General features: G+C 43.9%; 1 protein-coding gene across 1 annotated transcript; it reads left to right on the forward strand.

Annotated features, from left to right (window-relative positions):
• The first annotated feature begins 1,023 nt into the window (after positions 1-1,023).
• On the forward strand, positions 1,024-111,917 carry FDX1 (ferredoxin 1). The gene is made up of 4 exons (XM_078657061.1): positions 1,024-1,202; positions 28,929-29,053; positions 93,893-94,022; positions 111,152-111,917. The coding sequence occupies exons 1-4, from the start codon at positions 1,066-1,068 to the stop codon at positions 111,264-111,266; spliced, it is 507 nt and encodes a 168-aa protein (XP_078513187.1). The 5' UTR covers positions 1,024-1,065; the 3' UTR covers positions 111,267-111,917.
• The last annotated feature ends 32,262 nt before the right edge of the window (positions 111,918-144,179 follow it).

Raw genomic sequence — 144,179 nt, forward strand, 5'->3', positions numbered from 1 at the left:
TTCTTCAGTGTGTCGTTCCTCGTCGCCAATATTGTTAAGTAAGGATCAAACCATTAGCTTTAAAGCGTAACTTTATTACTGGTAATTAACGACACACCGGTGAGAGAGACAGCGCTCCGGTCACCAGCTCACAATAACAGACAGCTGCAACTGTCATCAATAACTCTCAACTCAACTGTCAGCTGGCATAGGACAATGCCATCTGACGTAATGCATGCAAATGTGGGGAGTCGCGCAGCAGGGACGGGGGCAAGCAGGGGAAAAACGTAAAGGGAAAGATAACCAACGTAACATGTACCTTCCCCACTTACCTGTCTTGCTGCTCAGCCTGTGTGGATGAATGGTGGAGTGTGTGATGTAATGATAGAATGTGGTGTATGCCTGGTGGATGATGACAGTTGGGAGATTGGGCTGGGCTGAGCAGCAAGAGAGCTGCTCCTGGTGGGGCTTTAATGATCCTATGATTCACGCTTATAATTCATCAATAAACCTTCTTAAATCATCACATTTCGGCTACAGCCTATCTTATTACAGCTTCTGGCTACACAGACATGTCTTAACCTGCTCCTTTGTCACACTTTCTCTGCCTGCCATAGGCTTTATCCGTTCTACTGCCAGCCAAAGGAAAAATATATATATTTACATTTCTAAACTCTGATCCTGCAGCAGCACAGTTGCAAGTCCCATACATGACAATACACCCGATTCCGGCCGCAAACCGAAATCGATCAGAAAAAAATCAGTCTCCTGATTATTTTTGGTAAATTTCCCACTTTCCTCTTCTAAAATGTTGGCATGTATGCCAACGCTAAAACTTGACCTTCTTTCGAGTTAAGGCTGGAGAAAAGCACTACTGAGGATTAAAACCGCATCAAACCATGTATCTCTTGCTGTGGCGCCGTTTCCAGCGGCACAGCCACCAACAGCGGACAAACCGCACAGTTCACCTGACGAATACACATTCCGTTCGTCACCCCCGTGTTACGTAAAAACCGAAAGGCTGCCCCGTGCGCATGAATGTGCGGATACGTCCCCGCCCACACTTGAGCCCGCCCCCGGTCAGACATGGCGGCGCCGGTCACCAGTAGGTTACTGTGCGCTTCCCTGCGCCTTCTGCCCAAAGCCGGGCCTGCTCTTCGGCTGGGGTTGAGGCTAGGAGCCTGCGGAGCCCGTGATTTTAGCGTGTCCCCTTGCAAGCGCAGGTAAGTGCCGATTAAAGCAGGAAGCAGCTTTTTCGCGCAGGCGCAGTGAAAGCCGGTAAACATGTCTGTCAGTGACCGCCGACTGGCCGGTGAGTCTGTCTTAAGGAAAAATGACACAACCAGTCTATGCCATCAGAACGCCCCGATGGTCCTGTATCTCTCAACCCTACCGCTCCCGGCAAATCCTCGTGCTTCAGATCGGCCCGTATTCTCTCGACTCTAAAAAATAAGTGTTACTCCATAGAAAGTGCAAAGTTCGCGACCTTCATCAGTAAAGCTGATCTTTGTGTAGTAGACCTGCCATGGAGTAAACAGCAGAAAGCGGAGCACAGGTGTGCAGTAAAGGCGAGCAGGTGGAAGCAGAACGGGAGTGGGTTTGTTTAGCATTCTCAGTTCTTATAGGACTAAGAATGAAACTGGAACATGCGGGGTTGATAAACGAAAGGAGGCGAAATATTGGAGTAAAATAAGGATACTGTGAAAATAATGGGACAATAGGAGCGCAGTTTATGAATTGCCTATATCACATTTGATAGTTCAGATAGCAGAAATTCCCCATTTTTGTGATACTTTATTGAAATTGCTTTTGGTTGGGTGAAACCCGAGCACCTCTGAGCAGTGGCCTTTGAGATTGCTTTCAATGCTGTAATTGATTAAACCAGGGTCATTTCAGATGAAGGTGACACAGATTAAGTGATAGTGCTGGATCTCTGCTTCCTTTTATATGGTAGACCTTCGAGTTCTCCTGACTAGAAATAATTGAAAGTCGTCTCTCGAAGAAGGTAAGATTATTCACACAAGGAAAGAGACCCCCACACCGATGTACCTGCCGGGCACAGCTCCAACTGACTGCCCACATATAATTCCTATGTTCCAAAGGTGACCTCATGGAATGTTAGATGTCATAGAAGGGTGTGCAGCCTCATCGTGGCCAATGCTGCCTAAGCATACCACAACACATCTCCCTATCTTGGGAAACAAAGAAACCCCAACCAACAATGGACAAAACAAAACAGGAGAAAAGCGCACATAAAGATACAGTGGAGAGGTTGGGCTACATGACACAAACCTCCCACAAAATTACATAAAGGAAAAAGAAACCATTCAATCGCAAGCATAATGACAGCTGCAATCTTATCCTGTTCAGGAAGAAAATGAGAACAGCCCAATAAAGTCCGAACATACTTTCTTCCATACTTCATTAGATTTAGACACGTGCTGTTCCTCATTCAATTTCCACACACCCACTCTCAAACGTTTTTCAGAAAACTTGCAAACACTGCACCTCACAATCCATGACTTAATTTCACCATCCATGAGCGGCTACCAAAATCTTTCTCTGACCCTCTTGGTCGATAGCGTCTGGCCCAAGTGACCCTCATGACCCATGTTGATCAAGCGTGAAAGTGAAGTTGGTGGCACAAACTTTTCATTCCTCAAATAAATGCTGGTCACAGAGCACAGACAACCCATCAACCACCTTAAAAATGGTTTAACCACATGGGGAAGAGCACTTTCTCTTCTGACCGTCCCCTTCATTAACTTAAACATACACTGAAATTCCAAGGCTCTCATCCATTCATCTTTAGAAATGGAAGTTTCCAAACCTACAGTGACATCTTCCACACTTGCTACAACCTCTTCAGTAACCATCTGTCATTTCAGCATTTCCATCAGGGTACCTTGACAGGCAATCATTTACTCTATTCTTCCATCCCAGAACATACTTAACTCTGCAATCATAATCCTGCAACCTAACAGCTAATCTTGCCAACCGTCAAGAACAGTTCCTAGAACCACAAAGCCCTAACACTTCCAGTAGGGGCTCATGATCTGTCCTAAGGATGAACACACCTCCCCACAAGAACATCCTAAAGTAAGCAGTAGCCCAAGCGTCAGCCAATGCCTCATTCTCGATGACTGAGTAGTTGCGTTTCGTGTCAGTCAACGAATGAGAGGCCAACACTACAGTTTTCTCACCACTGCCATGCACCTGAGACAACACTGCACCATCCCTCCTCACTGGCATCAACAGTGACAATGGTCTTTAACGTACTTTAAAATGGTGCAAGAACACCACCATGAGCAATATCATTTTTGACAGCCGAAAATGCTCTTCGTTTTGGTTGCCCCCCAAACAAACTTCCTTCCCTTCCTCAGCAACTCTCTAAGGGGTTCAATTTTTGAGGGCAACATCTTTCACAAACTTGGAGTAATACTCCGCTAATCCCATGAAAGATGCATCTCTGTCATGTAGAATCTCAGCATTTACAATTGCACTTGCCAATTTCGCTTTGGGCTTCCCTCCACTCCTAGTAATCATGTAACCCAAATACTCAACTTCCTGCACCAGAAATACACACTTCTCTCTATGTAAGGTTAAGCCTACTTACCTAATGCGAGTTAATACTTCATTCAACACCTCATCCTTTCCAAATATCAGGATGCTATCCTGAAGAACAACAACCTTTCTTATGCCAGATAAAATGCTCGTCATCTACCACTGGAACACACTCGCTACTAAACATAGACCAAAAGGAAGTCTACGGAACTGGAAGGTAACCTCTGATGTGAAGAATGATGTAAGGTGTTTTGAGTGTGTATGAAGTTTGACCTGATGATAGGCACTCGGGTCTATTTTTGAAAAATAACCCCCCCCCTTCCTGACAACATTAAAATGAGTTAATTAATGTTAGGCACAGAAAAATTATCCATGACTACATTTTGGTTCAGGCAGTAATAACCACTTGAGACAACCATTCGGTTGCCTCTACAGTCTCAGTATCTTACACCATCCTCCAATAACTGCTGTATAATCTTTCTTGTGTCTGCAGAGCTGGATATTTGACAGGAACAGCATTTTCCTTCAGTTTGTTTCATGCACATAGTTCTTGAACTCCTCCAACCTGTCCTCAAAAACTTCTCCATGATTAGACAACATGTCAACCAAGTCATACGCATCCACCGCCATGACTTGATTATTGGTCCTCGGGTTGACTGTGATGCCAAGGTGGTACTGGTGTGCCCAACTTAAAATGGAGGTGCCCACACCATTTTTTCCCCTCGGGTCTGCCGATCTGCCCCACCCACCCTGCGCGACCCCCGCGAGTCATGCCAACAGCAACTGCTCACAATATTTAAGGGTAAATGTCATGAGGGGAAAAAAGTTTCTATTTTTCTAGCAGTTGTAAACTTAGTTGAAATAACTGTCTGCCCTTGTTCCACTGGTACTCCACCAATTGAAATAACTGTCTGCCCTTGTTCCACTGGTACTCCACCAATTGACAGAGGGTATGTCTCTGGAGGTGACAGTTGATGGAAAACATTGCCTTTGGTCACTGTATAGCTTCTGTTATTAATGCCCATTTTTGGCTGCTGGAGGTGCTGAGAATTTTTTTTTACAGTTTCTCCATAGAGATGTTCAGCAGCCCGCCGTATCTGCTGGCGTCATGACCAGACTGGGCTACTGTATTGCTGTCTGTGTGGGCCTGCCAGTTGCTCAAATTACCAGGCTGAAGTGTATTCAGAATTTTGCAGTGAGACTAATTTGTAATGTAAGGAAACATGGCCATGTCTCAGTCACAAAGAGGCATCTGCATTGGTCAGGTTTAAGATCCTTTGTTTACTACACAAAGACTATTTTAATAAATACTCTTTGGGTGCCATTCTCCACCTGAAGTGCTATCATCCTCCAAGGCCCCTGAGATTCTCAGTTCACTTGTTGCCTATTCCCAGAACAAAGAAACTCCACACGGGGGTCGTACTTTTTTGTTAACAAGCCTCCCAAGCTTTGAAAGATTCAACTCTTTTTCTCAGGGAAAATCCTCAGTTATATACACTTTAGGTGACCAATGAAAATGCTTTAGCACCTTTGAGTAATGTGTTTGCTATATAAAAACACATTAATAAAATAATTTCGCTTGTTAAGAAAATGATGCCCCCTAACATGCACCAATTATATTTTTGATGTATGTGAAGTTTATTTAAAACTCTTGGAAAGCAAAATGTGCTTCTTGTATAGTATGCTGTCTTTGAAACAAAGCTCTTAATTACAAACTGTGCTTTAACTATGTTGGGAAGAATAAATATCTGATAATTTGTTTACCGGCTATTTTTAGGTTTTACCTGCAAGCAGATTCTAGCTCTCTGTTTGGGAAAGACCGCTTGTAGACCAAACCAGAACCTTACTCTAGGTTTAGAGCCCACCCATTTTTCATTGCTTGTCTTTACTGCCTCTGTCATTTTTGTTTGTGACTTGTTCAATGATTTGCCTTCATTTTGTTGTCTCTGCCCTGAAGCATAACCTCTGTACCATCCTTTTGACTGACTGACTTGTATCCTCCCACTACTCGCATTTAGGGGACTATTTTCTTCTTTTTCATTAAGCACTTTGAAAGAATGCATGCATTTTCTTGCTCTCATCTGTGCTGCTTCTACCCACTCAAATATCACCCCCGCCCCCAAAACCCGCTCTGGTGCGTTCCCTTCACCTGCTCCCAACAAGCTTTTACATTGCTCGACAAGCCTTTTCAATAAAATATTTTAATTAGTCATTTTTGACTGCCCAGCTGCCAGCCTGCTCCCCATTCCAAAAAGTGCTATTGCTCCCTTGCCCCTGCTCACTTCTTGTTGCTTTCCCCACACTTGCTCCTTCTGCAGAAATGGAATGGCTGCCAGCAGCAGCTGTCATGGTGCTTTTTTTCCCCTCTTTTTTTCTTTACTTTATGGTCAATGTTACATAGCATCTGTAAAAATGAATGAGTTAATGATTTGTAAAGTGCAAACTCATGCCAGAGGGCGTCTTGGCGCTATAGAGGGCGGGTATAGATGTAGAGCTGTTAGAACAAGATTTCTTGCAGATGGATGTGTGCCTGTTAGTCCTGTGAAAAGAGGAAGGTCTTCAAGGCCTTCCTGAAGATGAGCAAGGAGGGAGCAGCTTTTAGTGTCAGTGGTGCTTTATTCTAGAGCACAGCGATGGTCCTTAAAAAGCTCTTCCCACCCCAGGTGGTCCTCTTAAATGGGGGGACAGTCTGGTTCATGGCAGAACCTGAGCGAAGAGTCCTCCCTCGGACATACCATTTGAGTTTCTCCTTGAAATGGACTGGCCCACAGACCGTGCAGCGATTTATAGGCCAGACAAAGGTCCTTGAACCTGTAGCGTTGTGTGACTGGTAGCCAGTGGAGGTTCCTGATAGCTGCTCTAGCAGAATCATATTTTGGAATTTTGAAGAGAAAGCATGCAGCTGCATTATACAGAGTCCCAAGCCTCTTCAGAGAGCCTGATGTGAGGTTTAGCTAGAGGCTGTTGCAGTAGTCGATCCTTGAAAGTATCAGTGTAATGATCACATTTTTCAAATGCTCAGGAGGTAGGAATTTTGAATGTTTTTTTACAAGCCTGAGAGAGCAATATGAGACGGATGTAATTTATTTCACTTGGTCTTTGAGCTTCAGCTTGTTATCTAACAGAAAGCCAAGATTCTTTGCTTTGTTTGTAGATTCAGAAAGTACGCCCAGCTCAGGCGGTCACCATGCCGGCATCCAAAATGCGGGGATATTGCCAAAATGATGATCTCAGTCTTTGCGGCATTCAGTTTAAGACAATTGTTATCCATCCACTTGCTCACATTGCTCATGCAGGTCCTAAAGGCAGAGCCAGAATTGATTTTGGATTTTGGTAGAGACCTCACAATTTGGGTATCGTCGGCATTTGATGCCAAGGAGAGACCAGACGTTTTGATAAGTCGCCAGTGGCCTGACATAAAGATTGAACGTGTTGGGCTCAATGCCGAGCCCTGGGGGACTCCACAGGCCAAGGAGAAAGGCCTAGATGTAAAGTTACCAAACGCTGCATTTTGTTGTCTATTGGCCAGGAAGGATTGAAGGAGATCTAGTGCTGTGTCCTCAATCACCTGACTCCGCATGCGGTCAACCAGAATCTTATGGTTGAACGTATCAAGTGCTGCGGAGAGATCCAGCAAAATCAGAGACCCCACCCCGTGCCCCTCTTATCCAGCCTTTCTCTGATCTCTTCAGTGGCTACCACCAAGGTAGATTCTGTGCTCCGGTTTTTCCTGAACCCATGCTGCGTGTCGTCCAGGAGAGTTTTTCTCTATGTACTCTGAGAGTTGTTCGTTCATGACTTTCCTCGCCAGCTTGGTGGCGAAGTAGAGTCTTGATATGGGGCAATAGTTATTTAGATCCAGAGCGTTCAGATTGTCCTTTTTTTATGGGTTAAATCTTTTATTGAGTTTTAGATTGTCCTTTTTTTTAGCAGGGGCAGAACAGAGGCAAGTTTCCAGTGTGTAGGGAAGATTCCCTCAGTGAACATATTGTTAAAGATTTACCCCAAGTTTGGTTCCACTTGTGCTGTTATCAAGTGCATTATTTTTGGAGGACAGGGGTCTTGCAGGGCGCCAGATTTAATTGATGGAATTAACTTTGTAAGTTGTTCTACTGAAGGGGCCTTACAAGTGGAAAATCTGGCTTGACCTAATGTGGAAATTGGAGATTGCCCATCTGGTTGAATGGCTGTCCTGCCTGCAGTAAATTTGTTGAAGATGTTGGCAACCTTTTCTTGAAAGAAGTTGGCCAGAGCTTCACAAAAATGTTGATTACTGCAGTGTCGGGGCTGGCTGGTAGCACCAGTTGTTCTGTAACTAGAAAAAGAGTTTGGTTGGCATTACAAGCTTATTTTATCTGCTCAGAGTAATACGAAGTTTCTGCAGCTAGGATAATATTTTTGTGGTCTGCTAATTTGTTTTTGTAGATAATTTTCTCCTCAACCTCATATTTGTTTCTCCATTTCTGTTCTTGCATTCAGCAGTCCTGCCTTGATATCCTAAGGTTTACGTTGTACCATGGCCGGGAGACTTTCTTACCTATGGTGTTTTTTTTAACCATTGCTACAATGTCTAGATCAGAGTTTAGCCAGAGTGAAAAGTTTAGGATGCTCTGTTCCAGGTTATCAGCTGTTAGCCAAGGTACGGAGGTAAGGACGTCTCTCAGTTCAGCCGGCTTTATCTTGTGCCAGGCTCCACTAGGGGTTTGTTGAATTGTCTCTGTGCCTGGTGGTTCTTTCAGTCTTTATCTGCCAGTTGGCCCAGTGGTCGGACCAGGTGAGAGGAAGGGAGGGTAGTAAATTGATATCTGGGGGGTTGGAGAAGATCGCATCTAGTATGTGTCTAGCCTTGTGTGTCGGACTTCTGGAGATTAAAGATAGTCCAAGTGCATTCATTGCATCAATCCGCTTTAAGGATGCTGGGTAATTTTCATTTTCTAGGTGGAAGTTAAAATCACCTAACACCAAGAAATTAGCATTAAGAATAGATGATTCAAGAATCATGCTAAGCTCATCAGCAAAACCACATCTGGGTCCTGGTGGGCGGTAGATTAGCATTCCCCTAAAAGGTTGCGAGTCCGGCAGCTGCACAGAGAAAGCTAGGGCCCCAAAACCAGGGGTGGTTAATGGCTCAAAAGTAATTTTGAAATAGTTACGAAAAAAAACCCAGCGCGCCCGCCTTTTTTTAGTTGCCTGTCTAGCCCATAGATGGCATATTTGGGGGGGGGGGGGGGGTTGCCACAATCTGCCCACTTTTCAGTTACAAAAGCCACATCCACGTGCTGCGCTTGGATAAGAATTGTTAATGCCAATTGACCATCAAGTGGCGACCTATTGGCTTTGCCAATGCTTGTTTACACTTATTATAGTTAAAGGCATGTTCAGTAATCATTAGGGGTGCAGTAGTAATACTAGGAAATGATGACCTGGTTATACAGCAGTTCTCTTGGTAATCATTGAAGGTTTTTCTAGCAGAGTTTTGGTACTTGCAAAAGTGTGCCCACACACTGGCATAAGATGATGTTTCCCCAAGTTATTTCCTGGCTTTTTTACACCCAGGTCTGCGTATTTATGAAAGCGCTGCCAGGGATGTTATTATCTTTGCCTGCTTTTTTTGCCATAAGGCTCGGCTAGGACATTTGAGTAAAATTATTTGCCATTAACTTTTTTTGTATGTGATATCATCCTTTCATGTACTCTTGCTATCATCTAATCATTTGTGTCGAATAGCCAATAGAAAGCAACTGTTAAAGTCAGTCTATAAACGGAGTAGGAGCCTTGCAAACATTTGTGTGTGTACTCACTCGCTCCTAGAGGAAGTAGATCTACATGCACATAACGAGCTCGAGCCTCAAATAACCTTGCATGCAGTGGGGGTTAACTGAACGGCTTTCATCAGAGAACAATATTTTCTCCATTAATGTTCAAAGAGCGATGCTACTTGTTTGCATTAACATTGAACTTGATTACCTCTCAGCAGAACACAGTCCTCTTAGAGTACGGGGAAGGGCCATAGTCAGGGGCACGTCTTAGGCATACCAGTTAGGAGCTCATGAGTCTGAGGTTTCTCACCAAGAAACCCGATGTTCCAAGCTGGAAGACCCAAGGCAGCCTGTGGCACACGATGAAGGGGTAACATATGGGTTTAGGCATATTAATTATGAGTTTCAGTAATTCAAAACCATACTACAAAAAAACTCTAAACACCTATATGCTTCAGAGTTCTCCACACTCCTGGAAAATAAACTTTGTCCCACTGTGGTATCTCAACAAAGACTCGGCAAGAAAACCCACTTGTAAGAAAGTCAAATAATAATTGGGCTGGATGGAAGTCCAGCACAAGAAATACAGTGACTAACCTGTTACATCCAGCAGCCGCAGTCCTTGCGGTTAACAGCGGTGGGAAGGGGATTTCAAGGGACGATGCCAAGGGAAAATAAATAATTATTTTTCCCTCTGCATCGTTTGTCGGAATCCCCCCCCCACCCAACCCCACTACTGTTACCTGCATGGACCGCGGCTGATATCCTGCCGAGGTTTCAGTAATTTAAAGCTGGCACAGAGCAGACGGGCTAAACTTTGAGAAAATGTACAAAACATTTACAAGTACCAAAACAGTTAAAAGTAAAAAACGTAATCAATAAAAATCCCACACCAGTTTTTATACAAATAGAGTAAAATGTAACACACAAAATCACACTAAAACCCCAAAAGTCCTACTGCAGACAATCTCAACGTGCACTTTACTCCTAAAATCCGAGATGGGGCAACCATTTCACCTCTGTGCATAGCCTGTAGGACACACAGCCAGGCAATTGTCCCTGCTCTAAGAGCAGTTATCACACCTCACTAAGGCCACGTATTGGCTGAGCAGTTTCTGAAGTACGAATGCATATTTCCTTCAGGAACTTCAGGCAGTGAAAAGCTAACTTTCTAAAAGTTACTTTTCCTAAATATTTATTACAAATGTGACTTTACCATTAGTTTGGATTTTTAAAAAAATATATAAAATTGTGGCTAAATAATTTTTATAAATGGTCGCAAACTTGATTTACAACTAATATTTTAAGCTGTACTTTGTTTTTCAAAGGGCAGTCAGAGCCTTCCACAGTAAAATTAGCTTTTGGGGACTTGTCATTGAAGGGACATGGCAACATTTAATTGCCACGTGTCCCACTTTTAAATACAACCGTGTGGGCTGTAGGGCGTACATATGGGTGACATTATTATTTAAAAGGTGAGGGGTTTACCTATCAAAAAGAGTAATTTTGACAGATTGTACTGCATGTTTAAGCTGCAGAAATCCATATACACTGCTAGGTCTGAAGCCATGTCATACTAGTGGATGGCACAATAAGTGCTGCAGTCTGTAGCAGCCATTTAACTGTCCATGCCATCGGTTTAGTTTCCACAGCATATACAATGGCATGTAGGAGAGTAAAATATGTCTATCAGAAATTAGCCAATTTCTCCAGGTTTTAGAAGTCAAAGGTCATACATTGAGCCTGAACAGCAGTGCCTCACTGTGCAGAGTCTAAAAACCAGCAATACAATTCAGCAAAAAATTGGGGAGACCACACAAAAAAGAGCATTTTCTCACACCACCTTTAAGAAGCTGCCATATCCTCCCGTTTCATATGAGGTAATGACCTCCACCTCCAAACCTGTAAGGAAAATCCCAACTTTTCTTCTTCAGAGGCATTTTAAGACCTGGGCAATGTCGCACATTTTTCAGGGTTCTCACCATCCAATGGACCCACCTGTTTGAGGTTTAAGAAGAAAAAGAGTCTTCCGATTGTCCTGATCACTTAGTCACTCTCTGCCGACCTCTACCTCTGTCTGTCTCTTTCTCCCTATCCTACTTCACCACTCTCTCCCTTTCTTCATGCTTTTCTTTTTCTATGTTATTCCTGCCCTATCCTCTTGCACTCTCTATCCCTCCCTTTTTCAACTCCTTTTGCCTCTCTATACTTCTCTACCTCCCTCTAAATTATTCTTACCTCCCTTTGTCTTGTCTCTCATTCTCCCGCTCCCTTCACTTTCGGCAGTACTTGGCTCTTCTTCATCTCTCTAACTCTCTATTTTATATCTTAATTCTCTACCTCCCCAGTCATTAAATCTCCATCTCCTCTCTAACTTTTCTATTTACCTCCCTCTGGCTGTGTCTATCTCACACTGACAAAGGAGGGAGAGGTTCACGGGGCAGTCTCCAGAGTCCCAATCAAATGATCATTGAGCCATTAAGAGCCCCTGAAGTTGAATATACGTTTGTAGACAGTTATGCCAACTCAGACCTGTACACACATCTGCAGCCACTGAGTAAATAATCTTCTCTGGTCTGAGGTCAGTGTTGCACCTTTACTTTGGTAGAAGTTTTTCCTCACGTCTGAAAAGTGAAAGCATGTTCAGTAAAATCATGGGTGTGGAATATCTATGGTCCAACACCATAGACTTTTGGAGTCAAGAGCAGCATGATTTCATGCTTCATTTGTCCAAAGGACAATGGTCCCAACCTCCTGACAATCTGTGTCTACAAGTTTACAGTACCAATCTGTGAAAGAGGGTTGTCTGCTACTAATGCACAATTTATATTGGTATGTTTGGATTGTTCAAAGCTGCCTATATGATTAACTAATGTAAAGAATTTACTATTAGGGCTAAGGCTGTAAAGAAAAGTAGTGAGCTGTGAGCTCCACTTGCATTACCGACAGTGGTTGCAGTACAAAAACACGTGCACATGTGCAAATATTGTGAATTTTATGTTACTTATTATGCTGCCTTATTATTCGCTGTAGCTTGAATGCAAAATGAGTGTTTGCTTTAAAAAAGAACATAAAAAATTGCAACTTGAAAAAATGTTTTGCTAAACTAATGTGCAATTTTAGATAACATTTCTCAGTCATTTAGTGAATTGTGTTGATGCATGGTGATATTTAAAGAAACACGCATTGACAAAGCCAATAGGTCTGGATTCGGCCCCATTCTTTTGTAAATTCTTGTTTTGTCATGGTTTTTGCCAAACTTTATTGTTCGGAAAGCGTCCAGGTCCTCCTCAATCTAAACAAAAGCATTGGCTAAAGGCAAACATTTTGTTTTGGTCTTTAAAAAAGTACATATTGCCATAGTACTCCATGGCACTGAAGGGAACTTCTTTGTGTGTTGCTGTGCTCTTTGTAAAAGTGCAGCAGCCCATAACTCCTAATGAAGTCCACCAATGGCTGAATTCATAGTGCAGTCCACCAATGACTGGTGGGCTGACACATTGCCCCGTGATGCATGCTGGAGTGGGTGGAAGAAAACAGTAAATGACAGAACCATAGACTAATGGATGAAGTCTGGCTGGAAACCCCAGTAGGTAAAATCAAAAGGTCTTGGCTAACACAGACTTAAAGAAGTCAATTGGTGTGGCATTAGCTGCCAAGAAAGCAGGAAGAAAAGAAGGGTAAAGAGAGAAGAAAGAAAGAAGGACAAAAAGAAAGAATGGAAGAAACAAAGGAAGGAGGAAAGGAAGGGAAGATGGAAGTGAGGCAAGGAAGGAAAGGAGTGCAAGAAGAAAAATGAATTTAAAGAAAAAAGGAATAAAAAAGGATGGAAAGCGAAGAATGAAAGGAACACCGGAAAGAAGGAAAGAGTTCAGGAAGGAAGGAAAAAATAGAAGGCAAGGAAAGTGGGAAGAAAGAAGGAGGTGAAGAAAGAAAGGATATAAAAAAGGAATGAAGGGGGATGGAAGCTCTCAGCTTCACCTCCCAGCACAGTTCACCCTGCTGGGAGGTGAAGCAGTGTGCACTCATCCCCCTTCGTTTTGAAAAGGCTCCCTTAAGTCATTGAGCTGACAACCTTTTGGAAATGCAGCTGTGCATCAGAGAGAGGTACTGAGACCTGACCGAATTGTGACAGCTTACTCGATGAAAGTCATTTTTATCTCTACTGATGACGGATAATATCCAGAAACACATGTCTAGCGATTCACAGCACTAACATGCACCAACGTTTGTGAAACACTTCAGCAAAAATTCAAGTAAGCATTTAAAGTGAACTGCGTTCACCATAATTCTAAGGTGTGGACTGTACTGGGTGTACTGGGAGGTGAAGCAGTGTGCTCCCACCCCTTCCCTCCCTTAAGTCATTGAGCTGACAAGCTTTTGGAGGTACAGCTTTGCGCCAGAGAGAGGTACTGAGACCTGAGAGGGCTGTGGCATCTTTCTCTGCAACCCCTGATTAAATTAGTTTTTATCTCTACTGATGACTGATAATATCCAGAAACACGTGTCTAGAGATTCACAGCACTAACCTGCACCAACTTGCAAGTATGCATTTAAAGTGAACTGCATTTACCATAATGTTAAGGGGTGAACTGTGCTGGGCTTTGAAGCAGTGTTCTCCCATCCCCCTTCATTTAGAAAAAACGGAATCACAGCAGGATTGCAAAGTTGAGCCCGCTCATATGCCTATATTCAGACTGAATGTGAGTTGCTAGTATGGTGTGAAAAAGCAGTCGTCAGATAAACCAAGGAATTTACATCATCCTCAACAAACAAAGGGAACACTAATAAAGTATAAACAAAAAAATGCTGGCACTGAAGGAAACTACCTTGTATGCTGATGTGCTCCTTGTGAAAGGGCTAAATGCAGTTATTCAAAGTCAATTTAGTCAGTGGCTGAAGTAGGCTGATCCAAACAGCCCTCTTGCTGTTTGCAGTAGTAGCAAAATGTGAATGACAGAAGAACAGACCAATGGATTAACATGTGGCTTAAAGCCCCTTTTAGAAAGTATATTCTACATACATTTTTGGTACAATCAAAAGGTCTTGACTAACGCCAGACCTATAAAAATGAGGGAGATTTAGGGTGCAACCGTTATGTGCAACAATAAAATAAGTTAGGGGCCCAATTTTTAAAGAAATACATAAAAGTAAACCCAGGATGACCAGTGGCAATTAGTAGATGGATGCTTGGAAGTGAGAGAGAGTTGATTGATGGGTGGATGATGGGGCGTCGCAGAATGAATGCATTGGAGTAAGTGCAAGGGGGATATTTCAGTGCATGAAATTGGGTGGGACAGAGTGCGGGTGGGAGTACGGCTCTAGATGGCTTGGAGTTGGGGCATGGCTAACTTGGAGAGGGAAGATGGTAGACAGTCAGTGGCTAGCTTAGTTCGAAAATGGCTAGCATGCAGGGTACGGATAGCTGGCAGTCAGTGGCACAATGAATTAATGGCTGGCTGGCATTTGCAGGATGGCTGCCAACAGTGGAAGGTTGGATGGATGGATGGATGAATGCTGGCTGGCATATGTATGTACGTATGTTTTGGCATTTCTGAAGCATGAACTTATCTGGCTTGCAATAAAATGATGTACAGGAGGCAAGCCCCAGTGTGGATACATAGAAGAGAGAACAGAGGGAGGAGGCAGAGCAAGTGTGAGGTTGAGGTTAGCCTATCTCACGAAGTGTTTCTTTAAGCAATGAGTTTTCAGTTTCTTCCTGAATTGTAGTAGGAATTATGTTGTTAAGGTGTCAGAGGCCATCAAGAGGATGGGGGCTTTGGGTGATAAGGCTTGTTTTTAAAAAAAATAATTTTTATTTCTCCTTCCTGCAGTGTGTATTGTGTAATCTGGTTATTTTCGAGCTCCTCGTGTGATGTTGGCAACCAGACTTGTTAATATCTTAGCTAGGTAAACAAGAGTATTGGTGTAGAAGATATTGTAAGTTATGAAGCTGATCTTCAAGATCCGGGTTTGCAAGGGAAGCTAGTGTAGATCATTTAGAGCAAAGGTGATGTGGTCAGATTTTTTAAGCACCTTGATGATTCATGCTACTGCGTGAAATATGTCTTTTTCGGATAAGCCAGAGTGGATTCTGTTGAGCAGGGCTTTGCTTCCATCTCGGTGGGACAGGACGAGGACTTGAACTTTGAAGTCTTCTCCTGGAAAATAAAGTTTCACTTTTTTCAGAATGGAGGGTTGCAACCGGACTATTTTGGTCTTGTTAGTAATGTGTTTTTAGAGTGGGAGCTTTGAGTGGTAAAATTGGTGGTAGTCAGCGAGACGATAGCTGGCTGTGGGAGGATTGGTGGATGGCTGGTAGGCAGTGGCAGGATGAGTAAATGGCAAGTGGTGGAAGGATTAATAGATGGCAGACAATTATGGATGGATGGTTTTCTGGCAATCTGTGGATGAATAGGTGATTGACAGAACTCCAGGCTTGGAAACGGGGAAGAAAGAAGTGTATGTGTGGGGTATGCAATGGAAGTTGAATGCAGTGCATTGTGTAATTATATAACTCAAAAGAGGTGGCTTTAAACAGCTGGGTGAGTTCCTGACTAATCCGATCAATACAATCATGAAACCATCTGCCGGAATGAAAGATGAAGTTCACAAATGTGAAACAAAGTCTACTGACCAAACTCATCCAGATTTGTATGTTGATTAATTAGTCAAGAAGTTCTTCCAAAATTTTCAACTTGTCATTAGGCAACTTTGACCTTCAACCGGACTAGGTAGCCGCTGCAACTCAACTTCCCATCATGACCGAAGAATGAACACTGCCCCTGTGGCCTGTCGTCTCTACTGTCAAAATCACTGCTACCATGAAATCTTCCACTCAGGGGTGAGCTCCATCTGACCCTTGACCTCGCTAAAGGACTCCAACCAACCAGCAAAGCGCAAACACCTATCCTCAACGTCTCCATCGATTCCGCCACCTTCCCAGACACCTGAAGAATGCCACAGTCTTGCCTCTGTTTAGGAAACCATCTGCTAACCCGGCCACGCTGTACAACTACAGACCCATCTCCTCCTACCATACCCAGCAAAGGTCTTAGAGAGACTAAATAACCAACCCCTCACCCACCTCCAGGTTCATCGCTCAGCCCCACCCTCTTCAATGCATACATGATCCCTCTGGCAAAATCCATCTGTGCACACAACATCAATATCCTTTCATACACCAACAACACGCAACTCCTACTGCCTCTCGAACAAGATCCCCAACACAAGAAACAAGTTCACAGCATTTATGACCAAAGTCGTTAACAGGATGAAAGTCAGCCGTCTCAAGCTCCACACCGACAAGACAAAAGTAGTGATCTTCAGCACAAACACCTCACTTTGATACTCTAAGTGCTGGCCGACCAGACTTGGAACCGCACCCAGCACCCATGCCGGGAACCTCAGAATAATCATCAAATTGAACATGACTACATATGTCAACGCTATCATTGCATGCTGCTTCCACACCCTGAAGATGTTGAGGAGATCTTCAAATGGCTCCCAAGTAACACTAGAAAAAATCATTCATGCTCTAGTCACCAGCAAGTCCCCGGGATCATTAATCAACTCACTAGAAGACTAAAAGCCACCTGGAACTTGGCAGCCTGAATCCTCCTCAACCTCCCGCACACAACTTGTATCACACCACAACTCCAGGAGCTCCGCTGACTCCTGATACACAAACACGCTCATTTCATACTCTTCTTTCGCACATTCAAGGCACTACATAACTTGGGCCCCACCTCCCTGAATAGTCACATCTCCTTACACCAACAACACAGACACGTCCCCTCCGCCACACTCCTACTCGTACACATCCCATGCATATTCAGAACCAGATCAGAAGGATGGGCGTTCTCTTACATCATTACTAACGGGTGGAATGGCCTCCAACTCCACATTAGAGCCTCTTCCTCTCTTTTTGAATTCTGCAAAAAGCAGAAGACCTGGCTTTTCATTTATAGGCAGGGACAGACACACACATCTGCTCAGCGCCAGGATAATCTGTCGGGTGATAGTTAACTTTACAAATATACATAATATAATTTGTAGATCAGTATCTTACTACTGAAGTAATTTAATGATTTATGCAAAAATACTTGAGTGCTTAGCTGCAAAAATGTAAAGCACAACACGGAGGGCTGAGAACTTTCGAAGCAAAGTGATTATTAAGTTATGCTTATGACCTTTGTTGCTCTGTGACTGCTGCATGGGGATTATGACTGCATCTATAAGTAGCAATCTGACTTGTCAGGTAGTGGAGATGGGGCCAAGCACTTAATAGCACAACTTGTTGCTCTGTAGCGTGGGAATCTTTGGCTGCTGCATGGGGCTTAGGACTGCCTCTACTGGCAGCACTCTGGCCTGTCAGGTGGTGGAGGATGGGCCAATTGTTTCATAGTATGACTTGTTGCTCCACAGTGTAGGACGTGGTCAGAAGAGGCTGGGCTGGACCATCCCCTTAAATTTGCCTGACAAGTATGGGCAAATGGAAAGCCACATCTAATGTCAAAGTTACTGCTACCCTAGAGTGGGTCTCTATCAAATGTTTTTAAAGCGTGCTGAGGGTGTACTGACTAAAGAAATTTGGATTTGCCGACAGACGTTTATAGATGTAACTGTCCCTACAAGCAGCTCCACTATACCATCTCTAAAAGCTTCCTGTGGCAGTCATTGTGAACCCAAGGCGGGTTTACTGCAGGATATCGCTGCTAACGATAATAGCCCCACAATACAAAATAAGCTTGCGGCTTAGAAACCTGATCCTCCTAGATCTTTGGACAAATGTGTGAGCACGTCCTAGGAAATGTCTGTTGTTTTCCCGCTGGAGTTGGCCTTACCTAGTGTTCATGCTTCAAACTTGGCACTATTTTAAAAGAAATTCTTCCGCCTCTTTTTGAACAGTAGAGCTTATAGAGCAGCACTTGGATAGAGCACTAAATTATATTCCTAATCAGTCCGCCCTTTTTATCCAGACACCTCCTCATACACCTGTGTCTCGTGAAGCTCTGCCTCAACCTCTTGCTCAATTTAGAATTGTGACAGACAAGTCTGCATCAGAAATGAATTGTGCCAGTTTGGAAGTTGCTCACTTGTCTTATTCTTTTTGCAGGGAAAATAGCCTAATTCTTATTTTGACACCCTCGAAAGGTCTACAGGTTTCATTTTGCAGACATAAAAAAAGTTATTACTTATTTTGAGACTTATGCATGCCTTTCCTTGATTCTTGCTATGTTCTAAAGCTATGCTCTGATAGTAGCCAAGATGTCTTTCAGCTTAAAAACAGTGATCTGCTTTTTTTCCCAAAACATTTGGATTTTAACACTTTTAACTTTGATCAGATTTTGACTGGAAGAGGTGCTTGGATTGGCCCCAGTCCAAAAATATTTATGGCAGATTACATAGTTGTTGACTTTTAGAGCACTTTACATTAGTAACTTGTCCCACTACAAAAATTGCGCTCCTAAATGTAGTCCTGTTGAGGTTTTTATAAGTGGGATTTATTTATCGACCATCACCCTTGCTTAGCCATACAGTATGTCAAACTTCTGGTGCCATCGCCTCTGCGCTTCCCAATAATGCTCTACCCTTGTACAACTGATTCCAGCCTTTAAAGGAACTTGAGCAGATAGACTGACACCTTCGTATTTCAGTTTCTATCTTTGAAGTGAGTAACTCTGTTCTTAACAGAACTGATAATTCTCCTAAGCGCCTTCCAACGTGTGTATTGAGTACACTATGTGTGGCTAGTTGGAACATAGCATTAATAATAGCTTTAGTCTTAGGAATGTATGTCTTTTAATAATTACTGAGATATAGTTTTGTTTCAGAAGGCTTGGGCCACTTCAAGTCTGGTAATGTATGGCTATGCCTGTTGCTCTAAACCTACAGTCACCGCTGTTTCTGAGAGAGCTAAAGGGGTGGGCTCTTGACATGGTTTAAGTTGTCACTGTATAGACACACCACTTTAATCAATATAAACCATAGGGGTATACAAGTGTTTTTTTGTAAACAAGTAAAGCATTCTGCCATTTAATTTAATCTTAGTTGGTGAATTTTAATGCTAAACTATCAACTAATACCTTATGCTTTGCTTGCCACAAGTCTCAGATGAGCGGAGATACTGTATCTAACCATTGTGTGTTGCCCGGGGGTCCTTTCTCTGATTATGTGACAGAATGGGACATAATCATCACCCTTGAATCCCATGCAAGCGATTTTAATTCCATCCCAATATTTTCTGGGCGGGCTCCTTTTCTTCTATTGGCTGTGTATTTGTGTCCTAAAGCCTAATTTAATATCTCTTTGTAGGGGAGGTAATAGACAAAGATTATGATGGCCTGAATCCACTAGCTGTTACATTAGAGTTCCTGGTCTCTAGATCACATTATCATATGATGGATAATGTATTCCTAGCGGTTAAAGATAAAAGTTTTACGCTACTTTAGAAACTCCCAATATCCCTGTGTACGTCTGTGTAACCGGCAAAAGCATCATACTGTAAATGTCATAAAATTCATTCTACTGAGGTCCGATATGAAGAAATTGTTAAGTGCTTCGTCAACATGAAGTGTTTGATCAAGAGGTCGCACGAGAAGTCTGCAGATTATTCATTTGTTTACTCTTGATATCTTGTATAACTTTAGCCTACCGGCTAGAAGTGTTGAGCACTCTGTGTCCAGGTAGCTACGGCTTCCTGGTTCATTCACACATGGATGTGTGCCATGTCTACGCTTCACTTTTCTCTGCACCAAAACACACTGCCTGCAGTAGCAGTGTGTGTGTTTGTGTTAAGGTGCATGGCCTCTAATGGTGGCACAATGGGTGCTGCAGCCCATAGAGGCCTTCCCTGGTGGTGGGTACCTTTCACAAGGGGCTTGCCTGTGGCCGAGAATGTGCCAATTGTGGATACAAAGGTACAGCTTTGGGAAAGAACACAGGCCCTGGGAACCTGGTTGGCATGGACCCAGGGCACATCAAGTCAGGTTGCATCAGATGTCAGGCAAAAAGTGGGGGGTGACTATGCAAAATGAGGCATTTTCCTACAGTATTCCTTTGTAGTGCTCACTATAAAGCTACTTTAAAGAGTAAGAAAGCTGAAATCAAAAGAAACACCTGGAAATCCGTTATGGCTTCATGTAAACATAAAGATCCAAACTTGGTTTGGCCAACAGTAAATACAAATTCGACTCTGTCCCTAGCTTAGGGGCACATATCATTGCTCGTCAATGGATATCTCATTTTCAAAGTATTTACTCTATTAATCTTAGGGATAGTACTGTTTCTGATCCATGTTATAGTCACAAATTTGGAGGGAACAAGTGTAATATTTGAGCGTCATGAGGTTGCCCTTACACTTTTGGAAAGACCTGGTAAAGCTCCTTGGCCAGATGGTTTACTCCTGGACCTTTTATAAGTCCGATATCTATCTTTCAGAGCTTCTGCTTAAATAGTGCTATAAAGTTCTTACCTTGTTCTTGGGCCACTTCCACCATGTTTTCCCTTTTTAAGAAAACCAATCTACTGGGTCCCCAATGTTGTAGACCTAAATCTTTGATTGACCCAATCATGAAAGTAGTGGGTAGAATTCTGCATAATAGAATTTTGGACTGGATCAAAGAACACAACATTTTGAGTGAAACCCAGTATATGTTTAGGGAAGGCTTGAATGCAATGGAGCAATGCCTGAATCTACATCTTATTTGTGGCAAATACACAATCGTCAAAGGCTGCCCCTTGTGTTTGCCTTCATGGAATTTGCCCTCGTATTTGACTGGGTTTACAGGTCTAAGCTTTGGCAGCGTTAAATTCAAATTGGTCTTGATTCAGCAGTAATTTTCGAAAATAAATATCTGTGTTCCACTCTAACCTATCTGCTAAGGGTAAGGTACTAAAGCATGGAAACAATGGTGAGTGCACATAACCTTTTAAAATATACCAGGGTCTGCGTCAAAACTGTGTCCTTGCCCTTATTTAGTTTATTTTATATGTTAAAAATCTTAATACATTTTTGATTAACTGTGGACAGGATGTGCCCTTATTAGAATCTAAGCCAATGTGGCACTTTTATAGTCAGATAGTACCAGTCCATTGACTTGTACGACTATTGGCCTTTAAACTTTGCTTGCCACATTTGTCTCTTTTATGGAGGATTTTAACCTTTGGGCTAATCTCACAAAAATGTATGTCTTGTGGACCTAACAGCTCTAGAACGCATACCATCTATGTCAAAAACAAAATCTCCGAGAAAGACCAACAATTTTCTTATCTGGGAGTAGTTTTTGACTCTGAAAGTTCATGGCTACCTTGTCTTGCTCCTAAAATGTTGTTAGTCGGCTGACACAGTGTTTAATCTTTCTTCTAAGGTAGGTTGCCAACCAATAGCCTCACTACTTGGAATGTATAAAACACAATCTGCACTGATTGCATTGTATGGAGCTCTGATTTGGGACTACACTTAAGTCAGGAGTTTGCAGTTAAAGGAGGACTGTTTTTTGTCTCTGACTTCTTTCTTTTTCAATTAGCAGTCCACATTACTTTTGCCATGAGAAGCTGGGTGTAGGTTATATTAAAGATGTTAAGGAATACCCTCAAAACAAAATATCTCTGCCTGTGTACATCATCTAAAGTGCTAATCGTAACTAATAATAATAAAACATGAAACGCTGGCCTTCAAATTGTAATCCACAGAAACACAAATACCAAATGATATCAAGTTTGTTCAATAAATATAATATTGCATTTATATGATGACATACTATACCCTAAATAACTCAAGCGCATCCTACACCACACACACACAATCGTTCATACAAAACCTTACCCATACATACTCAAATGTCCTGAAAAATAAGGGTTCACAATTTTCCAATTAACAATATACATAAATGGAAACACAGTCCCCCTCTCCACATGTGCCAATTAATAGCTCTGTCAAGTCAATTAGAGTGGAGCACGTGAGTCGATTTTCAAAATTAATCAACAAGTGAGCAAACATTTGATAGTACAATTCATTTTTGGAATTCAATTTTAACTACATAGAGGGTGAACAGCAAGTTGACAGGGAAACTCCGGCCCCAAAGCGCGTTTAAGTGGGTTCACCTTCTTCTTGGCGCAACGATCAAAAACAAGCAATAGAGGACGCGCCTGGGGAGACAAAAATTAAAACACACTATGTAGTACAATACAGTTCTGTGTGCCATAATTATGCACAACCAATATCCAGCACAGCTTAGAAAAAGAAGGCACAGGATCATGCCAGCTGAGTATTAACCAGGATAGGTAAAAGAGACCGTGCACACATGGAGAAGCAAGAGTTGCAGGAACTGGTATACCCAATATATAGTTAAGATAGCAAAAAACACCACTGTGACAAACCCCGTGTGAGAGGAAAAGACAAGTGAAAGAGGTACCCATGCTCCACACATTCATAAGGACGGTATTTAGAGTGAGCCCAAAAACAAAGAACAGCTAGTAACAAGATACCTGTCCTATAAAATAAAACAATCTACCTGGTAGGAACCAGAACATTGACAAAGAAACGTCCCTGATTGGTGGACAATAAAGGGACTCGTGGCCAGAGCCTAAAAAGACCAGATGACAAACATAAGCAAGCTACGGAAAAAAACATATGTGTAATAATAAAAAATACATTAGAGGTAAGACAGGAGCTTCCCACCGAGATCAATGGACAGTCCCCGAGTCAGGAAGGAGTAATATCAACGTTATCAAAAGCGGGACCACAACTGGAACACCCGAGAGTCCGGGGATAATGAGATCCCTCGCAGAGGCCGCTGATGCTCTCCTATGAAAGACGAGTCATATAATAGGGCTGATAGTCCACAATATCTGATGCGCCTGAAATAAAAAATGGTAAAGCGTGAGCCCTGGCTAAGGGTATTGGAGCTGACCATGTGCTGCACGCCCTGAGCTGTATGCAGGATGGAAGAGCGGCAGCCGGGATGTTTGAACAAACATGACCTGCAAAGTCTGCTGGTTCCCTAGAGCACGAAAAATGCCTGCTGTGATCGAAGTTCAGTAAGAGAAACTGAATCACTGCACTAGTAAGGTCTACTGGGTACCATATCTGTGGGAAAGCCAGAAAACGCCAGAGGAGTGCGCTTAGCCGCAACACAACCTAGGACATAGTTGCGATACCAGGGGTCACAATCCTGCTGGTTAGAATACTATACATGAGTATTTTAAGTAATGTTGGGCGCAGGATGGAAAAAATGGAAAGACACCGGCCCTTCTGGCTACTACACATGCAAAGTAGCGGTCGCCGGTTCTACCCCCGGGAGCAAGTGGGACAGACCAATGGGTCAGCCGGGGCAACAAAGGCTGGAGACCAGAGGAACAACTTACCCTAGGTACGAAAGGAGAGGTCCTGAACCCGACCAGCGCCTTCGGCTGGTACAGGAGTAGAAGGTCCTGGCAGGATTCCGGAGTCATGGCAACGAAGTCTTGCAAGGCGGAATATTTAAATAAAAGCTTGCAATGGATCCGCAACGTACGTACGTTCGGCGAGCAGGATCGCTCCTCCCCCGGATCCAGGGTGCAGAAGAGAAATGGAAACAGGACCATAAGGGTAGCGCCATATTAAAATGAGCAATGCCATACTAAAATAGGCACAGATGAAATACATCACAATAATAAGGCTAAATGGCCATAGAATGGGAAGAGGATGTAGGCTTACGACTAGAGCGGTCGCCCTCGAAGCTGGGGAACCAGGTTTGAGTCTCAGCAACGACGCTCAATATCCTGTGTTTCTGGGCAAATCACTTAATCTCCCCGTGCCTAACAAAAAAAATGAATGTGTCCTTCTGTAACGAAACTTGTGCTATGTAAAGCGCTCTGATACCCGATGTCTTGGGTCTTGCTCACGCTATATAAAAATCTTACAGAAATAAATTAAAAAAAGATGGTCCTCTAGAGAGAAGGGACTTGGTATTGGGGTCAATGTTGTCCTATCATAAATTGAAGACTGGGATAGAGTTAAGGTTCTCCAGTATTGTTGGTTGCAAGTTTCGATATATTTTTGAGGTTGCTCCTGTTCTTGATAATAACCTTAATGTTGCTGGTTCCGGAATCTGGGGTGAAAGGTGCTCCTTCTGTTCCCTAAAAAAACGATTGCTTACAAGGGGCCTGTCAAATTGTTCTTGTCGTGGTTGGTAATTAGGATTGTGGTATGATGGGCCCTCACTGTCTGAGTCAGTAGTATCAGAGAAAGTCGTAACACGTCTGTTTTGTACGAACCATTGTGTGTGTGTGTGGTGTAGGATGCGCTTGGGTTATTTATGGTATAGTATCTACTATGTCTTCATATAATTGCAATATTATATTTATTGAATAAACATGATATTTTTTGGGATTTGTGTTTCCGTGGATTACATTTTGGAAGGCCAGTGTTTCATGTTTAATTATTATCAGATTATTAGCACTCTAGATGATGTAAACAGGTAGAGATATTTTGTTTTGATGGTATTCCTTAGATTCCCCTGTTTTTAGGTCTCGTATGGCGAAAGCAGCGCATGCGTTGCTCTCACCATGGAGAGGACCTTTTGCAATCAATTCTCCTGTAGGCTTACATGCACGCGTCTGCATGGACAAAGATGGCTGCTCTCGCCATCTGTCCAAAGCAGACAGCATGCGTGTCTCCGTAGGGACTGTGGACAGTCCCACGCCATTTTGTTGCCATAGCAACAAAAATGCCGCTTTGCGCGTTTGCTTTTAATTAGCGTGGCCTTTGCGCGATCGCTTTCTCGATCGCTTTCACTTTCACGGCCGCTTGTTTACATTTGCAAAATCTTCAGAAAAGACCAACTTGTCAATAAAGCATTCTGTGCGGAGAGTGCTGGAGTCAGATTCCATATGCTGTGGCATGGCCCCCCACAGCTCCGCATCTCCAGGCGTCAGAGGAGGAGCTGCCGGACAGGCTCTGCCTCCCCCTGCCTGGGCTTGCGCTTCACAGCCCAGGAGATGCTGGGAAGAAGAAGCATTTGCAATGCAATAGGTCTCGCAGTTGTGAGTTTGAGCTAATGGCATTGTAAATGACAATGCCTTTTATTACGTGTTGGTTTTTAAAACATAAATGAAAGGCATTGTCATTTACAATGCCAATAGCTTAAACTCCCGCAAATGCGAGACCTATTGCATTGCAAATGCTTGTTAGATAGTAGGTGCCTCCCTACAGAGTCAACAGAACTAGAAGGCAATATGCCATTTTGCAAACCACAATTGGAAAAGAGCCTTTTTTGTTGATTATCACCTGTAGTTGGTAAAGAGCCTTACAGTCCAGATATAAAATTGGCTCTATACGCCAACCAGGAGTGTGGAATTCCTATAGCCTAATGCCCAGGACATATTGTTTGGGATCAAGGACAACAACTTTTCAGGTTTATTTTGTCCTTGGGACAAGTAGGCCCAACCTCCTGCAGCACAAACCTTTTGACTGCCAATTTACAGTACCACATTATGGAGCAAGGAAGGGAAGTGTCTGCAGTTGAGGTAATATTTGTGTCCATATGTTAACACTGTTCGAACTTGTATTTATGGTTCATTAATGCAAAGTCTTTATTATTAGGGTGGGTGCTGTAAAAAAATGTTGTAACCTCGGACTGCACTACTGTCAGTGGTTCCAGTAAAAAAAAAGATGTACAAACGTGTGCAAAGTTCAAGAATACGAGGCTACGTATAATGCTCTGAGTGCTCTCTGATTTGATGCAAATATTTGCAGAAGCTTGAAAGCAAGATGGATGATTCTTTGCTTTCAAAATAAAATGTTCACCAAAAAATTAAATGAGAAAAAAATTCTCTGCTAACCTACTGTGAAATTTAAGGTACATTTCTTTGAAACATCCTCTAGTAAAATGCGTTGAGGTATGCTAGTGATCCAAAAATTATTTATAATAGAAAGTCTGTGTAACCAGTTTCAACAAGATTATGCGAAACATGAAAATAAACGAGCATTGGCATAGGTAAGAAATTTGTGTCAATCTTTTGGTTTTGTCAATGCGTGCCTTGTTCTGACATGGCTTTTGAGAAACGTTATTGTTGTGGGAGATGCCGGGCCCTTAATATTGTAACAAACATTAGCAAAAAGCCAAAATATAATTTCTTCTCCAAAGTACATATTGTCATAGTAGTTCCTGGCACTGAACAAAAATACTTTGTGTGCTGATATGCTCCTTGTGAAAGGGCATATTGCGATAATTCTCAGTGACATCAGCCGATAGATGGATAGAGACAAAGATAAAAAATGTATAAAAACAAAAGGTCTTGGTTAACACCAGACCTAATTAGGGGCCTAATTCTTAAGGAAACTCACAAAAGTGCACCCATGTGATGTGTCTTTGCATTGGTACACCATGAATTCACAGACATTTACAAAAGTAGACCAAGAAATCGTACTCCTAGAAAATATTTGTGAACTGTATTTTAGCACGAGCAAATATGCATGTGTAGATTTGCTCTTGCGAAAATCTGTTGATCGTTTACTAGTTCACTTTCCCTCCAACCACTTTTTCCCCAATCCTGGAAGAAGTTTTACTTATGACCCTTGTCAAGAGTACATTTCGAACTTTTCTCAGCATGGGAAATGATTAGAGAAGAGCTGGTTAAAACCCTTAAAACATGCAAGTAGTAGGTTTGTATAGACTCAAATGGTATTCCAACCTTGGAAATCTTGCTTATTGCAGAAAGATGGCAAAATAAGAAAACTGCTAGTATTCATGCCCTACAATAGTACTATACCTGCCATAATCAGAGATACTGTAATCACTGCTCTTATATAATGAGACGGCTGCCATAATTTGTCGCCGCACTACATGGCATGAAAGGCACAAGTAGATTTTTTACAGGACAGGTAGATTTATGAAGCAACCTGTCCCATCGACAACTAGATATTTGATTAAATCCACACTTTTGGCCTCCTTCTGTTCTTTCATTTGATATTGATTGTTCCTGCCTATGTGACGAGGTATCCGATCAGACACTACTGTGCTTTACATTTTACAAAGAAAATGTTATTGTATATGAAAAGATTTTTAGTTCGGTTACCAGACGGCATAATTGTAAGAGATGTAGGCCAGCATTATGTTTTTTACAGATATTAACGGGGCCAGACGTATATTTTACTTTTGGGTCCTTTATCAAAATCAGCAGTGCATAATTGTAATTCTGTGCTTCTTTAAATGATGTTTACTTATCTTTTTAGAAAATCTATTTTATGTATATATAATGTAATAATTAAATATCTTTTAATTGATTGATTGCAGTTACCTTTAGAAGCACAAACACATTATGCAATTGGTGCCTCTTGCGAAAACTATACTCCGTTACAATTGCAAAAACAGTGGTCAAGCAGCTACCTTCTGAATATGTACTTCTAAATCCTCTTTTTTTCTCAATGTACGTTAAAACACAGACAGTCTGTTTTGACAACTTAATATTTTAAGGAGCTCCTGTTTACAGACGTGGGGTAGAGAAGGCGGCATGTGTAGGTCATGTAAGTTATAGGAAATCAAATTATAGAAGAACTACTTCATGATAAACAGCATCATTTTAAGATCTCACACCCAGTCTTTCTTCATCTGTGGAGCTCCCAGGGTTTCCCTTTTCCCTATTTTCAGCCTTTACATTCTTCCTCTCGACGCTTTTCCGTGTTCTGGAGCTAGCCTTTTCCTCTGCGGGTGACATGCATATTTACTTCATGTTCTATGGTCCTCAGACTGATCTCTCCTTATTGACCTTACTATAGAGTATCCTGGAGGAGAGGATGAGGCAAAGTAATTGAATCTTAATGGAAATAGTTCTTCAGCTGCTGCATTTCGTCTCCACTTGTCCCCCAGCTGTGGCCACAAAGTGCCTTTCGTCGAGTTGGCCAGAGGCCTACATGTCTTCCTGGATAACGACCTCTGCACAAAAACACACAAGACAACATTGTGATTAACTGAGTCTTCTTTTGATCCGGGAGTAGTTTCAAATACATCACACCTTCTCTGCGTGCTGCTGCTGGCCGTTTCATAAGGCCAACATGTATTCCATCACCCATAGAATCTTACCAAATGAAACTGAGGGGAGACTAATTGCTCACCTTGGAAAATTTCCCTAGTGCTGAAAAGCTTCCAGTGGGTTACTAGTGAGCAAGAGACTGTGCCAAGATTCTTTGTCGACTCTCAACCCCAGCAGCCAGAAGAACGGACCACAGAGATAGGTACTTTCCTGGTTTGGTCCACAAGCTTTGGAACTGGTTTGCATACATATCTGAGGTGTCCTAACCATATATTGATGCAGGCTTTTCAAAATCATCTTTTCATAAAATCCTCCCTTTTCAACGTTTTTTTCTGCTATGTCCTACTGCAGGTTAAGGCCTTGACGCAATTTGATTCATAGCATGCACATTACAAGTCATTTAAATATATTTAGCATGTTCAAAGATCTCCATTGACTGTGACAAAAAAACAATGCCGTGGAATAACAGCATTATCAAATAGGGTTAGTGACGAATGCACTTTTAAACTTCCTACTATAGCCCAATTTGCTTTTTCCTTATGTTTTTGGACCATTAAGAATTGTAATGTTTTCTTGAGTGAATTTGCAAACATTCTGTTTCTGTTGTAGCCCCAAAGATGAAGTCACTGTCGAATTTATAAACCGTGATGGGGATAAACTCGTAGCAAAAGGAAAAGTTGGAGACTCACTGTTGGATGTAGTGGTTGAGAAGAATCTGGATATCGATGGTTTTGGTAAGTATAGAATTTCAAATTCATATGTTTTCATTTTCTTTAAGACACACATATCTTATCGGTTTGGGCATCAGCGAACTAGCAGTTGATTTTAAAACGCAACAATAACCTGTATTTATAAAGTGCATGTTCACCTGTGGCTTTCTTGGCAAATGACTGTTATTGGCTTCCTTTTTATATGTGATTCCAATGGTATCTTAATGAAGCAGTCAAGGCTTGCTGTAGGGTTGCCAAGGGTTTGTGACAATAGACAGCATGACACAAATAATCACAAAAAATAAAGATTGAATGTCTAGACAGTGTTATGTTTTTGAAAAAGCCATAAAACTCCATAGTTCAAAATATAGGTCAGTTAAGAATTGTGACTAGATGGCTCCTAGTACTTTTTATTTCTGATGGATACTTCTGCCTGTGGGATCCTCACCTTTTGAATACCCCCTGCGTCCGAATTCTGCAGGAAAATTCTTGCCTAGCTCTCCCACGTCGACAAGGATGTCAAAATGAACATGCTCTGCTCCCGGCACCGTCATCGAAGGCACAAAAGGACCTTGTTGTTGTGTTGACGTCGGTTCCCTTTTTTCCACGCCGTTGACGCTTCACGGTTTTTCTAGGGGCTCTCCATTTTCAACTAAGAAAACTTTGCATCTTTTGATTGTTCCGGATGGCTACTTCTAGGAAGACGGGATATAAACTCTGTAGTGAGTGTGGCGGGCATGTCTATCACGGACCCGCATGATGACTGCCTTTGGTGCCTATCTTCGGACCACGACATCGAGGAATGCCAAAGCTGCAGGAATATGAATACCAAAGCGATTAAGGAGCGTGAAGCCAAGTTGTTTATGTCCAAAGCCAAGAAGGAGGAGAGAGGTAGGAAGAGGGCGAAGTCTTGGTCTTCTCACACTTCGAGGTAGAAGAAACATAAGAAGTCCAAGAGAAGACATGCCTCTCGACATCGTTCATCGAAGGCCTGGGTCTGATTCTTCGCATTTCCTTAATGCGATGTTTGCCAGGGCCTCGACTCCATCCTGCGCGCCTTCAGGCCCTGTGGGTCCTATGGCTTTCAACCTGAGTGTTCCTCAGTTCCATCCCCAGGCTCCTTTCATGCCATTCTTGCCATCGACTCCGGCTGGGCATTTCCCGGCCCGAGATCTTCAACACCGGCTCCAAGGACTCCTAAGGCTGCTGAGCCGGTGCCACTTCTAGTTCGATCGACGTCGAGGTTCGAAGCTGAGGCTCCGCCTTCGATGCCGTTGATGTCATCACCGGCGCCACGTGTGACTCCACCGACACTGTTACCTAAACAACGCTCCAGGAGAGAGGCGCAGAGGCTCCTCGAAGAGGAGTAATATTTACAAAATCAGGAGGAAGGAGAGGTTGTAGACTCTATGGACGAGTTTGAAGCCTTCATGAAGCTAGTGGCCTCGATACTTCTCCTGAGTATAATCTTCCATCTGCAAGTGGAGGTGTTGTACAGGACATTGCACCATACCATGTGGTTATAAGGAAGGCGGCTGATTTATTGGGCCTTAAGCTTCCCTCAGCGGAGATAAAGTCCAACATTCCAACAGAAGTTTTAAATACATCATCATCAACTTCTGAGCCGTTGCTTCCTTTTACAGATGCTTTAACAGAGCCAATCCTAGACGAGTGGCAGAAGCCTTTAACTGCTCCGGCTGTCTCTCGTTCCATCTCGAGAAGGGATAGGCCTGCGGCTGGTGATCCGGCTTTTTTGTTATCGCATCCGACGCAGGAGAGTTTGTTTGTCCAGGCTTCTTGTTCGAAGCAGTCTTTAGGTTCCTTCCCTACTATCCTGATGGGGATTCTAAGAAGATGGAGCAAGCTGCAAAAAAGGTGTTTTTATTCGCTAGTATGGCTCTTAAGTCCTCTAATGCAACTTGCCTTCTTGGACGATATATTCATGCTTCAATGGATTCAGTTGTACAATTGGCTCCGAAATTGCCTGAAGAAGATCGTGCCAATTTCTTAGAGGTCCTTACGGATTCGCAGGCTGCGGTACGTCAGGTGATTCAATCGGGCATGGGCACTGCGGACTCCGTGGCTTGTGTGATGGGGTCTTCTGTGGCTGCAAGGAGACCGGCATAGCTTAGATCATCGGGTTTCTCTGCTGATGTTCAGGCCACTTTGCTGGATTTGCCCTTTGATGGGTCTAAACTTTTTAGTTCGAAGGCGGACTCCGCCTTAGAGCGTTTTAAGGAAAGCAGGGCTACTGCAAGGTCTCTGGGTCTTCAGGTGCAGTCCAGAGGATACGGCTATAAGCGGTATAATGGTTTTGGGAGATCTGCTTCTTTTTGTGGCCGTCTACAATCTCAGCAGAGTCAGCAACAGCAGAAACCCTTGTACATATCATACAGAGGGAAGAATAAAAGAGGCCTCAGGGGTGCAAATCGACAACAATCCTCTTCTTCTTCCTCTACCTCCCCTCCTGCGACCGTTGGTACAACAGGAAAGCTGTTCTTGATCCCCCCCCCCATCTTAGAACATGTTGGTCCGGGTGGAGGTCGGGTGTCCCACTTTCTACAAGATTGGAGACTGATCACTTCCGATCGTTGGGTCTTGAATCTTGTGGAGAATGGGTACGCCCTCCCCTTTTTGGAGTTTCCTCCTCCTTACCCTTCTCGCTAGGGTGGGTGTTCAGAGGACCACTTTCTGCTTTTACAGCAGGAGGTTCTTGCATTGCTTCAATAAGGTGCGATAGAGGTGGTTCCGGAGCAGGAAAGGGGTCAGGGTTGCTACTCCTGATATTTCCGGATCCCCAAAAACGACGGTTGCTTGAGACCAATCTTGGAACTCAGGATTTTGAACCTTTACCTCAGACAGGAAAAGTTCAAAATGTTGACCGTGGCTCAGGTTCTTCTTGCGCTGCAACAGGAAGACAGGATGGTGTCCATCGATCTGCAGGATGCGTATTTTCATCTTCCCATCCTGAAGTCGCATCGGAAGTATCTCCGGTTCACGGTAGGATCGCAACACTACCAGTTTGCGGTTCTTCCGTTCGGTCTTACTTCCGTTCCTCGAGTCTTTACAAAGGTGATGGCGGTGGTTGCGACTCATCTCAGAAGGTCAGGGGTTCCTGCTTTCCCTTACCTGGACGACTGGCTGTTAAAAGCGGAGTCTCCAGAGTTGGTTTTGCGCCACTTGCAAGTGACAACTCATCTCTTGTTCAAATTGGGTTTCTCGATAAATGTACCCAAATCTCACCTGGTGCCTTCTCAGCGCAGCATGTTCATAGGTGCCTCCGCTGGCAGTGGTATCACCACACCGGAGATCTCAGGGAGTCCATCAGAATCTCCAGAGAAGCTGCAGCGGATCTGACTTGGTGGAGTGTGCAGGGCAACCTCTCGCAGGGAAAGCCCTTATGTGGTACATCAGCAAACAGGGAGGTGTAGGGTTGTATCGTCTCTGCCGAGAGGCTCTGCGACTCTGGCCCTGGGTTCAGGGCCAACGGATTTGTGTCTTTGCAAATCATCTGGCCGGTGTGCTGAATGTTCGTGCGGACAGTCTCAGTCGGCAATACTCGGCCGATCACGAGTGGCGGCTTCATTCCGAGGTGGTCCACCGCATCTTTCAGATGTGAGGATCTCCTCGGTTGGACATGTTTGCCACTCACGAGAACGCACACTGCCCATTGTTCTGCAGTCTCCAGTATCCGATGCGGGGAGCATTGGGGGGACGTATTTCATATAGATTGGAGCTCACAACTCCTTTACGCGTTTCCTCCCATACCCTTGAATCCTCAGGTTTTGAAGAAGATTCGCCAAGACCGGGTCCAAGTTATATTGATCGCCCCGGATTGGCCAAGAAGGGTGTGGTACACAGACTTACTTCAACTCTCGTCGCACCCTCCGCTCTGTCTCCCTCTCAGGGCAGACTTCCTCTCGCAGTCGCAGTCGCTGGGGCAGGTTCTACACCCCCACCCCCAGAGCCTGCACCTTCATGCCCGGAGATTGAACGGGGCAACCTGAGTTCTTTCTCTCTCCTGCCAGAGATAGTGGACTTTATTTTATCATCCAAGTGACACTCCACTAAGTCTGTTTACTCTCCCAGATGGACCTGATTTGTTAAGTGGTGCGGAGAGAGAGACATTGACCCTTTGAAGACCCACTTGTCTAATAGTTTGGAGTTTTCACTTTCTTTGGCACAGCAAGGTTGTGCTGTAGCCACTGTGAAGGGCTATTTATCGGCTATGTCCGCCTTTTTATGTTTGCCGGACCAGCCATCTTTGTTTAAGTCCCCCATTGTCATTAGGTTCATTAAAGGCCTTACAAGTAAATTTCCTCCCACACCTTTCATTATGCCTCAGTGTGGTTGAATCTCGTACTTACTTTTTTAATGGGTTCTCCGTTTGAGCCTCTTCACTCTTGCCCGTTGAGGCTTCTTTCTTTTAAAACTGTTTTCTTGATACCCTCCTAGCTGAGGTAATGGCTAAGTGAGCTTCAGGCTCTTAGTTCGAAACCTCCTTTACTGACCATTCATTCGGATAAGTTGGCTCTAGGGATCAGGGCGGCTTTTCTTCCCAAGGTGGTTACCCCTTTTCATATGGGACATTCCATAACGTTACCCACCTTCTATCCTCCCCCTCACCCTTCTAAGGAGGAAGAGAGATTGCATTGGTTGGACCCTAAGAGGGATTTTATTTGGATCGCACTAGAGATCTGAGGCTGGACGATCAGCTCTTCGTGGGCTATGTTGGAAAGATGAAAGGCAAGGCAGTGCACAAGAGGACTCTCTCCAGGTGGATTATCTTGTGCATCAAGATTTGCTACACCCTGGCCAAGAAGGACCCTCCTGAAGGTATCGGAGCTCATTCCACTAGAGCTAAATCTACTTCTTCTGCCACCCCGCTGTCCACCTGCTTCTACCCAAAAATATTTTATTTTAATCCTGTTTATATCTTAAAAATAAGAAATGCCTTTACTTTGCAATTTCTCTTTACTGTTCTTGATTATGCATTTGTGATTTGACATGTGTATATATTTAATATGCTATATGTATATTTGAAAATGTGTTGGTCCGCCCGTTTTTCCTCAGTAGCACGGAAAAAATGGGTGGAATTGACGTCAGCACGCTAACGAGGTCCTTTTGTGGCTCCGATGACGTCATACGGTGCCGCGAGCGGACCCTGTCCATTGTGACATCCTTGTCGACGTGTGAGAGCTAGGAAAGAATTTTCCCGCAAAATGCTGGCGCAGGGTGTATTCAAAAGGTGAGGAATACACAGGCAGATATTGTATCCACTAGAAAAAGCGTTACCGAAGGTAAGTAACTTGTTCGGCTAGGAGACTATCTTAATCAGTTTTATAGTGTTTGAGGGTAAGATGATGTAACTGAATTTAGGGTTCTCAAACCAACTTGAAAGTTTTGGTCTCGTTTTGACGGTTTAAAAATGGCTTGTAATCTCCAGTCTATCACAAAGGAAGAACCCATTTGTTGACTCAAAAGGGCAGATGAGATGTTGTAACAATTGTCTCTTTCTAGCTGACCTTTCTCCTTGTCACCATGCTCGACATGGCCAGTCTACCAATATAACATAGTAGGCTGGAACCCTTCTGTAGGTGTTTGCAATTTCAGGTAAGAGATGCGATTTGGTCTGAATCACATAATGTGTTTTGGGCAAGTGCGGAAGTACAGATTAGAGCTCTGGGTTCCATAGTTTGCAACTTGGCCCCTAAGCAGATCTTCTTTCTTTTGCAACAACTATGAAATAGTGAAGTATTTTCATGTGAGTTCGAGTACAGGTCTAGAAAGAAGAACATTTGTGAGGTGGTAATGGGTTGGGTACCAGGGTTTTATAACTGCCTTTTTGTACGTAGGCCTCAACATGCAAGAAGAAAGACAGTTATGGCTTAGGTCTCGAACGCCATTGACTAGGTGCCACTCTTTCTACTGAGTATAGTGCATTCACTTTACATCAGCTATTTTTAGTGGAAGTAGATTCTTATTAATTGGGTCTGGAGGGTTCTACACTGCAAGTCCCCTGTAGTCCTATAAGAACAAATTAACAATGAAAATTGAGAATTTGGAAAGTAGAAATGTCTACTCCTGATCTAAATGTATAAACTTGTGATTATTTGCAAAGTAAAACATCTACACATGAAAATACCGATAGTTTTCCAGGCATAAGACTTCTCTCCTCCTATGTCTGGCGACCACTCCCCTGGTATATCCCTTCCTCTCCTTTTCACACTCTTTATTACGTTGTAAATAGATACATTGTAGCTGAATCTTTCTCTCAAGTAGGTGAATATTCATGGAAATCCTGATCATGTGAAGCAGGATTTCTTATTTGCATGCAGAAGTCAGTTTTTTACTCCCACATACACATTTCACATCACGGTGAAGGCATTACAGATTTTGGGTCTCTGAGTTTGGGGCACAGATCATCTGGTCTGTTTCTAAGCCCTTTGGTAATTATACACCTGAGTATTGTCTGCATACTCCCATCACCTTTCTCTTCCCCAGTTTTCGGCAATTGCCTTTACCCAAAGCGGCACAGTTTGGTCAGGCTTTTTCTGTTGAGTTTTCTTTTAGCAAAGATCCTCCGACTTGTGATTTTTAGTGTCTCGTAATCACGCCCAGGTCTTTGCCCCTTTGCAGATTCATTTGTCTGATCTGCTTCAGATTTGGCTACCAGAGAAGATCTCCCAGCAAATGTTGTTGGCTGTGATATCTCAGGGTTTTTCTCAAGTGCTAATTGAGGGCAAAACAACAAGTATGCCTTCTGATTACCCCTTTTTTATTTGCTGATACACTTTTCATTATCTTTTGATTGTGCTTGTTTTTAGACAAACCTATAGTGCAGCTGAGAGCAAGATGTTGTTGTGTTCTGAGAACTGATATTGTACCAGAGTGTAAGAAGGTCATATACCCAGAGGGCCCAGTTCACAAAAGAACTTAAGTGTAGTAAAGTTACGAGTGCAGAGTCTCCACACTTATGTCGGCATCTCCGCACAGTACACTCTGCAGTGCGCCTTGCGGCGATTCTGCAACGAATGCGGAGACCCCAGATTTTACTACATGCATGTCCCTTGGTGAATCGGGCCCAGAGTCTTTTTCATCTCTCCTACTGATTTTTGCCAGCACAGTCTAGTGTCTACTCAACCTTGTCAGAAATCATGAGAATGATTGGGTGATGTTGACTTTTCTACTGCTGGGGAGAAATGCATTACTTGCTTATAGAAACAAGATTTTGAAACGAGTCAAACCAAAGTCTGTTCATACAAATAGTGCACTCTTCCTGAAAACCTTCAAGGTTTTTTTTATTTTTTATTTTTATATAGCGCAAACTAGACTCAAGACATCCGGTATCAGAGAGCTTTACATGAGCACCAGTTTAGTTACAGAAGGAGACATTCATTTTTGTTAACCACGGGGTGATTAAGTGATTTGCCCAGAATCACAGGATGTTGAGCGTCGTTGCCGAGACTCGAACCGAAAGGTTCTGGCGGTTTCTCTCAAATCGTACCACACAAAGGTATTCCATACATTTTCTGAGAATGAAACCTGTGAAGAAGCTACTTTTTAATGTTGTCTTTTATTAAAGCTTGACAGTAGATAAATAACTTCCTAAAATGAATTTATGGATCACGACTCAGCCATCTGTTGTAGCTACTGTTATGGGTAAAAGTAAAAATGCCCATGCTCCTCCCACTTGTCTCCCCAGAGCCTATAACCCTTGGATCTCATTTGTCATTCACTAGAAGATACATCCTTGATTCTTCGGATAAGAGGGTACACCAAAGCGCTGGATTATTCATTTTACAGTTTAATGCTTCCGCTCGCTTGTTAAAAGATGACTCCAAAGATCTTGTACTCGGCTACCAAAGGATTCATCTTTAATGCATAATCCAGGATGTGAAGCTTCTTTTCATCTGGACTTCAGGAATCTGTATTGAACTGTCAAAACTGTAAAGTGCAGTGGTAGAAACAAAAATCTTGAGAAGATGCCTGACTAAAAGTGTGTATCCCTGCATCAACACACAAATAGGGTATGATGTAACAATCATCCTTAAAAGTGAAATGTTAATCTCTCCTGCCACAGATGAGGTTTTTCGTAAAACTAGAGCTGTGGCTGCCTAATCCATAATTGCCATCCCTTTTGTTCCTTATCCTTTTTGGTTTTAGGTCTAAATCTAGCAAAACCTTCAAGGCAAGGATGCGCTACAAAGCTATAGCATGCTTTTCTAATATGAACACTATATTTCAAAAATAGACACTAGATTATGCTTAAAGTTAAAACTCGTTCCTGACCTCCCTCAAGTCTAAGGAGATATGGTTCGTTGTGTAGACGAGGCTCCCAAGTTTGCCATTCGTTGGCGATAACCCCTAAACAATTTTGGATGTTGAACCCCATAAGGGAGGGGTTATTTGCTAGTTCTTTCTCCACTTTTTGTAACCCTGCCTACAGACTGTCAACGTTTCTCAGTGTTTTTGTTTGAAGAGGTGCAGTGAATTAGGAGTGGAAAAAACCAAGATATTTGTAATTTGTATGACTGTAGATGCACGTCTCTGCATATTCCTGGCGTCTAGTGGTCGGCTGGGATGTTTACAGGTTGTTTTTCTTTCAGGAAGTCTCTAGGGGCGTCAGCACCTATATTTTGTAAAAATTGATATGATTGTACCAAATAAAAAAAAAAAAAAGAGTATCTACAAAACCAATGCTCACAAGCAACAGGGAGCTGGAACGATCACGTGGTTGTCACACAGAGAGTACAGGAGGAAATAAGATGGTGGAACAAAGCAAATGTAACTTCAGGAAGGCCCTCCATGGCACAAGCACCAACATTGACCATCACCACAGTTGCCTCACATATGGAATGGGGAGCTCATATGGAGAAACTCAACACCCATACATAACTCATAAATATACTGGAGTTGAAGACAGTGTTCCTAGACTTCTTCTTTCAGAAACAGTTGTGGAGCAAATCAACACAAATTCAAATGGACAATTTCAACAATAGTGTTCTGCCTCAACAAATAAGGGGGAACAAAATCCTTTCACCTCTCAAGACTAGTGCAACAGATATGGAGATGGACCATTCTGAGACGGATAACAATAACAGAAATACTTGTACTAACGGTAGATAATGTGGAAGCAGACAAACTGAGCAGATAAGCATCCACCTCACACGAGTGGGAACTGTGACAGAAATATTGTTCAAAAGATGGGTAACTCCAGAAATAGACCCGTTAGCAACAACATAAAACAAAAAAATGCCAATACTTTGTTTCTAGACACCCATTGGTGATTTTTTTTTTCTTTTGAAAGACTTGACTCATTGTAGTATGAAAAGGTATGGAAAAGTATTTACAATTAGAAATCATTAGCAAATACAACTAGTACAGTTGTCCGGTATGCTTACTAGATATATTGTCAGCTACATTAAATCGCTGAGCTTCACTCAGATGTATCTCTGACTCCATCTATATATATCTATTCGCTGTCATATATTGGGAGCAGGGAGAGTCTTGTGCATCCAAAATTTGACAAACATATCTGTGATTAATTACTCAGCAGTCATATCAGGAACCAAAAATGCTGTACTAGCTGTGAGTGCTGTTACACAAAAAAGTTTAATTGAGAGAGCTCACCCAGACTGTGTTAGTCCTATAGACCGAAGTAAATAATACACATTAGGCCAGTACCCAGTCTCATAGCAAAATGGATCACATACTTCTACAGAAAACAGGTCACATACTCTACAGAGAACAGTAAACATGCCTACATACCTTTTCCAAACGGTGTCAAATGGCATGCTGTGTTCCGCAGTAGAATCACAATACAATCCCTGCGTGACCTGGACAAAATTGGAAAATGCCTGCATGTCAGATGCATGACGTCACAATACGGGCCAGTCACACACAACGGTAGGAACTACCAGAGGGAAGGTAATTGTAGTCCTATGCTTCTTGAGAGCCGAAGGCTCGAACTTCATCCTGTATCATAACTGATGAAGTGTTAGCAATGTATTGCCTGGATATTACTCAGGGTCTGTGAGTTCCCAGTCCCAACGCCAAAAACCAACTCCCCTTCAAATCAATACATATTGCAGGAGTAGTCAACTTCATGGACAGTTCATGGCTCAGAGTAAGAACCATCATCTTTCAATTGTTTCATTCGCATTAGACTCTAACATGCACATCATGGTACTGCATTGGAACGGTCTCTCTTCCCTTAGCATTGTACATATGTGTGCTTGAAATGCCAATATAAATTATGTCAGTACAGTACGCGTGGTGTTATCAGGCAATTTGAATCAAGAAAGTGGTCTTCAACAGTCAGCCGGCTGTAGAAATCTAAGGTAACGACCCCCACAGGATGTCATCATTTAGTCCTCGTCTGTCGCTACCAATTCTGTAGACCCATTTCTGCTATACTCTGAATAGGTATTGGACACATCAGGGACCAACTTAGGAATAGCAGGTTTATCCATCACAGTCCAACCGTGTGTTCCTTCTCTAGAAAATGTGCGGTTAGTTTAGTATCCTGTTTATTACACCTGATTGTGCTCTTATGCTCCATTATGCATGTCTTAAGCTTCCGCGTCGTCATACCCACGTATTTCAAACCACAGGGACAGGTGATCAGATAAATCACTCATTCACTGTTGCGGTTGGTGTGATATCCCTGCTCCCAAGGTCTTGTTGTGCCTATATCAATATGTGTGGAGTCTGATATCTGAGGACACACTCAGCGGTAAGAGCACAATCGGGTGTAATAAACAGGCTCAAACTGAATGAAAACATCCCTGAGCTCCTCCCTCTCAGAGAGGGTTTTTTAGCCCGCACTCTGTCTAGGTCAGAGTGCGAGGAGGTTGCCCTAGGATGAAGCTTGCCACTTTCAGGTGTTTGAGGGGAACCGTCCTATAAAAGGAACACTCTATTAGCAATAGTTTTCATTTCTTCTTTTTTCTAGACCCAGGGTTTCAATAGTGTTTTATAGACCACAGTGCCACCGTAAGTCCCCCTAACCTACCAGGGAGCGAATGGTATCTGGCAAGCACTGAACATGACAACCCTGATTCCTCAGGAATTGTGGAAACCGCACAGAACCTTTCGCTCAATCACTCGTACTAACTTATTCTCAGAGAATACTTAGTGGGACGTTTTCAATAATATTTTTTGAACCAACCTTATTCTTGCATAAAATACGTGTGTAGCAATTATTAGTAGACAGAAGCAGATAAACGTGATTACAAACACCAAGAGCATAAATAGTAGATATAGGTCTACCATTGTGCTATACTATTGTAAGTATGCAGGTATATAAACAAGACAGTAATCTCGCATACTCCTACTATGCAAACCCTACTCGAAGTGTACTTAAAGTGTATGTAGGTGTAGAGCCAAGAATCCCCCCAAGGGGTGATCCAACCCCATTACCTGATGGACCCCGTCTTGGTCACAAGCTGGACATTCCTCACGAGATGTTAGGTTGCTGCATGGTGATTTATCTGCATGCAAGGACCCTCGGTGTAAGCCGTAGTACCACCTCTACTAATCTATCGGAATGCTCATCTTTTATAACAGAAAGCAGCCTTGGGATGTACGCATAAATTAGTGATGTTGTGGATGTGTATATGTACCTGTCACCCCTTGGATGAAGATAGTGATGACATTTGTACACAGTGAGGAAGGAAACCTTGTACATGATGTTCAGGGCGTTTTGATAATGTTGTGCAAAGCTACATGTAAAACCAGTTAAGTTTCAGAGAAACTAATCCAACATTGTCATGCGTGCAAATGTATGCAAAAGGTCACAGCCTGGAAATGTTATGTGAGGACAATGTAAGAAATAAGCTGCTTCGCTACATGGGCCTTACCCGGGAATATAACACCCATTCCTCATGCTAAGGGTCGATATCTAAAAAGCCAGCAGATAGTTTTAAAAGTAGTCAAAAACTACTCTTTAAAATATCTAAAAGCCGGCTTCGCAATAAAATATATATTAAAAGTCTTAAAAGTTGCGATCCAAAGCACTCAGAAAGCCATGGTGCATAGAAAAGAAAAAAAACCCTGTTTGGGTAAAAAAATTTCAAAAAGATACCAATTGTTCACATCACTATGAGCCGAAGCACACCAGGGTGGCTCTAAGAATGCGTTCATCATCAATGGAATAGTCTGGAGACAGCAATACGAATGAGCCTTTAAGGGGTCCCTCAGTACTTCATTGTCCGATGGCACAACCAATTCCTGTTCGAGACTTATATCCAGGACGCATTCCTGGCTGCAAAGTAGGCAACGGAAGGCAGGTTAAATGCAGTTCAGCCAGACCGGCTTGAACGACAAGAACCAGTGCTCATTCAGTTTTTGAAGTCGAGATGTGTCGAAGCAGTGTATCATGCTCTCATGGCAACTGAAATGTGCTAACCAAACCAGAACCAATACATTTTAAAAAGTGCACTATTCGTTTGTTATCAGACAAGGACCTTACAACCTAGAGATCAAACGCCTCTTTGGCTGAGGTTAAGGCCACATGCTTCTGTAAATGCATGGCTTTCAGTTTGCTCAGGGAGTCAAATTTTATGTTGGAAATATTTTTCGAAACGCCATTGCGCTGCCTCCCTAACTGTGCGGGCTGGTGGAAACAGTGCTTGTGTACAACAAGTGACTATGGAATTAACAGTTGCTGGATTAGCCATTCCTGGTTCCATTCACCAGCAGCCTTGATCATTCAGCATCAAATAGCTCCCATTCGTGAGTAGCCTGAACACAGGATTTATCATGGCAGCTGTGGAACCCTTCATATAACAAGACAAGTTCGCCATTGAAGACTTGCATGCTCCATGGAGGGGAATGTCCTTGCAAACCAAATCTGCTTAAGGCATCTTCACAGTCAGAGCCACTTCTGTGTCCCCATTACTGCATCTATATCTGAACGGAAATTCCCAATACGCGTGCACATATCTTCCCCTAGCGCTTCATGTCTGCCTACCTATACCATGGATTATCCAGTCAATGGATGGTGTCTCAGCCACGGTGAAAGGTAGCTGGCAACATTTTTCAATGTGCAACGTGGTATATTTTGCAGCCCTTCTCACAATTGTCATCTGTCTTTCTGTTAGATTGTATGCTGAAAACAGATTTGCACTGTTTATGTAACGCCAAGGCACGTGGCTAGAACGTAACGTGTATACCGTCCAGCTCATTATTACTATTGACTGTAATGCTGACTGTCCATGTTGTAATATTGACATGTCTTGTTGTATTATGTCAATTTCGGAAGACACTATGTTGCCCAGTGAATACATTTTAGATGATAAAGTGGTCATACCATGGTCAACCACAGCCAAGGTCTTTTCTTAATTAACCCTATCAAATTACACAATCTCTCGGCAGCATCCTGCTGAGAAATCTTACAGTGCTTGTTGTATATTCTGTACAAATCGAGATTTTGACATGGGTTCTGTGGACATCCCCGAGATCCATGTCACCAGAAAAAGGAGCAAATGTTGTTTTGCCTGGGAGGAGGTTTAGGTAGTTAGCCAAGCTAGGCATAGCTTCCCAACACTATGTGACGTCACCACCTAAGTTCCCTCTAATTTTTTTTCTCTGTGTGCGGCAGTGTAAGGTCTCTGTGTGCTGCCAGTTACCAGACCGTGCATGTGGGTGCAGCTCCAAATATGTGTACAGATGTGGTGCATTTCTACACATGCAGCGCCACATGAAGGGTCTTAAGGCAGGTTTTCAATTTAGATACACATGCCATGACATGAATTGGTTACACAGTCTAGTACTCTTTGGGTTTAGAAAAGCACAGGACTCCAATGGTGGTATCATAATAAGATTTCACTAAAGATCTTCAACTCGAGCTCTGCTCATAGGGTGGGGAAATGTTGAGAGCCTATACAAGATCACATATATACACTAAGTTATACAATAACATAACATATTTACAATTTGATGTGCAAACTATGGAGTAATGTCTGGGTATCCCGTCAGAGATAGTTTGTGAAATGTGTGACGTCCAGGCAAACATGAACTGTGGGAGAGGAGCGTTCACACAAGAGTGCCATCACTAGATGGGTGACATGGTTACTTCTCACGTCGATCCTTACCATTTTTCCAGTGCTGATAAACTCCATTGAGGTCAACTTTCCCATTCAGGTGCTAGGCCTTTGTCCTCATCAGCATATCCAAATGCCTCCCCTTCACAATATGCACTGGATGCTTGAAATGTTGTGCAGACATCAACAAGCTGAGAAACCACACTATACTGAGCAGCATTGTGTACAGTGAAATTCACCATGTCTTGTAAGGTCGTAAACAACCCACCCTTTAAATTTTCTGCCACCACATATTTGTATTCTCTGTATTGTCGAACAACATCTACTGATATTTCACAATTGCACAAGACATTTTTATACTTTTCAACAAGTCTTAGTACATTCTCAGTCCCAAAATCAAAATGTGATTGTGTTGCTATTGAGAAAAAAAGGGGTATGGAGTTCCTCCAAATCAGAGTGAATGAACGTGGAGTTACAGGTGGGAGCTACACCAAGAATGGTGATCCTACCTGAAGTCGAAACGGGGGATTTCCCTTTTCGGAACTAGGGCTCTCACACACCTAGCAGGCTAGGTGTCATGCTTCATCATATGAGCCTACCCCTCGTCAGGTCTGCGCTGCAATACCCGACGGGCACCCAGTATGGGCCTCTTTAGCGGGGATCTTTTGTTCCTGCTGTTGGGTGCAGTGGGGGTAAGGGGCCTAGTGTGTGTAGATGTGGAGTATGTTGATTAAAACAGGTCAGTTAGTCCTCACAGTAATTTATTCGGGAAGGTAAACTGCCTGAGTAAAAACAGGAAGAGTGGCTGTGAACTAGAGATTAGGTATCTAGCTGTGTATGCTCTACTCTCTATGAGTCAACATGTGTCGTACTCGGAGCGTCAGGAAGATCAAGGCACTTCTTGAGGACCAAAATAACTATCTACTCAACTTGAAGAACTACATACCACGTTATCTGGTAAGTACCCTAAATGTGGGGACAAAAGAAATATACAGTTTTATCAGTTAGTCATCGTCCCGTTCAAAACACTCAGATATAGGTGTACTGGTATATTATGTGCTCGTACACCCATGCTCTACACCGTGCTTGTGGTGTAGTTGTGGGATAAAATCTCATGCACTAATAAGAATCCCAGATGTACAGGATAAACACTTGGTGGTGGACACTACAATGAAATCATCAGGTAGAGAACACTATCATTAAAAGGTAGCAGATAAGGTAGAACAGGGCTCACCAAAGTAGTTGTCTATGGAAGCCTGCAACAGAATCGGCGGTCGTAAGGACAGCAATGTGTGTCCTAGTGGGTAAGGTAAGGAAAGAGGGGACTGAATGCAGTGTTAAAAGTATAAAACCACCTCATATATAACGTAAGGTTCAAGTTAACCTAGGCGGCAGAAACGTACAGGAGGCAGTAAACAATTAGGAGGTGTCGAGGGTCCGCCCCAGACTGTCAAGTCCTATGGTGGCAGCCGCAGGCCTGTGCATCCTGCATAGTGGGGGCACCCCAGGGGCCGTAGTCACTCACAGTGGTGTGCGTGCTGGCAGAGCCCAGCACCGAGTAGTAACCATCGTAGCGCCAAGCTCACAAGGATTAAACAATCCAAGGAGGGATGGCACGGGTAGTATGCCCCAAGGGAAGTACAAGCGCTGAAAGCACCACCTCAAAACGCCCCCGCTCGAGTCACTTAGTTGGGTTTTGAAATCGTTTCAAACGCCGACGACACTCACCTGTTGTTCACGATCTGGAAATGCCCAGAGCAAGAAAAACTACGCTTTGCCAATGGCATGAGGCTGATTTCAGACTGGTTCACGATGAATCACCTGCAACTGAACCCTGGGAAGACTGGAATTTTGCTGATGGGGAAAGCCCCAGACATCTGGACGGATGACTGGTGGCCTGACCAACTGGGCTCGGCCCCCTCCCCTAAACTCTCTATGAAGAATTTAGGGATATAAATTGACCGCTCCTTGTCAATGAAAGATCACATCGCGACAACGACCAGCACATGCTTTTATGGTCTGCGCCTTCTTCGGAAAATACTTCCGTTCATACCCATCTCCCATCGCAAGACGCTGGTACAAGCTATGATAACTAGCCGGCTGGACTACGGAAACGCCCTGCTGGCAGAAGCAGAGAAGACTCTTCTGGCAAAATTTTCCAGAATACAGCCGCTAGAATGATTTTAAATCGCCCGGCTGGTGTGCCATCAGTTCCGCTGCTCCGAGAGCTGCACTGGCTTAGCGTTAAAAAGAGATCCTTCTTTAAGGTCTGTTGCCTAACCCATAATGCCCTCAATGACAAAGGTCTTCAATATCTACAACAGAAACTGGTTAAATATAGTCCCAGTAGGACACTTAGATCGACTTCTCTGAACTTGTTACAAGTTCCCCGAATCCGGAGGACTCGGACTGGAGGGAGAGCCTTCTATCTGGCTCCCAGGTATTGGAACGAGCTACCTTTGGCTCTCTGTTCCATCCCGCATTATGACACTTTCAAGAAACACCTGAAGACAGTTCTGTTTTAAAATTCTGGTTTAAATAATCTCCAGACAGCAGTTAGTTCAATCTCTAGCCAGCGCCATGATGCCCCAGGGTGAGTTGCGTGCTATACAAATACAAAATACATACATACATACATACTTACCTACGTAGTAGTTTGGGCGTCGAGGTGATCTAAGTGGTGAGGAAGCTACTTACCAACTTTTAGTGAACGCCTGTTTCGTGACCTACGCTGCCACCATAACCGGGATGGTGAAGTGAGCCTGGTCCGCGGTGTAGATATACTCCTAGCGCATCTAAGGCAGGCGAGTGTTCCCGCGGTTGGGGGACTTCTCGCGAGACTAGAGTCCGTAGAGGAAGGTATGAGCCACTGGTGAATGGAGCAGCCATCTTGGAATGGTTAAGAGAAAGTGTGTGTCAACGCTGTACGTCAGTCATGTCCGTTATGAAACATGCATCTATAGACATATGACTGTCCTGATGTGTCGACAGTGTAGTCGATCATATAGGTCCAGTATGCGGTCAATGTATATCGTATTAGTTGGTGGAATTTTTTTGTCATAAGTCAAGACCATGATATGAACCCGGAAGTTCAGGTGCGGTCATAACAATGGGCGGTTGTGATTCTTTTACAGTGAGGGGTTATACCGATTGCTCTCGCTGTGGCGTATACTGTTCCATGCAGACCTCATGGTGTTGGACTCTACATTTGTAAAATGCAGTATGCAGGTGGCAAATCAATGCAAAGGGTGTAAGTGCATGATGGATCACGTCCGTGTCCGGGATTGCAGTGAACGTGTCTGTGCCTCTTGAAATATTATGCAGTGCGCCAGTGTAAATCAAGGCATAGTGTTGGTAGCCTATACAGTGTGTAGTATTGTCTGTTTTAAAGGAGTAGCACATGGGCACGACCACATTCATTCTGTCAATACGAGTTCAATAAAGACGTACAGCTGCTTAATTGTTATATCACAGATGATGCATAGGTTAGAGAGTATACCCATAGAGTGCAGACCAGACTTTATTGTGGGTCAGTGGGCACAACATGGACGGACAGTGGTCATAGCCACTAGACCGGTGTCAATAAAAGGGTATATTCGCATCTGTACATTTGATGAACATTGGGTATAAGATACAGCTTAGGTTAGTGAGCCCCATGGGATGTGTCATGGAATGTCATCATTGAGCCCCACATGGTGTGTTGAGTCTGTGGACACCAGTACATATGATAAATATTGGGTATAAGGTACAGCTTAGGGTAGTGAGCCCCATGGGATGTCATCATTGAGCCCTTCATGGGGTGTTGAGAGTCTGTGGACCCATCTCTGCTCAATTCTGAAAAGTGATGGCTGTGAGATCTGTGTGTGAGCTTCCAGGATCACCCACTGAAGGGAATCAGGAGGGTGTTTGGCAACTTTGAAGTGCATGTACAGTTTGGTAGTAACCCTTTGACATCTAATATTGCTTTTATGTTCAATTATCCGGGTCTTGACTGCATGCAATGTCATCCCTATGTACCTCAAGCGGCAGGGACAGGTGACCATGTAAATGCATTTTGTCGTGTTGCAATTTGTATGGCGGGTTAAGGTCCATTTGAAATTAGTGGAGAGACAGATCTCCTTAGCCACATGTGTCAATTTACACACTGCGCAAGAGCCACACGGATGATGCCCTGTTACCGGAGGGAGTCCCCACAGGGTCCGCTGTGTGGTTTGTCTAACTTGTGTAGGTCTCCTGTGAATTAGAATATCTTTGAGATTGCGTGTCCGTTTGTATGCAAACCTAGGGATGCATAGGTCACCTGTACTTAGAATAGCCTTGTGTTTTAAGATGATTTTCTTGATGCGCGCTGAGTCCGTGGTGAACAATGTAACGCTCATAAAAGTGTCCATCGTGGGTTTGGGGTATACCTTGAGAAGGGCCCCTCTTGGGATGTTTCATGGAGTCCCTGACCTTGCGTTCAGGGTAGCCTCTTGCCCTGAGATTGCATGCCAAAGCACTGGCTGCTGTTTTATAATCAGAGGTCACCGTACAGTTACGTCTAATGCGTAAGAACTGCCCAAAGAGGATGTTGTCTCTCAGCGCCCCATGGATGGTGACTATTGTATAGTAATAAGGTATTGCGATAAGTGGGTTTTCTATACAATGTGGTGCTGAGTGACCCACCAGTCAGTAGAATTTTCAGGTCTAGGAAGGGGATATCGGTCTCCGAGATGGTGTGAGTAAATCTGCGAAACTCGTTTTGATCATTAATCTAAGTGATGAATTCCTCACAGATAGAGCTGTCCCCTCTCCAAAAAAAGAGGATGTCATCTATAAAGTGTTTCCACAGCTTCACATTGTTGAGGTATGGATTGTTGGTGTTTTGGATGACATCGCTTTCAAATGCTGCCATGTAAAGGTAGGCTAGACTCGGGGCAAAAGTACTGCCCATCGAATTACCCTGGCTTTGATAGTATAATTGTTTCTTACATTCAAAGAAGTTCTCAGTCAAAGCCAGGGTTGCGCATTCCATGATGTATGACACAGGGGTAGGTGAAGTCCATTCCAATGCCTTAAGCTCAGTCTCAACGACTGACAGTGTGGCTCTCTGGGGTATGTTGGTATATAGAGCCTTGTGTTGTTATAGCCTGGAATTCAAAACTTGCCCATTCTTTCAGTTTATCTTCAGGGAACCTTTTTTGCATGTGCTCACAAAGAAGAGAAACAAAAGAAATAGGTCCACTATCAAACTCTTGTCCTTCCCTATACAGAGCAATCAGATCCCTTACTGTGCTGCTCCAATGGACAGTGTCCCCAAAGGACTGTTCCTTAATTTGGCCAATATTTGCTCTTGCATACTGAACAAATTCAACAGTAGTCAAAGAACTTTTTGGAATAATTTGCACAAAGATGTAAATTCACCCAGAATGTCATTAAGTACTGCAAGGGAAATATGGTAGGCCAATAGCTTTGTGTATCAATATTTGGCCACTGGATCATTCTCTACAACTTTCTCATCCTCAAAGTACTTAAGAACAGCCTAGTAATTTTCAAATTAGTGCACCAACTGCAAAATGCCTTGAAAGCCATCGGGCTTCATTTAGTGACCGATGCAATTTCATCCAGCTTGTACTTCCTTACAGGAGATCTAACGAACACAGTGTAGACAGTCCTCAATAATGTCTCCATCTCTTTAATCATTGGAACCCTCTTCCAGGCATCACCAACTCCCAAATCTTCCCAATGGGCGACACTAAGCTGTTCAACTAGATGAGGAACAGATTGTTTAAGGCGATTAGCAACACCATTATTCTTGTCCAGCATCACAGACGCACCACCGAATGTCAAAATGACCATTTTCATAAGGTACAGTTCATTGGCAGTGTAGAACTCTTTCACAGCAGTAGTGATAGCCTCAGCATTACAGCTAGTCAGCTTCACTATGCCCCCAAACAGTGTTTTGTGCTCTGTTGATGTTACAGGTCGGAACTTGGAAGTACAGGATGAGCGTTTTTGTAACAGAAATATCTGTGCTCTCATCTATTAAAGTGTGATACAAAGCGTTGCAAAGTTCTGCCATAGCTTAACAGTGTACCACGCTATTGATGGCCTCAAGCAACTCAAAGGCATAGTTCTTGCTCCTCCAGCTGTCTGGTATCTTCACATACAAAGTAGATGGTCATGGAGGTCTTGGACAGACAATATTGAAGTATTCATCTTGGCCGCCAACATCGCGTTGTTGATGAGAATCTTTATCTCCTCTGGCAGGGATCTTTGTTATTAAACCACTTCTATTCTATTTGCTTTCTCATTGACAGTTTCTGTCAGCATTGCCTGCACTCCATTACCAAACCTGGCAGCAGCACTTTTGTTTCTCAGTAGCACCAAAGCAGACTCATGAACTTTGTTAATTAGATGGTGTTTCATGTAATCCAGTTTCCAGAAATCACTCCATTTCTTCCCTGCAGAAACGTCCCCAACAGTCTTGGCTTCGGCGCATGCTTTGCAGATCAAGCCCACGTCTGGGCTATATTGAAATTGCATGCAAACCTTGCGTCTTGATTTCTGTGTCTTAGCCTCCAGAATATATTTCATCCACTCTTCTTTGAATACAAGACACCATTTCTTCCTTTTTGGTGAAGCACCGCACTCTGCAGAAGTTACAGCTTTGCGCCCGAACATTTTTGTGCTAACCGGTTTTAGCCTGCTATGCCACAAAGCCTGCAAAAAAAGGGAACATGGTTAAAGTCGGTGTCTATGCTCATGAATGCAATCTGTCACATAGTATTCAGGCATTGCGGGCAAAAGTAGAGTATAATTACCTGGATTTTTCTGTTATATGCCCTTTCCTTTCATATTTATATGTAGCACTGTCCGTACAGCCTGCATTAGAAGTAATGATTGTTACGGCACATTGTGGGTAAGGTATGTTGTTATACTACAATGTACGAGATCCACCACAGTTTAACACTACCAAACAATTACCTGTTCTGCTTGTTCACACATATGCCTGTTCAAATTTGTGTGGTACTGTCTGCGAACATGGATAAGGTGTGTTGTTATACTACAATGTACAAGATGCACCACAGTTTAACTCTACTAAACAATGACCTGTTTTTTCTGCCTATACTCACGTCTGCCTGTACAATTGTATTTGTAGTACGGTCCAATCCAATGAGGAACGTAAACAGAATGACCTTGTCTTTGTGGGTACTCACGCCTGACCATTCAATCCAAATACCTTACAGACTGCAAACCTGCAATTGAAGACAAGATCATTGGCAAAGGCTCTAAGAGTTACAAACAATGTATGTGACTGTCCCAGAGACTCAAATAGGAAAAGCGACCAAATAGTTACCTGGGATTCCAGTTAAGGCCAAACAAGCACATGCCCATGTGCTTCATTATTAGCATCCATTAGGCTACACTGGTCTGTAAATCTGCATTATGTGTTACACCTTTTGTGAAGCAGCTTTTCCCTGGCATTCAAACAGTGCAAGTGATTGAGCCGGGTGAACTAGAAAATTCACAAAGAAGACTGAGCCCAGGGACACCCGTCGTGGTTCTGAGTGGCTTCATTCCTCTTGCTAATAGGAGCACGGCTGCAGGGCAGATTGTGAGCCTTTTTTAAAGTATTCATGTTAATCGTAGCACCCATCATGCATCAACATGGTGCGGCACATGAATAGTTTCACAAAGGCACACAATCTGGCCTGCAGCTGCGCCCATATTTCCTTATAATTTATGTATTTGCAAATTTTACTTAAATGAAACTAGTGGAGTTAGCTTAATAAAATCACCAGGATTTTTGTATTGCCGCCAAAATATTCTGGACACAATATTAATATGCTGTGCTTGTCATTCAATTGCACATCAGATAGTATTCACGTTAATTGCACCGCATTATAGGGTACTATGAATTTCCCAGTTTTCCAAGGCCTGGAATTGTCTGATTTGCTAACTCCAGGCCTGATAATTCCTGGCCAGAAGACAAAGGTTTCAGACTTGCAAACATAGCACTGTGACAGTACTGGTACCGGTTCTCCGTTTATATGTGCCAATTAAATTGTTTCTTTTAACAATCTGGTTACCTTCTCAACAAACCGGGCCCCCAGGAATTGCTGCGGCCCAGCCCAGCCTAGCAATGTCTGTGTTAAATTACAGAAGACTGACACATTTATTTGACCTCCTGACCTCGACACATAAGTGCAGCCTAATACAATAATCTCTATGAGTGTGTTGTGCTCTTCTGCCTTGATTGCGGTAAAGGTGCCCTAGCCAGGGACCAGCTCACACCTATAACCGGACACTCAAATGACTACAATCGCCTGGAACAGCAGACTATAAAAGTATAAAAACATTCTCCTCTATGATGACAATCTGTCTTAAGTATCATTACAACCTGCCATAGCAGGCTATACTAGCCATTAAAGGACGACTCTACTGTTATAGGCCCATGATGAAAGCGAACACCTATAACAAGAGACTGGGCCTCTACTGGCTACAAGATACTGATAATGCAGACTATAACGTTATAAGAACATTCTTCTCTATGATGACAGAAGGCCCTTATGTACTATTATAGCCCTACATAGCAGACATTAAAGACCTACTCTAGAACAATTGCCCAAGCTGCAAGCAAGTGTTTATTATATATGGGAGTTGGCCTTTAATAGCCGCCATAAACCTTCGGCAATGCACAGCGTGTGGTTGGCTGCAGGGTCTGACAGCATCCAACCCCCATTGGTAGCTAATCACCGTGAAGGTGGCCATCTACCATCTGAGCATGGCCTTCAACTGTGTGCAGCAAGGGATTGGGCAGCTTGAACTCTGTGGTCATCTGATCTGGTAGATTCTGAGTTTTTAGACATCTGTGTTTAAAAGCGGGGTGAGCAACTTCACTTGTTGATGCTATTGTCTTTCACCTACATAACCATCACACAAATCATTTTCACTATTTTACATGTTATCTCAATTAAAATATTTGCAATTAAAGTTTTGGGAACCGGGCAAAAATCCCTTGGCTCCCTGCCCAGTACCATGGGAGTACTGAAGTACCAAACCTAGACCAAAAAAGAAATCCAATTACCCCTCCAACCCATAAGGAAAGAGGAGATGGGGTCACAGAGAGCAATGTAGGGCAATGGCACCACAGGGGCAATGGTAACATGACATACTAGGGAAGGTGGGGGAGTAAGAGCAGGCACATGAACAAGAGTGGAGGATAAAGGAAGAAGGGCAGTAACGAAGGGCAGTGGTGGCCTTGGGTTAGCTAGTGGCCAAGCCCTGTGCCCAAACCCCTGTGGGCGGCCAACCCTCTGTTGCACACATGCTTGGAGTAATATGGCACTTGCTCCCGTCCACATATAATTACTTTCTGGGAGAATGCGATTTGTTTGCATGGGTTGGGCACTTGCCCGATAGGCTGTCAGTATGGGATACTGCCTTGGTACTTACAGCCTGTATGAACATTACCCAACATGCTCTTTTATTGCACTGTTATCATTTGATCCCTTATTGACCCACAATATGCACAGTCCAACGTATCTCGACTATCAGTAATCCTATTTTAGTTCCTCCTACTATAGGCTGTCACATCACACAATTTGTCAATTCTCCTTTGTCCATCCGCCACCTTTGAGTACAAAATATATATGGAATGGCACATTTATCGTGTGGCTCAATAGGAATAGCATTTCTTTTATGTCCATGACATTTACATTAATTTATTTTTCTGATAATTCACAACTAGAACATATAGCTGTGAACCTATATGGCCTGTTGAAATGTAATATTGCTCACTGGTTACTTCTGCAAAGTGTTTAATTGGGGACCATGATATCACTGTGTAGAAATATTTTCTCCATGTTGGTTCGAGATATATTTTGTGGGGGAGTGAGCATTTTCTTTTTAACTTAACAAAGGCTTCTGTATTGTTGTTGGTTTCTTGCACAACAACTGGTGTGCTGCATGCAAAGTGCTGCTACTTCTTTGCAAAGATTTGCCTTGTTTATCTGTGTCAATTCTGCCATATTTATGTAGTGGTCAGATTGCCCCAAATACTTGCCACCAAAGGAGAGTAACCACGATTCTCAGTAGCCATCTCCATTATTGTCTCAAACACAATGTGTGGTTTCAAAATCCTCTGTTGGCACATATTGTGCTTTAGATTTGCTGCATTCCTTTTCCTAATAGAGCACGAGCGTGGGGCTAATAGTGGACCTTTGAGATAGTATTCATGTTAATTGCAGCGCATGATGGCGCTGCGATTAACACAAATACTTTCACAAAGGCCCACAATCTGTCTGGCAGCCGCGCATTATTAAGAAAAGAACTGCACAAGTGCAGGAGCCACTTGATGGTGAACGCAAGCCCTCCCTAACCCCACAGGCCAAAAGGGAGACACCTGACTGCCGGACCTTCATGTTTACCTCATTATTTTCGTCTCTTCCTCTGCCTCCCACAACCAGGAAATGACTGTTTTTCGTGCCGCTCGCATTTTAATAGCGACGGGTGTGAACGGTCTTTCGGGATGTGCTGTGTGTGCACGCTAAATACAGGACACTGTGTGGTAGGGGTGACTTTGATGTGTAGAGGCTCCTTATAGGGAACAGTGGTCCCCACCCCGAGGGTTCTGTCTGTACATATCTTTGATTAGCCCTATTTATCTTAAACCCTTCGGTGTTACCCAAGAATCTATATTTACACCCATTTGTGTCCACAGGCCAAACCAACCAACCCAACAATTGGGATCTGAGGAATTGAAAGAACCAATCCGTATCATGGTGTCTAGTGTATCCTCACTGAAGTGTGTAAAGTGCTGCCAATTCTCAAAATGTGAGAATGCAGGAATATGAGGTGCCTTCAAATCTTTTGTTTTCGCTATACCTAGACATGAAGTTTGTTGTAGTCTTGTTCAGGAAAATAATTTGATGTGGTATGAAGCATGCTCTAAATAAGGCCTCCTTCCCCTGAACGTGCAATTCTTTTGTCCCCAGATAGATTTTGTGTTTATTGTGTCTTTCCAAAAGTCGAAACTCTGTGTAGACAGTTGTGAAATAAAGGAGGCAGAGTATATCAGCTTGCTGTTTGTTAGCATATTTTTCTTTGCAGATTTAGGTATGAGCCTGTAGTAATATGAGGGTGGGTCTGAAGTTTCAAAACCTGAGAAATAAGCAAACTTCTGTGCAAAAGTGTTTGAAATACCTTTAGGTGGTGCTGAGCAGTGTTCTTACTATGTCTAATTATAAACAGTGCCTGAGATACTGGTTTTATGTAAAAAATGGTGACCATAATACTAGTAACAGAACATGTCTCCATAATTACTTGTACCATCATACATTTAATCATTAGAAAATGCAGCAATTGCTCTAAATCTGAAAGCAAATTATGCACAGTTGTAATGTCTCAATCATCAGAGAAAGTACGAGAGGTGATAATGTCATTTAAAGACATTTTGAACAAATAAGGATTTTTCAAAAGTTCAGTAGGACCATATACATCATATGATACCCTGTACCATACGGAACTGCTGTAATGTTCTCCAGGGACGAGTCTCTTAATTGATGGTGTGATTGTGAATGTACTTTAAGAACTAAGTTTACACGTTGCACTGCAGAGCGTTCTGGGAGAAAGCGTCCATTCAGAAGTAGGAAAAAGACTGTTACTATACCAATCCAAAGTACAAGGAAAAGTGAGACAATTGTAATCCATAGATGTATCCAGTGAACGCCAAAGTAAGTCTTTTTCAGCAATAGATAGAAAGCATAAACTTGAAGCTTGAAAGAAAGAGGCAGTGTAGACAGCTCAGGTTCACTTGGATCTGCTAAAAAAAGTCATAATGCAAGAAGTAGCCAGACACCTTCCAATCTATTCTTGGCAGCTCAGCAGGTTTTGTGGAACTGGGAGATTCCTCGATCTGTGGCATGTTGACATAGATGTCGGCAATCTTTCGAATCTAAGTTTCTGTACTTGTTGACTGTACAGTTGTAGTTGTTTCAATAGGGAGAAGCATCATCTCATTTTCATTGACCGCTTCTCTTTGCAAAAGTTGAGTCTTCAGTTGTCATTAAATCTTTCATCTAAACTTCCTGTATGGTAGAGAGAGGAGTGCAGCGGCAACCCAGGAGCCCACGTGGCCTACTGTTGAAAATCAGCCACATAGTGTGGTTTTATGAGATCAATGGAGACCAATCTTTTGTCTCGACGGCCAGCAAGAGGTAGATGAAGAACAGTTCTGGTTCCTTCGATAGCTAGGACAAGTACAATAAGATGGCCCAAATTTGTTTTTGGCCACGATTTTCTCTCTGTCCAGAGCCCCAATCTCTGGGCCCCAGGCAGGTCTTGCTGCTACCGTTTTCACTTCCCCAGTGGTGGTGCGTTTTACTTTGACGTATTCTTTTAGATCCTGTAAAACATCCAAATGATCTTTGAGGTCAAATTGTGTTTCAATCGCCACTGTGCTGACACTTTTGAGGTCGGTACCCACATTCTTACCCCGAACAGGAGCTCATAAGGTGTACGACCCCCCCCAGGGATTTTCTTGGCATGTTAAGTGCCTTCTGGATCCCGTATAGGTGGTTGATAAAACTTCCACCCAAGCCTAACGCCCTTCCTGTTAAGGACTGCTTTAAGTCACTGTTTTTCCTCTCGACTACCGAATTTCCCTCATGATGATAGAGGGAGGGGTATCTCAAGGCCACACCCAAACTTCCCATGGCTTCTTTGTAAGCCAGAGAGCTGAACACCGGGCCTTGGTCGGAATGTAGTGTGCTTTCTCGATAAAAACGTGCACATCCTTGAGAACAATCTGAGCATCAGCCGAGCGCTGGGGCCAAACCCACAGGAATCTAGGGCATTACTTGTATGTCCTGTCAGAGTGTAAGGGGCCGCAGTGATCCAAATAGGCACATGTGAGAGGTTTGTCTGAGATCAATAAAGGTGTTTGTGGTGGATGTGATATGGTGGAGCCCTTTATCTGCTGGTAGATGTTGCATTGACGAATCCTTGTTTAGTAAGACCTGGTCGCCCATAGCACTGCTTTAGTAGTGAAACTGTAGCAGTGATCCCTGCATGTGCTGAAACCAGACCCTTATGTGCAACTAGTATTAATTCCAATCTGCCATCAGTGTTTGGTTTTACTCTATCCACCACTTCTGGAACTTTAGCATATGGAATGTTTTGCGCTTCTAATTTGTACGAGTACTTGAGTGGAAAGCCTTTCGGCAGGTTGGAGCTGTTGCGCGTGGCATTGACAGCTACCGTAGTTGCTCTGTATGTCCTTGTGCTAGAGTGTGTTACTGTAGCAACTGCAGCAGTATGCACTGTTAACTTGGCAACTTCATATGCCATTTAATTCCCCTCAACTTGAACGCCAACACGTTGATGACTCTATGTATGAATAAGATGAGCCCGTAGCAGGCCTTCTAGCAGCTTTGCCACTTGTTCCCAAAGCATCTTGTGCTTTACTGTGCAGCCTAAGGAATCCCTAAATCCATGTTGGCCCCAATAATGTAAATATTTGTTAAAGGACTGGACACTGTAAAATGAATCATACACTATGAGTGTGGGTAATGTGTGATCAGTATTGTGTAGTGCCAGTTATCAGGGCTTTTAGTTCCGCCAACTGTGCCATACAGTCTCCTTTTCCAGGAAGAAACTTTCCATCCCACATGCGCCCTATTATTTATTGATCTTTTCTTAGAGTTTTATTTAGCGCAAACTAGACCCGAAGATATCAGGTATCGGAGCGCTATATGTGAGCACCAGTTTCGTTACAGATGGACAGATTCATTTTTGTTAGGCACGGGGAGATTAAGTGATTTGATCAGACTCACAGTATGTTGAGCGTTGTTGCCAAGAATCAAACCCGGTTTCCCTGCTTCGAGGTCGACCGCTTTTACAATTGCACATGCTGCGGAATATTGCTGTTTCATGCCTACGGCCGGCTGGGCACATCCATCAGTATAAATGATACATTCATATTGACCTAGAGCAGAGGTCTTCAAACTTTTGGATGCCGAGACCCCCCTGTCAACATTTTGAGGCGTAAAGACCCCCTCCTGACAAAAATTTCTAAACCTGTAGACAGGGCTACTGGAATTATGAGGCAGGTGAGGACCAAATTACGCAACAGGCTTGACTAAATTGTATGGGAAGAAAAAGTAAAATGATGTTATGTGATGCCGCGTATTTTAGGATAGCATTACTTCATTATTTTGACATTTCTTACACTCAGTAACACTGAGGAAAGATTTCACCCCATCAGCACCAGTTTATAACCAAAATACAGCAAGATTTCTAGTCCTCCTTTGTGAAGGGCCTTCCACTCCGCAGGAATACTTGCTGCCACATTAGAAAGTCACCTGGCCCTGGCCGGGAGAAGCAGGGGTCCCTTAAAACCCTGGTGGTTTTGTGCAGAGTTAAGCACTTTACCCATGCAGCTTTCCTCTCACCCCTCCCTCCCTTCCATCCCTCTCTCCTCTCCTAACCCCGGATCCCTCTCTCACTTTGCAGGCATTTTCTTTAAGCCCTTTTTACAAATTCTGAACTCTCGCCATTCAACCTCTCACTTCAGCTTTAATCACCTCTTGCCATGCTGTCTTTTTACTGCCCTCATCTCTAACAGTCTCTCGCATTTATCTCATGGCCTCTCTGGCCCGGTCACCTCCTTTGCCCCTCAGCACTTCTTATTCACCTTGTCTCTCTATTAATATTTTTGTCTATTTGTATCTTACACCCCTCCAGTCCCCCCATTCATCTTTCAGATCTCCCCTTTGTTCTAACAGTAACCCTCGCCTTTGGCTCACACTCACTTCTTGCGTGTCCACACTTCTCTTCGGCATTTCACATTTCTCCTCATCCCTGACCTCTTCAATCGATTTCTCTCACTCCCTTGCTGTCCTTTCTCATCTCTCTTAACCAAGCATACGGGTCGGACCAGTATGCTCCTCTCGGCCTGTGCCACTCTGCTTCTTGTTCCCTAATTCAAGAAGGCATGAGTTGTCTGTCTCGCTGTTTTGGTGCAGGCCGCACAGTTGTGGAACTTGCACCCTCCTTTGCTTCGCTCCACCAAGAATATATTGTCCTTTAGGAAGATATAAAAACCTTTCTCTATGCTCTGTAGGTTACCCCATTTGGCTGGTTCTCCTTCTCCTTCTGCGTGTTTCTCATTTGCTTTCAAGCAGCAGATGGTTATTAGCCCCAGGACATCTTTTGGTAACAGTAGCGCACTACAAATGTAAATAATAATAATAGGCAGAAGCAGGGGAGTCACTAGACCAGAACTTTGGATCGGGGGCTAACACTCCCAGCCAGGGCTGGTCCTTACACTGGTTGCACACGGTGCAACAGTCTTTTTTGGTGCCCCACCCCTGTTTCCTCCTTCTTCATGAATTCCTTCACTGCCACTCACCAACAATGCACCTCATCTCTCTATAGCACCTTTCTGACAAACATTTAATTTTTTTATAGCGCTACTCATAGTTTACTCGCACTCATTTCTGTGATCTGCGTGGTACATATTCTTTGTAGCAGGCACATTAACCCTCTGCACTGTGTGGGTGACAAGAGTGCCCCTGTGAGTGCACAGTGAGCAATGCAACAGTGTGAGAGTAAGAGAAGTGACTGCAGGGCGAGTGAGATGGCTTATGAATTTGGGTGCGGATGCAAGTTCAGAATGGGACGAATGAATGTATGATTACTGATGGGCTTGTTTGAGTGAGTTGCATATTGAGCAGTGAGGGGGACAGGTGAGTGAAGTGTCACATGGGTGCAGGATGAGTTGTGTGCTTGTGTGACTGCAGGGTGAGGTAGCACACATTCATTGTGAGTGCATTGTGATCTCTGCGAGTGCATGTTGAGCGTGAAAGTGAAGGGCGAGAATGAGCGAGTTGTCTGAATGCAGAGTGCATTCACAAACACTTGAAGTAACTCAGCATGTTATGGTCGGAGGTGTAGGGTTTAAGATCTAAGTTAAACTATTGCTATTATGGCATTAATCGGGGATCGAGGGTGGAGGAAATAATGTGCTGATCCTGCAACAAACTTCCTGTCCTATGGTTAGGGTTGCCAGTTCATTATTTTGATGGCCCAGATGGTACAAAAATAAGCTGTCACCTAAAGCCATATTTTCAGCACCTATCTGTGCGTCATTCGAACAGAAAATATAATTAAAAAGCACTTTTAATTGTGTTCAAGGGCTGCCTCAATGATCCATGACTGATAATTAAAGATAACAAAGACAGAAAAGTCACATAACGAATGCATACATACTTTTTTATTTGTAAGTCTATTTAGTGTCAAGAGGAGGTCTTTGCAGGCTCTTTAAACAAAACACAGCAGGCATTTTTCTTTTTGCAACTCTACTTTATATTCCTTTTCATGAAATGCATTCCCACACTACAGCAGTAAATGTAAAATACAAATGTAAGGAATAGGCAGAGTGGGGACCCAGGGGTACTGGAACCAGGAACAAAACTAAGCCTCTGTAACCAGTTTACAAAGGCATGTAAATATGCAAAAATCCTTTAAGGATCTGTGAAAAACTCGGGCGCGTGCTGGAGATAAAACTCCAGATGCTGCCCAGCTGAGCCCAGTGGTGTAACATAATTTGAGGGGGTCCCCCTGCAAGGTGCATGGAGGGGCCCTCGCTCCGGATAATACCAGGAGCTCTCGAACGAGAGTACCCCCCTGCAACTCGCTGGGACCTGTGTTACGCCACTGAACCACCATCCTGCAGGCCTGTGCCTCCAGCTGGGTGGGGCTTCCAGTTCATATCTGCCTCCCTCTTACAGATCTCTACCTCCAGTGGGGCTTCAGCTGGGTGCAACCTCCAGAGAATCTAGGCCTCCTTCCAACCAGCGTTTGTTTCCACTGAGACTGTTCCTAGCTGACTCCAGGCAGTGCTGCTGTGTCACACAGATGCCCTCAGAAGATACACTCACTCCCAGGGAGTCTCACTGAAGTCCAAAGCACCTGTGCCAGTGGGTGCCAATGTTCCTCTCTCCATAACCCTTTCTGGTTCTTTCCTTTCCAGATGGACTCAGTTCTATCCCCTGGTAGTCGGACAAGCTTGTTGTGCTAGGGCACAGCTTGGGCTGCCATTGCTACGAAGGAGAGCGCCTGAAGCCTGTGCCAGCACACTGGCAAGGCGTGTGCATACACTGACAATAGAGGCTTGTGCATTCCACCATCTCTTCAAGAGCGGGCAAAGGGCTACATTATGACACAATGAATTGCCAATTAAGTTTTGATAAAGAGGGTGAAGCAAGTTCAGTTCCACCAATGAGCAGGTGCATGACCCTGCACGCGTAATGAGTCTCTGCACTGGTGTGCAGGTTCGGATTACCAGCCAAGGCTGATCTGTGCCCTCTCTGGGCTGTTGTTTTATTTCCAGCGCTAACACTCTTGGCTCACTTCCCTGGCCTTGGCTCACCTGCTCCGCTGTATGTGTAAAAAACGTATCTAAACTTTATTTAGAGACGTAGTTTCCTGCTCTCCCTCCACTCACCCGGAAGTGAAGGTTAATAAGGCCTACGTGCACTTCTTAGTATTCTCCGGTGCAGGCCCTTCATCTCATAGGGGCGTTTCTGCAAGATTATATTTATAGCTATTTTACCGACCTGATCTCCAACCGAACATGATGCAATGCCACAAGTCAAGTGAGAGGGAAGCTATACCTGTATTTCTGTTTATCATGCTGCTGGAGAAATAACCCCCTAACCAAACAAAGCAACAACGCAAACCTTTTTATTTCTCAAAGCCATGTCACTGCCCTTGGAATTTCCAATGCCTCCCCGCCCCTTGGCCAGTTTTGGATCGCAATTGGGCCACTATTTAAAAACCCCAGGTTTCTCAACCAACCCTCCCGTCCCCCAACTTTTTTGCACTGGTAAAATGTGTACGGATATAAAAACATGCCTAATCTCCCTCCTAATCTCTTAAATATTGTTAGATATTTACAATGGCTTTAGGAGCGGTGGGGTGTCCTGTTCAGCCTGAGGAGGTCGGGGGTCAAGTGTCACCATTGTCAGGATGAAGAAGCAGCACGTGCGGACTTGCACCTCGCCGGGTACTCAGCCATTAGCCCCCACACCGAGGCGCCTGGCATTAGCATGAGAATGCAGCCGTTTTGAGTTTCTGGTGGCCGGGCACTCACTGGACTGTGCTGAGGGGGCCCCCTGGTACTTGCCCCCCCTGCAACTCGGGGGCCTGTGTTACGCCATTGGCTGAGCCCCCAGCAGCTCGAGTTGCACTACGGCAGCCCGGGCTGAGACACAGGACTGGGGGAAGAGGGAGGGCTGAAGCCCTTCGGCCTGGGCAGAAGTGCGACTGGGAAGGCGCGACCCCCTTTGCATCGCTCCACGGCCCCCCTGGGGGTCGCGCCCCACAGTTTGAAGACCCCTGATCTAGAGGTATTATTTCATTTGGTAGAGGATATTCTTGTTCTTACTGCAGGAATGCATGTGTTTGTAATGTAGACTCAAATTGGTAATCTACATGTGTTGCAGTGAGTTAGCCCATTCAATCCGTCGTGGAGGCAGTGCTTTAGCATTCGGAATGCTAGCCTTTGTAACCGCCTCTATTGTCGGTACCGAGGTTACGACCATTATGCCTTTCCCCTGTGCTAGTGCTCTTTCTCTGACTACAGCAGTCTGTACTGCTGTGAGTATTTTTTCAGTGGGTGCAAAACACATTTCAGCGTGTGCGTACAAATGTGAGATGGATGGCCTGAAACACAAGCACTCATATTTTTCCTTGTGTAATATAACTGATGCTCATTTAAAGATCTCCAATAACTTTGGGTCAAATTTGCGCGATGTTAAAACTGCACAAAAACGCGTACTGATGTGACACTACTTGGTGTGATCTCCCAGCTAAAGCAGTCCCTTTTCCAACATGCACTTTTCTAATAAAAAGAGCTAATTAGAATCATGATAAGGAATATCTAGTAGCCCGACACTTCGAAGAACATCTTAATGGAAAAGTAGCGGGTTAGACATACTGCATACTCAATGCTGTTCTGATGAATTTCTGAGGAGGTGACAGGGAAATAAAGTTAATGTAACTGGAGTCTAGATAGATTATTGAAATGAACAATAGAACCCTGTGGAGTGTCAACGTTGAAGAAGATCTTTATTTGCTCCTGTAGCAATCGTGACTCAATTAAATTCAGAATAATGGTTTCTCCTCCTGAAATGTATAGAATTTTATTTTAGTATAGTTTTTTTTTATTTAGAAGGATTTTAATGTCAGTGTCTTCACTGTGTTAGGTGAATGATTTGTGTCACTGGAGCCCTTACACAAGGTTATTGTAGACCGGAATGTATTCTTAATTTTGTTGTTGACTAATACATTTTATATAAAGCAAGCCACAAAATCGGTAGCCTTTGCCCACATGGGATGGATATAATATATATATATATATATATATATATATATATATATATATATATATATATATATATATATATATATATATATATATATATATATATATATATATATCAAAGAGCAGAAAGTGAGTAAAGCGAACACTCAGAAGTAGTTTGCAAGGTGCAGGTTTACTATCTAGTCGTAACTGATCAAGGCAGCTTCGGCGGTCGAAACGCGTTACGACTGGATAATAAACCTGCACCTTGCAAACTACTCCAGAGTGTTCGCTCTACTCGCTTTCTGCCCTTTGGTACTACGTCCGGCTTTTCATTCCGCCGGCTCTTTGAACCACCGGACTACGGGCCTGGGATCCCAGAAGGAACGTTCTGCAGATATATATAGATATAGATAGATATAGATATAGATATAGATATATATAGATAGATATATAGATATATATAGATCTAGATATCTATATATATATATATATCTATCTATAGATATATATATTGAATTACCACTCCTTCGTGCTGTCGTCGCACATAAAAGATACGTACAACTTGAATTAGCTTGTTGCCAAATTTGTACTTTATTTGATCAAAATATGGTGCAGTCGATCATTAAATAAATAAATATATTCCATTTGCGAAGCCCCACAATTGAAGATACCACTCACGTTGTGCCTTTAATCCTTTATTTGCATGGCAGCAATAACAAACCGCTCCGCTGACATTGAAAAGTTAGGCCAATGTGTTGAAAATAAGGGTGACACTACCAACCAGAATATAAGATCCTTAAGTATTGCCCGGCGGTGTCGCCTCTTGAACCCATAAAGAAGTTAAACTATTGAAGAGGCAGGCGCTGGAGACTGGAAGGCAGGAAACAAGGTTTTTATTCTCTCCGGAGGAGAACACAACGAAACGGACAGAAGGTATCGTTCTGAGGTGCTCTAGATACATTTCTGAGGCCTGGCCTCTTATACACTGTTTTATGACTTTATTGCAGATTACACATTCATGTTAAAGCTTTGATGTATGGAAAGACATCCTCAGAATCCCCCTTCCCATCCTGTTCCCACGCAAGGTTACAGTGGAAGTCCCCGCCCCGTTCACAACAGGTGATGATCATCGCGCAGCTGGATATTCCGCCGATTCACGGAGTGTGTGGGGTTCGATCGGATCTCGTAGGGCGGGGGGGCTTTGATCAACCCGGGGATCCCTTGCTGGGGGGAAACTTTCTATTGTACGGGGAGGGGCAAGGAACAGTATCGGCAGAGCTGGGTGTCGGCCTGGGAACGAGGAAGACGAACGGGCACACGGGGAAAAGGGGTTTGCATCAAAGGGCCGGGGATCATGAATGGGAAGAAGGGAGGTGTTGCGCTGGGAACAGGACGAGGGCCTGGGGCAGAGCAGCGCCGAAGAGGGGTTTTATGATTCGCGACAGGTGCAGGCAGGGGGGGTTGTCAGCGAAGCTAGGAGGGGGAGAGAGGCGCGCTGGCTCTCGGCGAGAGCAGGGAAGCCATGGTGCTCAAAATGGCGGCTGTTTTACGCGCACAAAAGGTTTAAGGAGAGCAAGAGGGCGCCGATAATGTTGACGGTTTCAGCCCAACTTTCAACAGTCCCCCCTTTTCAACATATCTAGCCACCTTGCTTTACTCAATGTCAATTTTCATCAAATTCCTAACTTCGGTATCATACAATGCTCTCATATGTTCGCTTCCAATGTCCACAGTTTTGGGAAAAATACAACTCGCACATAAAGAACACATAGGTGGCAGACATTGAATTCCTAAGCATAGGCCACATATTACAACTACGGGAATCAGGATAATGGTGAGCAGTCTCCAGCCCCAGCTTTTGACGGTGTCCCAGAACCAACCACCAAGCGACCATTCTTCTTGCTCTTGGTGAACTTCCGAAGAGAGTCTGTGAAGATGTTCGATGGCTTTGTACACTGAGGGTGAGTTGTCCGGTATGTATGTACAACAGCTGGACCCAATAATGCGGCATGCTCCTCCACGGTCCGCCAGAACCACATCTAGAACGAGGCGGTTCTGAAGAGCCACCAAACGGACCGCTTGGAGCTCGGCAGTGTTGTTGGCAAAGATGCCCGCTGTGATGTTCATGGTTGTCTCGACTGCCTGAGTCAAATGTCGGATGGCGCGGCTGTTTGCCATCGGGCCCCAGAGGGGGACGAGTCCTTTCATAGCATCGAGGAACTGCGCCCCTGTTGAGTCGGCTTGCTCAACGTCTTTGGCTCGTTTTTGCCTGTGGTGATTCGCTGGGGCCACATAAGTTGGAGGAAGGACGAAGGAGATGTAGCAAGTGCCCCCCCAGCCTTTGGGGAGCCGCAGATGAAATACATGTTTGGGGATGACACAAAGGAAGGTGGATCCGTGGAATCCAGAGTGCTGGTAAAGCGGCAAGCGCTGCGACCCACCAGCTGTGTCCCAAGTCCTTCTACACACATGTGGCCTGTGACGTTGATGACCGACAGGGCCACAGTCAGAGTGGCAGCCGTTCGTTTCCGCAGATAGGAGAAGGTGGGTCTGGTTGGATTGTTGAACACCTGCATTTCGATTCGTTCTTTAGCCGGGATGTCCATTTGGATCGAGTCGCTGGGGGTCAGCGGGCAGAAGTGTGTCTTTGTCTTTTTTCGCCCGGCCCCGTGAGAAGAATGTGCTGCAGTTCTGCTGGAGGTGGCATTGCCCGTATAGCTCTCTTGCAGGAGGATCAGCCAGGCGAGGCAGGAGCCGTGGACAGAGAAGGGTGAAGGGATGAATGGTATTGAATGTCCAGTGGCATGGGGTAGCAACCCACAGATCCAGCAGTTGGTGGTGTTGGTGGCAAGATTGTGCTGGTGAAGTAGCTGCACGAAAGAGTTGTTCCAAAACTCCTTTCGCCTCTCTCTTAGTTGAGGAGAGAGCGAAATTAGATAATGTTCCTTCATGGTGGTAGGCTGAGCAGTGGTTAGGAATGTTTCGTGAGCAGGTGCGTGTTCTTCCATAATCCAGAGCGTAGTCATGAGGAGAAAACAGAGGAGGATTACGATGAAGAGTGCAATTGTCTTTGAGCTATGGAGTCTGTCTGTTCTCGGATTTCTGTAGTGGGTATTTCCTGCTGTCTCCGTCGGCTTCTTATTTGGCGCTTCCATCATCTTCTTATCTGGCGCTTCCATCATCTTCGTCTTCAAGGTGCTCGGTAGTGGGCAGGACCACAGACTTAGTTTTAGCTTCTCTCCAGGTAACCCTTGGTAGCTTGGGTCACCGTTCTGAGATCCTTTAACCTAGTCCGTGGCCTACTTAGCCGAAGCTCCCTCCTTTCGACGCAGGAAATACCCTTCTCGAGATGGCACAGTGGGGTCAGGATGTTTTGAAAGTTCAAGTGTCTCCGTATCAGGATAGCAGTTCAACGATGGTCGGTCCTGGTTCAGGAGCTCTTCTTGGGTGTTGACGGTGTCTGTTGTGGCCAGGGCTGGAGAGACCTTTTTGCAGTGATGAGCGTGCAGCCAGTGTTTCTTCCCCTCCACTCGAAGTGCGGTCCGAGTGGTGATCAGCACTTGCCAGGGGCCCGTCCACCGGGGTTCCAAACTCTTTGATCGCTGAAAATTCCGGATCAGCACGAAGTCCCCCGGCTGGATGGCGTGACCCGGACCCCTGGAAGCATCGGGAATGGCCTGCTGCACCTGCTGATGAAGGACAGACAAAGTTTCAGTCAATTTGTACAGATAATCAGACATTAGGACGTCCGGAACGTCATGAATGGAAGTTGGTTTCGGGGCAGACCAGACGCTCATGGGTCGACCGAAGACAACTTCATAAGGGGTTAAGTGATGTCGGGTGGGGGTAGAGCGCATCGATAGCAATGCCAATGGGAGGGCGTCTGGCCATTTCAGGCCCGTGGTAGCCACTATTTTGGCCAGTTTAAGCTTTAGTGTGGCATTGTGTCGTTCGACAAGCCCAGCAGATTGAGGGTGGAAGACTGCGTGGAATTTCTGTTTAATACCCAGCCCATTTAGGATGAGCTGGATAACTTTGGCTACGAAGTGGGGGCCATTATCACTCCATAAAACACGACAGAGGCCATAACGGGGGAAAAACTCCTTTAACAGAACCTTTGCAGTGGCCATAGCGGTGTTGTCACGGGTTGGATATGCTTCCACCCACTTGCTAAATGCGCACACCACGACGAGCACATATTTTAAGCCTTGGCATCTGTCTAGCTGGATGTAGTCCATCTGCAGGACTTCAAATGGGTGGTTTGGGACCCCAAATCCCCCCCGGGGTACTACAGTTCCCTTCCCGGGGTTGTGTTGCAGGCATATTAAGCATTGTTGGACCAGGCGTTTGGCGGAATCTGGGATCTTGTCATTGTGCCAAACCCTGGAGACAAGTTCGATCATGGGGGCTGATCCTATGTGGGCAGGGGAGTGTGCCATGGTTAATATGGGAATCAAGTATGAATCAGGTAGCAACCATCTGTTCGTGTCTTTTGTCCGCCAGCAGCCTTCATCGTCTTTCAATCCCACCCGTGTCCATTCAGTCAATTCGTGTTGCGTGCTAGACGTTTGTATGTCTCTAATTGTGTCCTTGGCGTCAGTCCAGTTTTCTGCTTGTGACCTGGTCACGTACATATGTGTTGTCGTTCTATTTTCAGCTGTCGTTCGGGCGGTGATGTCGGCTAGTGCATTTCCCTGTCCAATAATGTCTGTCACTTTCTTGTGTGCCTGGCATTTGATAACGGCAAGTTTGTTGGGGAGGAGGACAGCTTCGATTAAGGCGGAGACTAAATCCCCGTGCAAAATGGGTGTGCCGTGTGAGGTCAAGAATCCTCTCTCCCTCCAGAGGAGCCCAAAATGGTGAACCACCCCGAAGGCATACTGGCTGTCGGTGTAAATGTTCGCTGTGGTTCCTGTCGCCAGGATGCAGGCTCGCGTCAAAGCAATCAGTTCCGCTGCCTGGGCAGATCGCTGGGTGATGCGGGCTGTTTCTACTACAGTTCGAGCCGTGGTGACTGCATAGGCAGCGGAAGTGGTACCATCGGAGAGTTTGATGCAAGAACCGTCCACCCACAGCTCCCCGTCGGGGTCAGGGAAAGCCGTGTCTCTGAGATCGACCCTACTCCTGGTCTGTTCGTCCGTAAGAGTCACGCAGTCATGTACGGGGTGCACATTGGGATCGTTCTCTGGCAAGGGTAACAGAGTTGCTGGGTTCAGTGTGGTGCATCTTTTCAGGGTGATATGGGGGGCAAGCAAGGTCAGTTCGTATCCAGTCAGTCGTGCACTCGTCAGATGTTGCGTCTTGGTTTGGTTCAGGAGGGTGTCGACTGCATGGGGTACCAGTACCGTGAGGGAATTCGAGAGTACAATCCCCTCACTCTGTCGGATAGAGATTGCAGCAGCAGCTACAGCTCGAAGGCAGGCAGGCAAGGCTCTGGCGACAGGGTCAAGAGTGGCAGAGAAGTAAGCGCACGGTCGTTGCTTAGGGCCGATGGCCTGGGTCAGGACAGATAAAGCGCACCCCTCCCTTTCGTGAGTGTAAAGGGAGAAGGGCTTTTTGTGATCAGGGGTACCTAGGACAGGGGCTGAGCAAAGGGCATCTCGCAGTTCTGTGAAGGAGGTTTGACACTCAGGGGTCCAAGGGAGTGGGAAAGGGACGTCTTTGTTTAGCAGCGAAAGCAGTGGTTTTACAACGAGGCTGAAGTTTGGTAACCATTGTCGGCAGAAGGAGGTGAGGCCTAATAGGGAGCGAACCTGCTTCTGGGTCTTAGGGACAGGGGTATCTAGAATGGTTTGGATTCGATCTGGGGTGAGTTTTCTTCAATCTTTGGACAAGAGGTGGCCTAGGTAAGTGACCTGGGGTAGGCAGAATTGCAACTTCTTCTTGGAGACCTTGTGGCCATTTTCCGCAAGGAAGTGCAAGAGTTGAATGGTGGCGGTAACCGCTAGAGGGGTGGTGTCGGCTGCCAAAAGGATGTCATCGACATATTGTACCAACACCACTCCGTCGGGTAACTGGACTTGGTCTAGTTGTCTTTTGAGGGCCTGGCTGTAAATGCTAGGGCTTTCCGTGTAGCCTTGAGGCGCTCGGCAAAACCTATATGAGCGGGCTTTTAGGGTAAAGCCGAAGAGATATCGGCTGTCTGGGTGGATGGGGATGGAGAAGAATGCGTTCTTGAGGTCGATGACGGAAAAGGTGGTGGCAGTGGATGGAATCAAGGTCAGGATGGTGGTGATGTCTGAGACCACAGGGTACTGGGGTACCACCACTTTATTGATCTCTCGGAGGTCGATGATGAAACGGTATGCTTTCTCATCTCCCTCTCCCTGCTTCTTGATAATGGGCAAGATAGGGCTGTTGCAAACGTTGCTAACCACTTCCTCTACCACTCCTGCGTCTATCAGTGACTGGATAATCATTACCAATGCCTTCTCGCCCTCTGGCGATATCCGATATTGTGGGAGTTTTGGGAGTGTTGCGTCTGGTCGGACAGTAATGTGCACTGGGTCAATTAACATACGCCCTACGTCCGAATCCGCTTTGGCCCACAGATACGGAGGTAGAGTGTCAAGCAGGGACGCGTCAGCGTCGGTGATGGAAAACATGTGTCGGGGGGAGCAATGTCTAAGCAGAACGGGGTTGTCGTAAAGAAACACTCGAACTCCATCTTGAGAACACCTGATCGTCGCTCGGAAGTGTTTCAGTAAGTCAAGTCCCATAATGGAGTCGGGGCTATTGGAGGAAAGCAAGAACGTGGTGTCGGTGGTGTTGTTTTCTACGTCAAAGAGAATCGGGGCAGACAAAGGGTTGGTGGAGGGCGTTCCATCGAAACCTGTCGATGTTATGAGTGAGCCAGACAAGGGTGCCCTTGGAATCAGTCGTTTAGATAACGCACTACGTGTTGCGCCAGTGTCTACCAGAAATGGAGACTTGGTACCCAGGGCCTTAGCAGTGACATAAGGGCCCTGCTGGTCAACATAGAGCTCGACTGGATCCCTCCCTCGCCCTTGGCTGTCCTATGCGAAGGTGTGAGTATCGTCATAGTCAGATTGTTGATATTGGTTCTGCCTGGGTCGGTCGAACGTATTTGGTCTGCTTGATCTGTCGTTAGTCGCGTCATTTGGGGGCCCTCGTTGTTGTCCCTTAGGTCTCGGTCCGTTTGCTACGTCCCTGGGGTCTTTGTTTCTGATCATTTCCAGAAGAACTGGGCACTGGGATTTCCAATGGCCAGTCCCTTTGCAGAAAGCGCACTGGTTTTCTCTAAGGTCTGTGCGTCCACTGTAGGAAGTCAGAGTGCGGTCCTGGGGAAACGTAGTCTTAGGGACGTTTGTCTGGTAGTTTCCCCGGTATTGGTCTCGTCCTATAGTCACCCCTTGCAGTTTGGCAATCATCACCCTCTCTTTTAAGTCCTTCTTCTTTTTCTCTGTCGCCCTATCGTTTTCATTTTTCTGATGCTCATAATATTGGGCCATTTGGAGAATCGCTGTAGGTTTGGAGGCTGCCCAACTACTCTCGCTGGCCTGTAGTTTCTGGGAGATTTCCGATGATAGGCCCTTAACATAATTCTGGACAAACAGATGGTGTCCGGTTGCAGTGGTCATGTCCTGGCCGCTGTAATCGGAGAACACCGTTTCAAACCGGGAGAAGTATTCCGATACATCCTCCTGGGGTTTTTGGCGACAGGCTGTTACTATCGACCAGTCCACTTTCTTTTCTGGGATTAGGGTTTTTAATTTCTCTACGATTTTATCTGGGAGGTCTAGAATGGATTTCAAAGGCTTTTGTCCTGGTCCCCGTTGTTTATCCAGATCATCGAGTTGTGACCAGGTATGTCCAAACAGCTCAAGGTGGTCGACTTTCCGGATTTGCTTCCACACATCAGCTGGTAGACATAACCCGAAGAACAAGTCGATGTCAGCCAGGGTCATAATCGTTGAGCCCAGGGCTGTACCCAATTCAGTATAGAAGGCAGTGGGGTTTTTACGTAGGTCGGGTAGAGATTTCCGGAATGTCAGTATCTCTTGCCGGTCCCATGGCTGGTAGACCCAGTTGTACACTACCCTTCCCTTCGCATCTTGGTTGTTTGCATCATCGTGAGTCCCTGTACCCCGAGGAGGAACCCAGTAAGGGGCAGCCTCTCGTATCGGCATCATGGTGTTAGATTGCTCGGTTGGTGGTTCGGTCACTACGGAGGCTGCGGATTTAGCTCCCGGCTTTCGTTCAGTGAGGTGGCGGAAAACCTCAAGCGTACGCGTAAGGAGGTCCGACACATCACACTCGCCCTCATCCCCGATATCGACCTTCCGGTACAGAGTCCTTAGGCTCTCGGGACCTTTGTCTCGATATCGGTCCTCGTATGCATTCAAGACATGATAACACAGTCGTACGGTAAAATGTCGTCTGTGACTCCCTGTATACGAGCTGAACATATCTGTGATGTACTCTTCATCATCCTTCCTTTCTACCAGTGTCCTTGCTATTTTGTCGATCCCCGCTCGCTCATCTTTGTCTAGTCTGTTTGTTCTTGCAGGGCCAGCCCCTCGAGTCTCATGGTCGTCTAACGTTGTTGTTGATGCGGGTTTTAATACAAGGGGTTCGGCTGGCACAGAGGCCATTGGGGCCGACGCTGTGGCGGTACCTTCGTTTGTACCTGGGGGTGGCGCGTGCTGCGCCAAGGGTTGAGAAGGGGCATATGGAGGGGGCATGTAGATGATAGGAGGACCTAACAGCAGGTCCTCATTGGCTCGTTGTTTCGAGGGTAAATCAGGGTAGAGCATGGAGGGAGTTCTAACCGGACACTGGCTTGGCGTTTCCATTTCTAGTTTCTGTTTAGCTTTCTCTCTTTCCTTTATCTCTTTTTCTAAGTTCTGGGCAGCTAGGTGGGCTGCTTTTCGCAGCTCTTTTTCCAGCCTACTCTCAGTTTTCTTTTTACGTTGTTCAGTTTCTTTTCGCCACATGCCGAAACTGTCAAGCATAGTGGGTGTTGTCTTGTTTTTACCCAGGGCAGTTTCTAGCGTTTTTATTTTATCATCATCGAAGGATCCTATCAGGGGCCACTGACTTTCTTGACCCTTTTTCGTATATTTATGCCATAGTTTACTATAGGCTATAGCGGTCAATCCATGCTTCATGAACATGTCCTTATTAGGGGTGCCTTCCAGTGGGGCTGGATGGTCCATCTCTAATAAGCGGTCCGGGCTAAACAGGCTACTAATCAGTGGGGAGAAGACAGACATGACGGCTCGTAATGAGGGACTAAAAAGTCAGCACTGCCTATCTTATCACTAGGTGCAAAGACTGGACAGAATATTTCTATTCTACGTTGTTTGCAGGCAGTGAATACCTCATGGATCAAAATAACAAAAGACCAATAAATAACAATGGGGAGAATGAGTAGGTCCGCAAAGATCTGCGTTACCTACCCTTTTCACTATCTGCAAAAAGGGTGGTCTCTTCCCTGTTTGCAGACAGGGAATCTCCAGGAAACAATAGTTTTGCGAACAACAGTTCAGTTTCAAGTGATTATTGAGTGGGGGAGAAAAAAATAAGCACGGCTGCTGCCCTACCTATCCTCCACTGCTTGCAAAGAGAGAGCCCGTTGTTTCTCCGTTTGCAGACAGTGAATCTCCAAATAAATAAAAAGAGCAATACTAGTATTTTTTAAACAATCAAGCAATCAAGCAATCATTTCGCAACTTGTCGTGATTACACGACCTTACCCGGACCGCATGGACAGTTTCTTGTCTTCCGAATCCAGCGCCCGATCGTCCTCTCTTCTCCGTTATCCTCGCGGCACTCCTTATGGTTCCCAGTCAGGACCGTAGATCACTCGAGAGAGGTCTGTTCGGAACCAGTGAAGTTCGGATGATCGGCTGTCAGACGAGGGTCTATCGGACAGACGCGTTCCCGATCGTTGCAGTCGTTCACTTTGTCGTCAGGACCTCTCCCACTGGATCCATGGGTCGCTGATGGGCCCCACGCTTGGGACGCCAATTGTTGAAAATAAGGGTGACACTACCAACCAGAATATAAGATCCTTAAGTATTGCCCGGCGGTGTCGCCTCTTGAACCCATAAAGAAGTTAAACTATTGAAGAGGCAGGCGCTGGAGACTGGAAGGCAGGAAACAAGGTTTTTATTCTCTCCGGAGGAGAACACAACGAAACGGACAGAGGTGCTCTAGATACATTTCTGAGGCCTGGCCTCTTATACACTGTTTTATGACTTTATTGCAGATTACACATTCATGTTAAAGCTTTGATGTATGGAAAGACATCCTCAGAATCCCCCTTCCCATCCTGTTCCCACGCAAGGTTACAGTGGAAGTCCCCGCCCCGTTCACAACAGGTGATGATCATCGCGCAGCTGGATATTCCGCTGATTCACGGAGTGTGTGGGGTTCGATCGGATCTCGTAGGGCGGGGGGGCTTTGATCAACCCGGGGATCCCTTGCTGGGGGGAAACTTTCTATTGTACGGGGAGGGGCAAGGAACAGTATCGGCAGAGCTGGGTGTCGGCCTGGGAACGAGGAAGACGAACGGGCACACGGGGAAAAGGGGTTTGCATCAAAGGGCCGGGGATCATGAATGGGAAGAAGGGAGGTGTTGCGCTGGGAACAGGACGAGGGCCTGGGGCAGAGCAGCGCCGAAGAGGGGTTTTATGATTCGCGGCAGGTGCAGGCAGGGGGGGTTGTCAGCGAAGCTAGGAGGGGGAGAGAGGCGCGCTGGCTCTCGGCGAGAGCAGGGAAGCCATGGTGCTCAAAATGGCGGCTGTTTTACGCGCACAAAAGGTTTAAGGAGAGCAAGAGGGCGCCGATAATGTTGACGGTTTCAGCCCAACTTTCAACAAATGTTCCATACATGTTTCGGGCGTCCGTCCACCCTTGATCTCAGGAATGGCTCAGATGGAAGGCAGCAGGCAGAAATGATTGCACTTGTGGGGTGTTTAAATGTCCCGCCCAGTGGGCGTAACAGCCGCGTGCATTGTGGTGGATGAAGTCTTTGAAAATTAAAAGATGCAGTGGAAGCCGCTGCTCGTTCTCCTTTTGCTGAATAAAAAACCACAGTGGGTTTCAGTGCTTCACAGTGCTGTTTTCATGCTGATTAATGCCCATACAAATTGACACGACGTTCCTCTGCGTTGTATTAGTGACAACGCCCGGACCCACTGGTCTGCAGGGGCGTATCTTCGCGACCTGGGAAGGCCACCACATATTCCATTTGCGAAGCCCCACAATTAAAGATGCCACTCACGTTGTGCCTTCCATCCTTTATTTGCATGGCAGCAATAACAAACAGCTCCGGTGACATTGAAAAGTTCGGCCAATGTTTTGCTAATTCCTCTCCACTATTGAGGCCTTCCAGTGACTTAGTTTGCATATCTACTATATATCCCGATTCTAATCGCCGCAATTGCTCCTCCCTGTCACCACCTCTGGCGTCCTTGGATACATAGTCTAAACAGAAATGTTGCAAGAGTGCCCTATTGCTATTGTGGTGAGATATATATATATATATATATATATATATATATATATATATATATATATATATATATATATATATATATATATATATACAGAACAGCGGATGTCAGCGTGCTTCCAAAGCTTTAGCGGTGCCATTGTGGTGATGCGTCTGCCAACGCATCTTCCGTTTTCAGAGAGTCTCCTACTAAATCCTTGAAGCAGCACAGCACTCAGGCGCTTTTAAAAATACTGATTGGGGGCATGGCCAAGATGGTGGCGGAGTAGCTGCGATTCTTCAGAGCTCTGCTCGTCAGGGCCGATAATAAGCACCAACATTGCTTTCCCGGGGCCCGTGTGCCGTCGAGGACAGGCCTGTGGGCCGGAACACTAGTGGCAGGTGCCGAGACGGAGCCCGGAGATGCGTGGTGAGGCCACAACTCAATGGAGGGACGGGTTGACGCCCCCCATGAAGGCAACGGATGACTGGGCCCCTACTGACCCCATCCGCATGAAGCCCTGGCCACAAACACAGGAGAGATGAGCGCTGTGCCTGAACTGCACCCGGCAGCAGTGCGAGAAGTCTGGATTGCAGGGAAGAACCTAAGTGACGGCGAAGGGCCCAGAGCAGATGGAGTACTGCCGGGCCATTTTGGATGGGGGGTCGGAGGTAGGCCTTGAGACTAGGAACTAAACCCTCCAGTAGAGAAAGCAACCTGGTATCTGATGCAACTGGGGTTGCTTGATACAGGGGGGACAACCTGTCACTCCCAGCAGGCCTTGAAGAAGGCAGGCACCCGCAACACGAACGGACACCACTTCACAGGCAGGCCGGACCTCTGGCTGAGAGGTTGGGGACCTTTGGCGGAGCCGTGAGGCTACAGCTGAAGGAGGGGGCGGAGGGAGCGACCACCATAACAGCAACAGAGGCTTGGACCCATGAGCGACAGAAGTTCCTATAAACCTATATAGGATCTGAGGCTTTAGACAACATATACTGTAGGATTGGAGTCAGACTGATTCGAGACACCCCTACCAAATATGTTGGCATGTATACCAGTTAGCTCACAGTGCCACTAGAAACGGATATAAATGATTATAAGCACTAACAGAGTAAAAGGATGATAGATTTCTACCATCATGCTAAACAATGAATACAGGCAAGTATATAAAATACATGACAGTAAAATGCGTACTCCTACGATGAGTCCCTAACTATATGTATCTGAATGTACCTAGCATGTATGTGGGTGTAAAAGCCAAGAATCCCTCTAGGATAAAGCCAAACCCATTACCTGAACTGAGAGACTGTTGGACCCTTTCTTGGTCTCGAGATGGACACCACGCAAGGGATGCCAGACCACTGCGAGCTGGAGTGTCTGCATGCAGGAACCTCAGTGTCTCACCATCAGTGTGTCGGCATGGAAGTCCTTTTCTCCTCTTACTATCTCAGCAAGAGATGATGTATATATACCCAAAGTGGTACCCCCTGGGGATATACCTTGCTATGTCATGTCGGGCTAGGATGATGGAAGGAATGACCCTTATACATAATTATTATGCAGGAGATGGTAGACCTGCTGTCCTGCTGTGATTCCAAGAATCGTGGTACGCAACTATTAATAAGTCAATTAAAAATAGTACTTAAAAAAGTAACTTTTCTAAAAAGGGAAAAATAGTGCATGCAATAGAAGTCCTTACTGAATAAGTTTGTATATATAGTCCGAACAATGAGAGACTGAAAGCCATGCAGTTAAGAAACAGTGTTTTGTTTAAAAATTCGAAATTTAGTTTTTGAAAAAGGCCGAATTTTCCCAGCACACGATGAGCCAAATATTTGTATCCTGGCTGGGAGACGCAGCATTACTGTTGCCTGCAATCGCAGATGACTGTCCCTGCAACACCTCACAGATCAGGTCATTCAAGCACAGATGTTCCTCTGTATTCACCACAGGCGTAGCTGGGGATGTACTAGTGTCATCCGAGGCCGGAGTATTTGTTGAGGAGCCAGTATCCTTCCCGACAGGAGCTGAAGCATTCCGTGGTGGCTCTAAGAGTGTAGACATGAACATTGGAATACGCTGAGGACACTGCAGAACACGGGCCGTTATCGGGTCCAGTAAAGCATCAACGTCTGGTGGCGCAATTGTTGGAAGTGTTAGACAGAGATCCAACACGCATTCTGGTCCACAGAACAGGCATTGGAAGACAGGCAGAATACAGTCGATCCAGACTGGTCTAAATGACAAGAAGCAAGACTCGCTCATTTCTCGAAGACTAGGTGTGCCCAGATGGATTACCATATGATCACGGTATCGGCGCTCCAAGAGCGTGCGTTCCATCTCCTTGCTGACTGAGACGTCCATTGCGTAGCAGAAAAAGGACAATCAGGATACCTGCTATTAGAAACCGGATCAGCGGAAACCCTCCAAAAATGCTTCTGAATACGGAGTGTATAAAGTTAGGAACAACTACGAGGATTATCTGAAAGGTGATTAACAGTCCAGAACCTATGGTGGACAATACCCGTCGTTTCAGACATGTTAAAGACACATTGTACCATTTCTGTGAAATGGAAAGGGCAGTTTGTTCTTAGCAGTGCCTGTATCTCAGCCGAGGACCTTGCAACCTGACGATCATAAGTTTCTTGGGTGGAGGTTAAGGGCACGGTTTGCTGTAAAACCATGGCTTTCATTCAGCTCAGAGTATCAAACCGTATGCAGGAAACATTCAAAGAAGGCCATAACGGCGCCTGCCTGACTGTATGGGCCGGTGGAAACAATACTAGAATACAGCAAGTAACGCTGGAGTTTACAGGCTTGGACCCTTGAGTGACCTGCCAACCTCATCTGATTCTCCACCGTTCTTACTAATGAGGATTTTGGCATGAAGGTCCCCAAAGAAATGGCCTACACCCCAAGTGTTCATCCCGACCTTATCCCCAGGGTTCACCGGGGGCCTGTAACTATACAGCCGGGAGCAGGAGAGAGGGCACACAGGTGTCCCCCGCTGATTCTCAGTGGCCTGAACTTGATCTGAATACGAGAGAGGACCCCTGGGCCCTCACAGAGGAGGCCTCAACAAGATGACCACCCAGCGGCGAGAAAGGAGCCCACGATCAAGGACCTTTTGCAGAATGTGGACGGGCATGGATCCGAGCAGCTGACGGCCCAACCCCAAGAGAAGGATATGGACCCCGCGGGTGTACACGATCATTCCCGGCTTCCTGGAACAAGTGTTTGCCGCGCTCAGGGATGACTTTGCGGGCCTAAGGCAAGATGTCGGCTCTGATATTAAACAGATCAGAACATAAATCCAAGAGATTGGTGACCTTGTGCATTCACTTGAGAGATCTGGCGACCATAGAGATGAGGAACATGCCCGGGAACTGTTGGAACTCAGAGTCCGTAACGAGGAACTCTGCCTCCGCCTGGAGGAACTTCAAAACCGATCGAGGTGGTCCAACATCTGCATCAAAGGAGTGCCACTCCAGGCGGATGGCGGGAAACTGGAGGAGTGGGTGAATCGCTTCTTCCGCCACGTTGCGCCGGCGCTTGGACACAAAGAGATCACTCTGGATCGCACTCCCTGCACCTGAAGGCTGGCCTCGAACCCAGGTCAGCAACAGGACATCCTCACCTGCCTTCATTTATACAAACAGAAGAAAGTCATAATGAACGCAACCCGGGACAAAGCGACCATAGCATTTGAGTGTCTTCAGTTTGGAATCTATCAAGACCTCTCACCCCCCCACTCTCCAGCGGCGATAAAAAAACCCTGAAACCGGCTACGACTTATCTGCGCGACAAAGGAATCAGCTATCGGTGGGGAAATCTATTCAAAGTGTCCTTTGTGTGGAACCAGGAATTACAGGCCTTGCGGTCCCTAAAGAAGGCACAGGAGGTTCTTGGAATCAACTTGGAGGAGGAGGAAGCCCCGGAGAGACAGAAAGACGACACAACTTCTCATGGGCTACCGAAACCGGGCAGGTGCCGTGGGGGGGGCCGGGAGGGAGAAGCGCACAAGACCCTCTGAGATGGAAATCCAGAAAGAAAGAGAACTCTTGCTTCGGCAATTACAGAGTCGAGACGGTGTATGAGAGTCATCTAATGACTGAATTAAAAGCCATGCACCTTTCCTTTGTCCACGGGCCCTCACGGCCGGCTGATGTGTCCCAGTAGAAATCGAAAGCAGCATTGGTCGAGAGAGCTCGTTCCACTCGAGGTGATGACCGACTGCCGGTCATATGGACCCATGCACGATGGTGTGACCAACGCCCAACGTAGGGCGGTTCTCTTGTTATATTTGTTTCTCTTGTTCTCCTCTCCTCTTACTTCTTTTCCCCTCGCTTTTTCCCTTTGGTATCCGGAGACCGCTTCTCCACAGGGAGGGACAGGGACTCAGCAGGGTGGCCTGGGGATACAGGGTATGCCAGAGTGAGACGAATCACAGACAAGTAGGGGCAGTCTTTGGCAGATAGGGGAGGGCCTCTGTTTTGGGATGGTAAGCTTAAAATCTCAGTGGGTACTAAACCAGGCAATGCTTTAATGTTTGGGTCTTCATGTGGGGCACTAGCAACTGGTTCAGTGCAGCTCCACCTCTTTGGCATCTAACGTGGTTGGCGAGGACTTCCACTGTCCGACCACGGCTGCTTACCACTTCCCTGGGGGAGAGTATGGGTGGAGGGAGGAAGACCACAGGCTCCCCCATGAATTTTCGCAATGTGCTGCCCCACAGCTTACCTCTCAACCGTCCCCATGACTTCACTTAAGGTTCTGATATTGAGCTTTAATGTCCGGGGCCTCAATTCACCTATTAAAAGGCATGCGCTTCTTGCTATGCTTAGAGATACAAAATGCGACATCTGCCTACCTACTGCTCACCGATTGGAAGCGTCTCCAGTCCAAATGGTTTGACTGACAATATTTTTCCTCTGGCAGGGAAAAGGGCAAGGGTGGCCATTCTCTTAGCAACACATTTCCCGGGAACAGTGCTGGGCGTGCATGTAGAAACTCCAGGTAGCATGCTGGCAGCAGTGGGGACTCAAACATATACTATAGCTTCTATCTACAGCCCAAATGAACATCAGGAAACATTCCTCCGGGAAACACTGAACCCCCTCATTGAATCCCAGGATGAGGATTTAATAGTGGGGGTGGGATTTTAATATAGTACCCGACCCCCAAATGGATAGGTCTGTGCTACGGAGGAGACATTCGGGGTCACTCTCAGATTCGATGACACAGAAACTGGGAGAGGTTGGTTTGACAGACGCCTGGAGACACCGCTAGCCCACTGCTCGGGAGTATACGTTCTCTTCTGCAGCGCACCAAACCTATGAGCGTATAGATCTGTTTCTGAAATCCTCGCGAGTTACTAGGGACACACGAGAGGTCATGACAGGGACGGCTGCTCTCTCAGATCACTCCCTGATTTCCCTTGCATTACAGCCGGGGATCCCCACACCAGAAAACGTGGAGATTAAATTACAGACTTCTCACATATGACTCCAACATTAACGAAATTCAGGCAGCTATACAAACTTATTTAATAACTAATGATGAGGGCTCTGCGTCTGTTTTCCAGGTGTGGGACGCACTGAAGACCGTCAAATGGGGATGATTTCTAGCCAAGGCATCGGGCCTGAACAAAGAAAGGAGGGACAAACAGGAGCACCTGGAGTCGCAGATCAGGGAGTTGGAAGGGGTGCACCACTGTATGGGTGCAGTGCAGTGCAGTCCAGACCAGATGACAGCTCAAAACCACGCGGAAGCAATTGAGGGCCTTGGGCTACAACCGAGCAGAGTATGCTCCCTTGCGCACTCAGCTGCTACGAGGGGGGAAACAAAGCCGGGAAACGCTTGGCACACCTGATACACCCTCAGACAAATGCTTGTCTCATTGTAGGGATCAGAAACCCCCAAGGCGAGATCCGTCGTTGATCCTGTGGGGAACGAAGGAGAATGATTAACTTTGTAAATGGGGTGAGAAGAGATAAAATGTAGAACAAAGATAGGAAAGACGGGGCTTGGGTATCCAGAGGTGGTTGTATCCCAGTAGTGTAAACTTCTATCCACAGAGGGAGTGTTCTATCCTGTGGGGGTGTGGTCTTCTGTGGAGCGATTTATCTGAGGGAGTCATGAGAGGACGCCCCCACAAACACAAAAACAATTGGGGCCAGAGGTGGAGCCATTATGGACTTGGAATAATCGGAGGCATCTCAGAGTAACCTACAAAGTTTCAATCATGTATTCAAGATTAAACTTGTTAGACTGATACCAGCACCATAGATATTCTAAGAACACACTTGATTAGCTCTTTTCTTAGTTTAGTGAGTCTTTCGAGTATTTCATAATGGAATGCTCCATCCATTCCTTCCCGTGAGGAAACCTCTGCCTCAGTGCACCTTTAATCTTGCACTTGCTTACTTGATGTACCAGTCTCATGAGTCCTGTCTTTGGGTCCCACAGACCCACTTTTTTTTAGCACCAATCTTCAAGAGGCCATTGTCCTATCTGAAAGAAAAAAGTGTCATTCCTTGCCACCATTGCAGAGGCACATCAGTCCCTTGCTAGATTTGCCTTGGAGTTGTGTAAACCAAATCCTTTCTATTAGATCTTCATCACCTTTAGTGTCCCTATTAAAGAAAGGAGTCCGTATACTACCGATCTTCTCTAAGAAGATTGGATATAAAAGTATTAGAAAATATTGATGCAAGTAATTTCTAATTATTTACACTTTTTAACTTTGGCAAAGTTACATTTTCGTTTTTTTTTTTTTTTACTCCTTTCCCTATTTGTGATGAGAGGGTGCCCCTGCACCCCCCCCCCCCTCCCATTGGCACTACGGACTGTAAAAACTATTGTACGATTACATTGATAAGATTTTGGAGATGCATCTTAATATCCATCTGATGGAGACTGCAGAACCGCAACACTGGTTCAATGATGCCCAGTTTGGCTTTAGAAAACATCATGGGGCAGAAAACGCTTTAATTTCAGCTACGGATAGTATCAGACGTCTAGTGGATGAGGGACAGGGAGTGGTGCTGATACGCCTGGATCTGTCTGCAGCATTTGACACTATCTCTCTTAGTCTGCTACTAAACAGACTCCAAGGTCTTGGCATCTCGCATCAAGCCTTAGCCCTCCAGTCCTCCTTCCTTGGGGAATGATCTCAAAAGGTAAAGATACAGCACTTTTACTCGAAAGCCTTTACCCTCCCCTGTGGAGTGCTGCAGGGCTCTTCTCTAAGCCTCACACTTATTAATCTTTATGTGGCACCCGTACCGGCTATTATCCATTCCTTTGGAATGGAGGTAGTGTCGTATGCAGATGACACTCAGATCTCGGTGTCAATCCCTAAGATTTCATGCTCGTTGGCTGAGAACGTTGTATGCTACATGACTAAAGTGGCAGAATTTATATCATATAACTTTTTAAAACTAAATGGGGATTAGACGGAAGTGATGATTTTTGGCCCAGGGGCATCTAGATGGAATAGCAGCTGCTGGCCTCATTCTTTAAGAACTTGTCCTACTCCGGGGAAAAAAGGCCAAGAACCTAGGAGTACTGATGAAACTGAACTCAACTTCAGTGCCCAAACTAATCATGCAATCATAACCTCCACCTGGATTATGAGGTTGCTGAAGAAAATCTTCCCACTCATCCAGCAGCCTGCACGCAAGCAGCTTGCTCTTGTCCTGGTAATGTCCAGACTTGATTACTGCAACTCACTCTACCTGGACTCGAACAAGAGTACGCAGTATAAACTCCAGGTGGTACAGAACAAACTGACGAGACTGGTTCTGGACATTCCTAGAAGGCAGTTGGCTGCTAAGTGTTTGGAAACCCTTCACTGGCTCACAATTAACAAGTGCATCAGCTTAAAATATCTCTGTATGGTACATAAGGCTCTCTATCTCCCTTATCCATCACGATTAAAATCCCTGTTTAGCTGGTATTCCCCAGGCAGACCCTTTCGTTCATCATCTAATCTACAGCTTAATGTACCCATAACCATAAGAAAGAGATGGGGCGATAGAGCATTTTCTATTGCCGTCAGTAAACCCTGGAACACTCTTCCAAAAAACATGAATGTCATCTCCCAGTCCCAGCTCCTGTCCTTTCGGAAGGCTCTTAAGACTTGATTAATCTGCTTGTAGCTATCTTCTGAATTAGGAATACTAGTGAACTCTCTTTTTGGATGGTGATCTACAGCGCCTTGACACCTGCAGGTAACTGTCGCGCTTTATAAACTAAAAAATCAAATGAATAAACCATGCCCCTTGTGTGGAGGGGTGGGGGTGGGTGGGGTGGGTGGGTGGGTGGGGGTGGGGTGTGTGTGTGTGTGTGTGTGTGTGTGTGTGTGTGTGTGTGTGTGTGTGTTTACAAAATCTCATGGCATGTAAAATGACATCACTGATTATAGTCAAATAACAACATTGTTGAAATTACTAATGAGACCGCTCAGTAATTCTGAATGTGTGCAATAAGCTTTCTGAACGTGGAGTAAAACAACAGTCAAAATCGATGGTTTGACTTGTCTGTAACCTTTCTTAAGATGCAAACGAAATTGGATATTTCATAAGTGAAGCTTTCGACCAATGTTCTTGTGTTTTACGAGTATTTGCCCAAAGGGCGGGTGCATTGGCGGTCGGTCAGTTGTGAAGTGCAGGACGCTGAACATCACTGAACAACAGACACTTTGGTCAACCTGTGCTTTGAAGACCTGAAGGCTGAGCAAGCAGAGGGTTGAGTGGCCATCGAGGGGTGAGTACAGGGCCTAGCCAACCCCGTACCCCTTGCATGGCCACAGGAGGGGATTGTTCACATACGGAGGATTGGGCGCATTGTCTGGACTGCCCAACCCTTAATGTATGTTTGATGCAAAGTCTGGTGTGAAGCCACCTCCATTGTATACCCAATGTCTGTGCATAGCTTGGGTTCGCCTCTTGTGAAGGGATAGGTGCAGACTCCTGCTGCGTGCTAAGCACTGTGCCAAAGTTGTACTATGTGTCACTGAAAATTGTGTGCAGGGGGTTTGATGCTTTTGGTGGGTTGGGTGTAGTACCTTGCTAGGGCCTAGGTATTGATTCCAGGTCCTGAAGCGGATTGGATACAGGGTCTAGCCGGAGGCTATGACTGAAATACCATTACTAATGTGATGAATGGCTTCATTTAACATGTCTTGAGTGATGTATTATATGAGATCATAAACGGTGCATGGCTGGGCTGTAAGTTAGTGTTAATTCAAGATACTAATTTTTGTGAATTTCTGCGTTTCTTCAAACTAGTACTGTTTTAAAATTAGAGAGCTTTAAAGTGACTAAGAAAATAAGTAGGCTTAGAAACAGTTAAGGTAAGAGGATGCTGTACTTATGCAGATCGCTCTCTAACTATTTGTAACCCATTTAAAAATATGTATTATGCCTCAGATTACTAAAACCACAGCTCCTCTCTTATCTTAAACCCACTGGTTTCATACTTGCACTAACATCTCAAAGGCTTTTTTACTTCAGCCTGCTCCTCAGGAAATACATTAACCCCTTCCGTGCGGCCGCGATTCCCCCCGTGTGCGGCCGCGGAACGAACAGGGCGGGGCCGTGACGAACCCCAGCCGTCATCCGCACACGAGCACCGTGGAGCGTGACGGCTGGGGTTCGTCACCAGCATGGAAGGGGTTAAATGTAACAGCTCCTATTCCAGCAAAATGGCTTTCAGCAGTGCTCCACTTTTGTCTTGAATACAAAACGTTAGAGCTGTAGTTGCTCATTAGTATCCTATAGCGACGCTGTAATGGATTACTAGGGAGTTAACTGACAGACTGCTGCTGGTGTTGGCCGTACATGTTTCACCTTGTGTCAGAATGTTATACTGAAATGGGTGGGAAAGCTATTTAAGAACTTGCAGATGTATCTTCATTTTAGCTTTCTAGAACACTAACCATTGTTTCTATGTCAAATAAACTCCACTCATTTTGTTCTTTTACTGCAGTTTTGTCTGCAAGAATTGCATTCCATTTTACATCTTTGATTCTATCAATGTGTCATTCAGGCAAGTCATGCTTTATTCATAAATGCAGAATGATAGCGCTCTAGTTGCTCATTAGAACTCTGTGGTAAAGCTGCAGTTTATCACTAGGGAGTTAACTGGCATGCTGCTGCTGGTGGTGAAAGTTCACGTTTCCTCTGTGTTTCAGAATGTTTTCTTGACATGGATAAGGAAGATATTTTAGAAGTCATAGAAAATGTCCTCATTTTAGTTTTTTCAAACACTAACCATAATTTGTATGGCAAAATGAACGTCCTCCTTTCTAAAGGAAATTGTATCTGATTTACAGCTTTGATTCCATCAGGTGTGTCACACTTGTTATAACTACAGAATGTTGTGGTTCTAATTGTTCACTAGTCTACATGGTGAAGCTACAGTGGAACACTGGGAAATCAACTGATAGGCTGCAGCTGCTATTTAAAGTACATGTTTTACTCGGAATATCAGACTTTATTCTTACATGGATAATAAAAGTAGTGTGAATTTACAGAAAATGTGCTGTCATTTTAGCTTCTGGAGTACCTTCCATAAACTCTGAGAAAATCATGAGAGAAAACAGTTTTTGCGCAAATATGGTTGGTCAAATGCCAGCATCTGGTCAGCATTTTCACCCCGTAAATCTACTTGTGAACTCGTCTGCATTTTGACAATGAGTATGACACCAGCAATAAATGATTTTATATCGTGATTAAAATCTGTTATTACCCTTTATATGTGCTCATTTTTGTGAACCTCCAAGATCGCATTCACTATCATGCACTATCAGGAGCATGTCCCTGAGACTTGTAATGGCTGCCACAACATATTGTTCATGTTGTGGCAAGCCAATCAGAATTGACTTGTCCCTTTAACCCCATCCACGCGGGGCTAATTCCCCCGCGTTGCGGGGGGGGCGGGGCTGCGCGCGGCGCCGCAATACTCATGCGAGTCCAGCTCATCATGCTGCACAGTGGATCTGTGCTCATGACGAGCTGGACTCGTCATGACTCCACCCACTCAAATAGAACGCCCGCACAGGCGGGGAATTAGCCGCATGTGGGCGGGCCGCGGCAGTTAAGACGAGCTCAGCCTGTCATGAGCACAGCTCCACTGTGCCTCATGACGAGCTCAGCTCATCATGGGAGGGGTTAAATTGACTGATCAGAGCATATCTCAACAACTACCGTCCTGACATACCTAACTTTTTTAACTCTTCGTGCCCAATCCGAGCCGCTCTTTAAATGCTTATTTCTCAGAAACCAATAAACACAATACGGAAACCCTGTAATGCCAAAGAACTAGTGTAATAAAGCCATTATCATAAAACATTTTCCCAAGGCAATCATTTGTAAAGAAAAAAAAACACATAAGGACTTGGTAGAAATGAGAATTCTTACTCACAAAAAATGTGACAAGAGAAGAAATGCAAAGAAAATTCTAGGCTTAATGATTTATTTAATCGTATTCTAAACTCCTCATATGACAATTCCAATGAAGAACGCTGCGCTACATGTGACTGTGCAGTACAAAGGTGATCAAGTGAGATAATTTGCATAAATATGTACAGTGCACAACATGCCAAAAAAAAAAGTATACAGGGTAAACATTTTAATCAACCAGCAGAACATAGATTGCGTATTTCAGTATGCAAAATCAAATAATCACTCAATACTGTGGTCCCTTAAATGAATGAACATATGGTTATTATCAAGTCAACATTTCTACTATGATTGTAAGATTTTGAAAGGGTCTTCATCAGGACAAATGTAGCTGCCTGGCTTGTTGCTATATCTCTTAGCAGAGAGGATATGAGGAGAGTGATAGGACTCTGGGTCCGTCAGTGATGCAATCCTGAATAAATCAGACTGCCCACAGTTAGCTCACTGAATTATAACTGGTGAATTTCTGTTTGTTTTAGTTTTTTAAACTTTAGCTCTTGTATGACAGTCACCTAACTAAATCATATATATCGGGAGCAAAACACAAGTGCATATGTAGGTTAATTCATTTCCCTTCTCCCTCACCAACAGATTTCCTTAGGAGTATTTAACCTTCACCTAACAGAGCCAAGGTGGCATTGAATGGTTGATTGAATAAAAGGCATGAGTAATGCAGATTTACAGAATTAGTAGCTACTTTGAACTTCCTGATATGGAAGAGTAGGTGTACTAAGAATTCAGACAAAGTGAGTTTCAAGATATTTGATCTTGCCATGGATCATCTTTATAGCGTGGTTCATAGCCAGCATCCCTTGATCGCTCAGCGTCTGTGCTTTTTCTATAGGCCGTTTGTTATTTGGTCTGATATGAGTTAGCATTGTTTTGCATTTATATTGCACTTTGTACCCCTGGCGAGGCAGAACAACACTTTGGCAATGGGTATTAAGCTGCTACATAGGTTGAGCTTTGTGAGAAGGCTGTGTTTTTTTTTATTGTAGTCAAAGTTGGGAGTTTTGTTTGGTGTTATGACTGATAACTATAGTTGTACTCTTAGCATGTCGTATTTTGCATGTAGTGGAGCAGAGAGAAATGAGAGGTAGGACACTTAAGGGGATGATCTATGGTTGTGTTGGTGTGAACGGTGTCGGGTGTAATTGTGGCCCACATGGGAAGTATTTTGTTGCAATCCCGTGTGAAATGGATGAAACCTGGTAGATTTCCCATTCTTTCCGGGTTAGGACCTATGTTTTTGAGAAGATCTAGTCTATTATGTTTGCTTGGATTCAAATTTAGTCTAGCTTCAGTAGGAGGAAGTGGTGGTGGAATGTGCTGAAGGCAGCAGAGGGTGGAGTAGTAGAAGTGCAACAACCATTACTGTACCCGTTCATGTCGTCCTGGATGGAAATATGCTGATTTGGTGCTTTAACTAGGCCAGAAAGGTGATTAATGATTAATGGTCCCAAAGAAGATATTTTTCTTCTGTAAAGTTGGAGAACTGAATGAATGAAGTCAACTCTTTTCAGTCAGTAAAAGTGGGCCATTGGAGAACGATCAATTGCTGGCTGGGTTTTACTGGACCAGGCCCTACTTGATGAGTGGTCTGATGTAGCAGATTTTGAAGTGAGGGTGGGTGGCAGGGTTGGGCTGGTGCCTGGTGTTGGAGCATTTTTAACACATTCTTGCTCTGGTAAGGGAAGTTGTACCACCACATTAAGAACTGCGAAGAATTTGGAAGGTATGAGCAGGACAGAAGTCTGACTGGGAGCCAACAGTGCTGCTTACCTCCACCGGTGCTTTTGAAACAAGATGGTCGAAAATGCTGTCAAAAAGTTTATGAAATATGTATTTTTGTGGTGGTACACTAGATTGTGGAATTCTGTGAGGCTCTGATGTAGTTCTTTGGGAGGGCACTTGACGTGAGATCCGCTGCCATGTTGAGCTTGGGCAGATCCTAAAGGTTCAAAACTACATTATATTTATGTGCATATCTGTGTCAGATAATCAGTGAGTCTGCTGTTTAGGCTATGCGTTAAGCTTTTTTCATACTTAGTACTAGACTCTGGAAGGATTACTTCAAAGTGAAGCAGGTGTTGAGCAGAAAGTGCTCATGAATATTTCGCCGAGGACCAGAGCCAGCCCATGCTCGGATATCGCCCTGGGTGGAAAGACATTTAGCGCCCTCGCTGTAGCTGGTAAATGAAATGAGGTAGCACGGGGCCCATCTTGTGCTCGCAGTTCAGTCACATCAAAACAGTGACTGGCCTCTGTCGGCATCTCCCCAACAATTCTGATTCACTCGCAGTACCTAGTTCACGCTAGGGCCAAGTTGGCGGTGCGAATGGCGGTGTTGGTGTGTGTCAGGGAGGGATGCAGAAAGGAGCTAAGAGGGACATAGGAGGGTTAAGGAAGGGTGTAGAACGGCACCTGAGGCAAGTAAAAATGATTAAAAGCAGATTAGTCTGCATCATTGGTGCCAGGTAAGAGGGACGCTGCTGTCTGCAGGGCTTTAATGCACACCGCTCCGTGCGCCCCACTGAAGATTGGCACCCTTGGCCCAGCCCGCCCATGCCAAAAGCCTGACTGGCCGGCGCAGACATTGTTTTTCCCCGTTTCGTGTGCCCATACGCACAATAGAGAAATTGGTTGGTAAATAAGATATTTTCTTGGTGGCTCCAGTACTCTGTATATGTACCGGTATTAGGCTTAACCTTGCCTTGTCATTCATCAGTCGCGCCTGTACCATCTGATTTATTGCAGCAACTAACTTCAGGCGTATGCAGGGTTTTCCTCAAACATTTTAATTGAGCAGTATTCCGGTACACCACTAGGAGGCAGGATAATCCCATTTTCCATAAAGGTAAATTTTTGTTTCCTGTTTTTTTTTTTTTACATTTTTTTTTATTTATGGCCTCATTTTCGTTGGTTATACTCTTGAGTCCTCCGCTGAATGCGAACTTATTATTTTTTATTTTATTTTTTAGAGTTTTCACTGCTGGCACGAGACAATGTATCCAAAGCTGAGATGTCAATTGTTTTTAGGCCAAGTTTAACTTTAGTTGTTTGCCTTTGCAAAGCGCTGGTGTCTGCCAAAACTTGATCGATATTCATGATCTTTTAATACATCTATAATCCAACTGTTACAATATCATATTGGTCATGTGATGCAGTGGGATTATCTGTAAAAACTTGTATCTCCTAAAACAGGGTGACGTTTTGCGAGCCCTACATAAAATGTATAAACGTGTGATTGATTCCCTGAAGCAAAGTGGTTCATCCTTACAACAAACGAAGCTCATGGGTAATTGAGTTGTCTATTTGTAATTGCAGTTTGACACAATTTAGAGGGAACTAAAGGCCTGATGGACACACTTTCCATTCACACAAAAAATGTCTTAGATTGTCCACTGACATTTTGCAAATGGAAATACATTTTGCGAACCGAACTATATCGTAGTGGGTCTCATATCGCCTCAACTCATTATTAAGCATGAGTCAGGTTGCGAATTGCAACAAACTACGATTGACGCTCATGGTTATTGTTTACCTGTTGGGGTCATTAGACCACCAAGTCAGTGATTGCTTTTAAGTAAAGCAGTTTTTTTGTTTTCTTAAACACAGCCTGTTTACATAAACGAAAAAAAATGAGATGCGTTTAATTTAAAAAAAAAAAAAAAAAAAGGTCCGACCACAAATCATTAATATTTCCCTTAAGAAATTGGTATCTGGAAGGCACACCCTTTCCAAATAGGGATCCCTTTGTTTACTTAACCCATTTATCGCTTTGGAAGATCTTTTCAGGATCTTTAGTTTGGTTTAGTACATCACAAAAAGTGTTTTAGCAGTTGCAAACCCTCAGATTTACCCAGGTGGTGTTTTCTGCATCACTGTTACCAAACGGAGAGCTGTTTAGTTATACGAAAACCAAAACCACGCGCTTCATTGCTGAAACTTGTCTGATGTGACTGCTTTGGGAAATAATGGATTCTCACGCCTCTTCATATGACATATGTGGTGATTATCATTTCTAAAGATCCAGATTTCCTCTGAGAATGAATATCATCTTGAGATCACCGTACTTTAAACTTACCCGTGGCATTAACCAGCCTTTGAACTCCACTTTAGTGTTCAGATTTCAAAACCAGGCAAAGATTACATAGCTGATTTCTTTTGTGATTTCTTACTTAAAGTGAAAGGGTGCTCCATATTGAAGAGAAGTGAATGTAGAGGTGCACTGAGAAGGGTGTGCTGTTGGCCCAAAAGGTCTTCTGAGTCACTTTCTAGCTTTTACTTAGCACATTTTGTTTAGAAACCACGGGGGCGCCGAATCTCCTAAGACATATTCCAAATCTCACTGATATACATGAGTGTTGCAAAGTCATCCTGTGCCCTGGGCACCCCCCAACTTGTTGCTGACTGGAACTGGTGGTATCTGACTCTGACTGACCCTGGGCTCTGTTTAACCAGGCCCAGGGCCAGTGCCAAGCTAAAAGGAGCACATTAGAACACAGCTAAGACACCCAACATACACTAGGGTACACTATAGTATGGTGGGGTACCCCTGTAGTTGGCATGACCTACCACCTAAGCCCCTAGTATGTAATAGGGCAGGGGATTGCAACTACCTAGAAGTCTCCAGTATCCTGGGGCATGGCAGTTTAGAGGCCAGCAGATTCTCTGCACCAGCATGTGTGCAGTGCTGAAGCCTGAGGTCAGTTTAAAAGCTGCACTGGTGGCCAGGACAGCGTTTAAACATTAAATTGTGCCCAAACTCGACTTTGGGGGTAGGTGCCCTTAGAAATTATAAACCTACCATATTGTTGCATATTAGAGTCCCCCAGGGTCACCCCTAGGTATCCCAGGGGTCGGGGGTCAGTTATCTATAAGGATCGCCCTTATAAAATGAGTTTTTATAGGCATGGGTAAAGTGAAATTGTACAATTCACTCCCCACATTGTATTAAAGAGGTGCTCAAATTCGACTTTGATGCTGGAAGAATTGGGTAAGGATGATCTGCAATATTTCTGCAGATTCAGAACCCCTGAAGTCTCCCCTAGTTGCACAGGGGGTGGGGGTCCGGTGGAAATTAGGGAAATACTTATAAAATATGGTTTTATAAGCCCTGGTGCTACATAAGTGGCGCAAGTCATTTTCCCCATTGCAAACCCCATGGCCCATAGGTTAACATGGTAGGAAGTGATTAATTAATAAATATTGATAGGAGAGAACTAGCCGGACCATTCAAAGACTTCCCAGAATGGTCGTAGTAAATCCAACAATATTATATTGTTGAATTTCTCCTAAAGTGTACATTCAATAAGTTATGAGACTTTCTTGTTTGTAAGGCCAAATTCAGCCTTTCAGTGGTCTGCCCTGATTAGTCAGAGTTAAGTGGATTAGCCAGGCTGCTGGGAGGGCAATGTGCTGTTCTATAGGAATGCCAGGCCAGGAGGTGGCGTCATAAACTACGTTCTTCAAAAGCAGAAGGGAGGCCTGGGTTTCAGTCCACTAAGACAGTTGAGACCCAGAGTCAGGGCTAGGCTTAAGAAAGGTATGTGCAGATGTTAGGGGGAAGAGTCCATGGAAATAAGATATCCCAGGGGGTGTGTTTAGCCAGCTCTTGCCTCCTTACTGGAAAATCAGCCATTATGGATTTGGAAGAATGATGCACTCGGGGACAAACTAATGCCACACTCCACAGGATGTGGTCATAACTATGAGGAGTTGCCCTGCTCTCATTGGTCAGCAGTGACCTGGTGCTTGACCCAGAGAATTTTGAATAAGTATCTGAGAGGGGCAGAGCCGTCCAGATCTGCTGCTTGAAACTGAATGAAGCAAGAAGTGCCCTGCTGAAGATTTTGCTGTGTGCAAGGACCTCTAAGGCCTGACCTATGAAGACTGCACTATCTGAAACTACAGCCCTGTGGATTACCTTGCTGCCAAAAGACTCAAGAGTGGAAACTCCCTGCAAGCTACAGGTTAATAGAGCTCACCTGGACAGCCGCACAAAGAATTCAAATCCTGGAGTACCAGTGGATTTGTAAGGGTTTTGTTCAAGTGGATTGCGGAATTGAAGTTTCACTCTTTCAAGGACCCTCTTGGAGATTTCAGAACCTTGGATTGTGTGTTGGATACTTTGGGACCCGCAAGTAGAATGCCAGGAAGGTGTACTAACTGGACCCCGCTTGCTGAAGAAGGCGGCACACTACAGTGCTGAGAATTCTTCAGAACAATTTATAAAGGTGTGTCCCTGACAGAGAAAACGAAATGACTTAAGGGGCACTGTTGGTTTCTAAGCACTAGAAAGTGACTAATCTTTAAAAATTCATATCTCTGGTTCCCTACAGTGGATTATTTTCGTTTTGGTGAAATTTAAAATATAAAAATATTACCTATTTTTATAAATTGATGTTGGATTTTTATTTTGTGTTGTGTCTTAATTATTTACTGAAATGGTGTTTTTGAATTCTTTACATACCTGTCTTTGAAGTTAAGCCTGTCTGCTCGCAGCCACGTTACCAAGGGTTGAGCAAAAGAATAATTTTCTAAGACCTATGCTGAGTCCTATCATGTGTTAGTGGCCTTATTGCCAGTGGCAGACCTACATTTGCCCCTACCAATAACCCACTTTCCAACAATGAGAAATGTGAAATAGTGACATTTTCACAAGGGAATTATTTCCCGAGTAGAACTAATAAGTGATCACATAGTCAAAGGATTCCTGAAAAGAAACAATTTTCAAAGTCCGATAATTCCTCGTGGTAGATGACAAAGAAATGGGGGCAAGCAATGATTTGCAGCTGCAGAGAGGGATGTCTATATTATATTGCATATAACCTCTACTTTTCTCCAGTGTACCTGTGCGGGGAACTGTTCTTGTCTTGTTGCCTAGAAACACATTATTGGACTAGTCACTTAAGTAGGGAATTGGAAAATGCAGACTTTAGTTGGTGTAGAATCCTAATTGTGTGTTATAATTTTTTTCTTCCAATATTTACTAAAAGCAACTTTTCGTAATAATGGTCAAATGAATTGGCTAGATGGGAGAGTAAATGTCCCTTTGTGTTACCTTGGTGGCAAGTTAAAAAGTTCACATTTGAAATACAGAAATTCCTAGTCATTCAGCTGTTAGGTCTAACTTAAAACAACTTTAATTGTGTGCACTCATTCGCTCGTGATGAACGAAACGTATAGAGTGAGAGGGTCCCTCTTGAACCAGTGGTTGCTGGACTAAGCCCATTTGGCTATTGCTTTGATTAAATGTTATTCACATTTTGGGTCAGCCCATAGCAGTGCATCCTCTTACCCCTTATGCTGCTAGGTATATTTATTCACTGCAAGAAAGTGCTGCCATTGCAAAGCACAAGGTACAGAGCAGCAACAGACGGTAGGAACAGTAAGGCTACTTACTTCAATGTGGAAGCAATTTTTAAAACCGGATTCCCTCAATATTTATTATGTATCTTAAATAAAGGGGGGGGGGCTTTTTGTAGGGAAAGAAACGAAAAATAATTTGCATCTCACTCGTCTCTTTAGCCTTTGGAGTTTGTATTTGGTAGGTCCTACTTCTTATGCGCACCTACTGGGTCCATTTCGACCTTTGGGACAGTTTCAAGGGCCTTCATCTGGACTAGGGCTCCAGAGTTCTTTGAAAAGATGCAGGAAAGACTGCGATTGTATCCGGGATGCTACGTTCCTTATTAAGTTGTCCTGTTAAGCTACAGAAGGGTTTGTTATACAAAGCTACAGAGGAGTTCATTATTGTCATGTAGTGAAAAGGCAGAGGTGCTTTGATTCAGTAGATTCTGTACATAATTCCTAATTGTGATCTCTGTCCGGCTTTAGGGCAGTCAGCTAAGCCGTTAAGCAAAGGTTTCCACCAGTGGTCCCACTGTAGGTTACACTAGCCGAAATATGGTTGATCCCCTGACTATAAACAGAGCTGGGGAACTTAGGGTTTGGCGGACAGAGTACTCCATTGCATTTTTGGTACAAAATCATCAAACTCTAAGCCAGCTTGGTTTGAAGAAGCGCCTGTTGCTTTAGGGACATTATTTTTTGTTTTTCAACACCATTTTTCTGATGTTGGTGTTTGTTTTTAAAAAACAATAAACTTCGATCTGTGGGCGCTTAAAACTTAGCACTTGCACAGCAGTGCTTCAGTGCCCCCAGCAGAGGCGCCATGAAGGGGAACCTTTTGGAGGCAGAGATCTCTGCCTTTCCTGAAATATTGATCACCTCTGTGTGTTTCACCAAATCCATGCTTCTATTCCATGTTTTACAACTAGGTTTCCTCTGTGCTCCTTGCTGGTCAATTACAAGGGATACTTTTGACGGTCATTGAGCATGTCTCCTATCCTCTGCCTGATCCTGTGTCAAGCTATTGGCTAAGAGCTGCAGAGAGCAAAGCATTTTGGCTTAGAAGAGAAAGACTGCATTTACTAAGCGCAATGGCCTCTCCTAACTCTATTGTGCCCTGTAATCTACTGGATAAATAATACAAATCTAATGAAACATTACCTCTTCCTTAGGTGCCTGTGAAGGGACACTTGCCTGCTCTACCTGCCACTTAATCTTTGACAGCCATGTTTACAAGCAGTTGGACCCAATCACAGATGAGGAGATGGATATGCTGGACCTGGCATATGGCTTAACAGAAACGTAAGTCATCACTTTACGGGCGGGGGGAGAGTACCTTGCCATTATGATGCAATTAGGAAACTATGATTGTGCCAACTGTGCAATTTTAGGGATTGTTACTTTTTATATAGTGCTGAAATCACTTTCCAATCTTTATAAAATGCTACGCAACTTGTGGATAATTGGTGGGGGGCAGCAGCTTTGAATAGGGACTGGACCATATTATTCTAGCACAACCCAGTGTGTGCTAATACTAAATGACTTGGGGATCTAATAGATTTTTAGAACTTATCGGAATTTCATGAAATTCTGTTCAAATCTGAGGTGGAGGGAAAGGTAGCTCTATAGGGTGGAACTTGGACAATGTAGTGATTTCGCGCCAAACTAATTACATTTGGTGGCTTGGATAGTAAAGAGTCTCAAGGAAGTTTAGATCTTTAACTCTGGTACGATTTACAGATCTCTGGTAGGCAAGTTGTGGTCTCCCATACAGGGCATGTCCATGATGCACATTATTTTGAGCTGCAGCCATACAGGGCATGTCCATGATGCACATTATTTTGAGCTGCAGTTGTGAGTTTGACTCGTAGCTAGGTAATTGCTCGTAGCAGAGGGTTGATGCACTCAGATGGCCACATATTTTGAGTATGTCGGGTGACTTTCTTTTGAGTTCTTTGTAGCTTGAAGATGGATTTTGGTAGTATTTCAATAATTTATAATGTAGAATGGAAGGTCCCTAATAAAATAAAAATATGAATGTGTCCTTATGTAATGTAATAAAGCCTTATTAAGCGCACTATCCTTTTCTTTTTTTCCTTTTAAAACTTTTTATTATTGAAGTTCTTGTATCATATTAAAAAAAAAAAAAAAAGGTAATACAAATATGAATATTAACAACCCAAGGGTACAAAATCATAATTTACAGAAAGCATCTTCCAATATTACTCAAAATACGATTTCCAAAGTTTATCAAATTTCCTTATCCCCCCAATTCGCTGTGCATAACGAAATTCACTGATTCGAACGTTCCTCATTTTCTGAAGCCAGGTATTAAACGAAGGAGCTTGTGTTAATTTCCAATTCTGGAGCACCAGAGATCTCGCTACTGCCATCATAATAAATAATAATTTTACCATCTGTTCTAGCAATCCAAGATCCGAATCACATCCATAAAGTATTAATTTAACGTTATAGACAATCTGAATCCCACAATACTTATGTAAATATTCAAAAATTTCATTCCAAAAGGGTACAATTTTAACACAGTGAGCTATAGTGTGAGACCAATTAGCAGGACTATATTGCAAACATCTAAAACATGTGGCACTAACATTTACAAACATTTTGGAGATGACGGCAGGAGTTTGATAGAGGAGCCATTTGCTAAAAAAAATCATTCTCCTCCAATTAGAACCTCGAAGAACACTAAAATTAATCTTATTGATACATTTCCAGGTATTCAAAGTAAGAACATGATTTTCTTGATCGTACCATTTTTTAATGACTCTTATACTAAGATCTGTTTCAATATGTTGAGCTAAACAACGTTTCCATTTTCCTGGCTTCTTACTCTGAGGAATAAAAAAAAAATCGTCCCTCAACTGAGAGGGAGAGTCAATCATTCTTGGCTCGACTTGTCCCAGGGTTCTAAAAGTTGAAACATAAGTATTTAAAAACATAAAGTTTCCTGAGATTAATCGCTGCATCTCTCCAGGTGACAGCCAGGCCCCTTCTCTTAAGAAGTCTGACAAAGTACGAAACCCAGCCCGTTCCCATTGAGAAACAATATCTGCTCCGACTTTAATTCCCATAAAAATAAGAGCGTTCCTTAAAGGAGTTCTAGAATTGAACTGCGGAAGGGAATACCTTTTTAGAAAACCATTGCGACGTTTGAAAAACCAATACATCATTTTATACCGTGTGAGTTTTGGCGATTTAGGGATATGCAGAGGAACTGGGGTTTGAGCCTCTTGACCGATTTGGTCAAAAAAGAAATTAATAAATAATTTTGAACTTTGCATTCCTAATTTAAATCGTTCTAAATATTGGGCGAAATATCCACTGTAATAATCTCTTAGGTTGGGAACAGATAAGCCTCCCAATTCAATATCCACATAGAGTGTCTTCATTGCAATCCTAGGGCATTTTTTAGCCCATATAAAACTTGAGAATAGTGATTCTGCTTTTGAAAAAAAAACTACTAGGTAAATAGCACGGAATAGCTGAGAATAAGAAATTTAAAAGTGGAAGTATAGACATCTTTATAAGTGCCACCCGACCCATAATAGTGAATGGCAGTGGATCCCATCTAGTAAATAAGGATTGCACCTTATGTAGAAGTGGGTCAAAATTCAACTTAACTAAATCGGATACCAAGTTAGAAAACATAACCCCTAAATACCGTTTTGGTCTTGAACTAATACATCCAACTAAGTCCGTATGTAAATCCACCTCCCCCCCACCACACACTAATATTTCAGTTTTTTTTTGTTAATTCGGTAACCTCCTAAGGCCTCGAATTCTTCGAAAAGCTGTAGAACAGCAGTCTGAGATTGGATATCCGTCTTGATTATCAACATGATATCATTGGCGTAGAGTTTAAATTTGGCCATAGATAAGATCGGTGGTGGAATATTTACAGATTCACGAATTGCTGTGGCTAACGGTTCAATAAAAAAAGCAAAAAGAATAGGGGATAAGGGGCAGCCCTGCCTGGTGCCCCGTTGGACCGAAACTGTGCCTACCATAACAGAATTAATAACTATATTAGCTCTGGCACCTGTGTATAAGTTTTGAATTAAACTAATAATTTGTGAAGGGATACCCAGGTGTTTTAAAATAGAAAATAAAGTTGTCCACACCACCAAATCAAGAGCTTTCTCAGCATCTAATAATAAAATTAAGGCCGGGATTTTTTTAACCTGAAAATAATCTAACGCTTCCGTGAGAAAATGGGTGTTGGTAGCTAGCTGCCGGCCTGCCACAAAACCATTCTGATCTAAATGAATAAGATCCGCTGCAATCGAGTTAAAACGTATTGCAAGTAGTTTAGTAAGGATTTTATAATCGGTATTAAGTAGTGTGATAGGCCTGTACGAGTTAGGGTCTTTTACATTTTTACCTCCCCAAAAGAATCCGGAGCTTGACCCCCCATTAACATATAATTAAATAATTGTAATAATAAATCAGAAAAGGTACTGAAGAAAATTTTAAAAAATTCCGCTGGAAGCCCATCCGGGCCGCATGCTTTACCGATTGATAAATTCTTAACCACAAATTCTAATTCTGATTTAGAAAATGTACGCCTCATTGAATCACTATCTACCGAAGTTAAAGAGGGCATATTATATCTAGATAAAAAATTTGAAAGCCTGGAGTGATCTATTATTTGCTGTTGACTATAAATTTGTTAATAATGGGACAGCATGATAGTGCCAATAGCGTCCGTCTGTGATACTTCAGCCTGAGTAACAGGGCACTTTAAAGAGTGAATTAAATTTGCGGCAGCCTGCTCTTTTGCCTGCCGTGCGAGAAGTTTACCAGAAAAATTACTCTCCTCGTAAATCCTCTGAGATTTTATTGAAAATTGCTGTTCACTCTGTGTGAAGATGAACGAATTAAGTTCACGTTTAGCCTCATTTAATCTTTTTTGTACATCACTAGAAGGATTAACTTGGCGCAATAGTGTAAGTGAATGAATTTTTTGGTAGAGTGTGGTTTTAGTTTGTTTAATAGTGCGCCATTCCTCTGCATCTTTACTAATTATGATACCACTGACAAAAGCTTGTAATGAGTCCCACACAATATGAAGTGGAGCTGTATCTAAATTACGTGTTATGAACTCGACAATTTCGATTTTTAAAAAAGAGATCCAATTATTATCCTGCAGGTACGTTTTATTAAAAATCCATTTTTTAGAAGACTTAATTTCTTCGCCTATTTCAAATTCGATTAACAACATTGCATGGTCTGAAAACCCATTATGAAAAGATTTTTGATAAGTAAAATTTAATAACCTTGAGGCCAAAAAAAAATCTAGTCGAGACGAAGATCTATGTCTCCCAGACCAACAAGTGAATTCTTTTTTCTGTGGAAATTTGGTACGCCATGGGTCACCTAGATCTAATAATGATATATACTGCATAATGGTCATAAAGCGCACTATCCTAAGCTTCTTCGTAAAGTGTAGGAAATCTTGTGTTTGCCTAAGTTTGGGCGGGAGTTCGTTCCATAAACGGGCGACTGCACAACTAAATGCTCTGCCTCTAAACCTAGAGGTTCTAATTCTGGGAGTGCTGACCAGATGGGCTGCAGAAGAACGAAGACTTCTTGCGGGGGCCTGCCAGACACATTTTTCCTGCAGTGGTGTCGGTCCTAGTCCATGCAGAGCCTTGAAAACAAAGCAAACTGATTTGAAATGTATTCTCTGTGATAGTGGAAGCCAGTGGCGCTCTGGAAGAGACCTACATGCAGAGGCTCCACGTGGCTTCTTTAGGGCTAGCTTTGCGGCTATCTTCTGGATTCTTTGACGTTTCCTAATCAGAAAGTTAGGGGCGTTCAATAACAGAGCATTGCAATAGTCCAAATGGCTCAGAATAACACTTCTTACCACGAGAGCCCTGGTTGACATGGGTAGCATAGGGAGAATTTTCCTCAGTGCTTCAATAAGGGAGAAGCACGTTCCAACCTTTTTGTTTACGTGGTTTTCTAGACTCCGCTTATCATCAAAGACTACCCCCAGGTTACGCATTGCCTCAGAGAGTATAAGGGGTTTGTCCGAAAGGATAGACCAAAAATTAGCCGGGAGCAGACAAGGGACTTTCTTGGCCGTGCAATACAGGATTTCTGTTTTCCCCCCATTAAACTGCAGGGAATTATCCGTAAGCCATCTAGCAGTGTTTTGCATGCATTCATGAAAACTTTTAAGAGGTATAGACTGATTCCCCTCTAGGGACAGAATGAGTTGCGTGTCATCCGCATAATTCACCAAATTAATTTTGTAGAATTCGATGATCGGAATCTACGGACTCAAATAAATATTAAAAAAGATCAGACTGTTAGATGAGCCTTGGGGAACACCATGCTAATGGTACCAATTTTTGATTGAAAAGGGGGAAGGGCCACTGCTTGCTGCCTATTCTCAAGATAAGACTGAAGCCATTTCAGTGCCAGGCCCTCCACCTCAATTTCCACGAGCCGCCTCAGAAGGATCTTATGATTGACCGTATTGAACACGGCAGACATGTCCAGTAGGATCAATATAGCCGACTGACTTCTGTCTGCACGCATTCTAAGCTCGTCCAGGACTGTTAATAATGCAGCCTCCATACCATGGCCCGAACGGAAGCCAAATTGTACGTCTTCCAGTCCATGATTTGTTTCCAAAAATTGTGAAAGGGTTTTGCTGACCAGGCGTTCCAAAACTTTCACAGGGTAAGGGAGAAGGAAAATAGGTCGATAGTTGTTTGGACACTGGTGTCAAGTGTAACTTTTTTCAACAAGGGTGACCCAATTGCCTGTTTCCAGCAGGTAGGGACTATACCGCTGCTCAAGGATTAGCAACAGATCTGATGGAGCAGTGGGGAAAATCTCTGCACTGTACTCCTTCCATACTCTATGAAGGAGGGGGTCCATAGGTGACCCAAAAGCAGTACTCGGAGCAAGTTTATGACATTCTTCCTCTGTAGGGGTTTCGCAGTGATCTAGAGTTGCTAGCTTGACCTCACTAGCCCCTACCTCCTTCTGACACACTGGCCCCTGAGTAAACGTACAGAAAACACTACCACTCATATATTCCTGATCTACTGCAAGACCATTTTTTATTTCAGTGATTTTCTCTTAGAAAAAACTCGCTAGACCATTGCATAAGTCTTGAGACACAATAGTCTTGTTTTTTAGGCAGTCTGGCTTAGACAGATCATTAACTATTTTAAAAACCATTCTGGCTTTGTTAGATGCTTCTAAGATTGTGTTAGCATAGTACTCAGCTTTCGCTTTAGCGATTTCCCCTTGGTAGTTGCCCATCATTACCTTCAGGGCTATTTTATCGTCTACATCATAACACTTCCTCCATTTTCTTTTACTGCCCTTCCTTAATTTTTTTAGATTCTCATTAAAACAGGGGGCGGATTACTTACGCTTATTCTTAAGAAGTTTCACAGGAATGATCAGATCAAGGACCTTAGTGATCTAAACACTGAATTCAGAGTAGTTTTCCTCCACAGGTTTGTTTACATCAAAGACATTTACATCTGTAAATACTGGGGCTTGCTCAGATGTGTAAGGCAATTTGTTCCATTCCCTGCCCCAATGGTAGTTACACGTAGCAGCAGAGTCTGTGCCTTTTCTGGGGATGGACACTTTGAAAGTGATGAAGAAGTGGTCAGTCCAGCAAAGAGGAGGATGGCTTCTACTACAGCCACATTTTCCTCAGAAAAAATTAAATCTAGAATATGGCCACCCTGATGTGTAGGTTCCTTCACCAGCTGCTGCAAATTCAAATTCTCACAGGATTGAAGGAGATCTTTATATGCTGACCCTGAATTCCCATTGGCCCAGAGATTAAAATCCCCAGGATAACCATTCTGGCGTGAGAGAGGGACAAATTATAGAGAGTATCAATAAAAGTCTGATGTTGGGTGTTGGCTGAACCAGGGGTCTGATAACATACCATGCCAGTGAGCAGGTGCCCCTTGCGTCCCTCAGGGAGAGTCCCATGAGCTCATAGTCCTCGGCTTCGTCGATGGAGATCTGCGTAAAGTTCCAACTATCCTTAAAGATAAATCCAACTCCACCCCCTCTCCCATTAGGACGTGGTTTATGTAACACCTTATAACCTGGTGGACAGGCCAGTCCTAGTTCGACATCTGAGTCATGGCGTGTCCATGTTTCCGTGAGAAACAGTGCGTCTAAGTTATGTACTTATGTAACGCAACTGGTGCTCATTTAAACCGCTCTGATACCTTCGGGTAAAGTTTGCGCTGTATAAAACTCTGCAGAAACAAAAAACGGGGCGGCAACGGCTGTATTGACCCAAATAATCATAATTGGCGAAAACACATTTAAATAATTTTTTTACGTGAAGAATAAAAGACAGGTCGCAGATTACGCTCTTTGTCTAGTGGTCGAGGTGTGTTCTCGCAGAATTTGGCCGAAAGGAATAAAACCAAAAACTATGAGCATTGGGACTCTACACCAAGACTTTGGTATATTGAGTCTTGCTGCACCCTAACAATCATGCTTTTATACTGTTTTCCAGACCTTTTTTGCTACTTCAAATCCAGGTGAATGTAGTAAGTGTACCTCTGAAAGTTGGTGTTCTAAGAATCAGTAATTTGGACCAAGGGGATGAGGAATCAAGTATTCTGGACAAAAGGAATCATAAAAATGTTAGATGATTCAGGGAAGAAAACTATAAGAGTTTTTCCTAGCGTGAATGGGTGAATAGGTTTCTAGAAGGGTGTCATGTGTTGCTTAAGAAACTGGCACGTGTGTATGTGCTCAATAGGTGCTCATAAGAAACGAGCAGCTCCTGGTTGCTGTTGGGTTGGTGTGAGTCCCTCATTTGGGACTTAAGCAGGACTAGAAATTGCAGAATGAAGCAGCAGTTGTTGATCACTAATCTCTGACGTATGCAACACTTTTTAAGATAAATGTAGTAATGCACCCAAAGAATAAAAAAAGTCTAATCAAATTATCCAAGTTTCTTCTTTATCTCATGTCCCCAAAATGTTTTACTTTTTCACTATTTATATTTGGATTATTGCAGCCTCAGCCACAGCATTTTGTTCACAACAGTGCACTTCTACAACGCTGCAACACATTACGTAAGATACATACAACATAATCAAATAAAAAATGACATCAATACACACATAATAAAACCCCATACTCTATGGTGAACCTCGTAGCCAAACGGTATATATTAAGACCACAACAGCAAACAATAATCATTGATGTATAGAGTATCCTGATATGACAACAAAATAATCCAAGTGAGGGGTGGGGTTGGCCACTTGCAGAGGGATGAGCACACCAATCCCCTGCCATGCACGTGTGTGTAAATTTGTGTGGAATGTTTGTGTGTATGTATGTATGTATATATATATATATATATATATATATATATCCAATACCAAAAAAGAATATCGCGGCACACTTCTCAGTTTTCTCGCAGTTTTTTATTCAAACGTGATGCAACAACTCCTACGCGTTTCGAACCGTAGTTCCTGTTCACGGTAGTATTAGTGATTGGTCCCTTTTCGCTTTCTACATTTATAACTATCCACCCCTTTCATTTACTGGGGCATGATGGAACTTGTAGTTTCAGCAATTAGCCCAATATGCATTTCATCATGCATTACAAAATGTGGATTGTGCAAGTCAGCGAGGACTTTTTTCTGTTACTACATAGAGAGCGTGCCTATCTTAAAAGGACACACCGCTTTCTTGACGCTCGTGCGATGCACGTGCGTGTTAAATCACCAATCATAGTACCTGATGGTTGATTTTATGCGTAACTTTAGACTTAGTGTCCATGTACAATTTAGGGCTGAATGCCCTACGTCCCCGCTGTTATGCTCTAAACGGCGATGAAGAATTATATGTGCATTTATAATACAGTAATACTGACAATTTTGAAAATGCATGTCTGCTACAACAGTGAACTGTTAAGTTGAGATCATAGTCGTATTAGTAATTAACTGTTTTAGTGACAGACCGAAAATGTTGGGCACGGGAACTTACAGTCAATAACTACATAAACATACACAATGTGGGTCAGAGCATAACAGCGGGGACGTAGGGCACTCAGCCCTAAATTGTACATGGACACTAAGTCTAAAGTTACGCATAAAATCAACCATCAGGTACTATGATTGGTGATTTAACACGCACGTGCATCGCACGAGCGTCAAGAAAGCGATGTGTCCTTTTAAGATAGGCACGCTCTCTATGTAGTAACAGAAAAAAGTCCTCGCTGACTTGCACAATCCACATTTTGTAATGCATGATGAAATGCATATTGGGCTATCTAATTGCTGAAACTACAAGTTCCATCATGCCCCAGTAAATGAAAGGGGTGGATAGTTGTATAAATGTAGAAAGCGAAAAGGGATCAATCACTAATACTACCGTGAACAGGAACTACGGTCCGAAACGCGTAGGAGTTGTTGCATCACGTTTGAATAAAAAACTGCGAGAAAACTGAGAAGTGTGCCGCGATATTCTTTTTTGGTATTGGATTAAGTAGAGATACTGCCCTGGTCTCTTCGCTGGCACCCACTGGACAGAGCTCCCGCTGCGACAGGACAATTTGTTTGGTTATATATATATATATATATATATATATATATATATATATATATATATATATATATATATATATATATATATATATATATATATATATATATTCAGTCTCACTCATATGTGCTGTCATTCAGTTAGTTTATTGTGTATTGTGGTGAGACAAACAACCCTGTTCGTTTTCACAGAAATGTTCCGATTAAATAACACAAGTTGACAAAACATAACTACGATGTATGACAACATTAAGTTCTAAATTGACACACGGGCGCCATCTTGGAGTACTTCAATGTAACCAGCAACAAAACAATTGCACCATTAATAAATATATATAGCGTGGCTCACTCTGGGGCCCCCAGGCGCTCTAGGGCGGTGCGTTCAGAGTACGGCAGAGCCCTGCCGTGATTCAATGATTCCTGTTTGCCAAAGGCGTTTCTCGCGCACTCCCGGTTTCTAAAGAGACGACCATCCACCATTTCATGCTGTGCAGTCTCGTAATCAAGGTCTCTGCGAGACCGAAATACGTCGAGTTGTGTTGCTGGCTGAGCTGTTATGACATTAAAATAACCTGTACAGCATGAAATGGTGGATTGTCGTCTCTTAAGAAACCGGGAGTGCGCGAGAAACGACTTTGGCAAACAGAAATCATATATATATATATACATCTAGTATATGAATTAGTATAATCATGAAAATTAGTTCATGATGTATAACTACGATGTATTGTGAACCCTGTAGCATCCAAATATCAATGTATGCATGCAAATACCTTTTGACAGTCATCAAAATGCATGCTGACTCGATACTGAATGCATTTGCATTCTTATCCATTCTCCATTACCATCGTACAAGGTATTCAATACTGAATTCCTCAAAAAAACGCAGGTGATAGAAAATATAACCAGCAATTAGTGCGTCATCATCCAACCTGTCTGAGAAAGATTACTAAACACATTACCTGTAATGCTGACTAAACAGTATGTGTTTTGAATTGAAACTTCTCAATAGGTGGTTTTGTGGGGTATTGGCGCTACTGGGCAATACGCAGGTGAGTAAACACTAATAATGAGTGAGATAGGGGTAGGGAGTGCCACCCTCCTCCCCAACGCGTGAAAAACCACTGGTAGAACAAAACAACAGTCCCCTGCACACGCTAAGAGTATATAGAGTGTATCAATAGCAATGTAACAAAATTCTTGATTCTTTGCTGGTACATTCGATTCAATTTATTCTAGAAAGCCTTAGCCAACACGTGTTTCGTGGCGCTCTACTGCTGTGCACAGCGACTTCTTCAGGGCTAAAATATCTTTGTGCAGATCCTTAATTTTGGTTGTATTTCCGAAAGGGATTCAAGAGTTCCAATCGTTGACACACAGGAACAACTGTAAGGTATTCTGTGTCCTATATTAATTACTCCTATTCTTTTTGTGTGTATCCTTCTGGTAATATCAGTATGAAGTCCCTTAGATCGAGACTTTATGGTGTTCTTAATCGTTCCAAACATAAAAAAAATATAGGTTGAGTGGTGCAGTAAACTCACTCAATAAGGGCTAATTCAATCCAAAGCACCAGCAGCCATATCCCTGCCGGGCTGTCCAAGCCTTTCGGTAGTTCAGAGCTTCCTCTGTCGTGTGCTCTGGAAACCTCATTGATGTGTTTTGACATGCCCATGGAAAAAGCTGTATATTGGCAGCATCGTTCACCCATTGAAGAAGAGGATATTAGAACACATGCAGGTTGTACAGAATATGTTTATACACTACCTAGTTGCCAGGCAACCTCCTGCCAGTCAAGAACAAAATACTCATTTTGAGGTGCAAGAGAGCGAGAACCCAGTTAAAACAAGAGGGACGTACCACTGCCAGCACTATTGCTAAGTAGTTTATCCACCAGAGCTACTTGCTGAAGAACCAGCCCTCTAGTTGAAACAGTGGATCGATCTAATCGAGGATCCAGGATTTTACCAAGACAATGACTCCATGTGTATGTTTTTAATATTGCTGTAGCAATCAATCAGTCATAGCATTTGTATAGCGCGCTACTCACCCGGAGGGGTCTCAAGGCGCTGGGGGGGGGGGTCTGCTACTGCTCGAATAGCCAGGTCTTGAGTTGCTTCCTGAAGGAAAGGTGGTCCTGGGTCAGCCGGAGGTGGATGGGGAGGGAGTTCCATGTCTTGGCTGCCAGGTAGGAGAAGGATCTTCCTCTGGTGGTGGCTCTGCGGATGCGTGGAACGGCGGCGAGGGCGAGGCTGGTGGAACGTAGCTGGCGGGTGGGAGTGTAGAAGGTCAGGCGGTTGTTGAGGTACCTGGGTCCCAGGTCGTGGAGGGCCTTGTGCGTGTGGGTGAGGAGCCTGAACGTGATCTTCTTGCTGACGGGGAGCCAGTGCAGGTCTCTCGGGTGTCCGGAGATGTGGCTGTGTCGGGGGATGTCCAGGATGAGTTGTGCGGAGGCGTTCTGGATGCGTTGGAGTCTTTTCTGAAGTTTGGCTGTGGTTCCAGCATAGAGGGTGTTTCTGTAGTCCAGTCGGCTGGTGACGAGTGCCTGGGTGACCGTCTTCCTGGTTTCGGTGGGGATCCACCGGAAGATCTTTCGGAGCATACGCAGGGTGTTGAAGCACGATGACGAGACGGCGTTGACTTGTCTGGTCATCGAGGGGGAGGAGTCCAGGATGAAGCCCAGGTTGCGTGCGTGGTCCGTTGGCTTGGGAGCGGTGCCCAGGGCAGGGGGCTACCAGGAGTCGTCCCAGGCGGAGGGCGATGATCCCAGGATGAGGACTTCCGTCTTGTCTGAGTTCAGTTTCAGGCGGCTGTTCTTCATCCACTCGGCGACGTCTTTCATCCCTTCGTGTAGGCTGATTCTGGCGATGGCGGGGTCGTTTGTGAGGGAGAGGATCAGCTGGGTGTTGTCGGCGTAGGAGATGATGTTGAGGTTGTGTTGGCGTGCGATGGCTGCGAGGGGGCTCATGTAGACATTGAAGAGGGTGGGGCTGAGTGATGATCCTTGTGGTACGCCGCAGATGACTTCGGAGGCCTTGGATCTGAACGGGGGGAGGCGGACTCTATGCGTTCTTCCGGAGAGGTACGAGATGATCCATTCCAGTGCCTTCTCTTGGATTCTGATGTTGCTGAGGCGCTGTACTAGGGTGCGGTGGCAGACAGTGTCGAACGCTGCGGAGAGGTCCAGGAGGATGAGGGCCGCAGTTTCCCCGTTGTCGAGCAGGGATCTGATGTAGTCTGTGGCTGCGATGAGGGCGGTCTTGGTGCTGTGGTTGGCTCGGAAGCCGGACTGCGAGTGGTCGCGGGATCCGTTCGTCTCGAGGAAGGCGGCAAGCTGTCTGTTGACTGTCTTCTCGATGACCTTGGCAGGAAAAGGGAGGAGCGAGATGGGACGGTAGTTCTTGAGGTCGGTGGGGTCCGCCGTTGGTTTCTTCAGGAGGGCGCTGAGCTCGGCGTGCTTCCAGCTCTCCGGGAAGGTGGCAGTGTTGAAGGAGGTGTTGATGATGTCCCGGAGTTTGGGTGCGATGATGGAGTCGGCTTTGTTGAAGACGTGGTGGGGGCAGGGGTCGGTTGGTGATCCGGAGTGGATGGTGTTCATCACGCGGGTGGTGTCTTCGGTGCTGACCGGTGTCCAGGCGCGGAGAGTGGTGGGGGGGGGGCGTTGGTTCGGTGGTTGGGTGCGTGGTCTGTGCGCCGAAGCTGTTGTGTATGTCGCGATCTTGCTGTGAAAGAACGAGGCGAGTGAGTCGCAGAGGTCCTGCGAGGGGGTGATGTCGTTGTTTCCGGCGCTGGGGTTGGAGAGCTCTTTGACGATGCTGAAGAGTTCCTTGCTGTTGTGGGCATTGTTGTCCAGTCGTTCCTTGAATGCTGTCTTCTTGGTGGTGCGGATCAGCTGGTGGTGTTTGCGGGTGGCGTGCTTGAGGGCAGTCATGTTTTCTGTGGTCTGGTTGTTGCTCCAGGCTTTCTCGAGGTTACGGCAGTTCTTCTTGGAGTTCTTGAGTTCGTCGGTGAACCAGGAGGCTTTCTTGCTGCCGGGTCTGCTGGGAGGGGTCTTCAGTGGTGCGAGGTTGTCTGCGCAGATGGTGATCCACTGTGTGAGGTTGCTAGCTGCTTCGTTGGGGTCCGTTGTGCTGGCGGGAGGGTTCTGGCTGAGGGAGGTGGTGAGCTGGTTGGCGGTGATCTTGCTCCAGCTCCTGCGGGGCACCTGTTGCGGGTGGTGGTGGTTCGTGGTTCTTCTGAAGCTGAAGTGGACGCAGCTGTGGTCCGTCCAATGAAGTCCGGTGGAGTGGCTGAAGGAGATGTGCTAGCTGGAGGTGAAGACGGGGTCAAGCATGTGGCCGGCGTAGTGGGTGGGGGTGTTCACCAGTTGCTTGAGTCCGAGGTTGGCGAGGTTGTCCAGCAGGGTGGTGGTGTTGGTGGTGTTGGTGTCGTTGTTGTTCTCCAGGTGGAAGTTGAAGTCCCCTAGGAGGATGTAGTCCGTGGAGGGGAGGGCTTGCGGACTGATGAAGTCTGTGATGTCTTCGCTGAATCGTGTGCGTGGTCCCGGTGGTCTGTAGATGAGGGTGCCTCTGAGGGTCGTCTTGGGGTCGGTGTGTATCTGGAAGTGGAGGTGTTCGGCGGCGGTGAGGGTGTCGTCCGAGTTGGTCGTGATGCGGATGGTGTTCTTGTGTAGGATGGCGATGCCTCCTCCGGTCTGGTTGACGCGGTCCCTCCTGGTGATCTTGTACCCGTCCGGGATGGCGATGTCGGGGGCTGAGGAAGCGTTCATCCAGGTTTCCGTGAGGAAGGCGACGTCTGGTGAAGTGGTGTCGAGGAGGTTCCAGAGTTCCACGGCGTGTCTGTGGACGGAGCGGGTGTTGAGCAAGATGCACTTGAGGTGGTTGTTGTTGGTGCTCGGCTTGGCAGGTGCGGTGCAGGTTCGAAGGCAGGTGAACTTGCAGGCTTTGCAGGTGAAGGGTCCGTGGGTGCGCTTCGGGGTGGCTCGGTAGCAGGCGGAGAACTGCCAGCCTGTTGACTGGTTATATTTCAAGCAACCAGATAAACCGAAGCTATCAACACTGCACGATACTGGCAAATTAATATTGGGATAAATTAGTGCATTGACTTTTTGACAATTTAGTGTCAATTGTCAAAATAATGGTGTTTCCTGAAAATTACTAGTTATTTTTTAAAGTAAAGTCATTGACTAAAAATCTAAAGCTGGTATTTGGCGATAAAAATATACTTTCAGAAAATGGCAAGTAGATGTTTGATAAAAAAAAGTGTAATGTATTTTTAAAGCTAATATCTAAGTTTTGGATTTATTATTGATCTTATGGCCTAATTTCTTTGGTAGAACATGAAACATAAGACACACCTATGAGACGTACATTATGACCCTGTTGGAGGCACTTGATCAGCTTTTAATTACATTATCACCGCTACATTCATCTGCTATCTAAGGCCTGAACCCGATGTAACTTAAGGGATATAGGTGTATGTGTACATATGGATTTTTTCAGTATCTGTAACCTAAGCAGTAGCCATTCTGAGTAAGTTGTGATTGTAAGATCTGTGAATTTTTATTTTCTGTTATTATGCTATAAAATAGTTTTCTTGAAAATGACAAGAAATGAAAACCCGTGAAAATTTACTTTGGCGGAAAATGCTTTGAGAAAAATAAATGGTATCATTGTATGACCAGATTGTTCTTATTTCAACCTTTTTCGCATCACAACAAGCTTTTTAGCCAATTTATTGGAAAAAATGTGCTCTAAAGTGCAATTTTTAACCCTGTATTTTTAATAGGTGCTAAAGGGACGGGAACCTCTTTTGATGGGTTAGCTGGCTGGCTTATCACTGGACACTAGGGGCCTGATTACAAGTATGGCGGTCCAAGGGTCGCCAGACTCATGGCGGCGTGGCGGGATCCTGACTGCCTGATTATGACTCAAGCCGCGGTACCGACATAGGGCCGCCGCTAGAGAACTGATGTTCCTTGGAGGTGGCGCAGCAGACCAGAGGTCGCAAAATGCTTGGGGGACCACCGTGGTTCTGCAAAGACTATTACGAGTTTCCTCTCCGCCATGGTTTTCATGGCAGTTCCGGCTCCATGAAATCACTGGGGGAGGGTAAACATAGGGGTCCCGATACAGCCCCCTTGTGCCTCACGCCCATGTGCATCACCCCTCTTCTTGCACTGCATGGACTTTTGAGTCCATGCTGTGAGTACCCTAGTACGAACAAGCCAGACTGCATCTAAGAATTTATCTATTGAAAAACCACACAAGACCCAGTGTCTGACCTACAAATACGCAAAGCTTTCTTATGAAGCCATGTTCCAAGGAGACAATCCAGCGTCTTCATTGTCTTGGGTATGCTGGACAAAAAAAAGAGCAAGTGGGCACCTATCTCCTACGCTGCTCCACAGGCTGAGCAGGCTGCACTACCCTAGGAGTAGGATCTCCATTTACAGATGAAGGATGCAAGTGGCAAAGTACCCAACCTACATTTTATATACAGGTATCTAGTAAATGGTGGGTCCATTTTTTTCAAGAAAGTTTCAAACTTTGGCTCAGATTTGAGATGCAGTAAAAAAACAGCTTGACTACCACACTGGTGGTTTATAATACCTTCCTCCATTTGTTAATACAGAGAGCATCTTTGATCCCCCTACAGAGGAAGCAGATATGCCCTCTGGATATTGCCAGAGATCAGAGGCCCCCAATGCTGAAAGGGATTGCTTGATCTATCTTAGCAACTTCAGGATATGAACACACCTGGGGATTAGAAGGATGTCCATCAGTCCATTCCTGAAGCATTCCTGGTCAGGAGCCAACCATAATCCCAGTCAGTATAAGATCGGTTTACTCTCAATATGTCATCAATTGGGCAAACATTTAGGTTTACTTACAAAAAAAAAAAAGCCCGGGGGTGCCTTGGGAGAATCGAAGTGCTGTTCTCAAAAACTTGTTTTCAGCAATACCCAGAGAATTGACATTACTAATTGGCATTACTAGTTCAGATCCATAGATAGCTGCAACCACAGCTTGGGCTCCCCAGATTTTCAGTATTGGGGACATTGGGTGAAAACCCGCTGTTAACGTCCTGGCTGTTCCATGAGCTGGTGTTGGACAAGTATATGCTCAGGTAGTTGAAGTCTGAGACTCTCTCCAGAGTAACTCCCCCTAATCTAACTGTTCCTCAGGATTGTTTGTGGGGGGAATAGCCATAAATTTTGTTTTGTCACCATTTATGGCTAGCCCGCTGGAGGTGCAAAACAGATTGAATCTTTTTAACAATAGTTCTAAACCTTTAAGGGTTTTTGACTCCAAAAGGGTGTTGTGGGGTCACTCTTGGGAATTTGAGCTTTTAGGTTGTATTCATTCCTTTAATATACATTGTGTTAATTATTTTGTGCTGCTTTTGTGGTCGTCGGACGAAATGAAGGATTTAAATGAGACGAAGTCCATGCTGTACAGGAACTGTTTTTGGCGTTTCCATTGCGGTGCCTATTTTTAAAGGCACCGCTGTGGGAGTGCCAGAAAAAGCCAGTCAGATGCGAGTTTAACTCTGAATCTAGCAGGCGGCCCGGCCACAGGTTTTGCGGTGGGGCAGACCCGCCTCACCATTAAACCCTTAATCGAGCCCTGAGGGTCAGGCCTTACAGCAGTTAGAGAATTCTGCAGAGGTTGCTGTCATCAATTTAATGAATATCATGTTATCAAGTTACTGTGGTCATCCAAAAACTGTTGGGCCAATTTGCCAAATCATGTATGACTATGGGAAGCTGTGATAGAGGAGTACTCGTTTACATACTCTTAAATGCCTCTCTTATTAACTCTTATGCCAATATGTTTCTCTTTCCAGATCTCGACTGGGCTGCCAGATCTGTTTGACCAAAGCAATGGAAGGAATAATAGTTCGAGTCCCAGAGGCTGTTGCAGATGCTAGACAGGCTGTAGATGCCGAAAAGAACTCTTAGTAATAGATTGGGTGACTGCGTCTCAATGAAATATTGACTGTTCTGTTAATAAGTGGAAGCATGCTTGTTTATAATTAAACTACTTCAGAGCATGCAAATTCATTTGTAAATATAGAGATTAAGGTCTAATGTTTTTTAATTGTTCTTTAAATAAAATCCGAGGTTTGTATTTCTTATTATTCCCAAACATGCAATGGAATAATTGCAATTTATCACAATGTTTATTTAGGGAACTATTGTACACAATAACATTTTGTAATGAAATATATTCTTTTAGTTTTCTTGATTGACTTTTTTTATCAGATTTTCTCCATGATTCTCCAAATGCATTTTTTGATTGCATTCTCAAAACAGGCCAGGCCTTGAATGTTCTAGATAAGGCTCAAACTGTCGCCCTGCAATGTATTATTCTGTTTGTCCTGTTGCCACTGTTCATTGTGTAGATGAGTACAGTGCTGCTTACTGAAGGTGCTACACATTTTCAGAGTTGAAAATAATACACTTTGGTTACTGTAGGATTAAACTAGTAGGGCTTGCCCGTAAGGAAAGTAGGCTAGACGTCATTCTTTGAACAAAGAGTACGATAAATATTTTAATAAAATTAATTTACAGATTTCTTTACAAACATTTGCAAATAAATATTTACATGTACTTTTGCGTGGTGTATTTGCATATTTATGTCAGCCTTGCTATAATCATTTTGGTTTGATACCGCTGCCTTTAAAACCGGCACTAGATGTTTTGAGTCCCTAGGCAAAGTAAAACGTTGCTATCTGCACCCCTCGCAAAGCTGCCACGTTTGATGTTTCTAGTTACCATCCTACTCTGCAGGCAGGTTCTTGAATTACCATGCCATACCTCAGACCCTTACATCCATATTCTCATTGCTCCTTCACTCTTGGCTAAACAAGGAGTTCTAATGATTCCTATTAACAGTACTTTGAAGTGATACTTAATTACCACATTAGGGCAGTGTTTATTATTTTTATTGAAGCCCTGATTTACTAAAGGTTCTTTTGGGTAGATGTTCTGGAGGTCAATCTTCCAACCAGACTTCATAGAAAACACATCCTTTCTACTCTCTAGTTCTTGTGTAAGGTATTCTTTCATCCTAGAATCTTCATTAAATCCATGAACATAGAATGTGCAAACCCAGATTCTTACCCCCAGATGCAGCAAGAACCCATTTTGCTATTCCTTAATAGCGAAAAATAACGATTTGCTATTAAGGAATAGCAAAATGCAATGCATGAAGAAATCACTAAAAAAATAGCGATTTCTTCAAATTCCTTAATTGCGACTCGCAAATTGCGAGTCGCAATTAAGGAATACCTCCCCATTCATTCCTAAGCGCCTAGAGGCCCATAGGAATGAATGGGAAGACATTCTCAATTTGCGAATCGCAATTAGCGAATCGCAAATTGAGAATGCGATTTCAAGGGTGCAGGGGTGTTCAAAGGACACCCTGTTGCACCCCTGAAATTGATCTGTGCACATATGTTGCGCACACACATGCCCTTAGGGCATGTGTGTGCGCAACATGAGACTTTGAAAAATGCACTTTAGTGCATTTTTCAAAGTTTTTGCAAATTACCATGAAGTTGAACTTCATGGTAATTTGCGAGCCCTATTAGCAAAATCGCTATTTTTTAAACTTTAATGCATTGCATTTAAGGAATCTCAATTTGAGATTCCTTAAATGCAAGTAATCGTAATTTTGCGACTTCTTAATTTGTGATTTTTGCATTTGGGATGATGCATCCCAAATGCAAAAATACCGGTCGCAAAGGGGCAGATTCTCAGAATCTGCCCCTTTGCGAGCGGATTTTACCTTGATGAATCTATGCCTTAATTCCCTCCCTCCTTATCCATGTACTTACCTAGCTTTCTAAGGACTTTCAGATGGAAAATAACGCAGATGCAAATGTCCAGTACATGGAAGCAGAGCCCACAGATTATTCATTTGAGGGCGCCTTGCATGGATTGTGACTTTTTCCCATGGTGTTATGTGTCTATTCTCTGGTGTGGTATTTCAGGCTTCCCAATACATGTGCTAACTTTTCAGCCTTGTTATGGAGAAACACTTTAGCTTTTCAGAATTAGTACTGCCCTGCAGCTGCAGAAGACTTTCTGTGCATGGTTAAGTTAGCACAGCTTCTGGGCTTCAGGTTTTTCAAGCTGTGCTCCAAATGACCAAGCCTCTAGTATATCCTAGGCCTTTTACTCCTCCTCTCTGTACTCTAGGCAGAGGGAGGATGGCACACTCAAGCTTCTCAGCTTTCAGGTGTGTCACGCTTGCCTCTATGGCACCTCAGGTGCCTCAGATATCAAACTACTTCATAATGTACAAATACTTGATTGAGCCTCTCAAAGGCAGGTAAAGGGTAAGGTAAGACTGACAATTCAGCAGGTAGGACTACCTCACTGATCATGGGATGAGCTAAACTCCTAGCCAGGTGCAATAAACATGAAGGCATTGTTAGAAAGGAATTTTAAATCAAACGAGACTTGCATAAACTTATTAGAATTTCACTTAGAATGCATCTAAAACTGTTGTAACAAACGCATAAATAAACCACATGTAGGGAAAATGTGCTTAATTAAAATGTGTATGAATATTATCGTGAAGTGCAAAATGCAGTAGGCTATCATTCTCAATGTGTTTCATAACTAGGCCCAAACCAATTTTCTTTCGACTTTTGCGAACAGCTAAATAGAAGCTTCTTTACAATATTTGCCAGAAGAATGTGCCAACTTTGACATTATATTCTTTTGATCCCATGCATCTAAAACTCCAACATTAGTTTAACTATGAACCGGCGTGAATGTTTACCGTGGGAATCAGGAGGAGGAGCAATAAATGGCGACAATGCCCTCAGATGAGTGGTTTCCATTGGCTGAAGATGATCTAAACATACTCATTTTTGTTACATTATTTGTGTATTTTATATTACTATAAAGTGTTCCTACCTTGCACGACTCCTGACACTTAAGGCGATCTATCCTTATTACTGAACGGTACAGTTGACTGTGATTTTACCCTCCTTTACCTTGACTCTTTTGCAGGGAGATTTTCTTCCTTTGTTGATCAATGCTACTGCTGCAACCGTTCCTCTATCTCGGATTTGGTTTAACAGTTGCTAATGCAGCGGTGGGGAACTCGGCTAAGTTTTTCAGAATGACCCTTTTATGCGAAGTTAGATTCTTTATCTATGCTCAAAGATTCTTGTTCTTTTCCAGAAGAGACTCTTCATAGGTTTCTATAGGCTACGTTATGCTCTTTACATAGATAGGGACTGATTCCATTAACGAACACTCTGTTCATTTATGCTGTCACTAATCAAACCTTTTCTCTATATATATGTAATTGGACTAATCTGAATAAAAACGCTAAAACTATGCTAACCCTTTAAAGATAAATAATGGCTATAGAAACTTCCTCAGCCTCTTGTCATTGACTGATAATTAGGAACCTGACAGTTAATAATAAATGAATTCCAAAACGGTGGCAAAGGTCGGATGACGAAGCGCCACATGATTTATGATGTCAGAGGGACCGCAACCTACTGACCTTTGTTTGCAGTCCGCCCGCCATATGCCCCTGCTGTTCACCCGCTGCATTTCATTGAGCTCGTTGGCGCATTATAAATGCTCATGATCCCTTAATGATGGTGGAGCCAGCTTCGGCTCCGCCGTCAGGATTATGATGTCATTTTCCGACAGCCTTTGCATGTCGGTCTTACAGACATGGAAAGGCTATTCAAAAATGACTTTGGGGGCCCCTAGCAGGGCCCCTTTCCCCCTGGCCTTCTGCTATGGTGCCCCCCCTAAAAATCCCTGTACTGATAAAATGGATGTTTCCGACCGCGGTCACATCTTAATACTGAGATCGGAACTGCAGACCCAAGGCCAGGGGGTTTCAGACTGCTAACGTATTGGCGGTTGTAAATCTGCCTGACATCATAATGAGCCCCTATATACATGTACTCAGCCCTTACCTTCTCTTTGTTGAGCTAGGAAGGATGATAAGCCAACTTTCTCTGGACACCACTCTTCTGAAACCATGAAGACAGGGGTATCAGAAGAGCAAATCCAGAATAAGGTACTAAAAAGGAAACAGAAGTGTTCTCAGATCTTCAAAGGAAGATGAAGAACACCACGACTACGATAGAAGAAAGAAGCTAAATTTAACAAAACTACTCCAAAACAATGTAGAGCCAGGGGCGTGGATTTATGAGTGGGGTGTTTGGGGGGGATACACCCCCTTGTGTGTGCATTCTTGGCTTGGTAGTTTGGCCGGGGTCCTGAGTCAGGTCTGCAATCTCTGTTTTTTCTCATTATGAAGAATGAAAGAAAGAGATAGACAGAGATACCCATATAGGGGCAGCATTTCAAAATGTGAAACCAGATAACTTGGAAACAAAACTGGCTTCTCTGCTTGTCCAAATTATTTGATCCTTAGCAATCATATTTCACAGAGCCTCCTTTTTCTTTATCATAACATCTGAGAGCACTGTTAAATACTTCAGTTCAGGATGTGCGATTTACAAGAACCTCTTACATTTGATTTAATATTCTATGATGTTGATCCATGTATAATAATCTAGCAATATCAAAAGAAGAGGGGGATGTGGAGACTGATAAAAGGTCCAGTGCCCTTGCTCCCAAGACTCAGTTAAGTAATCCGAGAGGGTTACTGTTCCTGTAGTGTATCCTTGCTGGTTTCTGTGAATATTGGGACAGTTTTCTGGGCATATCCTTAATAGTAATTGGTGCCCTCACACTCACATGAGGGTGTCATGCTTCATCCTCGGGCTTTGCTCCTCAGGGGGTCGGCGCTTCAATCCCCATGGGCCTCGTGAGAGGGCTCTTTGGCAGAAATCTTTTGATAGTGAGCCAATGTACTTAATAGCATATAGTTCCTGATGAGATATGACATACATGTTCTTTTAATGTAAATATGCCAATATTTTTAATTATTTATAAAAATGCATTCAGTGATTTTTCAAAGCTTATATGTCTTCCTTTGAATTTATACCTAGATGTCCAGACGTACATATTGACGGAAGAATACTTGACACGTTTTTCACTTTTTCAAGGCTCTTATAGCTTCATGGACATGACTGTAGAAAGATTAAAGTCACTCAATCCAATCAAACAATAGTAAGAACGCTGTCACATAAGTATTTCTGTACATAGGACAATAGGTACCCTCCTGGATTACATATTCAGGTACGGTAAAGATAGACCAATATTCAATCCATTTATAAGACACTCCTATTGAAGAACTGAAATCTTCATTCTCAGGGGTCTCACTAATACAAAAGAACTTGGCACAGAAGCTGAAAATATTAAAAGACATCTTTATTAAATTTAATAAGTGAGGCCACGTCACACAGAAGCCGTAGCAAGTGAATGAGGTAGTCTAAAGAATACAGAACACAGAGGTCTTTTATATGCTTAGGATTTACAAACTCAGCATAAAAGAAAGGGGCAGTCCTAGCTTCTGCAAGCATACAAAATACCTAATATGGACATACAAGATCTGCAAAATATTAGCCAATAGAAAAACATCATGTAACCAGAATGTCCCCCTTACGTCGTGTTTCTGCCGAACCCATAAGTTAATTAACTACAGCACTTATAGGTCAATCAGTAATGGCAGAACATGTCTGTATGCAGTTAGGCCAGCTAGTGTCTTGAGATTGCTTTCAAAGCAAGGACAGAGGGGGTTTTCTACACGTTGCAGTCCAAAGGGCAGAAACACTTCATGAATAGAGCAGTCTGTGTAATGGCAACTCAAATTGAAGACAAATGTAAGATGGAGTCAAAATTAAAGAACCTCAGACCTCCCTTTTGCCATTACACAGGCAAATCCTAAAATTATTTTGCAAACATTATGTATTTGAGTGACTATTGACAATGCCAATAAAACAATAGGAATCAGTCTCCAAACACCAATTCTATACAATCGCACGGGAAATACCCACAGTCCGTCAAAGCCTCTTCTGGCAGGCTTCTATTGTCCATCAAATCCTGTTTCTGTTGTTTTCTCCCGCATGGGCCTCTACATTCAGGCTTTTCATGAAAATGATGTTACTCAGTATCCGTTGGAGTGCCTTCCTGGCAAACACTCACAGCTCACTTGAAAGTCTCAATGTCTCAATGCAGTTCACCAATATTTCCTGTGCTGCAGGCACTACAGATAGTGTGCTCTTCATTGATCAAGGGCACAGATCATCTCATGCGGACCCAAGTACTATTAATCGGGGAAGAGCAACAGACTGTCACTCTCAGCAACACTTTCAGGCTCCAACACTCTCTTTTCAGTGTCAGAGGATGCTCGGGCTGCTCTTTCATGGGCACCATAATGTAGTGCCTTTTGCCAATCTCAAATCCTCAGGTGCACTGCACTTCCGTTGGAGCAAAGGAAAAGGGGTGTGTGGCCAAAACTCAGGCCAAGGGGCTCAAGGGACTGCACACTGTCAGAGGTTAACCAGCACATGACAGGTGGGTGGAAAACTGAAGCCTCAAACAACAAGAATCCTTCTCTTTCGCTCTTTGCACTGAAATTCTGGTTCTGTGGGAAAACCAGATCCTCCTTCTTTTCTGATGTTCAATGCCTTCTGAAGAAGCTAGCACAATACGTTGGAGATATCACTGATGAAGCACTTTCTGGGTGTTGGGACTGTTCATCTGTTAGCTGTCACTGATGAGAATTAGAACTCATCTTATCACCGTTCTGCAGGGTATCATTCTCCCTTTGACTCTGGAAGATCCCGCAGAACCTAGTGACGTAGAAAATGTGACACAGTTGTTTCCTTCAATTAAGTACAAAAACAGTTCATTGTACAACAAGGGACTGCAAGCAAGTGGCCTGCAATCTTTAAAGGAGTGGCCATACGTCATGGGACATTTCTGGTCTAGAACACACTGTCATTCTCAAAGGCAATACAAGAACAAAGGCAATAAGCAAAACAGTGCCTCTGATTTCTTCAATTGGGTTTCCATATGAGAGCATATCCTCTACCATCTAAGGGTAGATAGTGACATGGGAATTCTATCTGAATGGATGTCCTCACACATAGTGGCATTGTCTAATGGGGCAAACACATTTCTTTTCTCAATGATTACATATAGGTGTTCCTAAATTCCTTATCTAGAGCACCTCAAAAGAGAGATCACATCATACATATTATCAGGGACATCTAGATACCTCCCTTTAATAATTGTGCATCAGGTGGACTATGCAATACAAAAGATAATGATCAAAATGTGGAAACAAAAGACAAGAACTAGAGAGTCCTGGTATTTCCATTATTTAAAATACATCTGGTCCATCAAAAATTAAAGCAGCAGAAAAAATGAACTAAAAACCAAATTAGAATAGGCATTGAATTTGTCATATTCAAAAAAACGTAAGGTGTCTCCTATTGAGGTGGAAAACTTATCTTACTATAGTATTGAGTCAGTTAACCAGTCCGTCACTACCCTAACAGTCAGACTGGGAAACATCAGAGTAGGCCTTAAAGAAATTTTTTGAAAACCAGACTGGTCATACAAAAGGGAATTATACATAATATGGGGTCTCTGGTACATTACTGCAGTCTGGAATTGTGAACCTGAGCAATACACCAACTGGTGAAAGGGATTTGGAAAAGGGAAATGGGACTAGGTAAAAAAATGAAGCCTTTTTTCCTTTATGGCACAAAGCCATACACTACTTAGGAAGCAGAACAAAACTGACTAAGGTAATATAGAAATTAGGTCACCATGTACAAGAGTCACAAATCTATAATTTATCCTTACGTCCAATCAAGGATACATAATTTTAGGGCTGCCTGTTCCTTAAAGGAAGAGGATAGTATCGTGACTAATTGCAGATGACACACTTTAATTCTGTATATTTCTTTTTTATTTTCCTTCAAATACCATTAAAGCCAAATTTGACATACACTGGTGAAGTGTTGTCTTGTTTATCTGTGAAATTTAGTGTCCGAGCAAATCTACCCAACTGTTGTGGTAAACTTGTAATAGTATCAAAAAGCAGCAACATGAAACAAAAACATGCATTAAAAAAAACCACACACAAAACGCACATATCAAGCCATCAGATATACTTACGTATATCAAGCACAAAAAGCATAGACAAAACAATAGCATATCTAAATAAGCGGTGACACACAACACTATTGCATGCACTTTTATGCACTGTGAACCTGCAGCCCAAAACAGAATATTCAGGCCTGCTTAAGTTGTCAGGCTTAAAATCCTGTGTCGCTTCTGACACACAGGACCAGCAGGAACAATTCATAAAAGGATAAAATGCAAAAATATGTAAAACGCACGAACATTTCTGCACATAACACACAAAATATCAACTGTAACAACCATCTTTTGAAAACATGCTAAACCTTTTTAACTTTCCAAAAACCTTTTCACAGACACTCTGCGTGTCCCCTGCGCCAACACCCTTTGAGGCCCTGCTTTTCCAAGCAATAATTTCTCCATCTGTTTACACTTACTCCTAACTCCCACCTCACTCTAAGGCTGAAAAAAAGACAAAAAACCTTCCCAACTCTTTCTAACCTGCAATAACCAACCCTATTTAAAAACACATGATATATATATTACTCCTGTTAGGGGCTACAATTTATTTCTATACTTGGATTATTAAAACAGTTACTGTGACTAATTCGCAGAACATAACACACATACCAGTTTTTAGAACAAATGCTTGTTTGCAATGGTACTCATTTCATCTACCTTAAAATGATGAAGGTCTCAGTTAGGTCCAGCAAAAGGTAAAACCTTCCACCCTAATATTAAACTCAAACCTCTGCACCAGGCACATTGGCTCACTGACCTATTTAAAAGGAAACCCAAATGGGAATAACCTGCAAATTTGTATTATACCTAAATGTATGCATTTACTGAAGCCTAAAGCACTTTTAAAGCTATTGTAAATGGCAAAAATGCCCACATTTTACCCAAATTCGACTTTGCTATTTGGGGCACTAAAAAATAACTATCCTATAATAATGTTACATATTAATCATCCTCAGAATGTTCTTTACAAATTGCAGAGATTGAACATTAAACATATCTCCTGCAAATCCTGAGAAAAAATGAGTTTTTCACGCCTGGGTCATGTGAAAATCTATATGCTAATGTCCTTATTATGCAGTATACCATACCTTAAATTAAATTATAATGCTAGGAGGTCACAGTATAAGTATTAAGCTTCATGAATAGTAAAAAACTAATTTTGTAGCACTTATTTTTATAACCCAATAATTTTTGATGATTCCACATATTAAGGCTCTGTAATTCCTTGAATCTGACTTCATTTTTGCCATGTAGGCCTGCAAAGAACAAAGTGGCCTGACCTCCCCAGGTCATTTACACATTAACCAGTTTAAACTGTAAGAAACTAACTTTCGTCACCCGAAACTGACCTGCAAAGCCAATTTCCCTGATTGATCTTTATCTGAGATTGCCAATCAATGTTCAAGACATCGTTAACTTTTTAGTTTCCGTGGACTTGCTCTATCTTGTTTCAGCATCTTTTACGGTTTCTTTCTTTTTAACTGTTTCTTCATTACATGGGTTAATTATTATTTAGCAACTGAGCCAAGAATTTACTTAGAAAAATGCTTAAAGAGAGGAAAACCCTTAATTAAAATGTCTTCCTATAATACAGAATAATGAACCTTAGTTTTGAAACCTTTTTAAAACAACATTCTGAAATGCAACGTTTTCACCTGTGCAACTGAGGGGAAAATCCTGGCTGAATAAATATTCCTGTTTATTTAGCTTGTCTCTAAGAGTTTGTAACAAGCTGGCAGTCTTTTTCAAACTACATATCAATGCGTGTTCTATATTATTTTGAGTTCAGCAGGAATTTACTTCAGCTGATCTGTTTGCCTGTTAATGCCTAACACAATGTATCTAAGGAAAATGCTGTAAGTTTATTTATTTTTTGCAAAACACCCAATTTCGTGTTTTTTTTTTATTCCTAGTGAATGTGAATTTACATTTTAGTTTTTAAACATTTAGACATCTTGCTTAATAGACTGAAAACATCAAGAAAAAACACACACATTTGAGCTCATTTCAGACAAACAGAAAGGGGTCAAACACTCAGGACACACAATACGGCGTGCTTTTAGCCATGCATTTCGTGAATAGCGCCAACGCTATGTTCTTCTTTCATCTTTATTTCGGCCAATTTGACCATCAAAGATATACAGTAAGACACAAAAAATGCAGTCTAAAACCATCAAGGATATGCAGTAAAAACACATATAATTCAATAGTAAACCTTTCCATCATAAAAGATAAGTACCTCTTAAGTAAAAGCAGATAAAAGGCCATACATTAAAATTCATATTCTTGTAGTTAGGTGGTCAACTGCGACTTTAAAATACGGGTGCGAGTATGCCAGACATTTGTAAGGAATTTGGCTAGTGCAAACACCGTTGGTCCCGAAACATCAGTTTTTAAAATTCTATACATCGGGAGATATTCCCTACCACCAGAGTTTCTAATAAGGGGTAAAAGCCAATATTTCCTAGCGGCCTTGTAAGTTGGACAAAACAAGACCACGTGTAGGTCGCTTTCCTCAGCACAGGTACATGCCGGGCATTGCTTGGTAGAGGGCGGTGTAGACCAGGAGCTGGTATATGACCGCAGAGGCAATGTGCCATATCTCCATTGGAGAAATAGCTTCCTGGCCAGCACGGGAGTCATCCCATCCAGGACCCTCTCCAGCCTGTAAGAATCCTTGCATTGTGTAAATACAGATGTTAATGACCCCTTGCGCTGGCAATCTAAGACCATAGCCAGTTTCTGTTCATAATAAGCATTGGCCAGGACTCTTCGTGGGATTCTAAGTGACGCATTAGCTGGATCGGACCATAGATCTGGGAACCCCATTCTCACACAGGACTTTTTTATATATTTTAGCCAGGGAATCTGTAGGGCTTTGGGGTGGGTTAGAAACTCCCTCAGTTCTGCCCTGTAGGGAAGAAGTTCCTCACTGCTCCATAACCTTCGCCAGAAGGCTATGGGTCTGAGGCCCAATTCGTCTGCTATGGGCCTCAGGCCCAAGTCCATCCCCAAAGGGAGGAGCGGTGTACTAGACGGGAGTGCAACTATCTGTCTAATAAATTTGTTCTCAGTTATAGACAAATTGTGGGCAGGTGTATGACCCCACAATTCCGCCCCATATGTGGTGGCACCCCTAGCCTGTGCCTTGTAGATCTGGATGACCGGCCCCAGTGGTCGATATGTTGAACTATTCATCATCTGTAGGATGCCACCTGTGGTCTGCACTAATTTGAGGTTAGCCCTAGTCTGGTGTGGGCCCCAGGACATGGTTTCATTCAGCGTTACACCCAGATATTCAAAGGTGGAGACTCTCTCTAAACGTGAGGATCCTAGCAAGGGGTTCGGGCGTGATCTTTGGGTTGGGTTCAAGACCATGAACTTAGTTTTTATAGCATTGATCTCTAACCCCCTTTCTGTGCGGAAAACCACAAAAGAATCAAGGATCCTCTGTATCCCCATGGGGGTTTTGGACAGCAGCAGGGTATCATCTGCAAACATAATTGCAGGTACCCTGCTGCCGTTCAGTTTGGGAGCATCGGTGTATTCAATGCCATTGAGATGGGCGATTAGCCCGTTGACAAAGAGGCAGAACAGGGTTGGTGCCAGTACACAACCCTGCCTCACCCCTCTGTCAACGGGGAATCTGTCCGTTAATTCCCCAAACTTCCCACACCTAACCCGGGCATAGTTGTTTTGATGCAGTCTCTCTAAAATTACCAGAATGTCCGGGGGGACCCCCATCTCGGCCAGAACACTCCAGAGTTTCCCTCTAGGTACCAGGTCGAAGGTGGCCCGCAAGTCCACAAAAATAGTGTACAAGCTGCCGCCTTCGAATATCGCCGTCCTCCAATAAATAATGTTCGAACGAAAAACCTGGTCCACTGTGGACACTCCCTTCCTGAAGCCCGCCTGGTATGGACTAAGGGCGTCGGTTTCCTCTGCCCAGTCCTGGAGGCGATTCAACAATATCCTACCAAAAAGCTTCTGGGGCACGTCAATTAGGCTGATTGGTCTGTAGTTGGCTGGGAGTAGAGGTGAGCCCCTCTTGAATATAGGAACCACCTCTGCCCCCAGCCAAGTACTCGGAATTTCCATGCCATGCAGGACTGCATTAAATACAGTAGCAAGGTAGGGGCCCACACATCGGACTCCTGCTCAAACAGGTCCCCGGGGAGACCGTCCAATCCTGGCGCCTTTCCCGAAGCCAGCCCTGCAATTGCTGCCTTGACCTCCCCTACTGTGATCAAGTCCCCGCCATACTCAGCCAGTCCATTACCTTTTGCAATCGTGGTTTCTCCCAGCTCTGGACTATAAAGTGACTGGAAATGTGCCTGCCACACCCCTGCTGCAATATTTGGCTCTATTGCCGAGTGGAGGCTCCCCGATCCCCCACTTACTACTCGCCAAAACTTTTGGTAGTCTCTAGTTGCGAGGGAGCTAGTAAGCTCCTCCCATTGGCCCTCCTCCCATTCAGTTTTAGCAAGGGCAACTAACTTTTTATATGCCTGTCTGTTTTCACGTAGCTTCTCTCCGCCTATTCCCTCCTTGATGCTTCTGAGGAGTTCTCCCTTTGCCTTCCTGCAGGCCGGATTATACCAAGAGGATTTGTGTTGTTGCCCCCTCCTAAAATTCTGTACCTTACTAAAGAGCTCGCATGCCGCTCCCTTTATAAGGTCCTCATGGGCCTGATATAATTTGTTATGGGAATCTGTGTTGCCCAAATCATTAGCTAAATCTCCCACTTTTTCCAAAATTGGAATCAATCCTGCGTATAGCCTCGGGAGTTTCACTTGGCTCGAGACTAATTTTTCCCACCTGATTCTTCTCCTGTTATTAGCCAGTAGAAGTTCAGGTTTGTTCTCCTCCTTAGATGTAATAGGGGCTTCCATGCCAGGGTGGATAAAATCTAGTTCTAGGGCATTGTGGTCACTATCTAGTCTTTCGGTAACCCTGAAGTCCAAAATAGATGACCAATTCGCTAGCTGTACAAGGGCGTAGTCCAAGCGGGACTCTCTTCCCACTCTATTATACGTGGGTTTGCTTGGTATATCAGACTTAATACGCCCATTGCAAGCTCTGATTCCATGCTTTAAGGTTAGGGCAGTAATCTGGAGTACTATGGGTGTCCAGGCCTTGGGGGAAGGTGCTACTACAGAGGGTACAGACCACCTAAGCTCTTCTTCCATGGAAGATCCCTCTAGAAGACCAGCCAGTGGCTCAAAATGTAAATTTAGATCCCCTCCAACTACATAGGGGGTGCCCCTTGGGATTTCACATAAATAAGCTGAAAGCTCATCTATGGTGGGAGATTCTCTCGAAACTCCAACTGGCCTAGAGTAGATGTTTATCAAGGCAAGTTTCGCTAGATTTGGCCAAGCCAATAGGACCACTAAAATGTCATCCGATGGCACCTGTAGGCGTGAAGCCTGGCACCCAAGGTGGGATGCCACCCAAGTTGTAAGTCCACCTGAGGGGCGGCCCTTACCCTCCCACCTGGCCGGGATAGAAAATGACAGGTAGCCCTGCTGAATATATTCTTCCCTTGCCCAGGTCTCCTGGAACATACAAACATCCCCAGTCTCGATATAGGTGACCCAGTCTTGTGTGTCCAGCTTATTAGCTAGGCCGGCCACATTCCACCAGATTAACCTCAGATGCGCCGGAGCAACAGTGGAGGGGGTTACAATAGTGGAAATAAGAGGAGAACTGCTACCAGATGTAACACCAGGACCATTGTCAAGAGTAGATGGATTTGGATCAGATGGTTCACAGAAACCGTTATCAGAATTCACAGGGTTTAAATCAGGGGCTGAAGACAGTCAGTCAACCCCATCCAATCCATTAAGACAAGTAAATCGATTATAGTCATAGAAGGGTGTCTCCGGAGGTCGATAAACCGGACGTGCAGCATACCACCGATGTCTAGATCTCCGTTCAGCCCTCGACCAATTGCCTTGTGATAGATCATGAAGCATACGGGTGGGAGGAAAGAAAAAAGACACTGGCAAAGTCTGTATGGTAGAATCAGGAGATCTGTTTGACCCAGCACATATGTGTAATACTGTTCTAGGATCTCGGAAGGAAACCATAATACAATCCCCTATTATTGATTTTCTAGTATTCCCCAGCCAAGGTACCCTTCTCACCATGATGATTTCGTTGTTCAGATGGGCCGGGAGGGGTCTGTTCCAGTTCAACCATTTGATGATTCTTGTTTTGAGTGAGTGAAAGTTCTCACCTTCACCCACTTCAAGAGGGGGAGCGCCCGCCAAAACCACCATAAGGCTATTAGCCTCGGGCGGCAAGTCGGGCCTCCGTGGTCTGGGAGCAGGCTTCTCAGGGAATAGGGGGACAATACTATCATTAGGTATATCCCCAGGGGTTATGCCAGGGGGTATGCCAGGGGGAACTAGGCCTACTGATTGTAGAGATGGAATATTAGATTTACTACGTGGTAATGGGGCTAGGTTGGCCATGAGTGGCTGCGGGGGGGGGGGGGGGGACATCAGCTGTTACCGTAGAAGGTCCCGTATTAATTGGAAGGTTTTGGGTGTTAAGGGAATTTTTAGTTGGAGGATTCGAATCAAGGGGTCTGCTCTGTTTATTAGCCGAGGTTTTCAGGCTGCTTATAGTTGCCTCCAAGATAGTGAGTCTGATCTCTACTTTCTTCAGGCTCTCGCTAATAGGCAGAAGCAGTGATCTAAGTAGAAATTCTATATTCCCCATAGAAGTAACAGGGGATGATATATTAGATGGATTATCCCCTTGGACGCTAACAGAGTCAGCGATATTAGTTTTAATACCCTTAACCGGAGTAGCATTATGCACATTCAGTATTAACCTATCAGAAGTAGGAGGGGGCTTGGGTGCTTTTCCGAAGTCGGAATGGGGGATTTTGGACTTGCCCTGCCCTCCCCTCATCTTCCTTCTACGCTTATTTGGTGGTGGGCCATGCACCTCTGCCAGAACTATTTGCTTTGGCTTGGCTTTCCTTGTTTTAACTACAGGGGGCGTTTGAGAGACTAAATCAACAGCCATAATGCTGGGACGGGGGCGGGGGGATGGCATCAGAGGTCTGCTCCGTGGGTAAGCAAAGGTTGGGAATACTATCCTGCAGTAGTAGAGGGACGCCATCTTGGGATAGTAGATCCTGGCTAGCGTTAAAGGAGCCTCCCTCTTGGGAGATAGGATAAGGGATGATATCACTAAGAGGCCTATTTTTCATATTCTCAATAGAGCGGCGGCGCTCCGCCCTACGCTTCTCCAAAGAGGTTTCCTTATCCCCGTCACCCTGCGCCCGAGTAAAGTAATTATCCAAAGTTCCATTTTTACCTCCTCCCACCTTCGCTGGTGTTCCCTCCAGAGACGGTGATGGCATATCCAAAACCTGTGTCAAGGTCCATACGGAATCAAAGGAATACAGACAAAAGAGAGTGGGCCCAGCCCGGCCTCCTACGGCCCCGGATGGCCACAGACGGTCCTGCCCTTGTCCCGGGCTTCTCCCGGTCGCTCCCGCGCAGCGGGGCTAAACCATTAAACTTATATGATCTAAATGAGGGGGAGGAGCCTGCAGGGAGAGCTGCCCAGGTGTAAGCAGTGAGGGCGGGCGGGCGCTCCTGGGACTCGTAGTCCTGCGCCTCCGCCTGCTCGCAGCCCTGCAAGAACGAAAGTCAGTCAGCCCCTCTTGATACAAGTAGGATTTCAGTAGCTGCCCTCACGACGCGGGACCCGCGAAGCGGGTACCGCTAGTTGCTGGTGAAAAACGGAGGGCAAGGGAGTCAATTCTGCTGCCGCCGAGAAGCTGCTGCCAAACAAACAAACCGCGAGGTAACCCACCGACAGTCCGTGTCTGCTGCCTTTTCTTGGGTCCAGTGGGGGAGGAGCCTGCAGGGAGAGCTGCCCAGGTGTAAGCAGTGAGGGCGGGCGGGCGCTCCTGGGACTCGTAGTCCTGCGCCTCCGCCTGCTCGCAGCCCTGCAAGAACGAAAGTCAATCAGCCCCTCTTGTTACAAGTAGGATTTCAGTAGCTGCCCTCACGACGCGGGACCTGCTGGTGGTGAAAAACGGAGGGCAAGGGAGTCAATTCTGCTGCCGCCGAGAAGCTGCTGCCAAACAAACAAACCGCGAGGTAACCCCAACGCTATGTACTTACAGAAATTGCACTAATGGGAAAACCACATAGACATTTAGACACACATTTAACCCACAAACCAATACTCAGGACATAAACAAAGGACAGCCCACAGACTGTACTTAAACCAAACCATTTGTAAATACTAGTTGTAAGTCATATTTACAAGAAACGCTTCTCAATTGTGTTCCAAAAGACTGCAAAAACAGCCCAACAGACTGATGTATGTCCAAGAAGCAAAAACACACTCAATTCACTAGCTTTGGCTAGCAGAACACCACACAAAATCGCTCTGCATATCTTCACTCATAAAACTGCGCAGAACAAAGGATCCTTGTATGTATTATGTCCATATTTTAATTCCCTGGGGATACAAAATCACCAAGGAAGAAATATGTTTGTAAATCTAAACCTATTTAGATATTCCCTCTAGGGAAGCCGGCTAATTTACTTCACATCGCAACATGGTACCTTCCAAATATAAAGCAACACATTCTTCTTATGTGAGCTTTCAAACAGGCATGCCCAAAAATATTGCAAAATATACAATATTATAATCAAAATAGTGCTTAATGTACTTTTCGTACGTGCACCGTTCAACTAAACCAAATAGAGAAAATTCTCCTCATTACCTGTCTACACAAATTGCAATTTGCATATACAAACCTATACAAATCCAGAAGTTGGCCAACACAAATTCCAAAGTTCCAAAGCTACAGTAAGCGTTACTAAACTACCTTACTCTTCCAAAGCTACAGTAAGGGTTACTAAACTACCTTACTCTTACTAATCAAAAAGGTTATCCAAATTCTAACTGTCAAGTTCTAAATGACCTAACGGTCTCTTTGTTTTTTTTTTAATACTCACGCCAAAAAGGGTTCTCAGTCAGGAGTGACATCGTGTGGAGGATCAAAATCAGGAAGAGCAGAAATACACTGGGCTGCAGAGACGAAGAATCCCCAGAATCCCTGTGCACAGAGTACCTTCTTAGTAGAATCCTGTCTTGTCCTCCTCAGTAGCTTTCTGTCTCCTGACAAGATCACTCCCACAGAAAGTCACTTCTCTGATGAAGCCCGCGTTGGCCGCGCCATCTGAAGAACTGAAATCTTCATTCTCAGGGGTCTCCCTAATACAAAAGAACTTGGCACAGAAGCTGAAAATATTAAAAGACATCTTTATTAAATTTAATAAGTGAGGCCACGTCACACAGAAGCCGTAGCAAGTGAATGAGGTAGTCTAAAGAATACAGAACACAGAGGTCTTTTATATGCTTAGGATTTACAAACTCCGCATAAAAGGGGCAGTCCTAGCTTCTGCAAGCATACAAAATACCTAATATGGACATACAAGATCTGCAAAATATTAGCCAATAGAAAAACATCATGTAACCAGAATGTCCCCCTTACGTCGTGTTTCTGCCCAGCCCATAAGTTAATTAACTACAGCACTTATAGGTCAATCAGTAATGGCAGAACATGTCTGTATGCAGTTAGGCCAGCTAGTGTCTTGAGATTGCTTTCAAAGCAAGGACAGAGGGGGGTTTTCTACACGTTGCAGTCCAAAGGGCAGAAACACTTCATGAATAGAGCAGTCTGTGTAAAGGCAACACAAATTGAAGACAAATGTAAGATGGAGTCAAAATTAAAGAACCTCACTATAATAAGGTTATTTGATAACAGTGGCGTAGCTAGGGTGGGGTGTGAGTCCCCCGCTATCACCTGCTGTCTTGGGCGGTAACCGCAAGCCCCCCCACCCGCTCCTCAATGCGTCTCCATTTGTCAGCCAAATGCTTGCCACCGGCGCCAATAGGGCTAGCTACGCCACTGTTTGGTAAACATAAAGGCACAGAAGCTGGAGCAATGTAGCCGCCAATAAGACTTTATGAAAAGGTCATACTTCCGTAGTATTGTCAGAGACTACTTCCTGTAGCATTCCATAAGTACTTGCTTCAGCCATATTGTTTTGGGAATGAATAAGGAAATAAATCTAAAATGTTTGATTCATAGATTGAGTATAACATCAGACGTAGCCACAATAAGTAACTACTTCAAAATATGTTTTCAGTCAGGATGTAGCTGTTGCACCAAACAAGAAACAAGCCATGGTCTTTGTAGGTCAGTTCGAAGAACGTGAGCATTAGTTGCCAACAATAAAACGTCAAAATAAAATCTCAAAGTAGCCCCAACAAGCCCAGAGACAAAAGGAACCAATGTGTAAAGCCAGAGGCATTGCACGGGTACTCAGTCAAAGCACTGTGCACATGCTGAAAAGACCACTGGATTCTCCAAGGCCACAGTGTAAGACTGTGCAAGATGTCGGGCAGCACAGCAGGTAAGGCTTGGAAGCAGGTGCCCTGTGTCATGACTTTTAATAGACCTGATTGAAGAAATGTTCAAAAGGCTAATCGACTGGACCCTGCCAGTGCCTGGGTACCTTCATGGGTGACAAGCAGCACTCTACAAACCTACTGATTGATTGATGTGAAGCTGCGCAAGACAGTATCTATTGCAATAATGGAAATAAAACAAATGCTGATTGGTAAACCTTGGAGGGATCTGGTACATGGCAATGTTATTCAGAGTTGCAGGCAGAAGAATATTGCTAAGATGAAGCCTCATTTGTAGTTGTCATACATTTCATAGGTGCTGTAATTCCCTACTTGATAATCACCACTACTGTCACTGGAGGTCACACTTCACAGGAGGACAGTGGAGAGGCCTCTACATGCCCTCCACCTTCAACCCCCAGAAGATCAATGAGAAGAAGAATGCATACAACCACAATCTCTTCTGTGACATATCCTGGCACAGTGGGAGGAGACAGCAACTGCTATAAATAGCTCACTTCACCAATCTTGCAAATACATTACAGCTGTCACCACAATTGGGGGCGGATGGACACCTTGAAAACCAACATAGCAGAGCTGGTCACATTCCAGCACCAAGAGTCCCGATCAGCCATCCGACAGAGGGTCCAACAGCACCAGGACATACGATCTAACCAGAGGCATTGACTTTTGAATTTCACATTGGAGCAAGTGAATAGGGTGGCTGTTTGAAGGATGAAACATATCATTGTGGAAATTTTAAAGAATGCAGCAGAAGAACAGGTTTCCCGTTTAAGTGCAATAGAGGTACATTCCCAGGCACCACACAATGATACTCTGGGATGTATGCTCTTTAAACAGATGCCAGGACAGAGACTTACGAACAGTATCATATGCCATTCTCTCCCCTCACTTTCACCAAAAAGATCACAGCCGATCTTACCCAGCAGGCCCTGCAGGGGGTATATCTGTTTTGCTCCACTCACAGAAGTATTGAAAAAAGTGATGGGTGGGATGCTTGAATTAATCTCAGCCACTAGGAATTACTTGGGCCATATCCTAGTCTATTGTTTTCTTGCCCAAAATACCACCTCAGATTAGACCGTGCCATCTGGAGATCAGTCTGGATCCATGGGCGTTTGAAGTATGGGTGCGGGGGGTGCTGGAGCACCTCCAAAAATAACCATGCTGGAGTTCAAAATGTGAATGAGCAATAAAGATGCCTTTAAATTTTGTCTTTGTCTTGGCACATTTGCTGTGTGTTCAAAGACAGGGGCCAAATATCAAGCTATGTCTTCTGACAAATTGCTGCTTATTTGGAAACCGGCCTTTGTTTGTATTTCTCTGACTGCAAAGTGAAAGGATTTGGTAAAAGTGGCCTATGTTATAATCTTGCTGGGGTACAGGAAGTGAAAGGAGAGAGACTGTAGGAGGTCATTTGTTTTCTATCTAACACAAAACAACATTTACATTCCTGTAAATTAACTATACATATATTTCAAAGCATATTAGCAAAAACAAATTATACACTTTTTTTGTCATTTTGAACTATAATGAAAACTAAACTTTTAATACGAACAAAACACTTGGTGATGCAAAATAATAAATATTCGCTGAAACACGATTTCCACACATTACCATTTGTGCGTTATATAGTTTTACCATCCGTAAAACTGCACGTCTGTGCAAATTTAGTGCCCATTTCAATGAAAAATGTGCTGTCTGTAAATAAGAGTGAGCTACCACACCAGTGCTCCCAACTGCACCGCTGGCTACATTCCACAACCCTCCCACTCTCCTGCTGAATGGATGTGGCATATTTGCTTGTTTTTTGTGTGACGCTCTGATTTTTCACAATCCCTATGACTTCAGCGATTTAACATTCATGGCATCACCCCCCCTTCTTGAAATGGTTCTAGCACCACTGCGTTGATCTTGCTCCAATAGGAACCGTCCAGCTCAAACTGCCAAGCCAGGGTCTCTTTGAACCAGAACGCAAACCACTCAAAACCGGTTTCACCCTAGTTGGGATCCTCAGCAGGGTGCAGCATTGGCAAAGTGAGCAGGGCATACCTGTCACACTGAAATATACAAAACAGCACCCAATCAAGGTGAGACCTGTCTTGGGTTGCTTTTGTTCCAGTTCAGGGAGAATCTTGCCTGGCAGTCCAGGCTGGACTGGTCACATTGGAGCAGGGTCAAGACTGATTTGCAAATGGCTGGGTCCAAACTGAGGTGGAATAGTGGACATAAGAATGATGGGTTGGAAACCTATCCTGAGCAGTTGCCTGTGGTTAGACGTATTGCAAGCATTCTTCCAATCACCATTTGTGTGTTTGATGCATCTCACAGAAGCAGATCTTACTACACAAAAAGTGCTACATAGCTGCTGAAAAATCTACATCACTGAAAATGTTTGTGGGTAGAGGGAAAGTGTAGCTTTCTTCTGAAGTTTAATGCCTTCTAGTTATACTTCATGTAGTTAGTTTGAGTTGCTGGGAGTAGGAAGTAGCTACCAAGTGCTAGGGAGTTTGTGAACAGGTGGGAAGTAGGCAAAACAGCTGGGGCATGATTATAGGTTTAATGTATGAGGTTAGTGTCGATCAGTTACAGTTAATGGTGTGTGAAGCAAGGCCAAGAATGAATGTAATCAATCTTTTTGACACACAGTTGTGTAGCCATCCATTTTATTTATGGTCTACTGCTGTGTGTTTGGTTAGAATAGTGTCATGACTCCTGAGATCATGGGCGTAGTCACAAGGGAGGCGTCAACTTCTGCTTGTGTCTCTGCCACAGCCATACTGTATCCCGACACCGACATCTCAATGTGGTAAGCCACGATGTATCTTGTTTTTGTGCTCTCCTTTGTGTAGGTGCTAGCATACCTTTACTACTCATGCCTCCTTACACTCGTCCTCCATAGGGAGATGTATGAAAACTGTCCATATTTATATTTGTTTTGTACTTTTGAAGTGTGTCAGGGTTGTAAAAGTGCAACTTTAGTACCCATATATTTTCACCACCACCCAACCAACACAAGATAGTCTTTAGTTACTTCAAAATACACATACAATACCCACCCACTCCCTCCAACCATGCCAGAAACCTTGGAAACATTATTGACAACCAGCTCACCATGAAATCACAGTTTAACGGTCTTCGCCTGCTTCTTCACTCTGCTCATGCTGCATAAGATTTTCAAGTGGCTACCCTTACACATGAGACACCCCATGACTCAAACCCTCATCACCAGCCGACTCGACTACGGTAATGGCCTCTATGCAAGAATCGCTGCACACCTTCTACAGAGACTTCAGACCTTTCAGAATACCACAGCCAGACTCATCCTCAGCCTACCCTGACAAACCCACATCAAACCCCATAAGGACACTCCACTGGCTCCCCATACAAAAGAGATGCCAATTCAAGCTGCTGACCCTACACCGCAAAGGACCCGCCTGGATAACCACCCTCTGAACTTCCACAAACCATTGAGACGACTACACTCTACTTACCTTTCACTTGCCCATACTCTCCCACATTGCAGCAAAGACCTGGAATAGCCTCCCCATGCACCTCCGGACCATCAATTCACTTCAAAAATTCCAGGTGGCCCTCAAATAGGCCTCCGGGGTTTGCAAGCACATCGATATCCTGTCAGGTGATTATCCGTGCTTTATAAATCCTAATTGATTGACATTTGGCCACCTGGTGAATGCCTGTGATGGTGCTGCTACTCCTTCCCGGGGGGAATTCAAAGCAGACATCAGAGTTGCCGTACCCTTACCAGCGGAGTCGGGGTCACCAGGGTCAGCGCACAAACCTGCCTCCCGCCGCCGCTCCCTCTGCCACCTTGAGAGCGGCCGCCGAGCGGAGTGCAGGACTACACCACCCAGCACCCTTAGCGGCAGGAAGTCGCACAGCACAACAGCGCGCCAGGAGGCGCATAAATCCCAGCGCGTCTCCCGGCAGTGCGTGGGAATTCAAAGCAGACATCAGAGTTGCCGTACCCTTACCAGCGGAGTCGGGGTCACCAGGGTCAGCGCACAAACCTGACTCCCGCCGCCGCTCCCTCTGCCACCTTGAGAGCGGCCGCCGAGCGGAGTGCAGGACTACACCACCCAGCACCCTTAGCGGCAGGAAGCCGCACAGCACAACAGCGCGCCAGGAGGCGCATAAATCCCAGCGCGTCTCCCCACGACACGGGCAGCGCCGGGCAAAGCCCGGGCAAAGGGCGGGCCGTCTGTGGCCATCAGGGGACGACAAGCGACGGGACGGGCCACCCCCCTGAGAAACAACAACTAAAATGGGTAAGCGCAAGCTACAAACTTCTGCTAATGCAGGCGGTGTAAAATCGAAAGTCCCACGCAACTCCAACAACCCCGCAAATATACTGTCTTACCTTACCTCTGCCGTGGGCAAATTAAAAAAAGAAATAGCAACTACTCAACGGGAACTGGGAATTGAAACCTCTATACTAGTGCCATCGGAACCCCCTTCAATTGAAATACAGTCTATTCCTTTGGAGCCTGAGATCACGATTAGTAATGAAGTGGACATCTTACCTTTACCAACTGTAGTTAGGCAAGATGATGAAGTGGCCGTAAACATTCCCAATGATAAAAGCTCCACCGGAGAGCCCACAAATGTAGCCCTAAAACACACAAAGAGGCAGACCAAAAATTCTAAAATGCCTACTCCCTCCACCCTGAAACAAGGATTTTCTATATCTAGACATTTTGAAACTTCTATGAGAGACATGGTCGAGGATATACTAACTGAGAAACTGGAAACAATATTGACTCAGATTTGTAGTGACATCACCGAAACCTTAAGAGAGTGTGTTTTAGAAATTTTGAAAAAATGTGAACGTATAAACACATTCCTGTCCCCAAATAACCACTCGCCCTCTACTGAAAAAACAAAGCTGATTGGAAAATTACAAACTCAGCCTACTGTGTTAAAGGGGTCTTCAAATGTCTGTATACCTTCGACCCATCTGAACCCACCTAATTCCCCTATGTTACATAGTGGGATAATATCTATGGGCCAGACCAAGGGTCATGAGGTTCAGGGGCTGCCCAGTGTTTCCGCTAATTCATAAGAGAACCGTGTAGTTGTAAGAGAGTGTACTAAGAACAGGGATATGGAATATAAACCGTACTGTTCATTTACCCCCAGAGGCCACACCTTATGTGGCTATTCTAGTAAATGTACCACCTCTAAAAACAGGAGAGGTAGAGTCACATGAAACATTGTTAAGAAACATTAAGACCTGGTGCGATGAAAATTGCACGGGGGGCAAAAATCTCTCAGCCAGCATAAACATGGGCAGACGGGTGAGTTGGGTGGGAAACACTAAAAAAAAACATATGGGAGATTGTCTCATTGTCAATTTTAATAGACCTCATGTTGCCTCTCGGTTATTCTGGGATGCAACGGACATGTTTATACAAGATGGAGAGATAAGAGCATTACCACTTGGGTTCTTCTATCCTCGAATAGATATACTCAGAAGGAGCCCACAGGAGACTGGTCGAACAGTAATAGAAAGAAACCCAGTAATCCCTCCAGTACCCTTAAACAGTTGGGCCACAAAAAAACCTGGTCTACTCCCAATATCATGTAACCACAACACAAATGTGATCAATGAGGGTATCGATACATCAAATAAATTCTCACCTTTATCCAACTTGGGGGACATTGATTAACTGACACAAGAGCGCACATCAATCCCGCCTATATGCCCCATAGTACATCATGGAAAAGGGGAGCCCCCTGTAAAGCTTATGAGCTGGAATATTGCAGGATTACGCTCCAAGAGGGATGATAAGGTATGGATCGAATTTTTGAGGCAGTATGACATAGTGGCGCTGCAAGAAACATGGGAAAGGGAGTGCAATTTTTGGGTGAATGGGTTTACATCTTACACTGTAGCCTCACGTACATCCAAATCAGGAAGGGATAAAGGAGGACTGATGTTTTTAATTTCGGTTAACATTTTAGGCATTGTGAAAGAGCTCAATATTGTTGCCCCTAATATCCTAGCTATAGAAGTTTTAATGCCAAATAACAATAAAGTGGTATATATTAACTTCTATAACGCAATACAGGGAGAGAATCCAAACGAGCATATTCATTCACTACAGAAATTTTTATCTGCATATAAAGCAGCTCAAACCACTTTTTTCTCTGTCGTCCTAATGGGTGATTTTAACGTTCACTTGTGTGACTTAAATTGCCAGTTTCTAGATACAGACTACCCGGCCTTTTGAAGTTATCAGCATTTCGAACATACTGTAAAGGGATCTGCCCTGGAGGATTTACTCACAGAGGTAGACTTGTTCGAACCTGGGTTCGCTGATGCAAAGGATCGGGTTCCCACATACAATGCAAGGGAAAGTGAAAGTATCATAGATTATATATTTTTATCACCATTCTGTTTTATTTTATAATGCCATTCAATCCATGTTTAGCAATCACAACCCAGTGGTGTTGGAACTGGAACATTCAACACTTTCTTTTTACAAATCAGAGATCCTTAAAGTAATTACTGAGGTTGTTCCCAAGGACCAGGGGAGGAGATTAAAATGGAGCAAAATTATACCGAGGAGTTCCTGTCAACAATTAAATCTAAAGTGGGGAATGAAATTAACACCTGTAGAGACCCATCTAAGTACGGGGGTGACCTTATAACATCTTTTGACACGATTTGTCAACAGGTCTCCTTGGAACTCACGGTGAAACGACAACAGAAATCCAACCCGGTGCAGAGATGGTTTGACCACAACTGTACCAAAATTCACAGTGAGCTCTTGCATGCTTTAAATAAGAAGCCCAGAGACAAGAGTGAGGTCTCCTCTCTAAGGAGACTATATAAAACTACATTACAAAAACGAAAAAATGAAATAAAACAAGAGGCTTGGGACTCACTATATGATAAAGCTACCCTAAGGAATAGTTCCAAATTCTGGTCCATTGTAAACTCTCCCGTGTTTAATGGAATAAAAAATACCGCGCAAGAAGTTAATATTACAGAACGGGAATGGTTAAGCCATTTTGAGAATGTATACGGGAGTAATTTGGAACTTGATACTTACGAGATACAATCTAAAGAACTAGTGGGGTTTGTACAGAGCTATACCATTAAGGAGGTACAGTTAGCAATAGCTGAAACTTCGGGGCAGAAAGCACCTGGACCGGATGGGGTACCGTCTGATATGTACAAAGCCAACCCTGACCTTTGGTCAATAATACTCACAAATGTTTTTAATTTAGCAGCAAATTCCATCCCGTCCACTTTCCCTAAGACTTGGTCCCGTTCTATTATAATACCAATATTTAAGAAGGGACAAAGGGAGGACCCAAGATGTTATCGTCCTATTTCCCTGATTGACTCATCAATCAAAATATTGGGAAAAGTAATTTTGGCTAGAATAAACGACTGGGCCACAGAAAAAGCTATCCTATGTGACGCCCAATATGGGTTTAGAGGGGGAAGAGGCACAGAAGATCAATGCCTGAATCTACATCTAATAATTAACAAATACACAGTAGCATCGAAAGGCTCAATCTTCTTGGCATTTATGGATCTATCCACAGCTTTTGACTTAGTCAATAGGTCAAAGTTGTGGAAGATGCTTTTGGAGCTGGGATTAGATCAGGCTCTGGTGAATTTTTTAGCTGAGCTACATAGGGACCTGACGGCATCAATTAGAATGACGCAAGGGGGAAAATGTACTGCTACATTTAGATCTGGCAGAGGGGTGCGTCAAGGATGCATACTCGCTCCAATGTTGTTCACACTTTACATTAACTCCCTGGAAAAAGTCTTAGCAACTGTAACATCCGATATTCCGCGTATGGGAGGAATGCCCATCCCTGTACTCCTATATGCGGACGACACAGTACTGTTGGCAAGAACCCCTATTGCCTTACAACGCTTGCTTGACTCATTTGGGGAGTTTATGGGAAAGTTGGACCTGGTGGTCAATATAGACAAATCCCATGCTATGTCATTAGGGAAAAGAAGAAATTACTTTAAAACAGTTTCCTGTAACGACTTCACAATAACCAAGGTTAGAGTCTTCACCTATTTAGGTGTTGTGTTTGATGATGTAGGCTCCTGGGCTCCCCAACTACTGAATAAAGCAGCTGCTATAAGAAGATCAACATCTGCTATTCTTGGCTTCGCTAAGAGACTGGGAGGCAAACCGAGGAAGCAATCCTGTCCATCTATAAAGCTAAATCTGTGGCCATTGCTAAGTACGGGGCCGCAATATGGGGCTATAAGGACACAACCCTCACACAGAGGGAGGAAAATAAATTTTTGCGAGCTCTCTTGGGTCTCGCCCAGTCAACCGCCAGCTTTGCTGTACACCTTGAGCTAGGGATGGGATACATCTCAGATTTTTTGAACATGGCACCTATCCTGCAATGGATAAGAACCTCGATAAACCCCAACCTAACTCTGAATCACAAGATTATTAAGGATTGTATGGCTCTTGACAAAGTGGCAGAAATAAAATGGTTGTTTTATATTAAATCGATTTCTAATTATCTTGGGCGCCCAGAGATTTATTCCAACCCGGAAGGACTAATTAAGGCTGATATTAACTGGGTAAAAACGAATTTTATAAAATCTAGGGAATTGGACCGCGAAGCATTAGAATTATGTAAACCTACAGTGAGGGCGCATTATTTGTTGATCACGACTATGTCTATTCAACCATATTTGACAATTGTCACCAAACCCTTCCATCGATGGCTGCTTACCAAATTCCGCTTTAATCAATCGCATGTGTTACTGGGTAACTATAGAGAGTGGAGTAAAACAGAGGAAGCCGCTCCCTGTAAATGTGACCATCATTCATTCCAGGACACGATGCATTTTGTGTTCTTCTGTCCTTTTTATACGGAGGGAAGGAAAAAGTTTATTACTCCATTGTTGATAAACAAGGGTTTCATACAAGTAAAACCTACTTTATTATACTTACAGTTAATGGAAACTTCTGCTGTTATGTTTGGGGTAGCAAACTTCTTGGTAGCATCCATCCGTAATAAAAAAGCTAGGCAATTGGATGAAACATATTCTGACCAATAGCAATTTTTATCGACTGAAGACATTTTTTAGATTGTATTGAGTATATATATGATTAATAACCACTAGTTACTAAATGTTGATCCACAGAAAGTGTGTACATTTTGTATGATAACTTGAAAAATGTTGCATTTGACAAACTCTGTGAGTTATGTACACATGAATTGTATATTATGTATAATATTTATTTTAGTATTTTTGATTTTAACATGTGATTGAATAGCATACTTTTATGATTTTAAATAATCGAATAAAGTGGTTTTTGACTTTTTGACTTGACTCCTAACTGGTACAAGTTGATGTGTGGATTCATAGATGTTAACTTGTGTAAAGTGTTTCTTTGGTGTTCTTGCAGTGTAATTTGCACAATGGTCATGTGTGGTACACAATTATAAATATTTGGATTGTAATGTTGAAAACAGGAGATTTCACGTTGTTTTGGGGCAGTACCAGCATTCTAGCAAAACTGCCAATTCTACCACCTGCTGGGAGCAGTAGGAAGTTCCTCCTGTCTTTTATCATTTCCCTGCAAGGAAATGTGTTTTCCCCTTATGCGATTTTTCCACAAATGTGATATTTGTCCCAGTAAATACATCTGTGGAAAACCTGGGGGAATGCTTGATGTGAAAAAATTGTATGTGGAAAAACTTACATCAGGCTAAGCAGAATTAATACATGAAACCATGCAGTAATTCTCCGTCTGACTCATATCTGATACCCCTATAGGAAGACCTGACACTTTTGTGAACTAAGGGTAGTTTCCTTTCTATGGAGATGGGAGAGTTTTAGAGGTCATAACAGGGGAATGGCTTGAATCTTGAGCGCAGTCACTTAGTAAGTAGACATTTTGTTTTCAGTGCTCAAAAAATTGCTCCTTCGAAAAAACACTACTGTGATATTACTGCGAAAAATTGGCTCATCTTGATGTTGTAAAGGTGTTCACTCAGAGCTTGCAGGAGGACTGTATCATTCCTATTTTATTTCCCAATCCCCACAATTACACAGTGTGAAGCAGATTTACAAGGACAGTGACTCGGTGCATGCCGCAAGCCATTTAGCAGCACTGCACTTTCAAAGCAGAGGGATGTGACGTATTTACAACAATATGTTGCATCTCTGTGCTTACCCCTGCACTGGGGCACAAACTGTTGCCATGCTCCGGTACATGCACCCTTGCCCCATGGTGCAAGGATGCCTGCGTCGTGGGGAGGTTGTTTATGTGCAGGAAGGCTTCCCTTCCTGCACATAAACAACCACAAGAGGTGATTTCCTCTTTCTGTGAGTGCTGCAGAATTCAGCGCGCTTATAAAAAGGAAAAAACGAGGAGAAATTAATACATTTCTCCTCGTTGCTCCTCCCTACGCCTTCCCTGGGGAGGTGTAGCATTCAAACACATTTCCAGGTTTACGATTTGTCGTAAATCTGAAAATGTATCTGGTTCCATGGGTGTTGCGTGGGAACACCCACTGCAACACCCATGGAACGCCCCTTTCACGCAAAGTGCTGCGTGCAAAGGGGCCATATTTATAAGAACAGCAAAAGTCATGCAGGGTGGCTTTTCCTGTTCTTGTAAATATGGGGCACAAAAAGTGACGTACCGGTGGCACAAGGGGCTGGTAAATCTGCCTCTATGTGTTTTTTCTCTCCTGAAACATTGTGCTTATTTACAAGCCTCTTACGCCACTGGTGTTGTCACTTTTTATGTGATAACTTTTATGTGATAAAATGTGATGCACTGGCGGCGCAAGAGGCTTGTAAATGAGCCTCATAATTTCTGTTAAGATTTAAACTGGCAAGTATGCATACATCTGTCTAAATATGATTCTTTTTTAGCTCAATTTATGTATTCTGCAGCAGCTGGTTTAATGGGCACATCTTGCAATATATTACATTCTGCCTTTCAAAAGTTTATATAGCTCCACAATAGAAATACGGCCATCCTCAAACTTGCATCCAGCAGACACTGATGTACTTTTCTTTTCGTATTTGTTTCAAGAACGTGAGGTTTACTCGTGACCTGAAGACCCTCCCTGGTACAGTAGCAGCTGAACCTCAACCACCTCATTGCTGTCTCAATGGAAGCCATCTCTTTGGTTGCAGCAGCATGGCGGAATAAACTACCACTCCACCTTAGGAGTGAGTCATTTCCTAAAGTCCACGGAAGCATTAAGACATGCCTCAGTCCCTAAAGGTACACCTGACGATCTTATTCCTTGATTTGTTTTTTTCTTGTGTAATACTGAGACACTGGATCCTTTGCTAGGTCCTTCTTTAGCGCCAAGATACCCCTCACAGGGTGATAGTTTACATGTTACAAGTTTTAAAAAACCTAACCTAACAATTACAATGCGATGGCACCTGCAGGCCTATCCGTACTCTCCTTACTCGCTAGGACCACACTACCGGAACTGGCCTGGTAGCTTAATCCACATATATCGTTCTGTGAGACTGCTTTTGATTCTGCCACTTCTTCCACCATCATTGGCTCAGTTGTGAGAACATTGTTCCTGTCATTGAGGGCCATTGAGGATTGCCAATGGTGCGTGGTTTGCCACCAGTGTGAGCTTGTGGCTAGGTATATCAAACAGTGAGCCATGATGCACGTACCACACCAAGATGTCTACCTCAGAGGCAGGTAAATTAAGTTTCCTTGTAGACACTTCTTTGTGGAACATCCACCTCTGCCTGCTCTGCACCCCTGTTACAACAAGGGTAATACCTCAATAAGACAGTCAATCAATATCGATGTTTCCACTGCAGAGAATGCCACTGCATCAGTTTAACATAGTATAATAGCATTTATTACATTGCAAGGTACTTTCTTTTATTTAAGGAGTAAGTGTAAATTTAATTTACTTTAAATTAAATACAGGTTATGGCTAGGGTAATTTGTTTTATTTAATGCAATTTAAGTTAATTAAGAATGAGGGTTAGGGCACATTACTTTATTTAATTTTATACATTTAATGTAAACAAATCTAGTATAGGGCAGATATAATTGTTTAATGCTATTTTAAATGACTATAAATTTGATTATTTAAAATGTTATGAATATTTGAATACATATAATTTAAAAACATTAATTGAGGGTTAGGGTCAGCATTTGAGTTAGTTTAAGATTACTTCTTTAATTTAATATAATTGAAATGTATTAAGGTCAGGGTAACTTATCCTACTTAAAATTACAACAATGTAAATTAAATAAGAGTTAGGAATAGTCATTTACTTTAATCTTTGAAAGATCAGGGACACTTATTTAATTATCTTTATTTTGATATTTAAATACATTAAGGATTCAGATTAGCATTAATATTAGTTTATGGCAATTTTCTATTTAAATAATGAAAAAGAAATGCTATCATGTTTAAAATTAGCATTAAGGCTAGATGTAAAAAAAATATATAATATACTTCAATTGGATTTAGTTTAATGTAATCTAGGTTTTATTTTTGACTATCTCCTTTCCATTGGCAACAGATTAACTGGCATCTAGATGTTTTCTGTGTATTAAGATCATGTGAAAAAAGAATTTTTCATACTCACATCATAACATGTCAACGGATTATAGGAATTTGTAATATCTAGGTTTGCTTAGGCTCTTATTTAAAAACTTAAGCTCATTCAAACTTAAACAGCAACACTTATTCCAGGCGTTCTTGATCGGCCTTTTCAGTTTTCACCTGCACAGCGCTTGCGCTGTGCTTGAGAAATCTATTGCTTTTGATATAAACTTAAAAAGGGACTTCAATCCTGCCTCCTCTCTTTCCTGGTTTCTCATTGGTTCCCGTGCGTGCCACCTACCTTTCCTCCCTTCCTATTGGCTGTAGCATATTTTTGTGCATTTACCAAAGCTAGTTTATCCTCTGCTTCTTTTATCAGTTTCCAGCCACCGAAATACTGTTAACATCTACTTTGGGGGAACTATAGTCTCATAAAGTTTTGCCTTTTACTATTGCAACATATTTATATAACAATTTATCACCTAGAGAGAGTAAGTGATTTGCATAGAATCACAGGATGTTGCATGGCGCAGCCGAGACTCGAACCAGGATCCCCTGCTCTCAAGTCAGCAGCTCCAACCGCTGCACCATATCCTCTCGACTCCTGTGTCATCTGTCAGGGAGCTCGTTCCTTCTCCGGGACGATGATCGATGAAAACAGCTCTTTATTTGTTACAAAGGCAAAATAGATGCATTACCAATGCTTGTTGAGTCTGGCTCCTTGTTTGGTCCTCACATTAGAACTTCTAGTCAGACGTACTCCCCTTTAATTTGGTTGTCCTGGTACCCCAACTGACAGGGTCTCCCCATAGCAAGGAAAAAGGTGTTGTTTGTACTTTGTTATACCTGTGTCGGCTCTAGATTGAAAACAGATACAGTCAATGAGACAAGGCAACACATGTGGGAATATATATTCAAGTCACACTTCAGATGTCTCGCAGCAGGGCGATTGTCTGCCCTCCTAAAGTATAGTGCAAAATCATTCTTGCTTGTTGGTGTGGCACAACAGTGCCTTGCAACAAGGCATAAACATATCCCACACCCAACACTGTGACCCTGTGACACTGGATCCCAAGCTGGCCCATTGCAGAGAACTCAAGGTCTGCATGTGCCTAGCCAGCTTATGGCGTCACACTTCACCTGAGCTGCATGTCTGGTTGTTGCATCACAGTGGTAGAATAGTGTAGAGTCAGTGATGTAAGCAGTCACGGCTGGCATGACTCGTGGGTGGGGTTCGGGGATTTAATAATAAAAAAAAGTTAACTTACCTTCACTGGCCTGGTCTGGTCCCGCGTCACCTCTGCTCCTCACAGGAGGCAGCCCAGGCAGCCTCCCTCCCCTCCCCAGTGTTGTGATTGGCTGGGACGCCGACCATACAGTCGTCTATGGGGAAGCCATTTTCTCCATGTAGACTGCATGCAGCCACCATGGAGAAAATGTAGAGTGCGTATGACTGGTTTAGTCAGCCCTGGGGCCGCCCAAACAGTCAGCGCCCTCAGAGTAAGCACGCCACTCCTCCCCTGCCATCAAGCAGAACCGCCCACCACCAACCAAACCCTTCTGCTTTCTCACAGTGCGCGAAGCAGAAACATAAAACGGTTTTTATAATACCATTTTATGTCTCTGCTTCTTGCACTGTGACAAAGCAGTGGGGCGACGCTCCTCTGCCGACGTGGAGGAGCCGCCCCTGGATGTAAGGTGGATCATATCCCCGTCAGCACCTACCATCTTACATTTAGTGTTATT

This window comes from Lissotriton helveticus, chromosome 8, assembly GCF_964261635.1.
Source record: "Lissotriton helveticus chromosome 8, aLisHel1.1, whole genome shotgun sequence".
Classification (NCBI taxonomy): domain Eukaryota; kingdom Metazoa; phylum Chordata; class Amphibia; order Caudata; family Salamandridae; genus Lissotriton; species Lissotriton helveticus.

What these genes read in the sequence shown, in the direction of transcription:
- FDX1 (XM_078657061.1), top strand. Translation starts at nt 1,066, where the DNA reads ATGGCGGCGCCGGTCACCAGTAGGTTACTGTGCGCTTCCCTGCGCCTT. An exon ending in GTGTCCCCTTGCAAGCGCAG is followed by an intron (nt 1,203 to 28,928) that starts GTAAGTGCCGAT and finishes TTTCTGTTGTAG; the next exon opens with CCCCAAAGATGAAGTCACTG. An exon ending in TCTGGATATCGATGGTTTTG is followed by an intron (nt 29,054 to 93,892) that starts GTAAGTATAGAA and finishes CCTCTTCCTTAG; the next exon opens with GTGCCTGTGAAGGGACACTT.